Here is a 114,310-nt window from a genome sequence, read left to right as displayed (position 1 = left end):
AACAGCCCTGCCAACAGCCCTGCGAGCAAGCCTATGAGGAATAGCCCTGTCAATAGCCCTGTGAGCAAGCCTGCGAGGCAGCCCACCCTTTCATATACCGAGCGTAGCGAGGATCTAAGACTTGTAAGAAAACCTATAAGGAATAGTCCTGCCAACAGCCCTGTGAGTAAGCCTGTGAGGAAGCCTACAAGAAACAGCTCTACTAACAGCTCTGCTAACAGCCCTACTAATAGTCCTGCTAACAGTTCTGCTAACAGCCCTGCTAATAGCTCTGCAAGTAAGTCTACAAGAAACTCTGCTAACTACCCTGCTAACTATTCTATAAACAGTCCTGCGAACGGTCCTGCGAATAGCTTTGAATAGCCCTGGAATAGTCCTGTGAATAGCCCTGTAAGAGAGTCTATAAATAAGTCTACTAATAAGCCTAGGAATAGCCCTGCTAACAGCCCTATAAGCAAGCCTGCAAGAAACAGCCCTGCTAATAGTCCTGCTAACAGCCCTGCGAGGAACAGCCCTGCTAACGGCCCTGTGAGTAAGCCTGCGAGGAACAGCTCTGCTAACAGCCCTGCCAACAGCCCTACAAGCAAGCCTGCGAGGAACAGCTCTGCTAATAGCCCTGCCAACGGCCCCGTGAGCAAGCCTGCGAGGAAGAGCTCTGCTAACAGCCCTGCTAACAGCCCTGCCAACAGCCCTGCCAACGGCCCTGCGAGCAAGCCTGCGAGGAATAGCCCTGCAACAGCCCTGCCAGCGGCCCTACAAATAGTCCTACGAGCAAGCCTGCGAGCTAGCCTGCCACCGGCCCGGTAAGGCAGCCCAGCCCACCCTTTAGCAATCCGAGCGAAGCGAGGATCACCAAGGCTTGTATATCTATATTATTATTAATTATACTATCTTACTATTTAACTAGAATCTTCTAATATAGAATATTATTTGTATAGTTTTTATTTTAAATCTTATCTAAACTTACTTATTAAATTATTAGATACTATAATAATTATATTTCGAATTATAGAGATAATATTATTCTATTCTAAATATATTATATCTATAAAGAGTTACTTCTCTTTTTAGAATTCTATTGAATCAATTTTATATAAAGATATTTCTTATTTTTTAGATATACTAGGTATTAATATTACTACTATTATATACGAAAATGTTACAATTTAAATAAAAGGTCGATTTCTTAGTTAATTCTTTGAATAATTTTCTAAAAACAGGCTTATCTATTGCAGCAAAATCCTATCTTTTATTCTATATTAAAGTCGTAGCCCTACTTGCCTAAATAGGCAAGATACCAGGAAAAAAAAGGAAATATTATATATATAAGCTTTATAGACTTAAATTTTGATATTTCTAAGGGATTTAAAATTCTATAAATAGATTGGATTTTTTACTATAGTTAAATACTATTTTTAGTTGAGAATCTCTATTTTTTGATTTTTATAGATTTTTTAAATACAAATTTTAATATTTTTTTATATAAATAGTTTATTCTACTTTTTATATAGCTTATTGATCTCTAACTAATAGTTCTTATTATATAAAAAAACTCTATCTAATCTTCCTGTATTCTATTACTTCTATTTATATTCTTATTTACAGCTTTGTCTATTTCTACTTTTATTTTTCTATAGTTTTCTAATATTATAGAACTCTATTACAGTCTATATTACTAGAATAGTTAAATTCTTTATAGATTAGTATACTCTATATATACTATTAATATTAGTATATACTAGATTACTTTTAATATACAGTTCTAGACTATTTTCTGAGTCTATATATTTTTAAAATGTACTTTGACTATTAAGTATTCTTTCTATTCTTCTTCTACTAGTCTATAACTAATTTATCTTAATTCTTAGTTATATCTTTATAGCTATTATATAATTCCTTAATCTCTAGTTGTTTTATCTTATGAGCTAGATAGGTTATAAAGAATATCTATTCTTGATCTAATTTCTAAATTCTTTTTAATTATTTAGATACTTATTAATAATATAGTCTATTAGCTGTCTACTATCTTAAGAAATAACTCTATTTATCTATATAAAAGACATCTATAGTATTAAGAATAAATATAAGATTTAGTACAGAATATACTATATAGCTACTATTTTTATTAATAATTTATTAAATTATATAATATTAACTATATAGATTTGCTGTATTTCTTCTATACAGTTCTATATTAGTTAGATGAATATATCTATAGTTTATCTATAGATTCTTCTCTATTTATATAGTACTATATAAAGAATAATATAATTCTATCTATAATCTATATTTTATTGTCTTTTCTTTGTAATATTTATCTTTATTAGAATTCTAATAGCTATGAATTTATATTAAGAATTTATTATTATAATACTATAGTAGTCTTTATATCTATAAATTATTAAATTAATTGATATATTACTAATAGAAATATTCTAATAGATATTATAGAAGAATTAATTTACTTATATAGATTACTAGAATATAATAATAGTTATTTATCTTTCTTAATATAGATTTAGTTTTATAATATAGATCTTTTATCTTTATATACTAGATTAATTAGTTAAGATATTCGAGAATATTAATCTATATATTCTAATATATTAGTCCACTTAGAAATAGCTATATAAGACTAATCTATATTCTATCTTAATTATTATTATATTAGTACTACAGATTAATCTTATAATAGAGAAACATATAGACTATTAATGATATAATCTTTCTATATTATCTAAGATAGCTATTATTATTCTAGATATAGATACTAATTATAGCCACTATATATTTTAAGATATAAATCTATATTTATATACTACTAAAGAATAGCTATAGTTAATCTATATTAATTCTTTCTATACTTTTAATCTACTTTATATTATATTCTTCTTTTTCTATATAATATCTAGACTAGTATTAAGATCTATAGCTTTATAAGATTACTACTTTATATTCTATTAATAATCTAGACTATAAAGATAACTAATTAATAGTTTAGATATTTTATATATATTAATAATATTAATTCTTAGATTTAGATATTATAGATAAGATTATTTTAGTTGAGCTGCTAAATCCAAAAATAGAACTAAAGCTACATAAACTTATTTATACATATATAATTTACAATGTCTATAGTCTATTATATAATTCTTAGATATCTTACTATAGAAAGAATCTGGATACTAATAAGATTTTATATATAAAATATTTTCTAATAGTATATTAGAAGACTATATTACTATAGAAGAATAGATTTTTTTTATTACTATTGGTATTAGTCTAGAATAAGTTTTAAAACCATGATTTATAGTTAAAAGATTATAATCAAGAATATATAGATTATACTATATAATCTATTTCTTTTTTATAACTATATTATTATATTAATATATAAGTCTATTAGAGTATTAGAGTAATTAAGTATATTATTAAATATATATATATATATACAAGAATCTAGACTATACTATATTATATTTCTAGAGTAGTAATAAGATAAATTAGTATCTTAAAAGTTATTATATTAGTCTAATAGAGATTATTATATATCTTCTCTACCTTTATATTTATAAAAAGTATCTACTAATTATAGTATTAATAGTCTATCCTCTAGATCAGTAGACTATATTATTTCCTAAAATATAGATATATAATAGATTATAGCCTATCTAGAGTCTTTTTATAGTATAGTAATAGTCTTCTTTATATATAATATAGAAATAGTCTAATCAGATTCTAAATATATTTATTACTAGTATATAGAGATGTCTTAATATTTTATTTAGAATATAAAAAAGAATATAAAACTATAGTAGCTATAGTAGTAGAATCTTATAATTAATTAAATATATTACTATAGTTCTAATATAGAAGAATAGTTTTACTTATAACTTCTTCTAATTATTAAGATAAGTTCTACTAGCTTTAAGAATCTCTATATTATTACTAATATATTTTATTCTATATTCTAGATAGTCTACTAGGCCCTAAGTCTACTTAATAGTAATAAAGAGTAGTATCTAATATTCTAGAAGATAATAGTCTTTATATCTAGATTTATTTTATAGTTTCTGTTTATAATAGTTCTATTATTTAGTTTAGTAAATAAACTACTAATACTATAGAATAAATTTAAGATATTCTTATAGATAATCTTATCTATTAGATCTTATAGATATAGAAGTCTCTAGTAATTTCTAATTAAAAGATTAATTACAGTCTCTTTCTTATAGATAAGCTACTTAGAACTAAGAACTATTTATTTATAGATTTCTAGCTTTCTCTTCTAACTAGCTAGCAGAAATAGGCTGAGAGTATTACTAAATCTTAGAAATTAACTAGTTAGTTAGTTAATTATATTTTTTTAACTAAGAAATTAGAATATTAATTAAATAATCTATAATATATAGTCTTTAATACTATTATAATAGCTATTATATAAGATCTACTAGTCTACTACTTTATTTAAGATACTAATAATACTAGAAAAATATTTCTATATTAGATTATATATAGTAAGCTATATTTATTAGATAAGAAGATTATTTATATAATATTATCTAGTATAGTAGCTCTACTTCTATCTTATAGCTATATAATCTATTCTAAGTTCTATATTTCTCTTAAATTAATAGAGATATTTATCTATTTAATTAGTCTATAGTCTAGTGTCACGGCTGAGCTGTAGAATATAGATCTAATTATCTAAGATAAGATTTCTATATAGTATTATTATACTTTTAAGACTATTTACTAGATTATTAGATAATATTAGATAATATTTTAATAAATTATTTTGTAGTATTCTAGTTCTCTTTAGTAGTAATTTCATATAAATATTATTTATAGTAAAAAAGAGATATTATCTAGATATTACTATAATCTACTTATAATATTTCTTTCTATAATAATTATTCTATATTCTATAGTTCTATAAGAACTACTATCTACAGAAAGAACTAGAAAATAAAATATATACTATCTAACTAGCTAATATATTATATAATTATAGTCTCTATAGCTAGATTAGTCTATCTTCTAGTATATATTAGACTAATAATATTAGAATCTTTATAAGTATATACTCTTTATATTCTATCTCTATAAGAGTCTAGATATTAGCTTCTTTACTAAGTATATAATTTATATAATTTATAATATTTCTTTAAATAAATTTAATAATTATTATCTTAATAAGCTACTATATTAAATAATTAATATTTATATAATTAATAAAGCCTTAATAGATAATATTAGTAATAATGTTAAGAAGTTTATATATAAGTTTTTATATATAGTTAACTTGTCTAATCTATTTTTCTTAGTTTTATAACTAAAACTAGATATATCTATTATATATCTAAGAAATATATATATATAAAGAAGTCTATATGATAGAATATCTACTAATATAGATATTAAGACCATAGCTAATTAAAACTAAGATATTAATTAGTAATTATATAAATTTTAAATGTTTAATTCTATAGATTATTTTATATTTAAATAAGTATAAACTTCTATTTACTTTTATTTATAGATAATTTCTAGTCTATCCTTACTTTATAGTAATAATTAATTATATCTAAAGCTAGTTTCTATAAACTATAGTTATATATCTTTATCTTCTATTATTCTTTTATAATAATTATATATAGTATTTTCTTATATAATAAATATAATTAGACTAACTATCCTTTATTAATTGAATATAACTACTACTAAGAATATTATATATAAGAAGATTCTTTAGTAGTTCTATAATTAAATATATTATTAACTACTAAAGTACTTACAAAGTCTACTAGCGAATTTATTTATATATATATATTAGACTAGAAATTATCTTAATAGTTTATTTACTAGTATCTATATATTAATTAGCTAAGGAATAAGAAAATTTAATCAATTATATAGATAGCTAGCCTAGATATATAATCTATTTAAAAATATAATAGTCTAAAGGCCCAGCTCTTAGACTATAAGCTTATTCTTGTTCTTATTCTTATTCTTCTTCTTCTTTTTCTCTTTCTTTTTCTCTTTCTTTTCCTTTTTCTTTTTCTTCTTCTTCACCGGGCCGGCAGCAGTGTAAAAAACAGCTGCTAGATGGTGGGTGGTGTTGGCCTGGGCCTCAGTGGCTGCCACTACGGCATCGGTGGCGGCTGCTGTGGCCTAGAAAGCAGGTGCTAGAGCATCCTAGCTATCAGTAGAGGCCTTAGGCCACTAGACTATATTCTCCTTAGTAGAAGAGTAGACCGTAGAAGTAGAGATAATAATATAATATCTAATAAGAAATTAGACTAATAGATTCTTAAGAGATTTATAATCTATAGAAGTCTTCTTTTTTTTATTATTATTATTATTATTATTATTCTCTATTGTTATCTTTCTTATTAGTAGCTGGGGTAGAGACTATAATCTATATTAATTATTGAATTATTCAATATTTTACTTTTTTAACTTATAATAGAGAACACAGTAATATTCTAGTAAATCAAAGTAATAATTTATATAGAAACTCTTTAAGAATCTAAGTAAGCTAATATAATCTATCTATAGTCTATAATCTACTAGATAGTAGAAGTAGAGTATCTAGTTACTGTTAGTATTTATTAATACTATTCTAGTAGTCTAAACTTAAGTAGACTCTTAGTTTAATAGATAGTTAAGAGTAAGCTAAGTATTTTATCTATACTAATAGATTATAGACTTATAGACTATATTATAGTTAGTAGTAAGCTTAACTATTAGTCTAGAGGCTACTTATTTAGTTATATTATAGTTAGTAGCTAAGGCCTAGAGCTTTGTAGTAAGGGGACTGGAGAGGGTATTAAGGAGTACTATAGACTATATTAGTATCTATTCTTATATAACTATATTAATTTTAACTTACTAAAAGAAGAAGAGAATAGAGTAGTATTATCTATAAAGAATATATACTTATAGAAGCAGCTATAGCTATTAGCTATTTATTATTCTCTTAGAGCTGTAATCTAGATTAGTTTAAAATTAGAGTAGAAATATATATTATTCTATATAGTAGTAGTATTTAGCTAATTACTATCTATACTACTAGATAGTACTAAATAACTATATAATACTATCTAATCTATAATAACTAGTTTTTATATATAATATAATAAAGTAACTTAATTTAAGAATCTTAATAGTCTATAATATAAATACTTATAGAAGAAATAACTTTTTAAAAAAAATAAATAGTAGTAGCGGTGGTAGTAGAATATAGAAGATATTAAATAATAGATATTTTGGTATTTATAAGATACTTATAGCTGATTAATTCTACTATAACAATACATACAACATGTACATATTCCCGATTAGGAACATATGTAACAGACCGGCTGGCAGCCCCAGCCTTCGAGCCGCCGAGCGAAGCGAGGCTACAAGGCTTGTCTAGATATAATTAGATCTTAGTATTTAACTACTAAGAGTCTATATATCTATATAGCTTAGTTATATTCTATTTACTTAATTTTATTATTCTTTATTTTTCTAAATATAGATATAATTAGATCTTTATTATTAAACTTTTATATTCTAGTATGGATAGTCTTTTAATTAGCTAAACTATATTATCTTTATAATACTTATAGTATATTCTTAAGAAAGATAATAATTTTAGAAGTAAAAAAGGAGTTACATATAATAGTATCTAGAAAAGTAAGATTTAAAGTAGAGAATATTTAAATAGTATCTAGAGTATATAATAGTACTCTAAGAAAAAGAGATAAGTAAATATTTATAGATAATAGAATAGGAAAGTAAAGTATTAAGGAAAAGAATATTAAAATAGTATCTAACAGTAAGAAGAACAAGAAAATAGATAAGAAAAAGATAAAATAAAAAAGAAAAAGTATTAGTAGACTAAAAATAAGAAGAGAAGAAAATAAGAAAGAGAAGTATTAGTAGAACTATAGATAGTAAGATAAATAGTCTGGATAATAAAAATATAAGATATTAAAATAATAGAATATCTAGATATATTAAAGAATACTTTAATTCTTATAATAATACTACTAATCATTATTCTCTAACTCTACTTATCTAGATATAAGATATCTCGAGACTAATTAAAGATATTAAAAAGGTAAAGTAATATATCAAAATACTAAAGATAAGAAATACTTTATATAGTATAAGATTAAGAATAAAAGATATCTAATATATTAGAATCTTAATAATAATAAAAATTCTAAAAGATATTATTAATATTGATTTTATAATAATTCTAGTAATTCTAGTTTGAATAATAGAAATAATAATAATAATATTTTTCTATCTTAAAATACCTTATATTAAAATCACGAAAGTAATAAGTATAGTAGTAATAGTAAATATTATTATAGTTAAGGTAGAGATCTTCTTAATCTTAAGTATAATAATAAGTATAATAGCTAAGATTCTATTTCAACTTTTCTAAGTATTTGTATTAGTAGAAAACTAATAAAATCAGCTATTTCTAGTCTAACTATATCTCTAATAATCTAATAGCTAATTACTACAAGAATCTAGATAGTTAAAAGATATATTACTAGAATATATATCTATTTATTAATTATCTTTATGATATTATAATTTAAAAACATAATGCTATAGTTAAGATAAATATTTTGATATATCTTATTAATACTATATTATAGTAGTACTAGTCTAAAGTTACTAATTATAAAAAGTACTTAGTATATATGTTTAGTCTTAAAGATACTTAGTTCTATAAGATACTATATTAATTGCATTCTAATATATATAGTACTATTTACAATCTTAATAGTATTATACATCTATATTTCGTATAGTAATAACAGAGGTAGCCTATATCCACGAAATAGACTGATCCTTGAGGGATTAGTAGTCTTCTACACAGAAATTAACATCTTATAGATATCAGGAAGATATTACTATAAATAGTCTCACAACTCCTATAACTACTATAGTATATTATTCTAATAATCTTACTTCTAATAGTAGTTGTTCTATTATAAATAGTACTCTTCTTTACAATAATAAGCTATCTAGCTTAAGTATTAAAGATAATCTTATATATTCTAATTAAAAATAGTAGAAACCTAGTAACAAAAGATAGAAGACTTATGAAATAGATAATATTAATAGAGTTATATATCTTTTCTATATAGATTTACTAGTACTCAGTTAGAGTTTTATAGATAGATCTATTAGAAGAAAATATAAATAAAAGAATCTTATATTCTTTCCTTCTCTTCTTTCTACATTCTTTACTTTTTATATTACTTATTTATTAAGTGATACTTTAAATATTCTATTATATTAATTCTATACTTTGTCTACTAGTATATTTTATTTTTTATATTAGACTTTTAATATACTAGATAGAATAACTAGTATATATTACTATTACTATACTTCTATAACTACTTACTTATACTCCATATATAATATAGTAATTAGACTCTATTAATTATAGTATATATACTATCTCTAGGTCTTATTAAAGTACTTTAAATCCAAAAATATAGATAAATAAGAAGTCTTTATAATTAACTATACTCTAAATAAAAAGAAATTAATTCTATACTAATAGTATTACAACTATTAGAATAGTTATAAAGTAGTAGGGACTTATAAATCTTCTTAGATATACTTTAACTAATATATTTAGATATCTATTAGTATACATAGAAATATAGTTAAACTAGTAGAGCTTCTAGACTAGTATTATAATTACTTCTTCTATAGAAAAAAAAATAAGAAGAGTAAAGCTCTTATTAATTTTAATAAAAATATTCTTTTCTATAATAACTAAGTATATAGTTTATCTAGAAAAATTCTTTATATAGATAATAGTAATATACTATTAATACTATAGTTTATTAGTAGTATAGAAGATAGTATATAAAGATAGACTTATTTAATAACTAATATACTAATATTTTACTAGTAGTATATAATTGATTATAAGATATTTCTAGCTTATTACTATAAGATTATTAGAGTAAATTATAAGAAGCTTTATCTTATATCTAATATTTTTAGTTTTATTTTTTGAATCTTAGTTAAATAGTTGTTTTAGACTAGTATCTCAGCTATAGTTAGATTCTAATTTAAAAAGAAGTAGTTAGATAATATTCTTAACTAGATATTTAAAGATTTTCTAGTACATATAAAGAAGTTATAGAGATAACTTATATTAATTTTATTACTATATAGAAGCTACATTACTATCTTATAGAAGTTCTAACATATATAGATATAATCTGTTATCTTATAAAAGTATAATCAATATATCTATTAATATACTAGAATATATAGTAAAAACCTATAGGATATTATCTAACTAGATATATCTATAAGATATAAATTTAATATTAATAATTATTTAATAATGTTTTACTAAGTTTTAATTAATTTTTACTACTTCTAATACTTCCTCTAGTAGTTTCTAATATATTCTTATATATTTACTATATTTTTACTAGAAATCTATTAATTAAATTTACTTAGCTATTTCTTCTATCTAATTTAAAAAAATTTTAAATATTATAGTATTAATAATTTTTAATATCTTTAACTTTCTATTTATCTTTATTATCTAGCTTTAGTATTAGAAGTAATTTCTTATAGTTTTCTTCTATATTCTATAGCTCTAGTAGAGAAATATAGAATATATTATAAATTTATTTATACTTCTTAGATAAATATAAGTAATATACTTAGACTCTAATATATTTAAGAATCTAAAAGAATTCTTTAAATTTTAAGACTAGTTTTCTTAATTCTTTAAATTATAGATTTTGGATTAATAGCTTAACTAGCTTTTTCTTTAAAGTAGAATAGTTTTCTATACTTATTATAGTATTTCTTTTTCTTATAACTATTTATTATATCTTCTGTAGCTATTTCTTTACTTCTTAAAGTTTATTAATTCTGTCTTATATAATCAAAATCTTCTTTTATTAGAAATTACTCTTAATTTAAATATAAAAGTCTAGAAAATAGTCATATCAAATATAACTAGATAATTACCAACTAATTCTATTATTTATACTATTATAAGTAACTTAAGTAGTTTATAGTATTATAGACTAATTTACTTTAAATTAACTTAAGTAATTCTATAAATAGTATTCTAGTATCTAATTTATTCTCTTTATTTAATTATTAATTTAAGAGTAATATACTATTAAAAGCTTTAAGATAATATAGCTATTATAGTATAAATTCAATCAGAATTTACTAGTAAAAATAAGTTCTTAATTTAATATAGTATTATTAGATAGTCTAAAGATTAGTTTTTTTTTGATAGAAGAGTTTAGTAAGAGCTAAAGTAGTAATTATAAATGAAATAGATAAGAAAAGAAAACATTTCAAGAAATAGTTTACTATAACTAAAATAATATAAATAATCTTTCTAAATTAGATAATTAAAGATAGTTCTATAATAAAATCTATTACTAATTTTTTAGAGAAATAAGATAATATTAGTAGTAATCTAGGGTTATGATATAACTAATACTTTAGAGTAGTATTCTCTTAATATATTAAAATAAATTTGAATATACTAGACTATATTACAATATAATCTATTCTAGTAGAATTCTCTATATAATACTATCTCTATTCAGATTTTTCTAGAGTATTTTACTAAATTATTATGGAATAGATAAATAAATATCTGATACAAAGTTTCTAAGAATAGTATATAAAAATAATTCGTAAAATAAATAATCTATAGAATTAATACTCTACTTCTTTTAATCTCATTAATTTTATTTAACAATAGTTTTTTATCTTTATATTTCTGGATCTTTATTCTATAAATATAAGATTATCTTCTAGAGTTAAGAATTATATTTATCTAAATATAGAACTTCTATAGTATATATATATATTACTATAGATTAGAAAATAAATCTCTTTTAAGATAAGTTCTTTTAAATAATCTTATTAAGTATTCCTATATTAATCAACTATTAGAAATCTTTAAATTTAATATTATATAGATATTAAATCTGGAATAATTCTATATGTCTTCAGATTTAAACTAGGATTTCTTTTTAACTAAATCTTTAATTATTAAAGATAATATATTTATAAGATATTCTTAAATTAGAATTAAAAGCTTTTCTTATAAAGTAGATTTAACTTAAATCTCTATAGATACTCTAAAGAATCTATCTACTAGATTAGACTTTTCTATTCTATATTTACTAATAAAGTTAAAAGAGATTAGAAATATAAGTTATGAAGCTTATCTTCTATTAATTCTAATCTAATATATAAATAATTATGAATTAGATTAGTTAAATAAGACCTTTATAGTCTAAAAAGTATCTTTAAGATATTATTTCTATTATTTGAGTAAATAAATACTAATATATAACTCTTAATCTAGAGTATTATAGTTTAGTTTAGTACTAGAAAACTTATATAATAAAAAAGTAATTAGATAAAATATATTTCTATTATTAAATTAGAATAGAATTATATTTATCTCTTCTTGACAAGTATTAATTTCTAAATATTAGGATTCTATAGAATTAAAATATATTAAGAGAAATACTTATCAAGAAGTAGTAATTAGAAAATAGAAAAAATCTTTTTATATAGATTTGAATAAATTTATCTAAGTTTTTATCTATTAATTATTCTATAAAGTAAAAAGATAAGAAATAATATAATATAAGAATAATCTCTACTAAATTATTAATAAAAGTTATAACATTCTAAAAAGACTTAAATATTATAGTGATTCTTAGATATTAATTATAAGATAATTTTATTTATATATAAATAATTTATAGAAATCTCTTTACTATTAATAGTATATTCTAGAAATATAATATAGAATCAATAGAAAGAATATTTTAAAAATATAATATAGGACTAAGCTTCTTAAAGTCTCTTAAATATCTAATAAATATATTTTATATAATAATCTTATTAAATAAAAAGATAACAATATTATCTAGATATATTATATAAAAATTATTAAGAAGTTTACAAAGTATTAGTATATATATAGTTTTAGAAGATTACTAGAATATTAATTAATTTGAATGATATAACTATAAATTTAAAATAACTATATCTTATATAGAATACTATCTTCTATTTATCTTTCTCTTTAATATAGATTTAGTAGTAGATATCTTAAATATTAATTTTAAAGAAGTATTTACTTTTAGAAATTCTATCTAGAATCTCTAAAATAAAAAGTAAAGAATAGTAATTTTCGATAAAAATCTTATTAAAACTTCTATAACTTATATAAAGATGTAGACTACTATCTTTCTTAGAAATAAATAAGATAGAATTTCTAATAAAGCTCTGAGAGAATTGAATATATTTAATTTAAGATTCTTATTAATATAATCTTATATAATCCTAAGCTTAATTCTAGATAGAAGCTATATTGGATTATATAAGAATAATTTACTAATCTTAAAATTAAGAATATAATCTATAGAGTCATAAAATAATAATTACTATAAAGAGTCTATAGAGAATATATCTTAGAATTCTTAAAGCTTAATTAATATTAGATTAGAATTCAGAAGTAGATTATAAGATTTATTCTTAGATAGCTAGATATTCTTAGAAAGCTTAATAATAATATATATTATAGCTTAATTTTAGATTATTCTAGTAAACTAGATAGTAGAAAGAAGTAAGATAAATAATATATTAAATTACTATTAATAATAAGAAGATAATATATTAATATATAACTCTAAAATATACTTATTAATAATAAAATTAGATATTCTTTAAATTAAGAGTCTCTATTAATTTCTATATAATACTACTTAAAAGTATATATACTTTCTTATAAATTAGTAATAATAATACAAATTCTTTATATACTATAAGTAGAGATTATAATCTAATTAATAGATTTAATTCTAGAAGCTATAACTAGAATATATTAAAAATAATATATCTTAGTAAACTAGTAGTTAATAATATTTACTTCAGTATAACTGTTAAGATCTATAAAGATTTTAAGATTATTTTAGAGATAAATAAAAATATAAAAATAATATATAATCTCTACTATAGATAAAGAAGTTAAAATTATAGAAACTATTTTAAATTTTCTATTTTCTTTTCTAATTTTTATAAAAATAAATAGACTTTAGTAAATTTAAGCTTTTTATCTTCAGTAGAATAATAATTTATAGGATATTAAATATTTTTATATATAAAATAATATAATTAGTTACTATTCTTTCTAATATAATTTTTCTTATAATTTTAAATATTATTTTTGGCTAATTTATTATTATAATCTTAAGATTATTTCTATATCTTATAACTATTAAATTAATTATTATTTTGTTTATACTTTTCTCTATTATTCTAGAATTTATAATAATAAGTAGTAATAGTTACTATTCTATTCTATTCTTTAGATAAGTAGAGAATATACTTCTAAATATAGTAATTTAGTTCTAAAAGAAGTTGAGTAAAGTATAATAAAGTTCTTTTTCTTTTAGTTTAGTAGAAAAAATACTACCCTAAGATATTAAGATAAATATAGAATTTTCTTAAGTTTTAGTTATATTACTAATATACTTATTTAAGTTAAGCTATTAAATTAGACTAAGATATTACAATATTTCTAATTAAGATAGAAATCTAGTTTTTAAAATTAAAGTTATAATTTTTATAAAGTTATTCTTATTCTAAAGTTTTATTAGTAATAAATTAGTATTATCTTTATCCATATACTAGACTTATATAAATAATAGTAGTAATAATCTTATATTTTTCTAATAAATATTTTCTAGAGACTTTTTAAAATATATATTCTAAATTAGTAATCTACTTTTAATACTTCTAAAGTAAAAAATATTAGTAAACTTAATCTTCTATTTTTTTTATTGAATCTAGAAAATAATTAGTATTATTTTACTAAGAATTTACTAAAGAAAAAATTTTCTTAAAGATAGATTATTTTTTATTATAGATTATTAGTCTACTTTAATTTAATATATATAATTCTTAAGTTATTAAATCTCTTTAATAGTAGAAATTATATTTAGCAATAATTTTATATTAATTTAGTATTAACTATTTCTAATCCTTTACTATTTAAATATAGTAGTATCTTTCTTAGATAATTAAGAAAAAGAATTAGAATATGATAGAATCTACTTATTAGAGTAGAAGATCTATTAATTAGATATAAGATTAATTACTAAATACTATAGATTTATCTAGTAATAATAAAGATAGTCTATATCCAAAAAATAGACTAATTCTTAAGGAATTAGTAGCCTTCTATAGAGGAATTAGTATCTTATAGATATTGGGAAGATATAGGTTTGCTATCAATAACCTCACAATTCCCATAACCACTATAGTACGTCATCCCAATGACCTTACTCCCGATAGTGGTTGTTCTATCACAATACTTCAATATAGTATATATTAAGATAGTAAAGATAAAGATACTATATCAATTAAGAAGTTTTAACTATATCTATTATATAGTCATATTTAAGATATCTTCTATATAATATACAATAATTAATACTACTAAGATGTAGAAAAGTATCTTAATATCTTAGAAGAATTAATATTCTACTATTATTAATATCTTCTATATAACTATATATAGTACTACTCTATTTACTATCTATATTAAATCTCTAAATATAAACTATATAGTAAGTTATAGTCTATTATTATCTTATTCTATATATTATTTCATACTAATATTCTTAATTTTATTACTAATCTTTCTATGTATAATAAGTTTAATTCGCTACTTATTCTAGTAAATAAATTTACTACAAGAGTAGAATATATTTTTATATGACTAACTAGACGATATTTAAATTAAAGTGATAACTTTTAGAATTGGAGTATATCTTATATATAGATTCTAACAAAATTATTACTTTATTACTAATATATGTTATAGTCTGTTTAAGAATTTAAAGTATTAATAGCTATTTAGTACTACTTACTATTTCTAGATAGATAATAGTTTAGAGTATATAATCTAGTCTCTAGAAGTTATACTATAGTATACTACTGCTAAGAGACTATTCTAGATTTTATAATTACTAAATCTTATTATATTCTTTAATAGATCTATCTATTTCTTGATAGATTATATAATATATAAAGTTATATATAATGTAAAGCTTAATTAGCTAATTAATTTATTAAAGTTTCTTATACTTATATAAATATACTAAGACTTTATATCTATATATCTTAATAGTAAAGATACTATTAAATATACTATAGTCTATATAAAATATAAGTATAATATTAGATATAAATCTATATAGCTTAATATAAATAATAAGATATATTTAATATTATATAAGAAATATAGTATGTCTATATGAAAACCTAGAGATATTTTATATAAGCTAAGATATTAGTTCTCTATTTCTTTTAATAATATTATTAAATATAATAGATATTATATATACTATCTTAAATAACTAGATATATTTAAGATCTACTCTATTGACTTAATATTATAGTTTAAATCTATGTCTTAAGAAGTTCATTTATTTAGCTACTAGCTATTTAAATTACTTATAGCTAATAAAGTCAAAGGCTAATAGAAGGTTGAGTATATTCTTAATAGATATATATATTACTATAGTTAAGATTCTAGATATACTAAATATCTTATATATTAGCTTAGCTATAGTTTAGAATATAATTAGTAGATATATAAATATAATCATAACTTATCTGATCTTATTAATATCTTTACAGAGAGTATTAATTGAAACTATTTATCTTTTTATACTTCTTAATATATCTATATTATTTTTATATATTTCTATCTATTCATCTATAGTATTGAGAGTGACATGTCTTTTTTTAGTAAGAGTAATTGTGACTGCTGCTTCCGCGGCTTGGTGTGTTAAGGTCTCCGTGCCTTCCTGCATCATCTACATCAGATGTATATAGTCTTCCGGCCCCTGAGACCCTTGATTGAAGGAACAACTTCCTCATCTTCACTTCTCGCATGAAACTATTAATCACATGACCTCCAATGTATTATATCGCTAAAGTAGACTAGTATTAAAATATAATAAATATCTCTAATCTAGATATATTCTAATAGAACTCTATTTATTATTACTATCTTTATAAAACAGACTAGTCTATTTTAAAACAGTAATACCATACTATTATAATACTACTAGAAACAGCTATATAGAAAAGAAGTCTAATTATTATAGATAATTTCTATAGTCTAATTAGCTTACTATTAGTATATCTATATATTATTATTATAATAGTTATAGTATCAATAATTTGAAATTTCTTCTATGTTGAATCAAGAAATCTTGTTCCAAGAAGCAAGGATAAGTCTTGAAGAATAGAGACTGCTATTACTTTATATCTAACTGATCAACTTTATCCTTAACAGAAATATTATCAAGTGTGATAGAATAACCTAACTATCAGGAGTAAGATCATTGGGATGACGTACCACAGTGATTTGGAAGTCATGAGGGTATTAATAGCAAACCTATATCTTCTAATATCTATAAGATACTTATTTCTCTATAGAAGACTAACAATTTCTTAAGAATTAGTCTATTTTATAAATATAGACTATCTTTATTATTACTAGATAAATTTATAATATTTAGTAATTTATTTTTTATCTAATTAATTGACTTTCTATTCTAATTAGTAGATTCTATTATATTCTAATTCTTCTTTTTTAACTATCTAAGAAATATACTATTATATTAAGATAATAAAGAACTAGAAATAATTAGTAATTAAATTAATATAGAACTATTATTAAATACTATTTTTATTATTAAAGAAATTTTATAACTTAAGAATTATATATATGAATAAGAATAGAATAATAATCTATATATAATAAGAATAATCTATCTCTAAGAAAAGTATTTCTCTAGTAAAATTTTATTAAGATATTACTAATTATTCCCTAAATATAAAAATAAAAAGAAAATTAAGTTTATTGATATTTCTTAGTTATATCTAACTTTAATCTTTAAAGATATTAGAAATAGATTATTAATTTAAGATATATTTTTTAGAGAGTCTTTAAAAAACTTTTATTAAAGAAATATAAGATTATTACTACTATTAGTTATATAAATCTAATATATAGATATAGTATTAATTTATTATTAATAAGATTAAAAAATAACTATTTAAAAGATATAATCTTAATTTAAGAACTAGATTCTAGTCTTAATAAAAGAGATACTATAATGCTTTAGTCTAATATAATAGCTTAACTTAATTATATATTAGTAGTTTAACTTAAATCTAAGAAAGTTCTATATCTATCATAATATCTTATAATAGTACATTTTCTATTAAGTTAAAAGAGAGAGAATTCTATTATACTTTACTAAACTTCTTCTAAAACTAAATTACTATATTTGGAAGTATATTTCTTATTTATCTAAAGAATAAGATAGAATAATAGCTATTACTATATTTATTATTATAAGCTCTAGAATATTAAAGTAAAGTATAAATAAAATAATAATTAATTTAATAATTATAAGGTATCGAAATAGTCTTAGTGTTATAATAATAAATTAGTTAAAAATAATACTTAGAATTATAAGAGAAATTCTATTAAAAAAAAGTAATTAATTATATTATATTATATAGAAGTACTTAAGATATTATAAACTACTATTATACTAAAGATAAGAAGAATTAATCTATTAAAGTCTATTTATTTTCTTTAGAATTAGAGAAAAAAAATAGAGAAATTAAAATAATCTCTATAATTTTAACCTCTTTATCTATAGTAAGAACTATATATTATTTTTTTATTTTTATTCATATTTGATATTTAAATCTTTAAAATCTTAATAGTTATATTAAAGTAGATATTATTAGCTATTAGTTTATTAAGATATACTATCTTTAATATACTCTAGTTATAGCTTCTAGAATTAAAATTATTAATTAGATTATAATTTCTACTTATAGTATATAAAACATTTCTATTATTACTACTAATTTATAAGAAAGTATATATACTTTAAAATAGTATTATATAGAAATTAATAGAGACTCTTTATTTAAAGAAAATCTAATTCTATTACTATTAACTATATTTTAGAATTTATATATTAGCTTATTATCTTCTAATTACTAATAGTAGTTTAGTATACTATCTATCTTACTTCTTTTTATTATCTAGTTTATTAGAATAATCTAGAATTAAGTTATAATATATACTATTATTAAGCTTTCTAAGAATATCTAATTATTTAAGAATAAATCTTATAATATATCTTTAAATCTTAATCAAATATTAATTAAGCTTTAAGAGTTCTAAGATATATTCTCTATAAACTCTTTCAAATAACTACTATCTTATAGTTCTATAGATTATATTATTAATCTTAAGACTAGTTAGATATCTATATATAATTTAATGTACTTTTTTTTTAAAACTAAACTTAAGATTCTATATAATTATATTAATAAGAATCCCAAATTAAGTTAATTTAATTTTTTAAAAGCTCTACTAAGATTTTCATCTTATTTATTTCTAAAAAAGAATAGTAGTCTATATTTTAATATAGATTATAGAAGTCTTAATAAGATTTCTATTAAGAATTACTATTTTTTATATTTTATTTTAGGGATTTTATATAGAATTTCTAGAGATAAGTACTTTTCCAAGATCAATATTATAAGTATCTACTAATAAATTTATATTAAAAAGAGAAATAAATAAAAGATAGTATTCTATATAAGATACAGCTATTTTAAATATTTAAGTATATTATCTAGATTAATTAATATTCTAATAATCTTCTAAAATTATATATATATTATACTTTAAAGACTTCTTAATAACTTTTCTATAGTATATCTAAATAATATTCTATTTTTTTACTAGATAAAAACTTATATATAAAATATATTTACTAAGCATTTAAAAACCTTTAAGAAACTAAACTCTATATTAAACTTTCAAAGTATTTCTTTTATTAATCTTATATTAAATTTCCAGAATATATTATTTATAATAAAGATATCTCTGTAGATTCTTAGTATATAAATAATATTATTTTATAGCTAATATCTAAGAATTACTAATATTTAAGTTATTTTAGAATTCTATAACTTTTATTAATAATTTATTAGAAACTATTCTTATATTATATTATTTCTTATTTTCTTACTTTATAGAATAGTTACTAGATAAAATTAGAATAAATTTATCTAAATATTTATAAAAAGATTATTTTTTATTATTCAATTACTATCTTTTAATAATTACTTCTTTTAATATATTTTAATTCTATAAAATTCTAATATTAAGAAAATAACAATTTTAAAGAAGAAATAAATAGAATTCTATTCTAGTCTAATAATAAAAGCATATTTTATTTAATTACTTTTTAATTCTATAAGTTCTCTAGTACTAAAGTAAACTATAGTACTTTAGATTAAGAGCTATTTACTATTATTTATTTATTTAAATAATAAAGATAATATCTTAAAGATACTTCTTAGACTATTAAAATCTTATTAAACTATTTTAACTTATGAATATTTATATATTAGATTAAAATTAATAGAAGATAAGCTTAATAGCTTATATTTCTAACTTATTATGATTTTATTATTAAATATAGAATAGAAAGGATTAATCTAGTAGATAAATCTAGAATATTAATATAGATTTAAGTTAAATCTATTCTATAAGAAAAGCTTTTAATTCTAATTTAAAAATATTTTATAAATATATTATCTTTAATAATTAGATATTTAGTTAAAGATAAATCCTAATTTGAATTTTAAAATATATAGAATTGCTCTAGATTTAATACTTATATAGTATTAAGCTCAAAGAATTCTAATTGTTAAACTAATATAAAAATAGCTAACTAAGCTATTTTTATACTATATTAGTTATATTATCTTAAAGCTTTTAATAGTATGTTATTCTTAAACTAATAACTAAACAGAAAGAATAATTTAGATACTAGAATACTATGTATACTATTACTTTGATTAATTTAAAATAGATTCATCCATAAGCTATAGACTATCTAATTTAATTATAATATAATTACTAGATAATTATCTTATTATATTTTATATAGCTATTCTCTAGGCTTTTATATTTGAATTAAAAATAATTTCTAATAAAAGAAGATCTTAGCTATATAAGATATGTAAGGGCTGAGAGCCCTACAACTTCCCTTTAGGGAAGAAAAGTATCATGTGGGCGTACCAGTAGGGCCAATAGGTCCATAGTCCTAATTCAAGGGATGAATTAGCGACTGTGGGTAATGCTGGCCGAACAGCTATTATTTTAAATAAGTCCTATTATTTATTCCTTATAAGTTTACCCACAGTCACCCTGGTTAAGGATTTAAACCTGCAAGGGCTTATACTCTTAATAAGACTAGATAGATCCTCTCCCTTAGTAATTAGATCTAATTAGATTTTAGGATTAAACCCTAGTCTCGCCTGCTGAAATGGGTTAGGGCCTGGTCAGACTACTGAATATACTACTATTATAATTAACTTCCAAAGTAGGTTTGGACTACCACCATAGCTGGTGTCAGCCCTAAGAGTTACTGGATTGGGCTAGTATAAGGCCTACTATAAGGGTATTAGCTAATTAGAGAATAGAATAAGATCTATTTCTACTAGACTTCTGATTAGTTATATACTATAATAGCTGTAAGTCACGTGCCACAAGGACTGTAAGAAGGAGGAAGATTATAAGGACTGAGAGCTCTATAACTTTCCTTTAGGGAAGAAAAGTATCACGTGGGCGTACCAGTAGGGCTAATAGGTCCATAGTCCTAATTCAAGGGATGAATTAGCGACTGTGGGTAATGCTGGCCGAACGGCTATTGTTTTGAATAAGTCCTATTGTTTATTCCTTACAAGATAGAATTAATAGACTCTAAGAAATAAAAGAATAGTTATAGAAGATATAGTAAATAACTATAAAAAAATAAAAGAAATACTATAATAAATATAGAAAATTATTATACTTTAATAAAAGAAATCTAGTTAAGATATAAATAAAAAATCTATAATCTAAAAGATTAAGAAAACTAGTTCTAAAGTTTATAGAATTCTTTCAGATTCTTAAATATATCAGAATCTAAGTATATTACTTATGTTAATCTAAAAAATATAGATAAATTTACAATATATTCTATATTCTTCTACTAAAGCTGCAGAATACTAAAAAAATCATAAAGAATTACTTTTAATACTAGAGCTAAATAATAAGAATAAATAGAAAGTTAAAGAAGTTGAAGACTACTAATACTATAATAATAAAGATTACTGTGTAATTAAGTAGAAATATTAGCTAAGTAAGTATATTTAGTAGATTTTTACTAAGAATATAGTAAATATGTAAAAAAGTATTAAAATTCATTAGAAGATATACTAGAGACTATAATAGTTGAAGAAAAATTAATGAAATACTACTTATTAGCTAATAAAAAGTAGACTTATATACTAATAATTAATTAAAGTATAGAATATTTTACTAATATACTAATAAATATATTTTAAATACTATTATATCTAATAATAGATTATATTTATATATATTAATAATTGTATCTTACCATAATGTAATATTAGTTTAATTATAAATAGAATCTAAACTATCTCTATAAATTATCTAAAGTTACTAGAAAATCTTTGAATATTTAGTTAAGAATATTATTTAACTACTTATCTTTAAATTAAAGTTTAACTATAACTAAAGTACTTGTCTAAAATGAATATTCAATTAAGATCTAAAAAATAAAGCTAAGATTTTTAGATATAACATAAAGTTTTTTAATATCTACTCTAATAATCTTATAGTTGACTATATACTACTAGTAAAATATTAGTATATTAATTATTAAATAATCTATCTTTATATATAGATTTCTATATTACTAATAAGTTGGAATATTAATAGTATATAGCTACTATTTATATAAAGATCTTATCTAGATATATTATATACTTATTTACTATATAAAGAACTTCTCTATCAAAATTAATAGAAACTTTACTCTTCTTTTCTTTAGCTTTTTAGAAAAAATAACTATAATACTAGTCTAGAAGTTCTATAAATTTAGCTATATTCTTAAGTATATTAGTAGATATCTAAGTATATTAGTTAAAATATATCTAAGAGAATTTATAAATCTCTACTACTTTACAGCTATTCTAGTAGTTATAATACTATTAGAGAATAGATTCTTCTTTATTTAAAATATAATTAATTATAAAAATCTCTTATTTATCTATATCTTTAGATTTAAAATACTTTAATAAGATCTAGAGATAGTATATATACTATAATTTTCAAGACTTAAATACTATCTTATATATAAAGTATAATTTAATAGTTGTAGATATATAGTAGTAGTAATATATATTAACTATTCTATCTAATATATTAAAAGTCTAATATAAGAAATATAATATACTAATAGATAGAATATAAAATAAATATAATAAAATACTTAAAGTATTAACTAATAAATAAATAATATAAAAAGTAAACAGAATAAAAAAAAGAGAGAAGAATAATATAAGAGATTTTTTTATTTATACTTTTTTTGAATAGATCTATCTATATAATTATAACTAAATAATAGTAAATCTATATAAAAAAGATATATAACTCTATAAATATTATCTATTCTATAAGTTCTTTATCTTTGATTACTAGATCTCTACTATTTTTAGTTAGAATATATAAGATTATTCCTAATATTTAAGTTAGGTAGCTTACTCTTATAAAGAAGTATACTATTTATAATAGAATAATTTAATTATTAGAAGTAGAATTATTAGAATATTATACTATAGTAATTATAGAAGTTATAAGATTATTAATAGTAAATCTATATCTTCCCAATATCTATAAGACACTAATTTCTCTATAAAAGACTACTAATCCCTTAAGAATCAGTCTATTCTATAGATATAGACTATCTTTATTATTACTAGACGAATCCATGGTGTTTAGTGGTTGATTCCTTACCTAGTCGACAGGCTTCCTACCCTGACAAGTAGATCCTATCACATCAAGATAAAAAGACTACTTATGAATATCATGTTACATTTCTTCTTTCTTCTATCTTACTATAACCTCTGCTTTCTTCTATCTAAGTTCTTTTTGGAATATCCTCTGTACTTAAGAATCTAGCTTAGGAGGAGACAGATGAATAAACAACTTTATATGGTCATGATATCTTGATACCTTGGCCTCTAGACAAGGCCTCGAGCCCAGTATATCAACTGCACATCTATATATTATACACCTATATCTATACTTAATAGAGAATACTCAGAAGTAAGAGGGAAGAATCAACAAGTTCATATTATCATAACATCATAACATCTCTGCATCCAGCATATCCACTACACTGTGAAGCCTTTTAGTACGCACCTCTGTAGTAGCTATTAAACATCTAAATATAGAACTCACATTACTAACACTCAGAGTAGGTAATCAGAACCTAGAAACTGCCTTCTGGTGTAGCCAATCATTATCTGTCACCCATGATCAGGCTCTTATAAAGAGTTGCAAGACTACTGCTTTGCAAACAAACAGTATTCATGCATCATACAGTGTACTATTTTTACCATTCCTGTCCTTACGGAGTATAGACAATCAAGTTCATATCTCATTGCAGCTGTGAGCTTCTACCACATTTCCTGAGATAGTTGAATCGCTCTTCATCACTTCAGACTGGATCAAGTATAGGTGGGCTTAGGACTGTGTTATCACTACTGTTATTATGGTCTAGCTCACATCACCCATAATATCTTCTTCCACCCCCAGAACAACATCATCCGCATTAACTTTGGTCATGCCATTTTTCATTATCGCAGACCACCCTTGGCGCTTCATAACGAGATCTATACTCTCATGGCCCATGCCCAAGTCGGTGTTACATTCCCGTATACCACGAGATAACACTTCAAGTGCCTGGCCTCTGTCCATCAGCTCAACCCGCAACCCATTCCGCCTAGCCGCACAAGATCTCATCGACGCAGGGAAACGCAACATGGTAGAATTCTGACCGACTCTCAGATGTAGTAATCTCGCCTCCAATACTCCTGACATTGCCAGAGATGCAACATAGCTCTCAACCCTGATTGCCGAATTCAGAGATGACGAGGCCTTCTCTGCAACATTCGCCGTTGTCAAAGCCGAGAATGCTCTGCCAAGTTTGAGTACAAGGGATAAATTATAAGCCTCGAAAAGTTGGTCAACAAGACCCAGATTCAGATCCTGTTATGTGTTAGCACAATTCAAGAGTGCTGGTATGATTGTGTATAGACCCACAGCACGCCAAACAGGCCTCCCCAATTTTACCTCGTTGTGTAGTCTCTGCTCGTCACACTTTTCGAATGCATCTGCGAGAGATAAATAAGGCTTTGCTACAGTCTGGTATATCTTCATTACATGCGAAGATATGATTCTTGGAGGAGTAGCGATCTGACGCAGTCAACAGGCATGTTCTAATCAGGGATATGTTCATGCAATCGCCATTGTGATCTTACCTTGCCGTGCTTGAGTAAGCTCACAACCACCCATTTTTTGAATGCTTCAACCATAATCTTGCTCACCGAGTTAGCGACAGGAAGCGAGATGACAATGATCAGCCAGTGCTCGGCCTTGTCCCACTCTTTAAGTGCCATATATATCATTGCACCATAGAGATAGTATTGCGCAACATCCTTGTGCGTCAGTTGTCCATGAGTGCTGGTGGCCTCTGACTTGCGGTCAGCAGCATGATCGTCAGATCCTGGCATGTAATCACTGCGATCACGAGACTCGGAGCTGGAGGGCAATATGGATATCTGCCTATCAAGTATGGGGATTGCGTATCTATAAGCCTTCGACAGAAGGCATAGTCGGAGAAAGCCTGGGTGTAGCGGGTCAAAGGTATTCTGGGTTCGGTTCATCCGAAGGATTGCCTTGCTTAACACACGGACTGCAAGAAATGGCTGGCAAATGTTGAGTGTCATACATAGACAAATGAAACTGTGAAAACAGAGATTCTCACCTTCGAGGTATTTTCAGCTACAAATAGAAAGACCTGAACAAGTTGACACCATTCACGGCCAACATGAGATACCTGAGATCCATTGAAACTACCCAGGAACTGTACAGCTCGCAGCCAGAGCCAGCCACCGGGTTCGATGTCGTTCGGCAAACTACTTCCTGTTCTATTTCGTACCAGGTCGACCTGATACAACAAGGCGAATAAGAAGGGCAGAGTGTGCTCACTCGCACTCAGATTCTGCGCTCAGGCACGTACCGGGTTAGTACAGGACTTGAGAGAGGCTTAAAATCCCAGCAAATGCAAGAAAATGCAAAACAGGGCTTACAGTCAAGCTGATCTCACCGAGAATGCTGTGACTTGATCGCCTCAGAACAGCAACCAATTCATATATGTGGCGGTCTTCATCATTCTTTGATAGAGACCTCGAATTGTGCAGCTCGGATGACAGGGTAAGAATTTGTTGGATGCTCTCTGCCATTGCTATCGGTCCACGTGCTATGCAAGCTTCCAAACTGGACAGACACGTCTTCAACGTCCGATTATCGTCAAGCTCTGGAGTTCGATGATAGCCCAAGGTAAGGGGTACTATGAGACCTGGCTGGTAATTATAACAATGGAAAAGGCACCAGAGCAGCACGGGCTAGGTAGAGTAGCAGTGCGAACTAGCTACAAACGGTGCTGTGTTAGGAACTGCGTTAGCCCAGCAGCAACCAAGTAATACTACGATGCGCAAGGGGAGAGACCAGGGACTTGTAGAAGTGTCATTTGGTATGCACTTACAGATAAGGTAAGTAGATTTCGTTCTAGATGTCATCGAATGTGTTTTGAGATGCGCAATGCTTTCTCGACTGATTCGGTTTACACCTACTAGTAATGTATGGGGTAATGACCCCACCAACCTAGCTTCCCAGGTGTCCACAGCGCTTTTTTGGTTAGCAGCATGACTGGGATCCCTTCCATGCCTAGTGTTAATAATGACTCACCAGGCTAACTGGTTTCTGTTACGCCTCGGATTATTACGTTTCAACCAGCCTACCCGGCAGACGACTTTCGTGTTTCTAATCTATCGAGCGCAAATCTTCATATTCTGGTGAAAATGTCACTCACCGACTCGTCTGCCGCGGAGATTGCCAAGACGGCGTCTATGGCTTCTCGCCTTCTTGCCACTCTACCCGGAGCAGCGAGAAATGATGCTCTGTCAGCGCTCCATGAAGCTATTGCAAATAGTCGAGTCGAAATACTGGAAGCCAACTCAAGAGATGTTGCAGCCGCTGAGCGAGCAGTCGAAGCCGGTGTACTCAATGGAAGTGTTCTCAAAAGACTGGACTTGTCACGGCCAGGGAAGTTTGAGGACATGCTGCAGGGTATTTTAAGTGTCAAAGATTTAGATGACCCAGGTGATTCTCTTTCAGCATCCGATAGTTCACGTTTTTGTGGTTATGATAGAATACTAATGTTGGAAAGTTGGAATTGTGACCATGAGGACATTGTTGGATGATGATCTCACGCTCGAAAAAGTCAGCTGCCCCATCGGTGTACTGCTGATCATTTTTGAGGCTCGCCCCGAGGTTATCGCAAACATTGCAGCCCTTTCAATCAAATCTGGCAATGCTGCTATCTTGAAAGGTTGGTCTTTTCATCCCGCGTCTACACTTGGGAAACTGACAACAATAAGGTGGCAAAGAATCGACTGAGTCTTTCATCACGATTTCCAAGGTGATTTCGAAGGCTATCGCGAGCACTCGGGTCCCAAAAGGTTCAATTCAGTTGGTTGAGACTCGGGAGGCTGTCTCTTCTCTGCTTGCCCAGGACAGTCACATTGACTTAGTAATTCCTCGGGGTTCCAAAGAACTCGTTCGATTTGTCCAGGATAACACAAAAATCCCTGTTTTGGGACACGCTGATGGACTATGTTCAGCCTATATACACGCCGATGCCGACCTTGATATGGCTGTTCAGGTCATTGTGGACTCGAAGACCAATTATCCAGCAGCGTGCAACTCTCTAGAAACATTACTTGTCCATGAAGATGTACTTCAGACTGTCTTCCCAGCCGTTGCCGAGGCGCTTTTCGCCAAGGGGGTCGCACTTCGTTGTGATCCACCTTCAAAGGAGGCATTGGCCAGCAGGGTTGTCGATGCGCAGCGATCCTTGATCTCCGAAGCCGTCGCATGCGACTACAAGACTGAGTTCTTAGACCTTGTTTTGGCTGTAAAGACAATACCCAGTGACAATCAAAGCGAGAAAAGCCTTGACGCAGCAATTGTTCATATCAACAACCACTCGTCAAAACACACTGACATCATCATCACGAAGTCAGCAAGTGCTGCTGAACATTTCATGAATAGCGTTGACAGCGCAGGAGTTTTCTGGAACGCTTCGACGAGGTTTGCAGATGGAATGCGTTATGGTTTTGGCACAGAGGTCGGCATCAGCACGAACAAGATTCACTCACGAGGACCCGTTGGCTTGGATGGACTCACCATCTACAAGTATAAGATCCGGGGTCAAGGTCAGAAGGCCGGGGATTACTCCGAAACTGGGTGTGGTAAAAGGTATAAGCACAAAGCCCTGCCACTATGAAGAAGAGATAGTTGTATTACAATTGAACAATTTAGATCCTTTTTTATTTTCATTTGACCAATCATCTCTACCTGAAGATTCGTGATAGCAGACTGCCTGCTGCAGGAAGTGAATATCGAGCGACAGCCATACTTCAAATATCACCGCGGCCAAGGCTGCGCTAGATGGTCCCGCTGAATAGAGGATTATCTATTGAACGAAGAAAGTACGTGTGCGACCGCTGCCTTAAACCTTGAAACCGCGAGACCTTCTCCGACCACGAGCCCGCTCGAATTTACGGCCCTTGCTGCGCACATATGGTTTCTGCCTAGTATTAGCCCAGTCCAACAGAGCGAATCGATGTAACATGCCTTGTGGCTATGGGGACCAAAGCCGAAGTGCTTCACAGCCTCTCTGGCATTCTTAGGTCCGCGAAGGAGCAGAGTGTTGGCTCCAGTAGGGGCACGCAGAGCGAGCTGATCGAGAGTAAGCGTTTCACCACCAGCCTTCTCGATTCTGGCCCGAGCGGTTGCGGTGAAGCGGAGAGCGGCAATCGACAGCTTGGGAACAGTCAGGACGCGGTTGTCGTCGGTGACAGTTCCGATCACGACGATTGTCTTTCCCTTGTGGGACTCGGTGATGTTGGAGACAATGCGCGAGATCGAAACAGGGGGGCGGTTGATCCGAGACATGAAGAGGCGTCGGAGCACGACCTTGTTGAAGTTCGATTCCGTGCGACCTGATTCAAAGTAAAATCATCAGTCTTCATTCGTTTCGCAATTTCTGAGACTCAAGGTAGAACCGGTGGCATACGGGCGAGGAACCGATAGAGCTTCACCAAAACCTGCAAGTAAACATTCTCGCTCTTTGGCGCCTTGCGGTGGGTGCTGCGCACATGGTGGCGATCCAAGTCGATACCTATTGTATACGATCAGTGATTTGTTCATTGCGAAAGACTCGCAATAGCAATGCTCGTCGTAATCATATCAAAACATGATTTCCGCACGGTGGATAGCATGGACAATCTGCAGTTCTTAAGACATACCCATGGCTGCTGATGTTAATCGGACACCTGTAGGTTAGCTGGCTATCGCACCCGTAGGTTAAGTGAAACTGCTCAGATTTCTAGTCTACGATTTTCAGATGTACGGTGTGTGCGGGTTATGCCCTAGTCTATTCCACATCAGGTGCAGGTTGCTGCCGTGCCGCCTTACGACCGAAGCAGAAGGACCGGAACACTCTTCTTACCTTACCAGTCAATACGGGGCCCCCCCACTTCACATCGATTTTGTAATTAGATATTTTCCGTAGTACTCCGTACTAGCTTGTTCTAAGATCCCCGGTTTAGCTTACATTTCATGTCTCCGTATAGTACTAAATTATTCTTTGACCTTGGAGTTGTTCCAAGTCATTCACATCACCTTCGATCCTCTTGACGTCCTTTCTTCTGAGCACTAGGAACTATACAAATAACATGCGCGTAGCCTGGTACTTAGAGAATACAACCGGAATATATGACCCTCAAAATCGGCCGGAGTATATCGTTCCCTTAATGATCATGATACTGGCTTGTCGACACTTCAATGTCTACAGCAGGACTGTAAAACGATGTGGACTGTTTTTATGTCTCACCTAAACTGACAAGAAAGTCCCTTGTCAGCTCAAAGCTGAGCCAGCTGCTGGCCATGCTCGGGGCCACCTTGAGTAAATTTGGCACAATTCCCTTGAATAAACCGCGTATACCCTCCTTTGCCATGATCACTTTCACAGCGTCTACAACAGATGTGTACCTATATCCCATACCAGACATTGTGTTTATTTGGAATCGCCGTCGAAGGACATCACTAGATAAACACCGGTGAGTACATGAAAGCATGTGTATGAAAATCAAAATCATGTGGGTCCTTACAATGGATATGTGCATGTCTGAGCCACTGCCCCGGAAATAGCGCCGGCTAGTAATTTACGAAAGGGACTGGGTGTTGCTTCACCTTCTGGCGTGAGATACGTGCGGACTGATTCGTAAGTCATGAAATTAAGGCCAACCTGCATTTGTTAGTTTGATGGCTTCAATTTGAATCTGTATGATGTTGCATCCTTACGTATGGGGCGACACCAGCCACGGTAGGAATTATACCCCGATATAATGCTACTATACCACCTTCGTTCTTATATATCATGATAATGGTTGTCAGCATGCCCGGTAGGGATTCCCCTGACCCTCGCTGGCCTAGTGCGGCAAACGACGCCGACTGTATGGAGAGTCGAGTTCTGACGATATCCAAGGGATACGTCACGGTCACGGATGTGACCCCTGCAGCACCTCCGCAGATGAGACGCTTAATCGGGGACAATTCTGTATTGGGGGACGGCTCTGCGAACTGCATGTTTGATAGTAGTCCAGTCGAGTCAGCCTCACGTTGTCTCATCAACACGGTTTGTCAAAAAGCTAAAGGGGTTCTAGGAGTTGAATGCTGATCCTTGAGCAAGAAAATCCAAACTCACTGACTTTCTTGTAAAAATTGTAGCTTCCAAACTGGACCGCAGAGTAGGGCACAATGCGAATGCAATTGGTGCCGTTTCCGCGCAAGTAGCCTTTCCAGCCTTCCTCTTTGCCTATTTTCACAAGCGCTTTCCAGATAGAGAGTTTATATTCATTCCGTCCAACATTTTGTATTTGCAGCAAAATTTTCAAACGTTCAAGTGGCGACACAATAGTCCTAGACACCGCCCCGGCCACGCCTCCAGCCACGAAAGCTGCGGCAACGGGCTCGGAGACCCTACTCCTGACATTATCAGTTAAAGTGGGCGCGTGTGCGTGCGTGTGCGCATGGAAGTTGTCCTTGATAAATACTCTGGTGTGAGTTCACCAGTTCTCTGGATAATGCCAGCGGCCATACCTGGAGAGCGTTGGAGGTTTGTACTTTGGACACTGGGGACAAAGCGATGTCATCTTTGCAGTCAGTAGAAGAAACTGCGTCTCTGCGATTCAAAATCATTGTTGTATTAGATATGCACCATCCAGAATTGGAAAATGCAACCCAGGGATATCTTCAGGACGAGGCTTATCACGTCCTGCGGATTATGGTGAGATGTATATGTCTCGCTCTGTGCAGAATGGTGGTAGGACTATGTAGGGCACGGGGTTGAAGGAGATGGTTGAGGATTTTATTTGATTATTCTATGAATGTAATAATGGTTAAAAAGAGTAGCACGGTTGAAACGCTGAGAAAAGCATGCACTGCGATTATCTGAACAATGACAAATAAGAGCAGGTGAGTGACAGTACTCCGGAGTAGTCTACAGGTGAAATTAGTGGGAGATGTAGAGAACCATAATTGTGGATCTGGCCCAACAAGCGCCAAAATGGGCCTAGTGAAGAACAATCCAGGTAACCATTAGGATAGTGTCACGGTCCCAGGTCTCCCCATGTGGTGGTTTCGGCCTTGCCGGAAATCTGCCGTTAGTCTCCGCCTTCGGGCATCTTTGCAACGGATCCGTCGACCTCTGTCTTCCATCCCAACATCATGATGATGATCATCATCATCATCATCATAATAATATGAATCATTCTGAACCATAATATAGAGTAGCATATCCTGCCTTATAATAATACAGTATTCTCTAACACCATATGATTAGTTGTCTACAATATCTTTCAACATATCTACTTATATTATTACAAGCCTGGCTACCCTGACTTCACTCAGTGACTAAAGAAGTTCTTAAGTTTATAGCTATTAGAATAAAAAAGACATATAATAGAAAGTACTAATCTATATTATTTATATCTAGTAATTATATATATCTATACCTATATCAGGGATATACTAACCCAGCTGTCAAAGATATTAAGATCAAGCTAATCTAGTAGTATATTAGATTATTTATGATTCTTAAAGTAGTTAGAAAGTATATACAATAAGTAATCAAAAGTCTCGGGACACTCCGCTTCCGTGCCCGATGCATCAGAAATATTAACAACTTTACTTATCCACTAAACTAGTAATATAAGGTCTTTTGGTACTAAAATTAGTATAAATTATAATTATTCTTATAAACTTTTATCTAAAATATACTCTATAACTCTTGTTGAACTAGGGATAAAATAATTACTAGTTAAACTAGCTTAAAGATTTAGTATATTATTTTTAATACTTTATTATATATATAAATACTTTTAAAATTACTATTAAGTTAAATCTTTATCTTATAGTAGAAGTTCTTAAAAGCTTAGCTATTCTATATACTATTATATCTTTTTAATAGTTTATTGATTATTAAAAATAAGTTAGAAAGACTTAATTCTTATAATATATATAGATATATATTAAGATCTCTAAGTCTATAGTTAGATATATTCTTTATCTCTATAAAGTATAGAAATAAAAGACTAAAAAAAGAATATCTTTATAAAGAAAAGATACTAAAATATAGTATAAACTTTTTAGATAATAGATTAAAAAATCAACTTAGAATAATATAATTTTTTTAAATAAATATTTAGTTAAATAAGATACTTTAAAAGATACTAGATATATATTCTAAATAGTTTAAAAAAACTATAGATATAGATTAGTTAATATATAATATTATAGTAAGATATAATATTAAATGTGGCCGCCGCCTCTGCGGCTTGGTGTATAGAGGCCTCCGTGCCTTCCCATTGCCTGGATCGATGGCATGGGATACTTAACCTTCCGGGCTCCCAGGCCCTCTGTAGAATGAACAACTTCCTTATCATCACTTCTCGCATATAGTAATTAATTATAGTTTGTTGGATATTCTACACGTGCTCTTGACTGCTTTATTCTATAGTATATCTAAGAATCATGTCTTTTCTTCTAATATTATAATCTATATATCTTTCTACTTTATAATATACAAAAGTATATTAAGACGTGATATTCTTAGATCTTAGTCAAGAAGCCAGTTACTTATTTTTCTATATTTAATATTGAATATCTTCTACTTAACTCTAGTATTATTATAGTATCTTTTGTCTCTACAACTACTGTAATATCTTCTTTCTTATTAAGAATAAAGAATCGGATCTAGATAGTTCTATCTAATTTTATTCTAATTTAACTTTCTATCTTATTATCTTGACTAACGTAATCCACATGCGAGCTGGCCGCCCAAGCGAGTGGGCCGGCCATGTATTGCATATAAAATAGCCTTCTTTTAACCTTGTATATCTTAACAGGTATATGAATAAATACTTTTTAAACTAAGAGAATACATAGGGAAATACTAAAAGAATAATCTATCCTAATTAAAGATCTTTTAGATATTTATATATAATATTATAAATAGATTACCTTTAATATCTAATTATACATTGTATTTTATTTTACCTTGGTAAATAAAGATATTATAGAGCTCTAAATTTTTAATAGATAGTTTAGAGTCAAAGTTCTAAGCTAAATTACAAGTACTTGGGATATTAGAGCATAAATTGCTAAGTTTTTAAACAGTTGGAAAATAGACTGTTTATATGCAATACAAGGCCGGCCCACTCGCTTGGGCGGCCAGCTCGCATGTGGATCACGTTATAAGATGGAACTTTTATCTATTATAGAGATACTCTAAATTTTATCCTTTTATTATTTCTATATCTTATGAAATCTTAATTTTTTATTACTTCTAAACTCTCTATATATAATATATAAGAGCTGTTTAGTTGTTTAATCTATATATTATCAAGACTTTGTAAGAGAAAGTAGTATTATCTTATCAATTATTTTAACTATTCTCTCTATCTATAAATAATTCTCTTAAGTCTCTAAAAATATATCAGGTAAGTATAGAGCAAACTACTAAACTATTAATATTAAAGCTACTTTTAAGTAAGTAAGAGTATCTTATGGAGTTAGACTATTAGCTATAGAACTTTTACCTTTATACTTAATATAAGTTTATATATTAGCTTAATTATAATACTCTCTAATAAGCTAAATATATATAGCTATAATATTTAATCTACTTTAAAATTATGACTTCTAGTAGCTATTAGACTGGTCTATAGACTACTTATCTCTAAATAAGACTATCTTTAAGTTTCTATATCTTATATATTATATCTTAGATCTATCTAACTATTATATATAGTAAGATAAGTATAAGTTAAATATTAGATATAGAACTAAAGTATTAAATTCTCTAAAATATATATATTTCTTATTAGTTATAAGTATAGTATTAGTTACTAATCTAGAATATTCTATTACTTCTAAAGTATTTAGCTAATTTAACTTATTTAATTCTATATATATATATTATCTATTATATCTTTAATAATAGTATACTATCTATATATACAGATTTATAATACTAGTATATTCAGTATATTTAGAATAATAAATATAGAGTAAATAATTTCTAATAAAGGACTGTCTAGTAGTTCAGCTATTTAAGTATTAGATAATTTCATAAATCCTATTATTATTACTAACTTCTATATATCTTATTAAAGATTCTTATAGATAGATCTTTAAACTTTGATTATTATACTATAAGCTGAAATTTATACTACTAATAGAAATATTAATATATATTTTAAAGATATTAAGTCTCTAGATATATTAAAGAATGTATTAGTCTTTATAATAATACTACTAATTATTATCTTCTAGATCTACTAACATCTCAAGATATAAGATATCTAGAGGCTGATAAAGTAATATATTAAGATACTAAAGATAGGAGATACTTAGTATAGTAAGATGTTAATAGTAAAAGATATTTAGTATATTAGGATCTTAATAATGATAGATATTCTAAAAGATATTATGAATATTAATTTAGTAATGATTCTAGAAATCCTAGTTTAAGTAATAAAAATAATAATAATAATCCTTCTTTATCTTCTCTAGATAATTAATATTAAAATAGCTATACTAGTAACTATAGTAATAATAGTAGATATTATTATAGTTAACATAGAGATCTTCTTAACTCTAAGTATAATAATAAGTATAATAGCTGAGATTCTATATCTAAATTTTTTAAGTATTTAGATTAATAGAAGACTAATAAGATTAACTAATTCTAGTTCAACTATTTCTCTAATAATCTAATAATAGATTATTATAAAGATCTAAATAGTTAAAAGATATATTACTAGAATATATATCTATTTATCAACTATCTTTATGATATTATTAATTATAAAGATAAAGTTATAGTTAAGATAAATATTTAGATATATATTATTAATATTATATTATAGTAGTATTAGTCTAAAGTTACTAATCACAGGAAGTATCTTATATATATTCTTAGTCTTAAAAATAATTAGTTCTATAAATTACTATATTAATTCTATTCTAATATATATAATACTATTTACTATCTTAATAGTATTATATATTTATATAAAGATATTTATATTAACTAATTAATTAGTACTTTTATCCAGGAGATTCTACTATATATACAGTCTGTCTATATCAATAATATATATAATCAGCTATATATAATATAGAAGTATCTTGATTCTAATCTATAGATTAATATATCTAAGTCTAAAGAATATACTATATTATTAATCTTTCTATAGTATCTAGAGTATTAAATATTTTAGTAGTAAGATAAAGTTACTAAATATAAGAACTATAGAAAAAATTATAATAGATATTAAAATAATAAATATAATAATAAGAAGAAAAACTATCAAGATAATAAGAAATAGCTTAATTACTATACTTAAAAAGACAGAGATAGTCAGCTGTAATACAGCTGGAATTCCTATTTCTAAATTCCCTATAATAAATATAGATAGATGAACACATTCTGCGCGTCTAATAGATCTTCTAGTATATTATATACTATAAATACTACTAACTAGTATTGTAGACTATAGTATTCTTGAGACTAGTAGTAAATCTTAAATTAGTTACTACTACTCTAGTATTAATTATATTCTTAGTAACAATCTACTAAGAAACTTTATTCTAATAAGAATAAAATTAAGATAACTTAATATTAATCCTAGAATTATCTATTCTAGAATAGTAATAATTATTAGTTATAAAACTATTAAGATAATAGACTATTCCACTATATATATAGTATCAACATTGCTTCTAATAATTAGATATAGTTACTGCCAGTAGGATCTAGTATTTATATCTTATAAATCCTATTAGACTAAGTATACTTCTTCTTATAATCTATCCTATAATTATTCATATTTTAATTATTCTCTATATAGTAGTTAAGTATATATTATTTAAGATGATTCTAATTTATCTTCTAGCTCTAAAACAGATACTAATAAAGATATATAACTAGTTAGTCTTAAGAATATATTCTAGATATAAGCTCTAATTATTATACAACTATTATAATTATAGAACTAGTTTTATATTAAATAACTAATTATGAAGATATCTCTTCTATAGAAATATACTAATTATGAAGATATCTCTTCTATAGAAATATCTAGTATTTAATTACTCTAGTTATATTATCACTAGTATCTTCTGATATTAGTAAGTCTACTTAATTCTTATTAAAGAAAATATATAGTTCTAAATATCTAGTATTATTATATAACTTATATTCTATAACTACTAGTATAGAATTAACTATACTAATATACTATATAATATATATATTAATTCTAGCTATTCAGCTACTATTATTAGTAAGGATTTTACTAAACTAATTACTATTAATATTTAATTATTATATAAGATACTAAGTATTAAAGATCTGAGTTCTAACTACTATATAGTTAAATATATGATTTTTGAAGTAAATTTCTTTATTTAGATTCTAAATTAAAATAATCTCTGTTTATCTATATTATAGTCCAAGCTCAAGTAGTACTCTATATATACTAATCTATTTATCAAAAATAATATTACTATTTAAGAAGAAATTATTCCTAATTTTAAGTATAGTATATATATAATATACTTATATTAAAGCTTTATACTTATAATTTAATATAAATCTATAGACTCTATTAAGATCTATATAGTATCTTAAAAGTATACTATTATACTATTATATTTAAAAATCTATATTTCTATTAGGATTAAGATATCTAAAACTCTTTTTAAGTATAATTATGTCTTTAGTTCTATAACTACTATATCTACTAGTAATACTATACTATATATATATTCAGTATATTATAAATTCTTTCTTATTAAAGTATTTAATAAATTATTTAAATCTATTATTCTAGCTTATTATACTTACTTAGATACTTTATATAATAGTAAATTTATTATTATATATTATATTAGTTATAACTATACTAAATATGTCTATATATATCAAGACAATATCAAGATACTAAGCTATAATATAATTATTAATTTAATTAATTATAACTACTATTATTATATCTCTAGGAATTTGACTAATATATATACTATAACTATCAAGACTACTAGAAGTAGAAGGATAATAGATAAAGATACTAGAATACTAAAAGATACTCTGTAATCTAAGAGTATGTAAGAAATAACTAGCAACTCATATTCTACTCTTAAATATATCTATTGATTTAGTACTTTTACTATTCTTAATACTACTAATATTACTATTTTACTAAATAGAATAACTATATATAATTATAATAAAAAGAATATAGTTAAGTATCTAATTAAATTTATTAATAACTATAATACTTAGATATTGTCTAATAGAAGTAATATGAGAACTATCATTATATTCAACGAATAGTAGATATAGATATCTCTATATAATAAATAAGAAGATTAAATTCCTAACATTTATATCTATTATACAGGTTCTTAAGATAGAAAGATAATTAATAATATATTTACATTTTTATAAAAGTAAGATAAGCTAAAATTTACTAAATTCTGTATATTACTCCGCTATTCTGTCATTATTTAAAAAGATATTGCCACCGAAGACAGTAAGTATAAATATAAGAATTATGTAATAATTAACTTTAGAGATACTAATACTTAAGCTATTTAAAATATCTATTCTATTCTCTATTAAGAAGATATATATATGCTTATTTATTACTATCAATATATTATTATTATTATTATTATTATTATTATTATTATAATTATTATTAAGATATTTTATTAGTAGTCTATATAATATGATTATTAAAACTATCTTACTATGCTAAGTTATTAAGATTAAGAAATCTTTAATATTACTATTATAGAATATCTTACTAGTATTATATATTTAGTATAATATAGATTTACTTCTAAATAGTCATATATACTAAGATATATATAAATAATTTAATTACTATTTCTAAAATATTTAATAGTATTATTGATAATAGAGAATAGAAGAAAGATAAAGTTAATTCTAATAGCTATTTATATTATCTATATATAATCTCTAGATATATAGAATTAATTAATCTAAAAAATAAATCAAGAAAGATATTTATTATATTTCTATTAGTAAAAGTACTTAGTCTATAAGTTAATATTCTTAGATTTATTATGTCTGAGTATATCTGAGTTAAAGTTTACTATACTATATATTCTATTGTTTCCTTATATTCTTACTAAGTTAAAGTACTTTCTTAGCTTAACTTGCTGCTTTTGATATTAGATATATTAATATATAAAAAGCTGCTCTACTCTAATAGTAGAAGATGATCTTATTAAAAGATAATTCTATTAAGAAATATTCTAGAAAGAATTATTTGGTTTGTATACTAGTTGAGTCTATTAAAGATAAACAAGATATCTTTAAAGTGTTCTAATATAATCTTACTAATCTATATATACTTTCTTATTTTAATCCAGATAAATAATTATATATTTATCTTAATATATTAAAGAGAGACTATAATATTATAGTATACTATATTTCTAAGTATCTAATTACTTCTAGTAAGAGATCAACTCTATCTTCTTATATTAACATATAGCTAGTTCTATTTATAAGTTATCTTCTATACTTTATAGAGACTTGCTACTAGTCTACTAAGATAGAAGTTATCTATCCTATATAGATAATCCATAAGCTATATTATATAATTAACTCTATATCTAAGCTACTTATTATCTTTACTAATTATAATTTTATTATTAGTATCTATATTTATAATACTATATCTCTATATACTACTATTATATTTAAGAAGTTGAATCTATATCTTATTTATATCTTATAATATATATAGTAGTTTACTCTCTATATCTACTATAGACTAGATATTATAAATACTATAGTAAATACTCTATCTTATCTTCTTTAGAAGAAGATAATTCTCTATTTTATAATACCAATCTAAATAACTATATAGAAGATATAATTATTCTTAATATTAAAGATAGAATATCTATTAATAGAGATACTAAGATATTGAATCTAATTAAAGTATTTATAGTATATATATTTAAATATTTATTTACTATATTCTTATATATATCTAATAAGTTTAAGAACTAAGTAAGTTAAGAATATATATTAAATTCTTATATATTTAAGATTATATATATTCTCTATAGTTATATTAAAGCAGTAAATACTACTAATCTCTATTATATTAAATATAATAGTCTTCTATATATACTTAAATATAGTGTATATTAAGATAATAAAGATAAAGATACTATATTAAGTAAGAAGTTATAGCTATATCTATTATATGGTCTTATCTAAGATATTTTCTATATAATATATAATAATTAATACTATTAAGATCTAAAGAAGTAACTTAATATCTTGAAAGAATTAATATTCTACTATTATTAATATCTCCTATATAACTATATATAGTACTGTTCTGATTATTATCTATATTATATTTCTAAATATAAGCTATATAATAATTTATAGTCTATTCATTTATTATCTATACTATTTTATACTATTACTTTTAATTTTACTGCTAATCTTTCTATATATAATAGATTTAATTAGTTACTTATTCTAGTTAATAAATCTACTAAAAGACTAGAATATATTCTAGAACAAGACTAATTAAGAGATACTTAAAGAAAAAAAAATTAATTCTTGTATATCTATAAGTCTATAATTAGAGTGTATTTTATATATAGATTTCTAACTAAGACTAATACTTTATTACTAAGACATCTTATAGTCTATTTTCAAACTTAAAGTATTAATAGCTGTTTAGTACTATATATTATTTCTAGATAAATAGTAGTTTAGAGTATACAATCTAGTCTAGAAATTATGCTATAGTATATTATTACTAAGGGGCTGTTCTGGATTTTGTAGTTACTAACTCTTATTATATCTATTAATAGATCTATCTATTTCTTAATAGACTGTATACTATATTAAGTTATATACAGTATAAAGCTTAATCAGCTACTTAAACTACTAAAGTTACTTATACTAATATAAATATATCAAGACTTTATATCTATATATCTTAATACTAGAAATATTATTAAATATACTATAGTTTATATAAAGTATAACTATAATACTAGATATAATCTATATAGTTTAATATAGATAATAAGATATATTCAAGATTATATAAGAACTATAATATGTCTAAATTAAAAGCTAAGAATAATCTATATAAGCTAAAATATTAGTTCTCTAATTCTTTTAATATTATTAAATACATCAAATACTATATATACTATCTTAAGCTGCTAGATATATTTAAAATCTATTTTATTATATTAGTATTACAGCTCAAATCCATGCCTTAAGAAGTCAATCTGTTTGGCTCCCAGCTATTAGAACCATCCGCAGTTAATAAAGCCAAAGATTATTAGAAAGTAGAATATATTCTTAATATATATATATAGTAATATAGGTATGCTTCTATATATACCGAGTACTTGATCTGTTGGCTCAGTTATAATCTAGAATATAATCAGTAGATATATAAATATAATCTCAACTCATCTAATCTAGTTTATATCTTTGAAGAGAGTATCGACTGACTATTTATCTTAGACTACTGATTCTAATTATATTCTTTATTACTATCAGTTTCTGTGTATTTATATTTCTGTGTTTTGTATTTTTCGATATATCTATATTATCTTCAAATATTCCCGTCTGCATATATATAGTATTGAGCATGATCCGTCTTTCTTTGGCGAGGGCAACTGTGGCCGCTGCCTCTGCGGCTTGGTGTATAGAGGCCTCCGTGCCTTCCTATCGCCTGGATCGATGGCGTGGGATACTTAACCTTCCAGGCTCCCAGGCCCTCCGTAGAATGAACAACTTCCTCATCATTATTTCTCGCATACAGCGATTAATCACATTGAATAATTTAGACTAGAATATAGATTAGTAACTATATAAAGCTTATAATTATATATAATCTTCTTAAATTTAGACTCTTGAAAATAGTCTATAATTAATCTATAAGTCTAGAATAATATTTTAATAAGATAATATACTAATTTATTATATAAATAAAGTTAAAAACTAATTTAAATTATATAGGATTTGAATTATAGATTAGTCTCTATATTTACTAAATTTAAATCTAATTAAGTATATCTAAATACTCTTAAAAAGACAATAGATATAAAGAAGAGAATAAAGAGACCTTTAATAAAACTTTATATAAATACTAGAATAGTATACTATAAATAGTATTAAATAATCTTATTCTTTTGATACTATAGTATATTATAGCTATTTATAAAGCTAAGAGCTATTATATAAAGTACTAAGACTGTAGAATCTTGATACTAAAGGGCTTTTGTATATAGAAAGAAATAGTAGAGTAATTGAGTTTTGAAGGAAGGCGTATTTTGATGCAGAAGGTGGGTGTCCCGAGACTTCTGACTATGTATTGTATATCAACTAGAGCTGTTAGATATATAGAAGATATATTCTATAATCTTAGTTTTATAGCTTAAATCTATTTTTACTCTATATAAAGACTCTTATAATTAATATCTATCTAATCTATCTCTACTTTTATATACGAAAATGTTACAATTTAATTAAAAAGTTGATTTCTTAGTCAATTCTTTTCAAAATCTTTTTAAAATAGGCTTATCTAACGCAGCAAAATTCTACCTTTTATCCTATATTATATTCGGAGCCCCACCTACCTAAATTAGCAAAATATCGAGAAAAAAGAGAAATATTATATATATAAGCTTTACAGGCTCAACTTTCAATATTTCTAAGGAATTTAAAGTTCTATAAATAGATCAAATCGTTCAGTACAGTTTGATACTATTTTTAGTCTAGAATATCTATTTTTTGATTCTTATAGATTTTTTAAATATAAATTTTGATATTTTCTTATACAAATAGCTTACTCTACTTTTATTTGGCTGAGTCAGCAGTTCTACTCCATCAAAACTTCTATACTTTTAGTCCTAGATTATGTGATTTTAATATTCTATCTATACACAAATCATTCTATAAACCATCCTGCCAACCATTCTGCCAACCACTCTGTGAACGGTCCTGCGAACGGTCCTGCGAACGGTCCTGCGAACGGCCCTGCAAACGGCCCTGCGAATAGCCCTGTGAATAGCTCTGCAAATAGTTCTGCAAATAGCCCTTTGAATAGTCCTGTGAGTAAGCCTGTGAGTAAGCCTGCAAGTGAGCGTGCCAACGAGTCTGTTAACAGCCCTGCAAACAGTCCTACCAACAGTCCTACGGCCGAGCGCGCAAGTGCGAGGCAGTCTATAAAACAGCCCTACCAATAGCCCTACCCATAAAGAAACAGCCCTGCGAGCAAGCCTAGAAGTAAGCCTGCTAACAAGCCTGCCAACGGCCCTACGAACAGTCCTACGAGCAATCCTGCAAGCAAGCCTGCGAGCGAGCCTGCCACCGGCCCTGTAAGGCAGCCCAGCCCACCCTTCAGCAATCCGAGCGAAGCGAGGATCACCAAGGCTTGTCTTATATTATTAACAATCACTTTCTCGATTAGTTAGATTAATAGAAAGTTACTATAATTCCTAAGAAGTATATAGTACTTAGTTTATTGGTTGGAATATAAGCCTAAATAGAATAAATAGGTCAAATATAATAATAGTACTACTAATAAATTGATTTATAAATGTTAAAGATGTGTGATAGGATATACTTGTCAGGGTAGAAGACCTGTTGACTAGGTAAGAAATCAACTACTAAACACCATGGATTTGTCTAGTAATGACAAAGGTAGCCTATATCCACGACATAGACTAATTCTTAAGGGATTAGTAGTCTTCTGCAGAGGAATCAGCATCTTATAGATGTCGGGAAGGTGTAGGTTCGCTATTGATGACCTCACAACTCCCATAACTACTGTAGGACGTCATCCCGATGATCTTACTTCCGATAGTTAGGTTATTCTATCACAAGATAGTGATTAGTCAATATGTTACTGTTGATTCTTCATAAGTCTTGGCCATCGCCGGCAGGGAAGAATCCTGCCCAGACGGTGAGACAGGCGGCATTATAACCACCGCTAGAACATCAGCAAGCTTGACTACTACGGATGCTGGTTATATAAGATTGATATTCTTAGAGATTACTATATCTATAATATAGAAGATAGATAATAAAGGATATTTAGAATACATAGTCTTAGTATTATAAGAATAAATAATAGTAGAAAAAAATAATAAGATATAAATTGTCGCAGTCGAGCTCGCCGATGTTCTGCCGGCAGTTATGACGCCGCCTGTCACGCCGCCTAGGCAGGATTCTTCCCTGCCAGCGGTTACCAAGACTTAGGAATAAATCAACAACATTAACATCGTCATAATCAATCATGAGAAACACTGTCTTTAATATAAATATCTCAGTTACAGTCAGTCTTAAAAATATAAATAAGATTGTATATATTAAAATTAGATAATTATATCTATATATTATTTTTAGCTTTATAGTCTTTTTATTATATAATATACTAAATAACTAGAATTCTATATTAGTTATAGAACACTATAATTCACTAAGAATAGTCTCTACTTTTTAGTAATTATCTTTATGTAGAAACTTCTTATTAATTATCTTAAATAGCTTAGATAGTATATAGTTATATATTTTAGAATTATTAATATTATAAATAAGTTTAAGCTAAACTACTAATATAACTAGATATATAAATTAAGATATAGATAGATCTAGATAATATATGTTATGGCTGCTGGCGGTGTTGACGGTGTTGAGGAGGATTCTGCCCTGTTGTTCCGCCTTGGACGGATCTTAGCTAGTTTTCGCCTCTCCCGGGAATCTTCCTAGAAACAACTTAATCAATAACTTGATAACTACATTCAAGAAATATTTCTACCACAACTTTGACATCTGGTAGTATATCTTAGATTCCAGATACTATATATATTTCTGTAGTTCTATCTAGTAACTTTTGATTGCGCTTCATTATTTCTATCTTTATATTTCTTTGGTTGTTTATTCTTTTATTATTATCTATTGATTATAGATACTTCTGATCAATTCCCTCTCTCAATCAGTCGCACTGTGGTTCTACTAGTTGCCTATCTTCTATCTTTCCTATCTGTTTTGTGGGTTACAAGACGTTAATAATTCTTATTTTTATTATATGACTAGTTAGCTGCTAAGTTATATATTTACTTCAAGTATCTGAGTTACTTCTTATATTTATCTCTTATTATTTATAATCTTATTTATTTAGAATAGCTTTATTTGTTTAGCTTTTCCAAATATTATAGTTTTGTTACATTTGTATCTTTAAGTAGTATTCATAGTACTATATTATTATTAACTTTTATCTATTCTAAAGGATATTATTTATATATTTTAGAGTTCATACATTAACTTTTCTATTTCTATATAGAATTACTAAATATAAGAATAAAGAATTATCTCAATAGTAATATTCTTTTCTATACTTATTATTTTACTTCTATAATCTTTTTATCTTTATTTGTAAGAACTCAAGTATATCTCTAGTTCTAGAATATTAATAAATTAATTCTATATAAGAATATAGTTAATTTTCTTAACTAGATCTTATATCTTCTTAGTAATAAGTCTTATATTAGTTAATATATTGATCTATATCTCTAGTATATACTAATTAACTTTACTAAGTCTAATAGATCTCTTAAAAATATTTATTCTAGATTAATAACATATAATCTTACTATTCTTAAGTATAGATATTAATATATACTTCTAGAGAAGAGCTAGTTATACTAGAATAAGACTATAGAGATTAATCTTAGTTATAAGCTAAATTATTCTCTTTTTAGATAGTTTAACTATTAGAGTCTACTTCTAAGACTATTCTAGATTTATTTATATAATCTAGATTATTATTAGTACGATAGTAGTTACTATTTTTTTTCTCTCTGTATATAGTTATCTTTATTATTTATTAGTTTATTAAGAAATTTCTCTACATATATATCTTCTTTTAGTATCTTTCTATTTCTTAGTCTACTTAGAAGTCCAAGATTTAATTAAAGTTAAGAATATCGAAGCTATTCTTCCAGAAAAGTAAATCTAATTAATTAGTATTCTTAAAGTACTAGTACTAATTTTAATCAAGTATTCTATACTACTTTTCTATTTAATTATAAGCTAGAATCTGAGAATATTAGTATTAAAATAAATTCTAGTAGTAGTAATAATAGTATAGATAATAGTAGTAATTCTAGTAGAATAGATAGTAGTAAATAACCAGATTAGATATATCTTATTCTTATAGATTATCTTAATCAAATATAGAAAAAACTAATTATTTTAAATATCTAGAATACTACTAGTAATAGAAATAATTCTAAAAGTAGTAGTAATTCTAGAAATATTAGTATCAATTCTAGACTTTTTAGTAATAATAAGAATAACTAAAAACTAAATAATAATAATATAAATACTAATAATATTATGTATATTATAAAGCTTAAATATAGGAAAATGGACTTTTTCTATTCTATTATAGAATATATAGATATTGATTATATTAAGAATATTATTCAATATTATAGAGAAGCTATAACTAAGTTCAATCTTTAGATCTATATATATAAGACTATATTATATAGTATATAATTAGTCTTACTAATTATAAAAATACTTAATAGTAGAAGTTTCTCTTAAAGTAGACTAATTCAAAGAAATAATTAAGTATTTTAAGCTATTTCTATATATAATAATAAATAAGTCAAATCATCTATACTATAGACTAACCAACCTCTATACTAGCTATTATATAGAATAGTTTATTCAGAGAGTGATTTGTTATATATAAAATATCTACTTAAATAATCTATTTAATTGATTAATATATAGTTAGAACTATATCAATCTATATTTATAGATATAGTTGTCTTATCCATTTAAAACTACTATAATTAGTAAATTCCTCAAGATTCTTAATTAATAATAGTATAATTAAAAAAAAATCTAGTTTATAGTACTATTAATAATTAAAGATATAGTAATGTCTTTATTAAATCTAAGAATAATTTCTATAAGAATAAGAATAGTAAATATAGTACTAATCCAGCTAGTTAGTAGTTTATTTCAAGGTAAGTTAATCGATAGAGGAATTTCTATCTATACTAGTAACTATAATATTAGTAGTAAGTACTAAACAATTAGTATAGTAGAAATTAATAGTAACTATACTAGAATAACTAAGACTAAGATAATTAGCAGTAATACAGCTAGATATTCTTAAATATACTAATAAATAGTAATAGTAGTTATTAGTTATAGAACAAGTGTTTATAGTAATAAATTAATATCTAAAATAATAACTTTAATAATAATAAGAATAGTAATACTACTAGTAAGTAGAATAATTAACAAAATAATTAAGAATAAGATTGAAAGAATAATAGTAATGATATATATTATTATAGTTAATCTAATCTCACTTTTTAATCGTAATAGATAGTATTCTTAGGAATACTTATATACTATACTAGTTAATTCCAGATATAGTTATATATTCTATAAGTAATCTTCTTTATAGCTTACTACTTCTTTATTCTTTGACTATAATTATTAGTTTTAGTCTAAGTATTCTTCTTTCTTTAATTTATATTTTAGATCTTCTAATACTTAGTATATTAACTAGTCTAATCTAGATTATATGAAGAACTATAATAACTCTATAAAAGAACTATATCATATATCTAGTAAAGATAATATATACTATAGTAGTTATTAAGAACAACTCTATTAAGAAAACTAATTAGAAAGAAGTAATACTAAAAATAAAAGATTTTTTATAAAAATTAGATTAAAGAAAAGTATAAAGATAATCTTATTCTATACAATAACTATATTACTCTCTTTATATCAAAAAATCAACTTCTTAAGTATTTTAGTATCTATAAGAGAAAGTCTATTTCTATTATATTAACTAAGTATAAATCTACCTTATTTATAATAAAATTAAACTATTATACTAATAATATTCTTCTAGATAGTAAATTACTATAGATATAATGCTTATATAATAGTAAAAATTAGTCTTAACTATACTAATACATATATATATCTATATATCTTAATACTAGATATTTATCTATAATGATTAATATAGACTTAGTAAGAAGTATATCTAATACTAGTATTAAAATTACTAATTCTTCTCTTAATATCTTAGTATTAGATCTTTCTATAAGTTAAATATCTTTATTATAATTAAGATATATTTCTCTTGTAATAAGAATATAGATATATCTATTTCAAGTATACTATAATTATAATAAAAGTATATCTAGTAGATAATCTTTAGTTAAATCTTCTTATTAAGACTAATATACTCAGTAGAGAAGATACTATTATAGACTATAAAAGATAAATAGTATATATTTTATTCTATTAAGATTTTACTTTTTCTATTTTTATTTATATAAAGCTGAATAGAGTAAGAACTCTAGTATATTTAACTTATATAATAATTATTTCTCTATATATAAAGATATATATTCTAGTTAAGATAAAGATATAACTTATAGATATTAACTATATCTTTAAGTCTAAAAATACTAGAGTATCTTTAAATTATTATTTTATTAATACCAACTTCTTATTAAGATAGTTAACTATATATCACTATCTATAAAAGTTAACTATTATACTTAAGTTTTAATATATTAAGAAATAATAAATATATTATAACTTTCTCTATTATATATAATACTTCTAACCTTCTCTAGACTAAATCTTCTTTATTTATCTCTGGTTATACTGCTTCTATCTATAATGAAATAGAGTTGGTTTTTCTGAAAAAAAATATTTACTAAGTAGTTTTCTATATTCTAAATATATTAATAGAATATCCTTTCTATAAGTTATTACTAGTAATAGTAAGATAGTAAAAATAGCTAATAATATAATAATTTATAAGTATCTTAACTGTAAATATAAGATATAGAAGTTTAAAACATTAGTTAAATTATTTAATATTTAGATGAATTCTAAAAACTCTTATAGAAATTATATATATTTCGAAAGAGTAATAGTAACATGTTCTACTTAAGAAAGAATAATAAGATTATATTTGAATCTAGTATTTATAAATTTATTGTATTTCTTAGTATAATTAAGAGATAATTAATACTATATTTATTTTATTATATAAGATAGAAAAGATATTCTATACGAAGAGCTATATTCTTATATTCTATTTAGTATTTATAATATAGAAAATAATTAATAGTATATCTAAAGAGTATACTATTATAGATTTATAAGAAGTAAATCATATGATTAAATCTAATATATATTCTATTTCTATATAGAATACGATTCTTAAATAGTAATTAGCTACTACTATATTAGTATTATCAATACTATATAATTTTTTTATTAGTAGCTAATATTCTCTTTATATAGAAACTATCTTACTATAGTTACTTATTATAGCTAGAAGATTTTCTATATAGTAATTATAAGCTTTATAAATTCTATATTATATATATAAGAATAGATAGATCTAAGTCTAGCTAAGTTCTAAGTATTTATCTATATCTATATTAATAATATTATTATATTATCTACATTCTTTTAGAATTATATTTATTATCTATAACTTCTCTTGAGAAGACTTGAGAAGATAAATAATAAATTAGAATTAACCAAGAGTTTTATCAATTTCTTATCTATAGTACTTCTAGAATAGAAGATTAATATATTAGAACTTGTTATTTCTAAGAGAAAACTAGAAGTTATTTTTAGTCTCTTTAATCTCTATAGATATAATTAGAACTTAAGTATTATCTTAGTTTAACTAATAATTAAGATACTTACTATATTAACTACTATATATAGAAAATTATACTTCTCTAAAATCAGAAAACTACCTATACTTAAAATATACTTATGTAGTTAGTTAGATATTCTTAATTGAGATAAGAATATACATCTAAAATAGTTATATATAACTAAAGAAGAGTATTAGATATATAATATATTTTAGACTAAATTCTCTAATTCAAAGATTCTTCTATGTTTTAATCTTAAGATATTTATCAATCTTAATACTTTAAGAAATAATTATAGTATTATAGTATATTATATTTATAATAATAAGATTAAATTAATTAAGAAGAAGATTAAAAAGTTAATACTTAAGAATCTATCTAAGAATAATTTTATAGATATTAATTCATTAAAACCGTCTATATATACTAAGATTAGACCAGTATTTTTTTTAAGTAGAATCTTTATTTCTACTAAAAGAAACTACTAATCTATAAAACTTGAAATTTTCTATCTTATTTAGAAACGATAAAAACTCTATCATTTAGTATAAGTTTTGATTAAGTTATCTATTATCTGTATAGACTATATAAGTATAGCTAGAATTAGCAAGTAAATCTCTTTTAATACTATAGTAATTGAATATCTAAAACCTTATCCTATCTATATAAGCTAGTATATTTAGTAGTTGAATATTTTAATATATTATTATCCTAGAAATACTAATACTATTTTAATATACTCTCTAAACTTTCTTATAAAGAACTTATATATATTAAGTAAATATTATCTTAAAGATATTTCTATGAATATTTCTATTATCTTCTTTATATTTACTATCAAAATTAATAATAATTTTAAGAAAGAAATTATCAAGAAATTATCAATTAATCTCTATATCTTAGAAATTATTAATATTCTTTATTCTAATTCTAATATCTGTCTTCTCCACTTTATATATAATAATATTCTCTATATAAATAAATATAATACTTACTTTAGATTAGAGACTATTCCTAATATTAAGAATAATAATACTTATTCTATTATAGAACAGTTATAAATCTATATTCTTTATATAATAATATTAGAAATTTTCTATACTATCTATAATAAGTATAATTATATTAATATTACGTATTATCTTTCTAAACTTAGTAGTCTTACTATATATAAAGATGGAAAACTTCTATAAGATTATATTCTATATTATTTAGCTTATAGATAAAATAATTTAAAGAAGTCTTCATTATATAGAGTTCTTTAACTAATTCTAGTATTAGTATCTTTTTATACTATTATAATAGATTTTATTATAGACTTATTAAAAAGTATTTAGAAATATAATTAGTTACTTATACTTATTAATAAATTTATAAAGTAAGTTAATTTAATTCTAGATAATTCTAAGTATAAGATAGATTAATAAGAGCTAGTTGTTATTAAGTATATCTAAATAAAAAATTAGAGTATTTCTTATTTCTTTTATTTCTAATTAGAATATATAATTTATATCTAAATTCTAGAAAAGACTTTTTTTTAATAAAGATAAAGTAGTTTTACTTCTATAGCTTATTCTTAGATAGATAGTTAATTAAGAAGAATAATATAGACTATACAAGTTATACTATAATATAGTATTATTTAGACTAAATAGAATAGTAGTAATTAATCTATACTTCTATTCTTGATTATATTAATAATTAATTTATCTATTAGTTCTATAATAGGTGAATCTCTATACTAACTAATATTTAGTATATCTATTGGAAGAACTTCCCGCACCTCGATCCCTTCGTCTTACCACCACGACCACCACCAAGGAGATCAATATAATGAACAGGATGAATCCCCCTATTAATAACAACGGTAACATATGGTAGCATGTCCTTGGTCATTATCCAGACGCCTTCCCTGTGCAGTTTAAAGAATTAACACTGTTTTTCGTCTTTCTATATTACTTATTTATCTTGACTGTCTCGGGCACCCTGATTTAATATCTATTCTCCTTATATCGCGTCTTGCATCCATGGTTCTTACCAGCTGCTGTAATATTCTATCTTTCCCTACTATTCATCTTGTGGATTACTTAATCTATCTATCTTATCTATATAATATTACTAACTGCCTTCATTACTTGCTATTTTCTATCTAATTGTTTATTCTATCTTTAATATTATTATCTTGTGTTTTCCTGTCATATCGGAAAGTTATTTCTAAGTATGTGGTGGATCTAGACTAGTTATATTGACATCCGCAGGCATGAATACTAGTATTAGGACTAGTCTATTGAAGTTGTTAAGTTCTATAAAGACTCGCCCAGTACATCTAAAAAGTATCTTAAGATATATATTATCTTATACTTACTATATTATATTTTTAATATAGTTTTCTTTATTCTCACAATATTGACTATATCTATAAACTTAGAATATTAATTAATCTTTTTTTAAAAAGTTCATATTAATTTTCTGGATTAGATTATCTCTTTACTGATTAATTCTTTATAGACTAGAACTATAATAACTATTTCTAGTATCTTCTAGATAATTTTATCAAGTCTAATAAACTACTTAGTTAAGTATACTTATATTTAACTATATATTTATCTATTCTATTCTCTATATCTTCTATTTTATATATAATAATTAGAATATTTTTATTACCCTCTATATCTCTTATTTCTATAATATAATTCCTAGAGTATTCTATTTCTAATCTAATTACTAAGACTATATTATTACTAGTAAGTACTATTTATATTATATCTAATTATTTTAAATCTAGTCTTATTATATATCTACTAGGTCTATATTAAGAATATCTTTTGAACTTTTAGAAAGAGTAATTTTAGATATATATTTTCTTATATTTTTAAAGATGCTAGATCTTATTATTTTATTCTCTAGAATATATCTCTATCTAGAATATTCTAGATTAAGTAGTCTTTAATTTAGCTTTATATATAATAGCTTATACACGTCTTAAGATATCTATTCTAATAGACTAATAAATAAAGTAAGTGGTATTTATTAAGATTTATATAATTTAGCATCTAATATTGAAATAGATAAATTATTTATTAATACTAGTATCTCTATATCTTACTAGATATATTTTGATTAAGAATATTATTTTGAAATAAATTAGATTAAGATATGTTAGATATAGATTCTCTAAATATAAATACTAATCTTTCTTAAATATAGTAGATATCTTGTTAGCCGCAGCAGCTATAGAATTAATAGGAATAACCGTATATCAGTATTATTCTATAATAGATTCTAGAAAATGTTAGTATTCTTAAAAATAATATAGATAATTATTAAGTTAAGCTATCTTATATTATATCTTCTATTTCTTCTGCTTCTTCTATTAATAATACTAATCTATTATCTTCCAATCTTTCTAATCTACTATCTCAAGATTAAGATACTAGTAATCTATCTAGTAATCTATCTAGAGATATCGATTGATCTTCTTATTCTAATAATCTAAATCTTATCTTTTATACTATATATCTAAAGAAGATAAAATTAGGAATAATTAATTTCTTCTATTCTAATACATCTGATAATAAAATAATAAAGTAAATTAGTTATAATATATATTATAAGAATATTGATATTTTTCTTAATCAGTTTAAAGGTGTTATTAAATACTATAGAAAAGCTCTAATTAAGATAAATCTTTAAATATATATTTATAATACTATTCTAATATAATATACTACTAAGTTATTTAATATAGAGGAGTATTTTATATTATATATAACTCTTACTAATAGCTAGTTTACAGAAATAAAAAAGAGATTTAAACTAAATATCTTTATAGTTATAATAGAGTTAAATACTACATATTATAGTTTATCTGATATCTAAGCTAGTAGATATATTAACTAATTTATCTAGAATATAGTACATTATACTTAAGAAGTTTAAATAAATAATACTTTTAACTAGATTACTTATATCTAGAATTATCTTAATCTATATTCAAGAACTAGTATACTTGAATCTATTAAAAAATGACTATATATACTTTTCTTAAATAGCTTAATCAACAATAGTATAACTAGAAAAATTTAGTCTATATCGTTAAGAAAAATAACTTCTATAGTAATTTCTATTCTATATTTTATAGTGGTTAAAAATAATTGTAAGAAAATTATTATTTCTGAGATACTTGGAAAAATACTAATATCTAAAGATATAATAATAGCGACTAGAATAACTATTTATATTTGTTAAATTGATAAGATATTTAGAATTAATTTTAGATAATAGTCTAAGACCTAGATTAGAATTATTACTAGCTCTAGGATTAACTATATTAATATTACAACTAGACTTAAGACTAGTATAACTAGTAGTCCTATTACTAGAATAATTATGATAATTCTAATAACTATAATTATAACTATGATAAAATTATAATATATATACTACTATTACAAATTCTATTTTATTCAAATTATAGGAATATTCTAATACTTCTTATTAATTGTAAGGGCTGAGAGCCCTACAACTTCCCTTTAGGGAAGAAAAGTATCACGTGGGCGTATTAGTAGGGTCAATAGGTCCATAGTCCTAATTCAAGGGATGAATTAGCGACTATGGGTAATACTGGCTGAACAGCTATTATTTTAAATAAGTTCTATTATTTATTTCTTACAAGTTTACCCACAGTCACCCTGGTTGAGAATTCAAATCCGCGAGGGCTTATACTCTTAATAAGGCCAGGTAGGCCTCTCCCTTAGTAATTAGATCTGATTAAGGTTTAGGGTTAAACCCTAGTCTCGCCTGCTGAAATGGATTAGAGCCTAGTTAGACTACTGAATATACTACTATTATAATTAACTTCTAAAGTAGATTTGGACTACTACTATAGCTGGTGTCAGCCCTAAGAGTTACTAGATTAGACTAGTATAAGACCTACTGCGAGGGTATTAGTTAATTAGAGAATAGAATAAGACCTATTTCTACTAGACTTCTAATTAGTCACATGCTAAGAGGGCTGTGAGTTATATACTACAAGGGCTGTAAGAAGAAGAAAGATTATAAGAACTAAGAGCTCTATAACTTCTCTTTAGGAAAGAAAAGTATTATATAGGCGTATTAATAGGGTCAATAGGTCTATAATCCTAATTCAAGAGATGAATTAGCGACTGTGGGTAATGCTGGCTGAACAGCTATTGTTTTGAATAAGTCCTATTGTTTATTCCTTACATTAATATAATGATTCTTAATTTAACTAAACTTTTCTATATAAGACTATATATGTAGGTAATTCTATATAATATATAGATAATAACTATATATTATATCTAAGTTATCTACTAATTAGATTTATTCATAAACTTTCTAATAATTCTATTAGTTTCTATGATATAAAAAAAATATTTATAATTAAATAAGACATATACTAGTAATATTTTCTCTTATCTTGATAATTTAGATAAGAATACTAAGACTTCTAATATTCAGTGTACTAAGAATACTAAGATTATAAAATCTCTCTTTAATAAAGTTTTCAAAGTTAAGTATCATCTTTTCTATCTTATATACTAATTATACTAGATCTTTCTCTTCAAAGAATATACTATATAAATGTACTAAGATATACAATCCTAAGTCTTTAGATATAACTCTAACTATATTCTATATTAATAATAACTTTATAGTAGAATCTAATTACTATATAAAAGACATAATATCTAGACTATCTTTATATATATACTAATCTACTACTATAAAAGTTAATTTAAATAATATTTAAAAGTATATCTTTATATATCTTAATATGGAATATTCTTTTACTATTATAAATACTAATCTAACTTATTTAATTAGTATCTTAAATAACTTCTACTAAAGTATCTCTTAGTATTATAGATATCAGTTCTATATATTAAGCTAAGAAGTATATTATTCTTAAAATATATTTTCTATACTATACTAATCTAGTATCTATAATTTAGTTAATTATTCAAATGTTTAATAATCTTAGTTAATTTATCTTATTATTATTAATTTCTATATATAATATTTAAATATCTCTTGAATATATCATACTTAGAGTATATTTAATCAAGAATTTCTATTTTAAAAATCTAGTTAGAATTAATATAATTAAATATAAAGATGTTATTTTTAACTATAAAAATTAGACTACTATTATTTAAGGATACTTAGAATTTATAGTTTCTATCTAAACTATAATTAAGATAGACTAAATCTATTTATCTATATATATAATCTAGTTAGTAGTAATTTCTACTTATTCTAAAGTTTAAGTTCTAGTTAAAATCTATAAAAAGTTTTCTAAATCTAACTTTATCTTTAAACTTAAATATAGAACTAGTATTTCTTTAATTACTTATTTAGTAAATACTAATTTTTCTTTATTAAAGTTATTAATAAAATATCGGAGTCTATTACTCTAGAATACTATACTTATATTGATATTATTACTAATAATAACTATATTACTATATACTATATCTAGAAGAATATTATTAAATTAATATATTTATCTTCTATATCTCTTACTATATTTTAATATATCTAAGAAACTATATCAAAGAATCTATAGTCTAATATACTCAATTTATACTATTATCTCTATATTACTAGTATATTAGTATATACTATAGCTATATTAAGAATTCTAGATAAACTATATTATATTTCTAATCTAAAACTATTAGTCTTTCAGTATAGTAGTGATTTTCTAGATACTAAGTTATTATTTTAAACTAAGAATATATCTTTAGATATACAATCTCTTAATATAATATTTAAATTATTTATTGATAGATTATTATATATTTAATATCTTTTAATACATTATCTAATTTATAGTTACCTATTTTATTACGTTTAGATTAATTAAAACTAACTTAGTTATTTTTATAATTACTAATTAATCTAAATATCTTATACAATAAGTAATCAAAAGTCTCGGGACTCTTCGCTTCCGCGCCCGACGCGTTAGAAATATCAACACCTTCAATCATCTACTAAACCACCAATATAAGGTCTTTTAGCACTGAAATTACTATAAATTATAGCTATTTTTATAAACTTTTATCTAAAATCTACTCTATAATTTTTTTAAACTAGAAATAAAGTAATTACTAATTAAACTGGGCTTAAAAGTTTAATATATTATATTTAATAATTTATTATATATATAAACATTTTTAAAATTAATATTAAGTTAAATCTTTATCTTATAGTAGAAGATCTTAAAAGGTTAGCTATTCTATATATTATTCTATCTTTTTAATAGTTTACTAATTACTAAAAATAAGCTAAAAAGTCTTAATTTCTATAATATATATAAATATAAGTATTAAGATCTTTAAGTCTATAGATAGATATATTCTCTATCTCTATAAAGTATATGAATAGAAGACGAAATATCTTTATAAAGAAAAGATACTAAAGTATAGTATAAGTTCTATAGATAATAAGTTTAAAAAATTACTTAGAATAATATAATTCTTTTAGATAAATATTTAGTTAAATAAAATACTTTAAAAGATACTAGATATACATTTTAAATAGTTAGTAAAGATTATAGATATAAATTAGTTAATATATAATACTATAATAAGATATATTATTAAATAGTTTAAGCTAGAATATAGATTAATAACTATATAAAGCTTATAGTTATAGAATATAATCTAAATATATCTTATAATAATTATATACTTTTCTTATATTTAGACTCTTAATAATCTATAATTAATCTATAAATTAGAATAATATTTTAATAAGATAATATACTAATTTATTATATAGATAAAATCAGAAACTAGTTTAAGTTATATAGAATTTAAATTATAAATTAATCTCTATATTTACTTAATTTAAATCTAATTGAATATATTTGGATACTTTTAAAAAGAGTTCTTTATAAATATTATTCAAGTCTCTGACTTAATAGATATAAAGAAGAGAATAAAGAGATCTTTAATAAAGCCTTATATAAATATTAGAATAGCATACTATAAATAATATTAAATAATCTTATTCTTTTAATACTATAGTATATTATAGCTATTTATAAAGCTAAGAGCTATTTATAAAGTACTAAGACTGTAGAACCTTAACACCAAAGGGCTTTTGTATATAGAAAGAAATGGTAAAGTAATTGAGTTTTGAAGGGAGGCGTATTTATGCGGAAGGCGGGTGTCCCGAGACTTTTGACTATGTATTGTATATCTCCTTACTTATATTATAAGCTTTGAATACTGTATACTATATACTTTAAACTATTAAAAAAGCTATATAATTAGTAGATTTATAAAGCTATTTATAGTAGTAAAAATTCAATTAATAAGATTAATTTCTTATAGTATTATATTAATATATATATCAAGATCTTTACTAGAGCTAATATTCTTAGTGGTTTTTATACTATAGATCTTGTTTTATTTAATTCTTAAAAGATGCTTTTAGAACTTTATATATAGTTAAAAATACTAACTCTATTAACTTTTTTATATTTAAATTAGTTATTATATCTTCAAAGAATATCTAGTAATCTATATAAGCTGGAAAAGTAGAGAAAAGAACTATAAAAACTTATAGATTAAGATTTTTTATTAATAATTATATATAAAGTTATTAAAAAAATAAAAAAGATAGTAGAATAGTTAATATAGTTAGTAATCTTACTTTAATATTAAGTTAAGCAGCTATAATTAATAGAGATATATAAATAAGAGAAGAAAAAGATCTTATAATAATCTATAAAGAATAGAGATACTTTAATAGAGTAAAAAAACTTTAAGATTATATAAAAGCTTGAAAATAAGACTATTTAGACTTTAGTATTAAGATCTCCTAAGATATGCTGGCAGACTTGCTATAGTATATAGAGAAGTAGGTAATATAATCAGCTAAAGTATTCAGTTGCTGTAGTATATATAGAGGTAAGTAATATAATCAGCTAAAGTATTCAGTTGAAAGTACTAAGAGTTAAATATATATAGTCTTTGTAGTATAGTCTCAAAGCTTCATGGATGTCAAGGGTGGTAAGGATTGTGAGGATTTTGATAGGGCCGCCGGTTCGGTGTCGCGCCGGTTCGGTGTCCGATTACTTTAGAGTATATCTCATATATAGATTTCTAACTAAGACTAATACTTTATTACTAATATATTCTATAGTCTATTTAAAAGCTTAAAGTATCAATAGCTATTTAGTACTATATACTATTTTTAGATAGATAGTAGTTTAGAGTATATAATCCAGTCTCTAAAAGTTATACTGTAGTATACTACTACTAAGAGACTATTCTAGATTTTATAATAACTAAATCTTATTATATCTTTCAATAGATTTATCTATTTCTTAACTAACTATATACTATATAAAGTTATATATAGTATAAAGCTTAATTAACTACTACTTTTCTAAAGTTACTTATACTAATATAAATATACTAAGACTTTATATCTATATATCTTAATATCAAAAATACTATTAAATATACTATAGTCTATATAAAGTATAAGTGAAAGTACTAGATATAAATCTATATAGTCAAATAAAAGTAATAAGATATATTTTAGATTACATAAGAATTATAATATATTTATTTTAAAAGCTAAGAATATTCTATAAGCTAGAATCTTAGTTCTTTAGCTCTTTTAATATTATTAAATATATTAAATACTATATATACTATCTTAAGCTACTGGATATATTTGAAATCTATTCTATTATATTAGTACTATAGTTTAAATCTATATCTTAAGAACTTAATCTATTTAGCTGTTAATTATCTAAATCTTCTATAGTTTTTAAGACTAAAGACTAGTAGAAAGTTAAATTTATTCTTGATAAATATATATATTTATATAGATATAATTCTATGTATACCAAATATCTTATATATTAGCTTAGATATAGTCTAGAATTCAATTAGTAGATCTATAAATATAATCTTAATTTATCTAAACTTGTTTATATATACAAAGAAGAAGTTAATTAATATTTCTATATTTCTAGACTATTTCTATATACTTATCTATATCTTTGATATATCTATATTATCTATATAAATTCCTATCTATATATATATAGTATTGAGAATAATATGTTTTTCTTTGATAGTAGTAACTATAACTACTATCTCTGGTATTTAGTATATTAAGACCTCCGTGCCTTTCCATATTATTGTCTATAGTGTTAGTATCTATTATTTGTATACTTGTCTCCCGGCCCTCCAGGTCCTCTTAAGGATGAACAACTTCCTCATCAATTCCCTCTTCGCCTCAAGCAAGTTAATCACATAGAAAGATATATAGTATAGAGTCTTAGCTTACTTTACTAGTTATATAACAAGAGTAGAACTTGATAATATCTTATGATCTACAAAGATAGATAGAAAAGATAGAAAGATAGATGACTAACAGAATCATAATACAACTGAGTAAGAAGGAGTATCAACCAAAGGTACCTATAGTTAGTAGTAATAATAAAGAATAAGTAAATATAAGATAGAGGTAATAAAGAGTAGTCAGAAGTTACCAGATAGGACTATAGAAATATATACAGTATCTACACCCGAGATATACCACTATATATCAATATTATTGATAGAGACGTTTCTTATAATGTTATTATAATGAAGTTGTTGATTGTCTTAGGATCCCAAGACGGGATGAACTAACTAAGATCTTCCCAAGGCGGAACAACAGGGCAGAATCCTCAAGACTGTCTTCCACTATTACAAGAATATAATTATTTAGAATATAGATTATTAATCTTATTGGTAACTTCTTCTAAGCAAGATTCTTTTTATCTTATTTAATTATTTATCTTAAGCAAATGGTGAAGTTGTAATTTTTCATAGTGGTAGTTATATAGAAAAATGATATGGTTTGCTGTTATGCTGGTTCGGTATTAGTTAACTTACTAACTAGTACCATTAGGTGTGGGGCGCGCTTCCCTCTTGAGGTCGCGCGCAGCTTGCGGCTTCGTGTCAACATAAAGCTAGCTACTGTACTCCGTACTGATAAAGACACGATCTTCAAGTCCTCTGTTTCGAGATCAATGAAAATTTCTCATGGTAACCTGATTCTAATCGCTGATAACCTTCCTTTCCCAAACATCAGTTGTCACCTGGTTGAATGAGAATTTCGACAATTCTTCACCATGAATATATTCAGATTGTCAGGTACTAGCACTCCATGCTCAACGAGCACTCTCTGTTCTCAACGCTAATCATACTAGCGGACTTCTCTCATCTTGCTTCTATTTTCATTCTTCTACATAAGATGAAGTCGTCGAGTGTAAGTTCGCAGCATGTGTGTGTTCATTGCCACATCGTTGATCTTCATATCAGAGCTGTTCCGGGCTGTCATTCAAATCGCAGGTTCTGTACCTGATGGTGTTCATCACACGATATCTGGGTGCGTTTTGCCGTTCTCGTTGACAATTCTACTTGGCCTAAGTATTTGTCTATAGACCTATTTTGGGCCTTTACCGACTCCTTTTACAACACAACGTTCAAAATTTTGTTCATAGGATCCTCAGCCTATATCATCTATCTTATGCTCACCGAGTACAAACCTACTCATGATCCAAACCTCGATACTTTCAAGGTGCAATATCTTCTATGCTTCAGTGCACTCTTGGCTTTATTATACCCCCATGACTATACTGTCTCAGAGGTCAGGCGCCGGTCCCAAATCACCCAAATTTCTACTAAAAATGTTATGCAGATTCTTTGGACATTCTCTATATGGCTTGAATCCGTTGCCATTCTTCCGCAGCTCTTCATGCTCCAGCGCACCGGAGAAGCAGACACTATTACAACACACTATCTTTTTGCGTTGGGCCTTTACCGCGCTCTTTACATTCCGAACTGGATTTATCGATACTATGCAGAACGTCACTTCCAGTTAATCCCCGTCATTGCTGGTATTGTTCAGACATTACTATATTCGGACTTCTTCTACATTTACTATACAAAGTGAGTTGTCCAACTTGATGAGCTAGACCTTGTGTTGCTAATCATTGAGCCAGGGTACTGAAGGGTAAAAAGTTCTCACTGCCAGTCTGAGAGTAGGCTCTGGTCTGGCTTGTCTCTGTCGGCGAATGACGTGAGCTTTGTAACAAGAGCCCTGGCTGCGTTTCACGTGGCGTAACATCTGTCTTTACTCTCAGCGGCATTCCACACTCTTGATGATAAGTGCGGCCGTTCATTTTCTATCAAAGTTCTGTATCACTAAAAATCAAGCCACATGTTAGCAAGATATTCGATGCCGCAGTGTCCATACACATCAATCTTGAATTCGCGTTGGTTTAGCTTCTAATTAAACTTATGAAAAGGAATTGCATTTCCTGATACTGGTGACCATTCCGTATGATAGTTGGGTGGATTTCTATCACCGAAGGACGGCGCCTTCACAGGTTTCACGAAACCAAACCCTTAACTCGGCTCATGAAATTCATAATATCAGCAGGAAGCTCAATTCCCTATAACACCAAAAGAAGCAGAAAACAAGACAAGGTGGCCATAGACATCTCGAGAACATGAGAAGCTCTTTTCGTCAGCGTGCTAATCGCGAGTTGTGGCTTGCTTTCCAAAGCTTTGCCGAGTGATAATTTGATATTTAATACTCGCTGAATTCTAACAGCTTCTCTGACCAGACGATCCATTAGTGGAAGTGTAAACTGCGTTATAACCGACTGAAGGTGATGAGCCTGCCATATCGCCCTGGAAAGGCTGTAGAATTTCGGAAACGGATCCCGGAAGATGGGCAATTGCTTCACCTCCATATGAGCGTAAATTACTCGATGAGAGTGGCTGTCGCTCTGGTAAGTTCCTATGGCTGTCCATCCAATGGCCATTGTTACCGTGACTGTTGAATTGGTTGAACAGATCAGCCTGGGATCTGTCCAGCGACAATTGCGCGTTCAAGTTGGAGTCACGCCGTGATATCGGTGGCGATGGGAGAGCCGGAGAGCGCGACGTTATCTCCAAGCGAGGAGAGCTTCTTCGTGAACTAGGGGGCGTCAATCGCGACCCACCTCGACGGACCTGGCAAGTAGGGCATATTTTGACGAAACGTGAAATGAGCTCTTTTGGGACCCTTTGGGCGTGTGGAGAGATTTCTAGTCGTCAGACTGCATGCCATTGCATAAGGAATTTGAGGTAGAAAAGTACGTGAGTGGGCAGGTCAAGGCCGGCGTTCGAGAGGCCATCACGGCTGCATACTCCGTTAACTTACCAGGAATATATTTGTCGGACCTGCGCCGATGTCTTGTCCCTCCCACCATGTTGGCATTGCTGATGAGCCCGAGTCAATATCTTAAACAATTTCTCCCGAATAGCCACCGGTTTCCCTTCGTGGCAAATCAGCCTCGTGTACTGTGCTGGCATAAATAAGTACGTGGTGAACCCAGAAATAATCTATAGACACTGACATCTGACACTCCAGGGCCGACGGCTTGTAGCTTGAACATTTTCTTCACCCAGAACCTAACGTAATAGGGTCTTAGCAAAGATGGATTTGTGGAAACTAGAGACAATAGCGCAGTGCTGCTATACTCCTCATCTGGAGGGGATTTCGTACGTCACCCTTACCGGAATTGAGCCGACTCTATGGCTGTATCTTTGGGATCCAACAGCACAGTTTTAATGTTCCGTGCCCTTTTGGCATGAATCAGAGCTTTGTCTTGCTTTTTGACAGATAGATCGTCGACGTAGCTAGCGATCGACTTAATAAGTACCAGCGTCTCGTTTTATTGCATTAGAGTTCGCGGGGGAAATAGCATAAACCGCACCTTTTCATCAATTGATCGAACTCTCTCACATCGGGAAAGCCCTCTAGCGGTGGTATAAATGGTTCTGAAAGCATGTTGTGCTCATTGCTGGAGTCCTGGGCCTCGATTTCCGCATCACCAAGCGCTTCACGAAGGGTAAAATAGCCAGGCGACTGGATGTAGCGCTGGTGAGATAGATACTGTGTAGAGTGCTGCTGCAGAGGCCCGTGATCAGGAGTTGAAGGGATTGAATGCGCCGGGGAATGATTGCTCAGGGACAGATGATGTATGCTCGATGATAGGCCTGGGTGACTGTACGGCGAAGAGAATTGCGGTGTAAATGGATTGAAGGGCGAATGACCAAATGGGAACGCCCCTGGTTCGGTTACCCCAAAGTCATTGCTGTCATTGTGGCTATATGGAAGAGGAAGGGCAATCTGAGGGGTGAAATTGTAGCTGTCGTGATTATCATTCCGTCTTGCAAAGCCACTCATGTTGATATGCCACTGCTAACAAGTTGATTAGTGCCCACAAAGAACGCTTCTCTTACCCAAAAGCAGGTCCTGCTGCACCAGCATGAAGATACTGTCTGATAATTGGATCGTATGAGTATGGGGCCACGAGATCCGGGCAACCACTGCAGACGAGGTATCCTCCGTAGTAAACAAGGACAGAAGACTGGGGCAATCGGACTGGTATTTCACTCCGCTAGATCCGCCTTGTCGGACGCATGAAATCAAGAACGAAGCTTGAGCATCGATCTGTAATGGGTACCCAGCGGCACTTAAATGCTTCGGGGAAAAGCATAGAATTGCTGAGACTCCTCTGAGCGATGTTCGGCATGACGGCTTCCAGTGCGACTAGGATAGAGACTCTGGAGAGTGTGATATGCATCTGAACAAGAGGGCTTATTTGACAGGGATGTAAGTTAGACCAGCCATCTCTTCGGTTTGCAGAGACATCATGTCCCTGGTATGACTGTAAACATGACAGGACGCCCCATTTGCTTATTCTCAATCGTATGAAGTTTTCCTGGTGGCCTGGGACACACTTGAAGCCAGGAAGAGATGGCCGATGAAGCCAAGCCAAGTGCACAACAGGTGGCAAGAGCAGTCAGGAAAAATAGTTAGGACATCAAACGAAGACCCATGAAGCACCAGCTCGGAGCGCGAGAACAGATACCTATAGTGGACACATGCAATAAGAGTCCTGGTAATCAATCAGATGTAGGACTTACAGGGTTCAAGCAATAAGGCATAACACACTGAGGCGCAAGATAGACCTGGACAGGAACGAACCAGGATATAGTACCTAGGTGACCCGGACGGGTTAGTGACAAAGTTGCAGGAAATAGGGAAAAGTAAAGATGCGTCCTTTGAGTAACCAGCTTTAAAGACGTAGTCACCGTGTTTGCATGGTAAAATAGACCTACAGTAGCTGCGCGAGAGACCCTGAAACTACACATTGGCAAGCTATACTTACCGCAATGAGCACTTTACTGAGTTGTATTTGGTATAGCCCAGCATGGCTTCTTCATTCTATCTTTCTTTTCTTTTCTTTATCCACTCATGACCGAAAGAAATCCTACTTATCAGACGAATTACGAACAAAAAGGAGTCTCTTCCCGGCCGTCAATATCCTTCTCTCCCTTACCAGGCCAGTACGAGACCCAATGTCTTGCTTCAAGATCGATCAAGGCAGGGCACTCACCCGGCAAGTACCGAAGCTATCTGCAACATCGTATTTTAGATACAAGGTCTATACCCGAATGTAGGGAAAGTAGTCAAGTATGGAATGTCCCGGGATTTGTGATTTGCAAAGCCACTCGCAACCATGACACTAATCACGATCATGGGGTTCACTGTGTACTGTACACCTGGCTTCCCTCGATGTTGTTATCTTTCTTATATGAGTTGGCTTTGTGTTTGTTCCCTTGCGTCGTTTAGGACACTGCTCGAGTCAATAAAGGTGGCGTAATACTCCAATTGGCGTCCTTCTGGTAGTTGATTCATGAACGAAACATTTTGACGCCTGACCGATAATGGCTCACTCCATTGGCCAGCATTGACCATCCACCCTGATTGAGAGTCGGTTGACGGTGAGGCGACAAGGGCTGACAAGGTAGAAACGGAAACAGAGAACTAGTAGGTAGGTTATGCCAGGCAGTAGGAGTTGTGCCTTACTCCGCATTCGGTCTTTGTTGATTCTTGTACAGAGTGAATCAATTCGATCTACACGTTCTCCAGTTCTAAACACGTACAAGAGGCTCTAGCAAAAGTAGCTCTGTATGCAAACCAAACACCGGCCTATACGATGCCAGATCTCCATGAAATCCTTGTTCACCAAGGCGCATGAGCCATGAAAATTGGGTACTAAGGCAATAAGACACCTCAAGTTTGACTAGTCACCTTTCAAATAGCCCTTTAAAGAGACGTATGAGCCGTATTGGTCGAGAGTAACATGAGACGATTCTTCTAGTTAATGCAAGTAACCGGGGATACTGCATAAAAACCCAGGGTGACTATAGGACGGCAACCAAAGCCAGGATCCCGCCTCTTTTTGCTCTTCCGCCTTAACCCCAATTATTTCTTTGCTCTAATAACTGTCTGGCTCTGCTAATGATCGTTCAAACCGTGTATTTGTCCTTGTATATCCGAGCTGCCGCCCCAGGGGCACAGTTTTCTCACTGGGAATTGGATCCTGGATATTGCTTCCCGCTGTGCAAGACCGATATTGATGGTAGGAAGCTGACTCGTTGTACATATGAAGGCTGCAATCTGAAACTAGAAGCATACTGCCATCAATTATAGTCGGCATACTCCATTGAATACTCTTGTCGTTGACTTATGCGAAGGCGTAGCGCATAAACACTGGGGTAGTAATAAGAGCGAGACGTGGTTATCACGTACAGCCTATTGACCAGTATCCGTACACTCTTGTTGAAAAGTTCCGTACAGTGCACTGCATGCACGAGTAATAGAACTCGCATTATTGCAATTCCTGATGTCGCAAGCTGTCGTCTCTTGAATTGAGCAATCATTGCAGAAGGTCTTCCCAGTACAAACCTAAAATCAAATTGCACGTACATCGCACGCCACGAGCATACCATCTGCCCAAGCATAGTTCGGAGTATTTATTCTTGACCTAGTCAATCATGGACCTTTAACCTCGGGAATTGAGTCGCTTCAAATTCTTCCCATGACAACGATACTGTGGACACATAGTTCATCCGCATCTTAGTGCAAGGGCCATTGACATCACCCGCACCAGGTTTGAATTATGCAGCAAGACATGAGGGAGAGGGCAAATGTTATCAAGGTGGCAAAGCCCAGCAGAAGAAAGAAATTCAAACCATAAGACAAAAGGAAAAGACAGACAGATAAAGAGAAGATTAGGGCAGGCCAGCGCAAACAAAGGAGCCACTGCATCAGCCCGGAGCTGAGACGAGGCAATTTCCTATACCGTGTAGCGCACCAGTGCATCCATATTTCCCAGACCAGGTAGAAAGAATACTGTGCGCTTAGAAGGCCCGTCAAATTTGACGATCACGACCAGGGTGAGGGCAAAAGGTGTACATTCAGCAAAGGTTGAATGTAGCCGGGCGTCGGTTACAGTACCCCAGCACCAGAAACGTAATAGTCGAGATCACCGCTGCGGCAGGAATATCGAGTATGGAGATTTGTTTTGCAGAGTGGCCGCTCTATCCTGCCGTAGCTGTAGTGTGGTCGGGCCATCGAAGTACATGGGCAGGCAGCCGAGCTTATACGACCCTAATTTGGGAGACACACATAATACTCTTGAGACGGTCCGTACAACTGCTTCCTCTTTCTTTCACTTCGCAACCCCCCCCCCCCCCCCCAAACCCTCTGGCTCAATCGTGATCCAGACACAAACACCACAGACTGAGTACGTATATCGGAAACTGCTGGCGTGCCTGACCTCTACCAACTTGAGCAATGGGCAATCATAGTATAGTTAGAAAGCCACAGAGACAAGCCAGTACTCCTGTGCTTGATCTTGTCGATTCTCTAGACAAGAAAAGTAATAGATTAGAAACACTATCATACGAGCAAATGACCTCATAAGAATTAAGTAGCCTGCAAGCACCATATACGAACCACGTGACTTGGCTAGGATCATCCTATAGCTATGCTTCTGTATTGAATCCACATGCAAATGCACGCAAGTCATGTGTCTTAGCATGACGAATCAGCACTCCCTAGCACACTTGTATGATGCGCGGTGATTGCCTGAACAGACGGGTGCCTTACGTTTATCGAGGATCAGAAGTCCTGTACCTACAAAATACCACTTGGCAGTACCGCGCACAAAGCGGATAGAATCATGCCAACAATTTATTGATCGGATCGATATATGGAATTGACACGGGTACCCTCGGAGAGCACGAACTGCCTGAGATGCAGGAAATTGGTGTATGTCTGTTCTCGTGGGTAGGTACAGTATTCGCCACTTTTTTGAGAACAAAACACACCTTTTCTTCGTGACATCGTATCGATAGGCATGAATGGCATTATAGGCCCTTACGTTACGGGCGAATTGAGGACAAAAGATTTGTCATGTGGCAGCAGGCTCAGGACTGACTGGTATCGCTGCGAGAGATAGGCCAACTTGAGGTACCCAGCTTACTCTGCGCCGCAACCGGGGGCAATGGCCTATCATGCATGGCGTACGTCTGGGGCGTTGGCAGTGCCATTGAATCTTACCAAGTCCCGAATTGCCCACCTCCAGCCGTTCCCGATTTTTGCACGATCAAGTCTCGTCCATTTTTCCACCTTGCGCCTCCATTTATCCTCCTCCGCACGCTGCCTCCGGATGAACTCAGGACCAACATCGAATTCCTCAGTTATGGGCCATTCGTCTGAAGAATCACCGTAGCTCCGGTCGTCTCCACCTGCGACAAGGCACGGTTCCTCATTACTAGCCGACGACCGCCCAGCTACCATATCGGAGCCTTCTTTCAAGTCTTCGAGTCCAGCGAAAATATCATCTTCATCTTGGACAGCCATTAAGCCATCCTGTCCAGGCTGTAACGGTGCCAGCTTAAGCCAACACATACGCCGCGGATCAAACACCATACCGCAAACTACCTGCACGTTCTGCATGGCCCCGATATTGGTGATAAGAGCGGGTACTGGCTTTGGAGATTTCAGTACGGTTGACTCAAAGGCACGAATCGAATTCTCGTTCCCTTCCCATGAGAAAGAGCTCGGATTGTATCGCATGCCGTTGATTGCTAACAAGAGAAGTCTTAGCCGCGCTATTCTTGTTGCGTACCGGATGAACATATCTGACTTACATTTGACATCCTGCACGCCGGTACCCAGTGGCTTAATCAGATGAGGCCTGGACCCAGGCAGCCCGGTGGCTTTGGCCTTCTTGCCTCTAGTGGTGACTGAGCTGGAAGGTGCCCGCGAGACGGTAGAGGTTTTTGCATTCGAGCCCAGAGAAACAAGTGGGTAACTCTCGCGAAGTTTCGCACTAGAAGACAAAGAGGCCATGCGCTGTTCCCTTGCATTCCTGGATGCATTGGTGTCTCGTGCAAACCTCGGAGTATTGTCGAGTCTGGCAGAGATGTCTGGGCTACTCGAGATAGGTTGGGAATTTGGAGCTCTTGCATCTGGAGAAATCATGGGACTATGGCTAAGCCTGTTTCTCAATGATCTTGGGACACCTCGCCCAGAGGGATGTTTCACAAATCTGCTTTCCGCAGAGGAAGAAGTAGGCAAATCATCGAAAAGAGCTAATTCCGAGCCGTCCCCAAAATTACGCCGTCGAGTTGGTCGTGTTAAAGTCCGTTTAGTAGAAAGGGCCAAAGCCTCTGGGCTAGATTCCAGATGACTTCTGCTGAGCGTATCGTGGCGATTCCGTGAACTCGGAGCGGGATATTTGGGGGAAAATGTATCATTTGTACCATCAGAATTATGTCGACGAGTTTGGCGGTGATTCTTGAGACTCGCATGATGCGACTGCTTTTCCGATGCTCCAGCAGGGATGAATGGAACTTGGACTTTTCGCAATAGCTGTTTCATATCGTGCCCCAAGCGATCTACCGGAGTTTGAGGACGATGTGTAGAGTGAGAAAAGGAACTTGATGCATCAGAATAAGTAGAAAGCCGTTGGGCTAGGGGTGGCGTGGCGACGTGCTGCGGATGGCGCATTGTTGGCATCGAACGTTTCGATGCCAAATGCCTCCCAAATGTGACACGTTCGCTTACAGAGGCTTCCTTGCTTAATCGGGTTGGGTGCCGTCGGTGAGGCGTCGAAAATTGTTGAGCGGAAGGATGGCTGGACAAAGAAGATTGTGTTAAATGATTCCCGGCTAGGCTCTCTGATGCCCTGAACCGCGAAAGAGGCGCTCCACTCTCTGAAACGGTCTCGAGTTGTGTTGAGTGCGGGCGATCTGGGCCGGATGGACGCGGAATCCGTGACCTAGGAGATACTGCCGTATTGGTGAATGTGATAGCCGCCGTAGAGTGACGCACGGGATTTCGAGGGCATTCGCTTTTGCACTTGATGTTGGGGTTAATCGAAAGCCTCTTGGGATCGAAGAGCGCGTCGTCCTCGATCTCAAGGCCCGAAAAGAAGTCGTCACTCTTGGAGGAGGCTTGGTTGATACAGGACATACTTGCTTTTGCCGTATCTGGATCTACAGTCCCTCTCCGTCCTTTCACGTGTAATTCCAAGTCCAGAGGCTCTTCAGGGATAATGAGATCGTCGAGGCCATCGTCGTCGCTCTCAGCTGTTAGACAGCTGGAAGCACTCGGGCTGACAACGCACACAGATGACGGATTCGACCGATGCTCCTTCGTGGTTCCACCAAACCTGACTCCGATACTGCCTTCAGACCAGTCTACGTCGAAGTCTTCTGTAGAGGGGCTCAAAGGTCCGGGATTTTCGTTGCGGGGAGTCAATCGGAGCATAAGATCATCATTCGGCAATTCAAAGTCCTGCTCGAGATCGTCTGTTGTAAACTTGTCCCTATAAGACAGAAGGTTACTGAGAGAAGAAGACCCATTTGGATAAAGAGGTCTTGCGACTTCAATTGTAGGAATATCATGCGTATCAGTCGTGTCGTTATCCATTCGGGTATTGGTTGAAACCGCCAATGCTGTTTGTTGTCGAGTCGCAGTATCGTTGTCCCATGCGGACGACGTCGATGTTTTGACCGGACTTGTGGTAGCAGAGCTGACTTGTCGCGGCGCTTCGGGGAAAGACATATCTATTGGACTTTTCAATTCCAGTATATCATCTACGCTGGGAAAATCCAAATCATCGGCCCAATCGTCGACGGTGCTCATCCAGTTTTTCCTCCGCCCAAGGCGTTTGATGGTACCACCAACGAGGGCTGATCTCGAGATGTTTGTTGGCAGAGGTAGTCCAGCAATTTTGGCAGATGAAATAGCCTCTTCGGTAATCACCTCATTGTTGTCCAAGAAGTGGACTTGCCAGTCTTTGTCACCTCCGACGTTGGATTCCAGATCAGAACGTGCAGAGCGACGCGAAGATATAGAGTCCCTATGCACCGAACGATGAACCGATGAGTTTGTTACTGAGGTGGCGCTTGATGCCGCGCGCAGCTGGAAGCCTTCATAACATTGCAGATCTTGATCATCATCCCAACATTCAATCGTTTCCTCATCGCCGGTTTGTATTTCAAGGGTCAAAGCAGTCATTTTCCACGTCAAAGGACATATGAGAACGGTGATACAGTATCAGAGAACTTTTAGTATGTTGATGGCGGACTCAGAGCACTACAGCGCTGAGACAGTATTGAAGGAGGCAACTCATCCCGCGCTGGAAGAGACTAGTCAAATATCAGATACGCCTGCAAGCAGCATCAATAGCAGAGACAATGACCTTAGTAGTGCAACTTGTACATGTTCATGAGCTGAGTCAATGGCGAGGTGGCATGCGAATGGACTTGAGGGAGGGGGGATCAGTGTGGAAACAGTGAGATATCCTCCTGCTGGATCAAAGTTGAAGATTTGCCAGATCTAGCAGAGCTCAAGCTGACATGTTGACACAAGCAAGGTGACTCTTAGACAAGCTGAGGACACAATACCTGACACCCTCTCAAAAATGATTCGTGCAAGGTGGTGGTGGTTGCGGTGGTAATGGAGGAGGCAGGCGATGGCGGCAGCAGCAGCAGCGCGCTGGCTCGACCGGATTCCGCTTGGGTTACTAGTTATGTGTAGTACATTATCTGAGGTAAGGGTGGGCTGGATATTTGATACCTAGTACGAGAAAGCATGCACCGTCCATCAGTAAAAATATGCGAGTACTATCAAATCAATGCCCACACTGAGCTGATACTATATTCATAGCTGTGAGCCAGACTGATTGTATATATATATATTCTCTATCTTCTTGGTTTGTGGTGTGAATATATATATATGTATGCTTTAGTTGTTCATGATTGTGTAAGGGTCTAAAAGCAGTAATGTAATCAGACAGCGAAGCGGTGTGACAGTAAATCATTATATTTCTATATAACTACCACCATAAAAATCACAAATCAATCATTTTAGTTAGAATAGAGGAATCAAATAAGATATATAGTTCTTTATATAGAAGTAATATAAATTGAAGATAAAACTGTAATGATATATATCTTAAATACTAATACACTATTTATAGTCTAGTAAAGCTATATAAATCAAAAGATAATACTATACTTTATAAAGTAATATAGCTGAAATTCTCTTTATAATATATACCCTATCTAGCTTTATATATTATAGTCTACTATATTACATTTATAGCTCTATATATATCTAATTAAGATAATACTCTACTATCTTACTATCTATATTAATTTACCAGAGACTAGATTAATTTATTTTATATACTTATCGATAATTACTAGTAAAAATCATAATCATTAATAATAGAAAGAAATATAAGAAAATCTATTATAATAGTACAGAATAGTATAATAGGAATAATAGACTATAATAATCTATACAGCTTATATCTTTAAGTATTGTTCTGATTATAAGATAGATAGTAGGAATATAGTCTTTTAACTATTTATAGTCTTAATAAATTAAGAGTCTATTTAATTCAGAGATATACTTATTTTATATAAGATAGTTATTATTATTATATATAACCTTAAATACCTCTTAAATTAATAATCTTAGTATATATAACTAGATCTTTGTGATAGGATCTACTTGTCAGGGTAGAAAGCCTGTCGACTAGCTAAGGAATCAACCACTAAACACCATAGATTCATCTAGTAATAACAAAGGTAGCATATATCCTGAAAAATAGACTGATTCTTGAGGGATTAGTAGTCTTCTACAGAGGAATTAGTATCTTATAGATATTAGGAAGATGTAGATTTACTATTAATAATCTTATAACTCTTATAACTACTATAGTATATTATTTTAATAATCTTACTTTTAATAGTAGCTATTCTATTATAAATAGTACTCTTCTTTATAAGAACAAGTTATCTAGCTTAGATATTAGAGATAATCTTATATATTCTAATTAAAAAAGATAAAGACCTAGTAATAAAAGATAGAGAATTTATAGAATAGATAATATTAATAGAATTATATATATTTCTATATAGATTTACTAGTACCTAGTTATAGTTATATAAGTAGATCTATTAAGAGAAAGTATAAATAATAGAATTTATTATATTATTCTTATTATTTTCTTTTCTTTTCTCTATTCTCTTTACTTTATATATTATCTATCTATTAGTTAAGACTTTAAGTATTTTATTATATTTATTTTATATTTTATTCTTTAGTATTTTATCTTCTTTATATTAGAATTATAGTATACTAGATAGAGTAATTAATATTTATTATTATTATATACCATACGAAAATATCAATTTCTGATATTTGAAGTTTAAAAATTAATAATTTAATCAATTCTTAATGTTTTCTGAAACTTTGTGAGGATTTGATAATCTAACTATTTATTGGATTTTTAGGTCTTTTTTTAGAATTTTTAGTCCCAGTTTAGGAAAGTTATTCTAAAAAAACGTCTTTTATTTTAGAATTAGATACTATACTAAATAGTTTATTCTTTATCTTTAGAAAAAGAATATACTTTAATTAAAATATATCTTTATATAGAAAAAATAAACCTGGGCTCTAATAGCTATTTTCTGAATTTTACAAAATTTTTATCTAATTTATAGCTTCTTTTTATAGAATAAATAGACTATTTCTCTTCTATAGTTATCTCTATATACTATAAGTATAGCTGTTGTTTGGACTATTATTTCTCTGTGTTCTAAGTAAAATCTCTATATAATTTATATAGTTTAAAAAGTCTTTATAGTTTATATAATCTCTATAGTTTATATAATTTCTACTTTAGTCTATACTTTACTAATTATCTATTATTTATATCTTCTAATCTATACTATAGAATTCTATATGATCTTATCTCTTTTAAATAATTAAATTTATAATCTATTAGATCTCTATATTTTTTATATAAGAAATAGTATTTTTCTAATATATTTACTACTATAGTTCTAAGCTAGCTATATAACTATAAGATCTATAAATTCTATTTTAATTATTAAGTATACTTCTCTTGATTATATTATATTCTTTTCTTCTATTAACTTCTTAGATTCTCTACTATAATCTTTATTATGGAGTAAATATAGTTCTAGCTATAATTAGTTCTATAGAATAGTAGTATAGTAGACTATCAAAGCTAACAAGCAAGGTCTAGGCTATATACAGTAAGCCCTACTGTATCTGTGGCTAGTTCTATAGATCGCCGGCGTGGTAGACCACTGAGGCTGATAAGTAAGACCTAGATAAGATAAATAGTAAGTTCTATAGTATCTATAACTAGTTATACAGAACAGCAGCAGAGTAGACTACTAAAGCTAATAAGTAAAATCTAGATAAGAGGAATATTAAGTCCTATAGTATTTATAACCAGTTCTATAGAATAATAGTATAGTAGACTACTAAGGTTAATAAGTAAAGCCTAGATATAATAGATAGTAAGCTCTATAGTATTTATAGTTATTTCTATAGATTATTAGTATAGTAGTTTATAAAGAAATAGCTCTTTTTCTTTATATAGAGAATCTATAATCTATTTATAGTTTATCTTGAATATACTAAGTCTATATAGGAATCTATATAGATAGTTCTAAAGCTATATAATCTTTCTATTAGTCTTCTTCTTACTTAGAACTGGTTCTAATAGTTCTATACTAGTTCTATATAGCTATAGTTAACTAAAAAAATATTTTTATATACTTTTACTAATTATAGAGATACTATCTTAAATATCTATAAGAACTACTTCTATAGATAGAATCTATTCTTCTATTATTTCTTAATAATTAGTTTTCTAAACTTAATTATTCTACTATAGTCTTATTAGAATCTATAAGCTTAGTTATATAAATATATTATATTTTAATTATAAGATCTAATACTAGATTTCTAAGTAATATTAGGAATTAAGTAAGACTATACTATAGTTCTTAAAATATTATATAGAAAATTATATTATACTTTTTCTAGTCTATATATCTTCTTTATTTCTATAAAATTTCTTAGATATAATAGATTCAGATAATCTATACTTTATTAAAAAGATTTACTACTGTAGAAATATATTATATTTTATATTAGCTAATTATTATATAGATATTTATATAGCTAATAAAATTATATTATTTAGTATTATAGATAAGCTATTCTACTAATATAGTCTTTTTTAAATAATAATAGCTATAGATTATAGTTTATATAGATATGATTTTATAATACTAAGTATAGTAATAGTATATAGATTTAGTATAATCTTATCCTCTAGCTATATAATCTAGACTAATTAATTAAGTTATTATAGAATATTAATCTATATATTCTATTTTATATAATTATTAGAGAGTAGCTTCTTAAGACTAAGAATTATTTAATACTTATATAGATTATATTAGCCTCTTATATTAAATTTATTATAGAGAAAGATATAGACTAGTATTAATATAATATTTCTATATCTTCTAAGATAACTATAATTATTCTAGATATAAAATCTAATTATAGATATAGTATATTTTATAATATTCTTTTATAGTTCTATAGAGATAAGACTTAATTCTTTTTAGTATAGATTAATCTCTTTTATAGATTATATTTAGCTCTATATTATATTCTACTATTTCTATATAATAATATTAGCTAGTATTAGGACTTATAGCTCTATAGTAAACAGCTTTATAGTAATAAATATAATAATAATTAGAATAAAGAGAATAAAACTACTACTAGTTAATTAACTATCTATATCTTCTATATCTATTTAATATTTAGCTATAATAGCAAATTTAATATTCTTCTATAGACTAGCTATCTCTAGTAGTAGTATTCAGTTAATACCTAGACTATAGATTTAAGCTTCTTAAAGTCTTGTAAGTACTTAATAAATATATTTTATATAAGAATCTCTATCTAATATAAAGATAAGAATATTATCTAGATATATTCTATAAAAGTTATTAAGAAGTCTATAAAGTATAATATATATATAGTTTTAGAAGATTACTAGAGTATTAATTAGTCTAAATAGTATAACTATATACTTAAAATAACTATATTTTATATAAAATACTATCTTTTATTTATCTTTCTCTTTAATATAGATTTAATAGTAGATATCTTTAATATTAATTTTAAAAAAGTATTTACTTTTAGAAATCTTATTTAAAATTTTAAATAAAAAGTAAAGAATAATAATTCTTAATAGAAATTTTATTAAGATCTCTATAAGCTATATAAAAATATAGATTATTATCTTTCTTAGAAATAAATAAGATAAAGATTCTAGTAGAACTCTTAAAAAATTAAATATATTTTAATTTAAGATTCTGATTAATATATTTATATAGAATCTTAAGCTTAGTTCTAGATAAAAGATACATTAGATTATATAGAAGTATCTTATTAATCTAAGATTAATAGTATAGTCTATAGAATTATAAGATAATAATTACTAGAAAGAATCTATAGAAAATATATCTTAAAATCCTTAAAGCTTAATTAGTATTAGATTAGGATTTAGAGATAAATTATAAGATTTATTCTTAGATAACTAGATATTCTTAGGAAGCTTAATTATAGTATATATTATAGCTTAATTTTAGATTACTCTAGTAAACTAGATAGTAGAAAGAAGTAAGATAAATAATATACTAAATTACTAGTAATAATTAAAAAATAGTAAATTAATATATAAATCCTAAAGAATAGTTATTAATAGTAGAATTAGACTTTCTTTAAATTAAGAATCTTAGTTAATCTCTATATAATATTATTTAAAAGTATAGATACTTTTTTATAAATCAAAAGTAGTAATAGAGATCTTCTATATACTATAAGTAGAGATTATAATCTAATTAATAGTTTTAATTCTATAAGTTATAACTAGAATATATTAAAGATAATATATCTTAGTAGACTAATAGCTAATAATATCTATTTTAATATAATTATTAGGATTTATAAAGATTTTAAGATTATTTTAGATATAAATAAAAATATAAAAATAATATATAGTCTCTATTATAGATAAAGAAATTAAAGTTATAGAGATTATTCTAATTTCTCTACTTTTTTTCCTAATTTTAAAAAGAATAAATAGACTTTAATAGACTAAATCTTCTTATCTTTAATATAAGTACTTTTGAATATAAAATAATATAATTAGTTACTATTCTTTCTAATAAGATTCTTCTTATAATTCTGAGTATTATTCTTAGCTAATTTATTATTATAATCTTAGAACTATTTCTATAACTTATAGCTATTGAATTAGTTATTATTTTATTTATACTTTTTTCTATGATTTTAGAGTTTATAATAATAAGTAGTAACAAGCCTTGGTGATCCTCGCTTCGCTCGGATTGCTAAAGGGTGGGCTGGGCTGCCTTACAGGACCGGTGATAGGCTTACTCACAGAGCTGGTTATAGACTTACTTATAGAACTAGTAGTAGAACTATTTAGTAGAGCTGTTTATAGAATTATTTATAGAACTATTTTATAGACTATCTTATACTTATATACTTAACTATAGAACTGGTAGTAGACTTACTTATAGACTTATTTATAGAATTATTTCTTTATAAAAGAGCTATTAGTAGGGCTATTTATAAAACTATTTATAAAACTATTTATAAAACTATTAGTAGACTTATTAGTAGACTTACTTATAGACTTACTTATAGAACTATTTCTATATAAATAAGACTATTAGTAGAACTATTAGTAGAGCTATTTCTTATAGACTTACTTACAGAGCTATTAATAGAACTATTTCTTATAGACTTACTTATAGAGCTATTAGTAGAGCTATTCTTTATAGACTTATTTATTAAACTATTTCTTATAGACTTACTAGCAGGGCTGTTAGTAGAGCTATTTCTTATAGACTTATTTATAGAGCTATTAGCAGAGCTATTTCTTATAGAATTATTAATAGAATTATTAGTAGAGCTATTAATACTATTAGTAGAGCTTTTCTTATAGACTTATTTATAGAACTGTTAGCAGGACTATTTCTTATAGACTTACTTATAGAACTATTAGTAGAACTATTAGTAGGACTATTAATAGAGCTGTTTCTTATAGACTTACTAGTAGACTTACTTACAGGGCTGTTAATAGGACTATTTTTCATAGGCTTACTTACAGGGCTTGCTCGCAGGACTGTTGATAGGGCTGTTTATAGAGCTATTTTATAGACTATCTTATACTTATATACTCAGCTGTAGGACTGTTAGCAGGGCTATTCCTCACAGGGCTGTTTATAGGACTGTTGGTAGGGCTGTTCCTCGCAGGCTTGCTTGTAGGACTGTTGGCAGGGCTATTCTTTGTAGATTTTCTTATAGGCTTGCTTACAGGGCTGTTAGCAGAGCTGTTCCTCGCAGGCTTGCTTACAGGACCGTTGGCAGGGCTGTTCTTCGTAGGCTTTCTTATAGACTTACTCGTAGGGCTGTTAGCAGGACTATTAGTAGAGCTGTTAGCAGGGCTTTTCTTATAGACTTGCTTACAGAGCCGTTAGCAGGGCTGTTTCTCACAGGCTTACTCACAGGCTTGCTTGCAGGGCTGTTAGCAGAGCTATTCCTTACAGACTTACTTATAGGACTGTTAACAGAGCTGTTTCTCGCAGGCTTGCTCACAGGGCCGTTGGCAGGGCTGTTCTTCATAGGCTTTCTTGTAGGCTTGCTCGCAGGGCTGTTAGCAGGGCTGTTCCTTGCAGGCTTGCTCGCAGGACTGTTGGTAGGACTATTAGCAGGGCTATTAGCAGGGCTATTAGTAGAGCTATTAGTAGGGCTGTTAGTAGAACTTTTCTTATAGATTTACTTATAGAACTATTAGCAGAACTATTTCTTATAGACTTACTTATAGACTTACTTATAGAACTATTAGTAGAACTATTAGTAGAGCTATTAGTAAAACTAATAATAAAACTATTTTTTATAGACTTTCTTATAAGCTTATAGAATTATTAATAGAACTATTCTTTATAGATTTACTTATAGAGCTATTAGTAGAACTATTAGTAGACTTATTAATAAACTTACTTATAGACTTTCTTATAGAATTATTTATAGGACTATTTATAAGCTATTTATAGAGCTATTTATAGAATTATTTATAGAATAGTTAGTAGAGTAATTAGTAGAGTAGTTAATAGAATAATTAAAAAAATAATTAGTAGAGTAGTTTATAGAATAGTTTATATATAGATAGAATATTAAAATTATATAATTTAGAACTAAAAGTAAAATAGCTATACTTATAGTATATATAAATAATTATAGAAGAAAAGTAGATTTATCTACTCTATAAAAACAGCTATAAATTAGATAAAAATTTAGTAAAATTCAGAAAATAACTATAAGAGTCTGGACTTATTTTTTCTATATAAAAATATATTTTAACTAAAGTATATTCTTTTTTTAAAGAAAAAGAATAAACTATTAGTATAGTATCTAATTCTAAAAAAAACATATTTTTTCGGAATAACTTTTCTAAACTAGAATAGAAAATTCTAAAAATAGACCTAAAAATCTAATAAATAGTTAGATTTTTGAATTATCAAAAAGTTTTAAAAAGTGCTGAGAATTGATTAAGTTATTAATCTTTAAAGTCGAAATCCAAAAAATTGATATTTTTGTATGGTATATAATAGCTACTATTCTATTCTATTCTTTAGATAGATAAGAAATATATTTCTAAATATAGTAATTTAGTTCTAGAAGAAGTTTAGTAAAATATAATAGAATTCTTTCTTTTTTAATCTAATAAAAAAATACTACTCTAAGATATTAAGATAAATATAGAATTCTCTTAAATTCTAGCTACATTACTAGTATACTTATTCAAGTTAAGCTATTATATTAGATTAAAGTATTATAGTATTTTAGATTAAAATAGGAATCTAGTTTTTAAATTAAGACTATAAATTTTTTAAAAGTTATTTCTTTTCTAAAGTCTTATTAGTAATAAATTAATACTATCTCTATTTATATACTAAATCTATATTACTAATAGTAGTAATAATCTTATATTTATCTAAGAAATACTTTCTAGAGACTCTTTAAAATATATAATTTAAATTAATAATCTATTTCTAATATTTCTAAAGATTAAAGTTTAATATAAAATAAAAAATTAGTAAATTTAACTTTCTTTATATTCTTATTTAATTTAGGGGAATAATTAGTAGTATCTTATTAAGATTTTACTAGAGAAATAATTTTCTTAGAGATAGATTATTTTTTAGTTTAGATTATTAATCTATTCTAATTAATATATATAGTTCTTAAGTTATTAAATTCCTTTAATAGTAGAAATTATATTTAATAATAATTCTTTATTAATTTAGTTATTAATTATCTCTAGTTCTTTACTATCTTAATATAATAGTATCTTTCTTAGATAGTTAAAAACAAGAATTAGAATATAATAGAATCTATTTATTAGAATAAAAGTCTATTAACTAGATAAGAAATTAACTACTAAATACTATAGATTTATCTAGTAATAATAAAGGTAGTCTATATCTATAAAATAGACTAATCCTTAAGAGATTAGTAGTCTTCTATAGAGGAATTAGTATCTTATAGGTGTTGGGGAGGTATAGATTTACTATTAATGACCTCACAACTCCCATAACCACTATAGTACGTCATCCCGATGACCTTACTCCTGATAGTAGCTGTTCTATCACAATCCTCTCTAATATAAAATACTTATTATCCGCAATATACTTGGAATAATTATTATTATTATTATTATTATTATCTTTTTCTAGATTAGTAGTTATTTATTCAGTATTAGTATCATAGAATATATACTTAACTATATAGAGTAAACTATCTTTTATTATATATAAAAGATATACTTTTAAATTAGATTTTAAGATAGTAATAATCTTCTTAGTATAGAAATTCTTAAATATAATTATTAACTATTTATCTTTCAAAATGATTACTAAGCTTAATAATATAGATAGGATATATATTAACTAGAGTATCTTCTAGATTATATTTTAGTATAGTATATAGTATATCTTTTCTTAGAACATAAGATAATATATCTACTATAGTATTTGATTCTTCTAATTAGTAGAAGATAAGTAGATAAAACTATTATATATATTAAGTAGCTCTAGCTAATCTTAGATTAAGATACTTAATAGATACTATATTAAATATAATCTATTTAGAGATTCTAATAGTAGATATATAATTAGTATAGATAATAACTAGTTTAAGAAAGACTTATATTAAATAATAATGTTTTTAGAGTATCTATACTAGATAAGATACTTCTAACTTAATTAACTAATAGTTCTTCTTAGTAGAAGTTAGTATTTACTATAGATAGATAATTAGAAGTACTAATATATAAATAGATAATTTACTAATATTATTATATATAGTATTAGATTTAATATAATATATAATATCTATTTCTTTTCTAAATATATTAATATCTATATATAGATATTCAATAAATATAAAATATATAAGATACTTAGAGTTAGTAAAATTATTATATAATATTTAAAAGAACTAAAGCTTCTCTAGTATTAAATTAATTATTAGTATCTTAAAAGTATAGTTAGTATATAAACTTCTACTTAGATATAATTTAAGTATTTACATCTTTCTATCTTAGAATAGAGCTATCTTCTATATATAGTAAAATATATAGTAATACAACTATCTGTAAGGGCTGAACCAACCCTTCCAACCTTCATGTATAGTCGCGAAGGGATATCTATATAGTAGGCCTCAGGCATCAGTCACGTGATAGCCAAGTGAGCAGGCCGCGACCTCCCATTTAGGGGGCGGGTGACTCGCGGATTAGGCAGATCAGTACCAATATCTTAAGGCAATCAACTGGCACCTTTGGCCTTGCAAAAGCTATTCATTCATCACGCTATTTCACCACCTTAGCCCTTATACTACCTTTATAAATTAAGAAAATATTTAAGATCTATTAGAGTTACTAGAAAGAAAAGTATCTTAATTATCTTAATCTTTAATTTAAGTATACTTAAACTAAGATGATTAACTCTCTATTCTAATAGAATAATAGATAAAAAGTTTATATAGACTTTTCTAGATTCTAACTTTAAATTTATATTCTTAAGATAGTAAAATACTATAGATAGATACTCTATATACTTCTTAAATATTCTAGAGTAGATAACTATATTATCTATATAGATATAAGTAAATTTATAGAATTACTTTAAAGTTAGATCTATTTAATATTATAATAAAGAAATATAATTAAGAAATTTTATAATAATAATATAAAAGATTTCTTATTCTTTATATATAACTAATATAAGTTAGTTTCTATAATCTTTTTATACTAGCTATTAATAGAAGTAGATAATTAAATTAAAAATACTAATATAATAATATTCTTATACTATAAGTAGAATATTCTCTTATATAGAATATAGAATATAAATCTAGCTTTATCTTCTTATTTACTTCTTATAGATTAATAACTATATATTCTTTTATTTATTAATTAGAATACTTCTAGATAATAAAGATAGAATAGAATATAGAGATATAACTAGTTATATATAATATCTTTCTAGCTTTATATAGAAATTTAAATATCTTATTAATAACTTTCTAATTTATCTTAAAAACTTACTAAATATAAGATTTTTACTTTTCAAACTTCTAGTCTTTCTTAAGTAGAATATATAGTTAATATTTCTTATATATATTAACTATTCTAATATTTAAGCTATTAGAAAGTAACTATATATTATATAATATTAGTATTTTAAATATTTAAGTAAGAGCTAAAACTTTAATATAGATAACTATACTATTTTTTATTTTTCTAATATAGTTATTCAGCTAGTCAGCTACTTATAAAAAAGGTTATATAGATGTAGAGACTTTAAAAGATAATAGATTAAATAAATCAGAATTATCTTTATAACTAGACTATCTACTTTATATATTTATAATCAGTAGTCTCTTAGTATTCCCCAAATTATCTTACTTTTAAAAAACTAACTAAATAAAAGATAGATTAGTCTTACTAGATATAAGAGTTAATATATATACTAATACTTTAGTAATATAGAACTAATAATAGCTATTAGTAGTATCTACTTATAGATTTAGTAATAGTATTTCTTATATATATCTAGTAATACAAGATAGACTAATTATTATAGAATAGACTAGCTTAGCTATATTATCTCTAACTATATATACTTTTATATAGTTGTTATTAGTAAGAATACTAATATATACTTAATATTCTAGTATAATTAAACTAGATATATTAGTAATAGTCTTAATAAATAAAAATTAAGTATTAATTAAGTATAATATTAATAGAATACTAATAGAATTCTTTAATTTAAATATAAAGTTAGTATTTAGAAGCTTCTTATATACTTTAACTAATATATAAGCTCTTAAATATACTAGAATAACTATAAACTATATAATATAAATAGAAGTACTAATTCTATTTATCTTTATTACTGTCTATATTAGAATAATATATTTATAATAAAAATAAATAATTATATTCTTATTTTAATAGTTAATAATTATATCTTTATATTTTATTATATTAGTTTTAATAAGATAGTTAAAATATAGATCTTTTACTAGATGTGCTTTTATTATAATATAGATAAATATATAGATCTATATAGTATCTATAATAGTAGATATTACTTTAAATATATTAGAAGAATAAGAGAAAAATATCTTAAAGATAATATATTCTTTTACTTAATAACTAGAATTAATACTGGTAGTATTAAGAGAAATCTCTATAGATAATATAAAAATATTATTAGATTATACTAGCTTAGTATTAATAATAGTAGAAGAGTATCTAGTATTAAGATATACTAAGATATACAACTAAATAATATATAATCTAACTTATACTATAACTAATCTCTATATATAGAGATACTTCTAATATAGTATCTTTCTTATAGTAATCAGATTTAATAATAGTAAGAATATTAGAATTATATATAGTTAATATAATCTCTAATATCTTTAATTTATAGTTCTGAAAATATTTATTTAATATATTCTAAGACAGAAAAGTACTCTATAATATATATAGAATATAGTAAAGATATCTTTACTATAGATAAATAGAAATTCTTGAATCTTAATATTCTTAATAAGAAGTAGTTTATAAGAATTAGAATATATAGTATCTTCTACTACTTCTATTATATATATTTCTTTTTAATCTTTAGTATAGAGATTAATAGAATTCTTGGTGAATTTCTTAATAAATCTAATAGATTACTAAATAATATATAATAATTTATATAAGAATCTATAGATCTAAGTCACAGTAGAATAATAATCTATATAAGATAGTTTACATAGAGAAGTATAGTTAAATTAAAGATTATTATACTAATAGAAAGAATCAGAATATTTGTAGAGTTTAGAAAGAATAGAATTTATTATTATAGTATAGATACTATAGATATTACTATTACTAGATTAATTATTTTAATTGTAATAATTATCTTATTAGTTATAGTAGTTATTATATTAGTTACTTTAATTATAGTTTTAAGACTAAGAGTATTATTTTTATACTTAATATTACAACTAGTTCTATAACTATCTGTTATTTTATTATTCTATATTCTGTTTTTAAGAATTTCTATTCTACTATTTCTAATATAGTATTAGATTTCCTAATATAATTAAAATAGTATTATCTAATTCTTTTATCTCTAGTAGAGAATAAAATATAATTATTATCTTAATAGCTAGTATAGATTTAATATCTAAATTTGATATTTATTATTATTAGAGTTTCAGTTCTTTTTAAATAGAATTTATTAGGGCTGCATTTGACTTTCACTTTTCCATACAAATTGAGTGTGGAAGTGAAGTCAAAGCAAGGTCAAAGTCAAAGATAATAAAAATCAAAAGAATCAAAGATATGATGAATAAGGAAATAAACAAGCCACTGATTTCAATACATGTCTGGTCAACTGGTTCAGGATGATCTTCAGGAAATGATAGAACAAAGCAGGCTATTTAAGCCAAAATCCTTTGTTTATTTATTTCCTAATTAGGAAACAAAAATATTCAGAATGCAGGGGTGAGAATCCAGGGTGAGAATGCAGGGGTGAAATAGCCAGGGATAAATGGATTGTGCTGGAACAGTGGTTCAAATGGCTCAATCCAGAGATTAGGGCTAGGGTTTGGTAGTCCGGTGATCTGCCAGTCTGACAATTATAATATCTATTACTACTAGTAAATCTATTATTACTATAATTATAAATATAATAGATTTATTCTTAATTATAGAATATAGAATATTCTAAATAGAAATTTAAATTACTATATATACTAAAATAGCTATTTACTTCTTTATAAATAATATCAACTAAGTTTTTTTAATTATATTACTACTAATTTTTTAATTATATTACTACTAATTAAGTTACTTAAGAAATATATTATAGTTATTATTTTAAATAGTTAGATTATATCTATTCTTAGATTTAAGTTAATTCTATATATAGATAATTTAATTAGATATATTATTAATTTATATAATTTAAGTTTAATATATTATATATTAAGTAGATTAATTAATATATCTATTAGCTTAAATATTAGATAAACTATAGTATATAATATTTAACTTTATTATAGTAGTAAATATATTTTATTTAAAATATTTCTTAAGCTTCTTAATCTATTTCTTAGCTAAAGAAATATAAACTATAAGATATTTCTTAGTACTTATAAGACTAGATATATACTAAGTTGATATACTACTATATAGATATACTTAGAGATTACTTTTTATTATAGCTTTATCTTAATATTCTACTATATTCTTAATATAATTAATAAATATATATATATTCTTATAGAATATATTATATTATACTTATCTTATAGCTTTACTACTAAATATATTAGAATAGAAATATCTAATTTTCTTTAACTTTAATTCTTTAATATAAGTAGTTTAAATAATATTCTAAGATAGAGTATCTTATAGATACTTATACTCTAAAAAGTCTTCTCTATCATTACTAGAAGAATTAGTATTAGAAAATTTACTAATAGAGGGATTTCTACTATAAATAAAAGAGGTATCTAGAATAAAGACTTTCTAATATCTAGAAGAATAAAACTAATTAGTACTAGAAGTATTATATATCTATTCTAAAGTAGTAAAATATTCTAGAATCTCTTATAGAATATCTTCTATATTATTTAGTTCTATATTCTACAAGTATATAATATTTAGAGATTAAATATATTAATTAGATTAATTATATTAATCTTATTAACTACTAGATTCTTATATCTATTTGTCTAGATCAGCTTATATAGATAGATTTGGATTTAAGATAGTACTTAATAATATGGATTAGTAGATAACTTACGGTACTCAACTAGAGCTATTATTAAGCCTAGATAGGCTAGAATTACTAGCTTAAGTAGATATTCCTAGTATCTATTATATTACTAGTGATTATCTATATTTTAAAGTAGTTGTTTCTAGTTATTCTAATTCTAAAAAGACTCTAGATAGTAAGAATATTAATAATAGAAAGTTTATAGATAAAAGTAAAAGTAAACTACTAAATACTAATCTTCTAGTTATATAGTCTAGATATTAAAATAAGATTATTAATAGAGAGATTTATATATTTAGTTATTAGTACTTCTAATCTATAATTTATTCTAGTATAGTAGAATTATCTTTAGTATAATTATTCTTATCTATATTAGTAATAGAACTAATAAATAGATATAGAAAACTATCTAAAAACTTCTCTAAAAGAGCTTAGACTAAATAGTATATAAAACTATCTTCTAATAGTTTCTTAATAATAGAGATAGAAGATATAGTCTTAATATAAGACTAAAAGAATATATTACTATATATTCTAAGAAATATATATAAATAAGACACGACTAAGATAAATAAATAGATTATTAATTATAGTTAGATATAGCTAATAGTAATTTAAGACTTAATATAACTAAGAGATAATTTCTAGAAGTAGAGATCTTAAAGCTACTTAATATAGAGATTAGATATAAGAAGATATTTTAGTCTTTTAAGAAATAAAGAGATATTCTTATTTAGAATAGACTTATTAATATTCTAATTAAAGAAGTATAGAATGTATTTTATAAAAGATAAAGTTAATATAAGCTAAATAAGATATTATACTTATATTAGTATATCAAGATCTAGAAGTCTAGAAAAAGTACTTGTCAAAGTACTGAAGTACTAAATAATCTAATAGATAAGTTCTATTATTAATATCGACAATCGCATATCTAGATATTAACATAACTGGTCTAGATCAACCATAGACTTAGAGAAATCTAATATAATAAAAAAATATAATATAGTAAATAGAAAGATAATAATATTAAAAATAGAATAAATAATTGGACACAGATAATAAGTAATAAAGATAGTTAATAATAATATATAGATAAGATAGATAAATTATTAATCCATAAGATAGATAGTAGAAAAGATAGAATATTATAGTAGCTAGTAAGAACTATAGACACAAGATATGATTATAAGAGAATAGATAATATCAGATCAGGATACTTGAGATAGTCAGGATATAGTCAGAATAGATAAGTAATACAGATCAAAGAAAAATAGTATTAAATTCTCAGAATATATAGAAAAGGTATCTAGATAATAACCAAGAATATACTATTATATATTAAAGATATAATTTAATTATAATTGATTATAATAATCTTAATATTATTGATTTCTAAGACTTCAAGATAATCATTAGTAGGAAAGAATCCCGCCCAGGTAGTAAGACAGGCAGCATCATAACCACCAGCAGAACATCGGCAAGCTCAGCTGCCACAATAAAGTTGCTATTCTATAGTGGTAGTCATATAGGCAAACAATAGTTCAGTGTTGCACTGGTTTGGTGTCCAATTACATTAGTGCTCTCTGAAGAATGCAGCAAAACACACACATACTATTTATTGTCCCACCTTATAAACTCATCTTCACCTAGGCTTCTTCAGATTCTATTCAGTAGATGAGTTGTAAAGCAATGGAACCCTGTTGAGCTCTGGTGGTCAAAGTTGAAAATCAGTGGGGTTGAGAGTCCTTGAGGAATCTCTCTCATCCTATATGAATTACTGCATGACAATGTGTATAAAGATAGATAGTATAGTTATATATTTTAGTATACAAGGCACTCACATAAGTTACAACTCATAATACCTCTATTCAGTCAATGCATCATCAATGCATCAGGCTACTAGTCAGTTACCTATTGTAACAAACCAAGCCTGTTGCCTAAGATGCTTAGTCAGTGTCTGTCATAGTTTCACTGTACTAGGTATGTAGTTGGGTTAATTTGTTACCGTACTGTGAATTAACCCAGTGAACTTACCAATTAGTTTACCAGCTCAAAGTCACTTACTTCCACCGGTAACAGTGTAAGTCCAAATGGACCAGAAGAGAAAACTTAAACAGATTAGACATCCTATCACTTACCTCTGCTTTTACTGACAAGGAGATTCTTGAGGACTTATAGACAAGCGCCTAACCTATGATCTATGGGTACATTCCTACAGACTAAAATGTCTACTAGCAACAGTGACCAGTCCTCCCAGATCATGCGCTTTCCGAGATCCGATAAGCTCGATGCATGTGTACTGATGCACATCAAGTATCGTGGTCCTTCTGCGTTAGACCTGGATCTTATCGGGACCGAAGGGGAGCGTCCATTCACTGGCGCAGGTCTGTTAATGCCGTTGCTTAAGGGGAACCGTACCTCCTTCACTACTCCCCAAGCTAACACTGTTGTAGTACGGCAGTCACGCCTGAACTCATATCGTTCCAAGAACTATCGAGGTACCGAGGATGAATGGACGCACATCCTTCTTCACGTCCTTGGACAAACAAACCAGTTCAAGAAGAAAAAAGACCTAATTGTGGGTTTGGAGGCGTCAGCTATAATTTCCAGCTCCGAGGCCGACGAATTTGAGTTGAAAATTGTAATACGAAAAAAAGTTCAAACAATAGCCGTGCGTGCAAGCTCAGAGCAGTCCCAATCCAGTCGCTCCCACTGAAGATATCTAGCAAACGCTGGGGAGTCTATCTTTGAGTCAGAACGACGAACATGCTATCCACCTCTATGACTGGGCTTCTACCGCGATAGGGAGGGCGGACTACCTTGCTGTACACTGTGCAACCCTTCAAAATCGCTATCGTATCGCTGAGCAGACTATCGAGAATCTGACTACCCAGCTCGATGAACTCATTGTCGCCAAGACTCGGCACGAAGAACAGTTGATGAACAATTTCATGCAGCTTCTCAACGAGAAGAAGCTGAAAATCCGCAAGCAACAGCGCGTAATAGTGCCCGCAGAGCTTGCAGTGGAGGAAGGTGGGTATCAACTAAGCTTTACCAAAATCAAAGACTAAGCTGATCAGTGAGCAACCATAGAGTCCAGAGGTCAGGATATAGTCCCGGGCAGCACCGAGCAACCTGCAACCACCGGAACGCGACCGGATCGTACAGCCTCGATAGCTTCCTTTAATGCATGGAGCAAGCATAGTGGCCTCGAAAATCTTCATGGTGAGCGAGGCGAGCGCCAAGGAAGCTCCGATGCAGTGTCAGATACAAACAACGAGTTGCCTGTGACGCAGCGGTCTTCAGAGGAAAATACCGACTCTAGCGATAATCAGGATACAGAAGGGATGACAAACTATGGTTCGCGGACACGTAGCTTTGGCTCAAAAGAGATCCATTCACCTCCCACAGGCAAGAAACAGCTGGTTCCACCCAGAGGGCTTCCCTTCGCCAAGACGACGGGAGATACCATAGTCACTACACGACCAGATCAACACCAACAAAGAGAAGCCAGCAGCAGTGCAGGAGAGACAGACGATGATGAATTATAAGCCAAAGCTGTTGTGAGTCAAGGCTCGAAAGCAATTCAAGTAACATTTTGTGCTTCTCAGTCGCTGTTCGATCTCCATGGATACTTCGATAGGCTCAACCATGCGATGTACAACTTACAGAAATACAGACAATACCCAGATTGGAAGCCTAAAAATGTTCACTGGAGCTACCGTTTCCTCGAATATCGTTGTGAATTTCTTATGTACATGCGATTTCACCACTGCTGGCGTTTTTGAGGTTTATCTTGGCATGATCGAGGGTTAAGACAAATGAGCAGCGAAAGCACAGTACTCAAATATGGATAAACTGAAGTAGAGCAAAAAGCATGAAAGGGAGAAGTTGTTTAGGTGTTACAACGACAACGCCTAGACCACCAGACAAAGAGGAAGAAACCGGGCCAAGAATGAGAAAAGATTTGATATATCTAGCCATACAAAGCCTTTGGAGAAGTCTCTCCAGCTGCCATGAAGTTTGTCTCCGGGTTTCCGGTAGCCTTAGCGGCGGAGCAGCGAGCCATAGTCGGAGAACTAAGAGCCACAATCAGTACAACGAACGAAGAGCAAATAAGCACAGATAGCAGGCCTCAAAGGTGAGGTACTATGTCAGACACGTACCTCCGGGCAATAGAGTCAGTAAAGTAGAAATCATTAATGATTTTCTTGAAAGGAGAATTGGTCATTTGGGTACCCTTGTTCTGATCAACTAACTGGACCTTGCTCAATGAACCCAAGGACGTTGGCTCAACCACGTCATATCGGCGCATGACAGGGCTGACCTCTTCCATACGATCGCGCAATGCCTCAATGTCATCGTAGGGAAGAGGTATGTTGAGGAATTCGCTGGCAGCACGTATAATCTTCCAATCATCACGCGCAGCACCAGGCAAAGAAGTTGCAGCTCGAGTGACCTGAACACGACCCTCTGTGTTAATGTATGTTCCAGATTTCTCAGTGTACGCTGCGCCAGGCAGGACCACGTCGGCGAGCTGAGCGCCTCGATCACCGTGATGTCCTTGATAGATGACGAAGGCATCGCTAGGGATTTCGCTCTGGGCAACCTCATCGGCACCCAAAAGCCAAACCATCTTGGGCTTGCTCTTAGAGACTTCCAGAGATGGCGTAGTGAAGCCTACTTCGTAAGCAGCTGCGCGTGATGCTGCGCGTTGCAGAACGTTGTAACCCTGCCACTCCGGGGTATTGAAGTTGTTTGCATGTTTCTCTACAAAAGTGCCGATCGACTCAAAGATCGCCTTGGCATCTGGATGTTCCGCTGCAGCACTGCCAACAATTATCATGGGCCGTTTAGCAGTAGAAAGCTTTTCTCCAAACGCCCCAGAAAGAGCAGCCTTCAGAGCAGAAACATCAGCCCCAAGGTGCTCGAGATCGAAAGTGCTCTCAAATTCCTCGCCAACAAGCCCAACTTGAAGATCAGAGCGTAGATATTGCTTTCGAATACGTGCGTTGAGAACGGAAGCTTCGTGGCGGGGATTCGTGGCGACCAGAAGAATCGCATCGGCCTCCTCAATTCCGTAGATCTTAGAGTTGAAAAGATAATTAGAGCGAACGTCAACACCGTGAGCGATTGGAGAATTGCCGCCCGGTTGATCCAGTGCAAGATTGTCCGATCCCAGCCGATTAGCCAAGTCCTTCATGGCTACCAAGGTCTCGGCATCAACAAGATGCCCAGCAACGGCCTTGAACTCGTTCTCTACCACCTGGAGGCGTTGGTAGGCCGATGAAATCTCAGTCAAAGCCTGCTCCCAGGTTGCGGGGACAAACTTTCCTTCTCGGCGGATTAAAGGCGTTGTGAGCCTTTGGGTCTTGAGACCATCACAAGCAAACCGAGATTTGTCGTTAATCCATTCCTCGTTGATATCGTCGTTCAGCCTCGGGAGTATCCGCATAACTTCCATGCCTCTAGTATCTATTCTTATGTTCGAACCCAAAGCATCATGCACGTCGATAGATTCAGTGTGCTTCAGTTCCCAGGGGCGAGCACGAAAAGCATAGGGCTTGGATGTGAGGGCTCCAACTGGACAAAGGTCGATAATATTGCCAGAAAGCTCGGAGTCGAGGTTCTTTTCCAAGTAAGTGCCGATTTGCATGTCGTTTCCTCTGCCTGTGGTTCCGAGTTCGGGGGCCCCAGCGACATCATTCATAAATCGGACGCAGCGTGTACAGTGAATGCACCGGTTCATGGAGGTTTTCACAAGAGGGCCAATATTCTTGTCTTCGACAGCACGCTTGCCTCCAACCTCATGGAAACGTCCACGGTCAGCACCATACCGCATGGATTGGTCCTGAAGGTCACACTCTCCACCTTGATCACAAATAGGACAATCCAGGGGATGATTGGCAAGCAAAAACTCCATAACACCTTCTCTAGCTTTATGCACCAGTGGCGAGTTCGTTTTGACGTTCATCCCAGGCTGCACTGGCCAAGCACATGATGCCACAGGCTTGGGTGCTCGCTCGACTTCAACGAGGCACATGCGGCCTATAGAACAATCAGACTCATTTCAAAAAAGCTAACTATCCGGGCATAAACATACAGTTACCTGCAATCAAAAGCTTCCTGCAAATAGATTAGTAATGCTTGCCGTTCGGCAGGGAAGCCGTTTTATGGTTGCGGTGTCTTACTCATGGTAACAATATCTGTTGATGACAATTAAGTTGCGCTCACCAGGTCTTGATTTCCAGAAAGTCATTCTTACCTTGGGACTGTCGCGCCTGCCTTTTCACAGGCTTGAATAAGAGCCGAGCCGGCTGTGAAGTTATGTAAGAGGATAGTTCAGGGACGACACGGGGCAGACCAAGTCACCTTCGACTGAGACCTTTTTTCCATCTGAATAGACATATTAGTTATGCGATGAAGTGACTCCCCCAGCACATTAACTAACCAATGGTGAGTTCCACTTCGGCAGAGCGAGGAAACGTCGTTGCGAAAGTCCTAAGAGAGTTGACCTTTGGAACCCGGGTGAGCCGGGCGGCCGCACGATGCAGCTGCGGCCGCATACTGGAAGGAGTTGTATATGATAGATTGGAATAAAATTAGAGAGGCGGAGGCAACCCGCAGAGTAGGTGGTAACAGGGTGGCAGGACTGAAGCGAAGGGTGTCCTTGGAGAGAGCACTTTTGGTCTGGCTCGGATTCTGCCAGACACGAGTCGGGGCGTCACTCGCAAATTGCCGCCTGCGGATTGGTTCGGTCTTGCGGCAGAGTAGATTATCCGAACCGCATTCTTTCTTCCTATAAACAAGCTCTGTCTCTCCGCATCCGTTTTCCTTCTTTTTCTTTCCCAGACTTAAATAAACTCATTTCATGGGCATGATTATTGTAGGTGGCAGGGTTTCACGTCTCTTCCTCCTCTGCTACATAGCCCTAGAATATTTGCACTGAGCTGGAGCTCCTTAAGACTGTCCTCGTCTTCGCGCACGTGAAAATGAGACAGTCTGATGCAGGTATAGTTCTTTACTGACAGATGCTACATTTCTTTACCAAACATGTTATATAATGGCCTTCCCAGGCAACATTTTTCCCCATCGCTCACGGGGAACCACGGCATATCGAAATCTATGTATGTACTGCTGGAGCAAGAAACTGTCACGCCGGCAGTATCGGCCACGCGTTGGCAGGCGGCGATATCCTGAAGAAATTATTCCGAACGTCCTTAGCTCTAGAAATCACTAGAAGTCTCGAAATACGGAGATCGCCCGTGTCACTTATCATGATTTTACAAACAAGATTCGGCCGCCATAAATCAAAGTAAAATACAATTTAGTATGAAAAAGAAAACACGAGGCGCACTGTACTTTTAAGAGTCACTGGGACGCCATGTAGTCTCTTGTCGGGTGCCCGGGGGCAGCCAACCCCAAGAACTACTGCTCCCCCTTGGGCGAATATAACCTGGGCCGTCTTCACCCTTCAAGTCCTTTGTATGTGAGTCTAAATCGTCCAAGGACTGATACTCCGGCACTTTGCTTGCTGCTGAAGCGGAGCCATTGGGCTGCCTAGCTTTCGCTGTGGTCCGTACATTCAATGGAAGCACCATTTCCTTGACGCGGAACCGATCAGCATTGGCTCTGTGGTCGGCTAAATCATCATGACTATTTCGATCGTAGAGGTAGAGCCCGATAAACGTGAGCAGGATCCCAAGTCCTTGCACAAGGGTCGTTGAGCTCCCAAACCAGACGATCGAAACGATGATAACGAATACCCTCTTGACTAATGATGCGACAGAGTATGACACTGGCGATATCATAGACAAAAGAACGAATGCCAAAATGTTCTGTGCAAAATGCGACACACCGTTGAATACGAACTCGAGGAACAGAGCACCATGGTCGAGAGAGCCTTCCTTTCCTGTTAATGAAATGGCACCGTCCTGCAGGAAGTCTGATATCAAAGGGTATCCTTCGCAAACGAACCAGATGGGCAGGGTTAGGATAAATGCAAGACCGGAACAGTAATAGAGCAAGTTCAGCTTGTCCATTTTTCGCCGATTTGTGGATTCAAGGTATGATTCTGCACGCGCCGCCTCGTTGAATAGCTTCTTCGAAAATATGTTCTGTGATACGAAGACAAGAGCTGCAACTAGCGCGCAAAGAATACCGAAGAAATTAGTCGAAAATCCTGTCGAGCATGCGAGCATAACACCAAGAGTCAGCGGAACGAGAGACAAATAGGTCGCTCTTGCGTAGCGAATCCGAAATAGCAAACGATATGCCATGACTGTGAATAAAGGCGATAATCCCTTGATGGTGTGGACAAGGGAGACTGGTATTTGTGAGGTAGCCATGGAACTGAGAATATGCCCTGCTAGTTGGAATATTGCCAAAGGTAAAGCGGTAACAATTATATCACGTGATGGTATATAAATGCCATGCTTAAGGGCTGGTACGCTATTTTTGAGCGAAGGTAGTAATCGTGACATGAACGATAATAGCAGGCACCAGAAAGAAACAAAGGCGAATTGCACCATGGTCAAGGTGATTGGCTTGGGCAGCGCGTTCAAGATCGACTTTGAGGATGTGTTTGTTAGAGCCGAGGTCATGTACCAGATGAGACAGAGAGTCTAGCACCGGATTAGCACCGCGAGAAAACAGAAATTAAAAATGCAGCATTACAATTAACCTGTATGAAACTGGTGCCTTGAGTGCCTCCGCCAGCTCCTGAGCATTCGCACTCATACTACCATTGCGAGTCCTAATGGTGCTTATTGCCTCGCTGATACTCTTTCTTGATCGCTGTCTCGCATTTCGCGCAGGCACGGCCTTCTCATCATAAGACAACTGCGCCGTCTTTCGCGGCTCCCAGCGTGTCGGAGCATATCTGATCGAGGGACCTGAGTGAGGTTCCCTTGGCTCGGTTAGTGTGTCGAACGACTCGTCGCTGAATTGCGGGAATTTGTCTATCGGGCTTGTCATTGGTATTTGTTGTGGACTGGATGTTGTCACTGGAATCTGTAGCTCTGAGAGCAGCACAGACGAGCGCCGCCCAGTACCGGTCACGAGTGTTGTGCTCATTCGAGTGTCTGTACTCAGAATTCAAGGTAGATCCTGTTGCTGGTGTATGTCAGTTAGGTCAAGAGCTAGGCGCATCTCGCAACACCGTACCAGAAGCTCAATTGATGATGACCAAACCCAATTGCAAGAGCCACTTCTCCGACGATACAACTCTGTAAATAGGCAGAACGAAGAATGTGACATTCACCCACGATCTGTGAATTGCCGGTGATTTCGGTAGTCGTCACCCAAGCCAGGTTCAGGAATTACAGGTCGTCGGCAACATATACAGAATATGAACAAAACTATGACAAGGGTTTGAAGAGGCAGAAGTCACACCAGATGGGTGGGGAGCACTAATGACAAATCGATCAATATCTCGAGTCGGGTGCAAGAAGTAGAAGAAGCCGGGAAGGTACTGTGTATTCAGGTACTGGTAGGGAGTACGCCGGTAAGTCCATAGCGCTAGTAGTCTCCGTATTTGGTCAGCGCTTGGCGGGATCGGCGGCGGGTTGTTTGACCACGAGGATGATGACGAATCTGTAACTTAAGTAACTAGTTAGTCAATTTGGCTAACTAACTAAACCAATAACTAGGCAACTTGGGTACCCTGTAACGTAATCCACGGGCGGGCTGGCCACACGAGCAGGCTGGCCATCTGTATTATCTATACGAATAAGCTATACTTGCTAGACCAAAATCTCAGCCAATTCTACTTCCTATTCTATAGTTTAACGAATAGAGTATCTGGTAGCTATACTTGATCTCTAGTTTCAAAAGAGTTTTTTCATTAGCTATATATAGCAAGATTATATAAAATACAGTGTATTTTTCTATAACATAATCGGACAGCGAACCGGCACGACAGCAAACCATCGTTCCCCTATATAACTACCACTAATAAAAATCACAACTCTATTATTTTAGTTAGAATAGATGAATCAAATGAGATATACGATTTTATATAGAAGTATTATAGATTACAGATAAAACTATAATAATATATATCTTTAATATAAGATTTATAGATATTTTAGATATATTATGCTTTAAATATTGTTGGCCGTCCTTCAGAAGTCGCTACTAGTGACGATCATTATGGGTCAAAGATGGCTGAAAACCCTTATTATCTACTAACTGCTAACCGCGCTGAGACATAGCGAGGACAGGGCGTTGCCTAGTAGAAAAGAAAAGAATGATACTCCCCCCTAGTTCCAAGGGAGGCGTCGGCGACAGAGAATAATTATAGATAAATATAGAACAAGCAAGATATAGACAAAAGAAAAAAGTAAAAATAATAAATAGAGATTAGTCTTAGATTTTATTTAGATAGTAGTAAAGATATTCTAGCAAGAACTACTCTTAAAGTAGCTCATTAATAAAGATTATACTATAATAGTTAAATATCTATATTTTAGTAGCTCTAAGAAACATATAGACTCTATCTATTAGTATAGTTGTTTAGGATGAAGTCGGTCGGTTAGGTATAGAATAATAGCAGTCCCTATTCTTCAAGACTAATCCTTGCCCTTCGAAAAGAATCGCAAGATTCCAGATTAAATACAGGGAGATTTCAGGTCATTGACGCCATGACTGTTGCATCAATGATATGTGGGTGAACCGTCAGCGGTTCACCAATGTTCCGGTGATTATCCATGACACTTATCTTTATTATCTAGAAGTATTCTAATAGATTAGTGAAAGAATATATAGTTATTAATTTATGAGAGATAAATAAGAAGATAGAGCTAGATCTATATTCTATTTCTATATAAAAAGATATTCTACTTATAATATAAAAATATTATTATATTAGTATTTTCAATCTAATCATCTACTTTTATTAGTAGCTAATATAAAAAGATTATAAGAACTAATTTATAGTAGTTATATTTAAAAGATAAGAGATCTTTTATATTATTATTATAAGATTTATCAATTCTATTTCTTTTATATTATATTAGATAAATCTAACTTTAAAGTAATTCTATAAATTTACTTATATCTATATAGATAATATAGTTATCTATTCTAGAATATTTAAAAAGTATATAGAATATTTACCTATAGTATTTTACTATTTTAAGAATATAAATTGAAAGTTAGAATCTAAAAAAGTCTATATAAACTTTTTATCTATTATTCTATTAGAATAGAGAGTTAATAATCTTAGTTAAATATATCTAAATCAAAGATTAAGATAATTAAGTACCTTTTTTTTCTAGTTATAGATCTTGAATACTTTCTTAATTTAATTAATTAATTATATTACTATTTATCTTCTTATATATAGAAGATTGCTCTACTCTAAGATAGAAAGACATAAATATTTAAACTATATTTAAATAAAAGTTTATATACTAATTATACTTTTAAGATACTAATAATTAACCTAATATTAAAGAAGCTTTAGTTCTTTTAGATATTATAAGATAATTTTAGTAATTTTAAATCTCTTATATATTTTATATCTACTAAGTATCAATATATAAATCTAAATATACTTAGAAAGAAATAGATATTATAGTATATTATATTAAATATAGTATTATATATAAGAATGTTAGTAAACTACTTATCTATATATTAATATTTTAAATTATCTTTCTATTATAAATACTGTCTTCTATGAAGAAGAACTATTAATTAACTAAGTTAGAAATATCTTATCTAGTATAGATATACTAAAACCTTTATTATTTAATATAAGTCTCTCTTAAATTAATTATTATCTATATAAGATATATATCTATTATTAGAATCTCTAAATAGACTATATTTAATATAGTTTCTATTAAATATCTTAATCTAAGATTAACTAGAGCTTCTTAATATATATAATAGTTCTATCTACTTATCTTTTACTAGTTAGAAGAATCAAATACTATAGTAGATATACTATCTTATCTTCTAAGAAAAGATATACTATATACTATATCTAATATATATAATCAAGATAATACTTTAGTTAATATATATCCTACCTATACTATTAAGCTTAGTAATGATTTTAAAAGATGAATGATTTATAGTTATATTAAAGATTTCTATACTAAGAAGATTATTATTATCTTAAAATCTAGTTTAGAAGTAAATCTTTTATATGTAATAAAAGATAGTTTACTCTATATAATTAAGTATATATTTTATAATACTAATATAGAATAAATAACTACTAATCTATAATAATAATAATAATTGTCGCCCTTTCCTTTTATGTCGGGTGACTTCCCGTCCTCACTATATTTCGCTGTATCTCAGCGCAGTTAGATAGACAGGAATCAACAAATATCTTTGAACCATGAATAGCCTTCACTGATAGCAACCTCCTAAGGACGGTCAATATTGATAGTATATCCTGGTTATGATTCTTAGTTTATCTAGGATTTATATAACTCCTTCCGTTGTTTTGTCAATATTGGGAATATCTAGATTAGTAGATTTATCTAGAACAGGTCTTTGACCTAGTAGGATATCTATAGTAGAAATATGAGCTCTTTTCAACTCCTCTAATATCTCTCTATTTTATCTTATTTACTATATTCTAAATCATCTCTATAACTCATCTTTTACTTATTTCTTATTTATTATATCTCTTACTTATTACTAATACTTATTTTAACTATATCTCTATAAGCTATATACTAGATATAGAGAAGAATCTAGTAAATAGATATAGCTAGTAATCTTAGGATTATAGACTAGGATTTTTTTTTTACTTGAAGCTATTAATTAGTTATAAGTATATATAATTACAGAGTTATATATATATAATAATGACATATTAACATATTTAGAAAATATTATACTAACTATTCACTATTTACTCTATTTTTATTAATATTCGATGAAAATTTATTATAGTTGTTTTAGTGGATATTCTTACTATAGTAAGATTAATTATCAAGAATTTACTATTAAATATAATTTAAAGAGAAAGAATCTACTATAATTAAGAACTTAGTAAAGATAAATATATCTATTCTATTAAATAGATTATAAGAAGATATTCAGAATAGTACTTTAAAGATTTAAAACTAGTTTTATTTTTATCTTCTTTCTATTTACTAATATTAGTAACTTGAATATTATTTAAGAAAGCTAGAGAAGATATAGTTTTATATACTAATATCTTTCTTATCTTAACTACTATCTTAATATAATTAGTTTCTAGACTAATATGTGATAGGATCTACTTGTCAAGGTAGAAGGCCTGTCGACTAGGTAAGGAATCAACCACTAAATACTTATAGATTCGTCTAGTAATAACAAAGGTAGCCTATATCCACAAAATAGACTGATCCTTGAGGATCAGTAGCTTTCTACAGAGGAATCAGTACCTTATAGATATTAGGAAGATATAGATTCACTATTAATAACCTCACAACTCCCATAACTACTATAGTATATCATCCTGATAACCTTACTTCTAATAGTAGTTATTCTATTATAAATAGCACCCCCCTTTATAAGAATGAGCCATCTGACTTGGCTGTTGGGGATAATCTTATATTTCCTGATTAGGAAAGGTGGAGACTCGGCTATAATAGATAGGAAACTTACAGAGTAGATAATATTAACAGAGTTATATATATTTCTATATAGATTTACTAGTGTGCAGTTACGTTTATATAGGTAGATCTATTAGAGGAAAGTATAAATAAGAGTCTATTATATTATTTTTATTTTCTTCTCTCTTTCTTATTCTCTCTATTCTATATATTTATTTATCTATTATATTAAGGTTTCTAGTATCTTATTATATCTATTATATACTCTATTCTATAGTATTTTACCTCTTTCATATAAGGCTTACAATATACTAGGCAGAGCTACTAATACGCGTCGTTGCTATTATACTTTAGTAACAACTCAGTTGTACCTAGTATATACTACAATAATTAGACCCTATTAATTATAGTATATATATTATCTCTAGACCTTATTGAAGCACTTTAAACCTAAAAACATAGATAAATAAAAGGCCTTTATAATTAACTGTATTCTGGATGGGGAGGAATCCATCCTATACTAATAGTATTACAGCCGCCGAGGCGGGTATAAAGTAGTAGAGATTTATAAACCTCTTTAGATATACTTTAGCTAATATACTTAGACATCTACTAGTATACTCAGAAATACAGCTGAACTTATAGAGCTTCTGGACTAGTACTATAGTTACTTTTTCTCTAAAGCTAAAGATAAGAAGAGTAAAGCTTCTATTAACTTTAATAGAGAAGTTCTTTATACTATAAATAAATATATAGTATACCTTAAAAAAGTCTTTATATAAATAGTAGTAATATACTATTAATACTATAGTCTTTAGTAGTATAGAAAATAATTTATAAAAATAGACTTATTTAATAACTAATATATTAATACTTTACTAGTAATATACAGCTAACTACAAAGTATTTCTGGCCTATTAATATAGAATTACTAGAGTAGATATTAAGAGACTCTGCTTTATACCCAGAAATTCTAGTTATATTCTTTAGATCTTAGTTAAATAGTTGTTCTGTATTAGTATCTCAGATATAGTTAGGCTCTAGTTTAAAGAGAAGTAGCTAGATAATATTCTTATTTAGATATTTAGGGATTTTCTAGTTACCTTAGATAAGTTATAAGACTAACTTATATTAGTTTTATAATAGAGAAGATATTGAATTATAGTATTATAAGAGTTTTAATATATATAGACAAGCCTTGGTGATCCTCGCTTCGCTCGGATTGCTAAAGGGTGGGCTGGGCTGCCTTACCGGGCCGGTGGCAGGCTAGCTCGCAGGCTTGCTCGTAGGACTATTTGTAGGGCCGTTGGCAGGGCTGTTACAGGGCTATTCCTCGCAGGCTTGCTCGCAGGGCCGTTGGCAGGGCTGTTAGTAGAGCTCTTCCTCGCAGGCTTGCTCACAGGGCCGTTGGCAGGGCTATTAGCAGAGCTGTTCCTCGCAGACTTGCTTGTAGGGCTGTTGGCAGGGCTGTTAGCAGAGCTGTTCCTCGCAGGCTTACTCACAGGGCCGTTAGCAGGGCTGTTCCTCGCAGGGCTGTTAGCAGGACTATTAGCAGGGCTGTTAGTAGGGCTGTTAGTAGAGCTGTTAGCAGGGCTGTTTCTTACAGGCTTACTTGTAGGGCTGTTAGCAGGGCTATTCCTAGGCTTATTAGTAGGCTTATTTATAGACTCTCTTACAGGGCTATTCACAGGACTATTCTAGGGCTATTCAAAGCTATTCGCAGGACTGTTCGCAGGACTGTTTATAGGATAGTTGGCAGGGTGGTTAGCAGAGTTTCTTATAGATTTACTTACAGAGCTATTAGCAGGGCTGTTAGCAGAACTATTAGCAGGACTGTTAGTAGGACTGTTAGTAGAGCTATTAGTAGGGCTGTTTCTTATAGGCTTCCTCACAGGCTTGCTTACAGGGCTGTTGGCAGGACTATTCCTTATAGGTTTTCTTATAAGCCTTAGATCCTTGCTACACTTGGTATATGAAAGGGTGGGCTGCCTTGCAGGCTTGCTCGCAGGGCTATTGACAGGGCTATTCCTCGTAGGCTTGCTCGCAGGGCTGTTGGCAGGGCTGTTGGCAGGGCTATTCCTCGCAGGCTTGCTCACAGGGCTATTGGCAGGGCTATTAGCAGAGCTGTTTCTTGCAGACTTGCTTGTAGGGCTGTTAGCAGAGCTGTTTCTCGTAGGCTTACTCACAGGGCCGTTAGCAAGGCTATTCCTCGTAGGCTTACTTACAGAACTGTTAGCAGAACTATTAGCAGAGCTGTTAGCAGAACTATTAGCAGAACTATTAATAGGGCTGTTCCTCGTAGGCTTGCTAGTAGACTTACTCGCAGGGCTGTTGGCAGGGCTATTCCTCGCAAGCTTACTTGCAGGGCTGTTAGCAGGGCTATTAGCAGAGCTTTCCTCGCAGATTTGCTCGCAGGGCCGTTAGCAAGGCTATTCCTCGCAGGCTTGCTCACAGGGCTATTCCTCGCAGGCTTGCTCGCAGAGCCGTTGGCAGGGCTGTTAGCAGGGCTATTCCTCGCAGGCTTGCTCGCAGGGCTATTCGCAGGGCTATTCGCAGGGCTATTCACAGGGCTATTCGCAAGCTATTCTCAGGACCGTTCGCAGGGCTGTTTATAGGATGGTTGGCAGGGTGGTTGGCAGGGTGGTTGGTATAGTGATTGGTAGGATAATTAGTAGAGTGATTTATAGAATAGTTTATATATAGATAGAGTATATGATTTAGGACTAAAAGTAGAATAGCTATACTTATAATATATATAGATAATTATAGAAGAAAAGTAGATCTATCTACTCTATAAAAAGAAGCTATAAATTAGATAAAAATTCAGTAAAATTTAGAAAATAACTATTAGAACTTAGTCTTATTTTTTCTATATAAAGATATATTTTAACTAAAGTATATTCTTCTTTTAAAGAAAAAGAATAAACTATTAGTATAGTATTTAATTCTAAAAAAAAAACATATTTTTTAGAATAACTTTCCTAAACTAGGATAGAAAATTCTAAGAATAGACCTAAAAATCTAATAAATAGTTAGATTTTTAAGTTCTCAAAAAGTTTTAAAAAATATTAAGAATTAATTAAGTTATTAATTTTTAAACTTCAAATGCCAAAAATTGATATTTTCGTATGGTATATAATAGAGATTATAGAATGTTAAGAAGACTTAGATATTATAATAACTCTTAGATATTAACTATAAAATAATAATATTTATTTATTAAGAGTCTATAGAGATATCTTTACTATTAATAATATAATTTAGAAATTTAATATAAAGTTAATAGAAAGAATACTTTAAGAATTTAATATAGAGTTAAGCTTCTTGAAATCTCTTAAGTATTTAATAAATATATTTTATATTTCTATTAAATAAAATGATAAAGATATTATCTAAATATATTATATAAAAGTTATTAAGAAGTCTATAAAGTATAGTATATATATAATTTTAGAAGATTACTAGAATATTAGTTAATGTAAATAATATAATTATATATTTAAAATTATTATATCTTATATAGAATACTATCTTCTATTTATCTTTTTCTTTAATATAGATTTAGTAGTAGATATCTATAATATTAATTTTAGAGAAGTATTTATTTTTAGAAATTTTATTTTATTTAAAATCTCTAAAATTAGATATAGAGAATAATAATTCTTAATAAAAATTCTATTAAGATTTCTAAAATCTATATAAAGATATAAACTATTATTTTTCTTAGAAATAAATAAGATAAGAGCTCTAGTAGAGCTCTTAGAGAATTAAATATATTTTAATTTAAGATTTTTATTAATATAATTATATATAATCTTAAGCTTAGTTTTGAATAGAGAATATATTAGATTATATAAAGATATTTTATTAAACTCAAGATTAATAGTATAGTCTATAGAATTATAAGATAATAATTACTAAAAAGAGTTTATAAAGAATATATCTTAAAACTTTTAAAGCTTAATTAATATTAGATTAGGATTTAGAGATAGATTATAAGATTTATTTTTAGATAATTACATACTTTTAGAAAACTGAATTATAATATATATTATAGCTTAATTCTAGATTATTCTAGTAAACTAGATAATAAAAAGAAGTAAGATAAAAGATATACTAAATTACTATTAATAATTAGAAGATAATAAGTTAATATATAAATTCTAAAGTATAGTTATTAATAAAATAATTAGATTTTCTTTAAGTTAAGAATCTTAGTCAATCTCTATATAATATTATTTAAAAGTATAGATACTTTTTTATAAATTAATAGTAGTAATAGAGATCTTCTATATACTATAAGTAAAGATTATAATCTAATTAATAGTTTTAATTCTAGAAGTTATAACTAGAGTATATTAAAGATAATATATCTTAGTAAACTAATAGTTAATAATATCTATTCTAATATAGTTATTAGGATTTATAAAGATTTTAAGATTATTTTAGATATAAATAAAAATATAAAAATAATATATAGTCTCTATTATAGATGAAGAAATAAATATTATAGAAATTATTCTAATTTCTCTACTTTTTTTCCTAATTCTAAAAAGAATAAATAGACTTTAATCTTCTTATCTTTAATAAAATAATAATTTCTAAGATATTAAATATTTTTATATATAAAATAATATAATTAGTTATTATATTTTTTAATAAAATTCTTTTTATAATTCTAAGTATTATTCTTAGCTAATTTACTATTATAATCTGAAGACTATTTCTATAGTATATAATTATTAGAATAATTATTATTTTATTTATACTTTTCTTTATTATTTTAGAATTTATAATAATAAGTAGTAAGTACTATTATTCTATTCTATTTTTTAAATAAATAGAGGATATACTTCCTAAATATAGTAGTTTAATTCTAGAAGAACTTTAGTAAAGTATAATAGAATTCTTTTTCTTTTAGTCTAATAAAGAAAATACTACTCTAAGATATTAATATAAATAAAGAATTCTCTTAGATTCTAGTTATATTATTAGTATATTTATTTAAGTTAAGCTATTATATTAAATTAAAATATTATAGTATTTTAGATAAAGATTAAAATCTAGTTTTTAAATTAGTATTATAATTTTTTAGGAAGTTATTTTTCTCTTAAAATCTTATTAATAATATATTAATATTATCTTTATTTATATACTAGATCTATATAATTAATAGTAGTAATAAAGTTATATTTTTTTAAGAAATTTTTTCTAAAGACTTTCTAAAATATATATTTTAAATTAGTAATCTATTCTTAATATTTCTAGAGATTAAAGTTTAATATAAAGTAAGAAATATTAGTAAACTTAATTTTCTTCTTATTCTTTTCTAGTTTAGAGAATAATCAATAGTATTTTAATAAGATTTTATTAGAGAAATAATTTTTTTTAAAATAGATTATTCTTTATTATAGATTATTAATCTATTCTAATTAATATATATAATTCTTAAGTTATTAGATCTTTTTAATAGTAGAAATAATATTTAATAATAATTCTATAATAATTTAATTACTAATTATCTCTAGTTTTTTATTATCTTAATATAGTAGTATCTTTTTTAGATAATTAAAAATAAAGAATTAGAATATAATAGAATCTATTTATTAGAATAGAAAGTCTATTAAAATATATTAATTACTAAATACTATAGATTTATCTAGTAATAATAAAGATAATCTATATCTATAAAATAGACTAATTCTTAAGAGATTAGTAGTCTTCTACAGAGAGATTAGTATCTTATAGATATTGGGAAGATGTAGGTTTACTATCAATGACCTTATGACTCCTATAACCACTATAGTACATCATTCCAATGACCTTACTCCTGATAGTAGTTGTTCTATCACATAAATATAAGAAGTATCTAATAAAATAGATTAAATATATATAATCTAGCTAAAAATCTTTAAAACTAGTTAAAGATATAATAATAAATAAATAATAACTAGTATAAAATATAATTCTACTTATCTACTCTTCTTTAGAGAAAATATAGTCTAAAGAAGAAGATAATATAAAAGATTAAAATGAATAAATTATTTGATAGTAGAGCTTATAAAGTTTTATTTTATTTGAATTATTTATCAAAAATAAATCTTTATTTATTAACACTAGTAAAGTAGAGTTTACTAATTAGTAGTTTTTTATATTAAACTAGTAGACTTTCTAGGAATTCTACTTTATAGACTTCTTTATATAATATAAATATTAGATCAAGACTTAATTATTTTAGATAGTTCTCCAAGTAATTTGACTTAGGATTAGCAACCTATTACTTTTGCTACACAAGCTATTTAGTCCTTGATAGTATCTGATCTACTAATCTAATATAGATCTAAAGACAATTAGTAGATATATATATTAGATATTACTACTAATAAAAAGATTAACAAATACAAAGAATATTAGTATTATTAATTATTTAATATATCTTACACTATGCTTTATATTTTTATTTATATATACAATAAGAATATTGTTATGAAAGACTGGCATATATAATGATTACTAGTGGTATTGAGGATTCTGTTCTATTATTCTGCCTTGGGCGGATCTTAGTTACTTCGTCCCATCTCAGGATCCTGAGAGAATCAACAACTTCATCATGATGATATAAGAAACGTCCCTACCAACGACTTTGACAGGAATACAGAGATGGCCAGCCTGCTCGTGTGGCCAGCCCGCCTGTGAATTACGTTAACTATTAACTACCTTACTAAGTACTAGTCCACCATGTAACTAACGTTAGTTAACTTTACTCCGTAGTAAGTTACTAAGTACTCGCCTAGCTATGCTTTTACCTACTAATTGAAGTGAACAAGTAGGCGCTGCGTACTGTACCTACACTTGTTACTAACAAAGCATATTTCTTTGCGGAGGACACATCGGACATATTGTCGCTCGCAGTGGTCATCATTCATCAATGTCCTACCCCGTCTAAGTTGAAGCCGAGACTCACTGTATAATAAATTGAAGAAGTAAGCCTTATAAAGGCAGAGGTATTATATTCAAGCTATCAAATACCTCGACATTCGATCGGTAGGAAATCTCAAGATTAGGTAAAGCTCCTCTCTCCAAGGCAATAGTCATATGCTGCTTGAGAGCAGACTCGATCGATATGGAATGCATCAATCAGCGCAGACAATTGTTACTGGTCAGGGTACTCAGGGTACGTCAGATCTTCGTTCGGTTCTCACTTGTAGACTATAAGAAGATAGAAGAGGCTGTTATGCTCCCTCTGTCGTCGAGGATGCATGGTCAATTGGTGTCTCAACGGTAGCCCCGACTCTAGTTGAGATTTTGGGGACGTCCACCTCATATACCGTGTGATTTCTAACAAAAAACAGCAGCATTTGACATTCTCAAGCCCCTAATTGTGGCTGGCGCCGCGAAGGGAGAAATTATGTGTCATAATAGTGATAAATAGAGGCGTGTGACCTGTCATGACCCGTAAAAGTTATACCAGGAAATTGTGGAAGACATCCTAGACTGACAGAGATGATTTATATATATAGGTTTTTCACCGATTGGGGAAGTTTGTCAGTGTCCCCAAATTGAGGACTAGACTGACGCCTCGAGGTACCATTTGAGTCCACCACTCCACCACTCCACAAGCCGCTGCGATATAGACTGCAGCCAAACCCATGATATGGAAGCTTCTAGCACCTTGAGCTTCAGTGCTGCGAATGCAGGGTCTTAAGTCTACAGCAGCTCTTGCCATTTCACAGTGGATCGAAAATCACTCTGTTATCACTGATTTAATGCTTCTATCGAGCTGCTCGGCTACTTTCTGGTTCTGAACAAGCGCTCATGTCAACGAGCATCACCCTCAGTTTACATGTCTACATCACTAGAGCTGAGATTGATGCTATTGACGATTGAAGGAAGCGGCTTTACGAGTAGCTAGTCTACTTCGCGGATCTTCTTTCATCGCACCTGCCCTCTACACGCGATCCAGTCCGAATCATTCTCTTCGGTGGACTTCATTGCCCCTTCTACAACGGTCACTGAACGGATCTCCCATTCGCTGCTTCCGAGTTATAATAGCACTCTACACTAGGTGTTGTAGGGTTGCTAGGTGAACAAGGCTTCCGCAGTCACTATCCTTTGTGGTGCCTACTAGGTCAGGTAGTAGGTGCTTAGAATTTGCCTTTCCGGCTGAAGTCCAGATCATGTCTTACCAATAATCGTTGTCGCCTGCATCCATCTGCCGATAATCACCATATATTCATTCATTCTCAAGCAAGTGACATTGTTCGGACACCAACTGATCCAGTCTCCCGCCCTAGTCTGTGCCACTAGAGTGTATACAGTTGCAATCGTTGAAGCCGGATTCGAATTGTCTGCAGTCGGCACATGATGTCTCTCATGTCAACAGCGTCGTCTAAGCCGAGCGGCACCGACAGCGACCCTTCTCACAATGCTGCTACTGCTGTACATGTACTAGATTTTGAAGGAGAGATCTCAGTAAGTGCATGATGACACACGAATCCATGCCCTCACTCGAGACACCACGGCATGTGTATGTCTTTAACGGCATCGTTCCAAATTTAGAGTCATGCACATTCCAATGCCCCAGGTGGTGTGTCCGAGACACTAACATCGAGCTTTTTCGGGGCCGTTGCAACCTCGGCGGGTGATCCGTACAATGAGGTCCCATCAAGCAAGGTCAGGATCTCGCGGACAAAAACCATAGATTCAAGACCTCACAAGCCTAGAAGCAAAAGTTGGAGCATTCCAGCATCATCTCACCTACTGCCCACACCGAAATGGACAAAATTCTAGCAAAACTCTCTCCCAAGCCTCAGTCATCCGAGACCGAACTATCACTGGACCGGAGCCTGTTTCCAAGGCTCCCTAGCCAACAATTTCTACTCAAGCGGCATAATCGTCCCATGTTTGACGATAAGACAGGTCAGGAATTAGAAGATGATTATGCGAATCTTGACAGATCTTCCGGGGGTCTACCATCAGCAGTCACTTCTCAGACATCAGCTAAACTGGCCGAAGCCGAGCCGTCGCAGGTAGCTCATGTCAATATGGCTGAGATGTTACGTTTAAAGCAGGAATTGATGGCCGCCAACTCAAAGATAGCTATGCAAGAGCAGGAATTGGCGCAGACTCGAGTTATTAAACATACCATAGACCAAGCGCTCGGGCCACCTTCTGAAGCCGAGTTTAATGGACGAGAAGTTACAGAACAGACCATTGCCCAGTTACAGAGTGCGTTCAAGGCATCACAGACAGGATTCGGCTCTATCCAAGATGGCTGGAATACGCAGGATGACTCCCAGTCAGACATGTCGGATGCACTCTCCGCGGGAGCATACAACAGAAATCGGGCTTTTTGGGCACCCGCAACCCAGCAAAGATTGAACCCAACCATAAGCCCTACCACGGAAAGATACTACGAAGAATCACTGCGTTTGACTTGTAATAGTCCTTATGGCGACGACTCGAACAGATTTTGGGCTGGCTCGAGTGTTCACTCTGTTATGCCGAGACACGATGCCTCTCACTCACATCGTGTATTTTCAGGTCCAGCCCCTGGGACTTTCGACCTCAATGCAAATCTCTCCGAGGAACAAGTCAGGTACCTCCAAGCCACAGGGGTCGTCCCGCGGCGCTCATTCACTCAAAACAGTCGTGGTGGATCATGCTTCCCAACTGCCTTTGCTTTAAGTCCTGAGTCATCATTTTCTAGGTCTCCTGTGGATAGGTCTAATGACGTTTATCATCAACAAGATGGACTGTATCCAGCCCATGGATATCATCAACGCACCGTCGGAAGCCCACTTTCGCCCACGGCCACGGAATTCAATACATCAAGCTCATGGCCGGCCTCATCGGTGAGCAATTGCTCGATACTCTCATGCGTTGACCTTAAGCTTATCAAATTAGGTGGGTGTAAATGCCAGCCAGGCGTATATTTCACCCTTGGAACCGATCAACTACCGGCGACTACTTGACAAAAATGTTTCTTGCGATTGGAAATATATAGTCGATAAGATCGTATGTAATAACGACCAGCAAGCTTCGATATTCCTACAACAGAAGCTCAAAGTCGGGACAACCGAGCAAAAGTATGATATCATAGAGGCAATCGTACACCAGGCTTATCCACTCATGGTAAACCGCTTCGGGAATTTCCTCGTCCAACGCTGCTTCGAACATGGAACCCCCGACCAAATCATCGCGATTGCCGATGCTATCAAAGGAAATACTCTGAGTCTAAGTATGGATCCATTTGGATGCCATGTGATACAAAAAGCCTTTGATTGCGTCCCAGAAGAACATAAAGCGATTATGGTTCATGAGCTTTTACGAAGAATCCCAGAAACCGTCATTCATAGATACGCGTGTCATGTCTGGCAGAAGCTTTTTGAATTACGGTGGAGTGACGAGCCCCCGCAGATCATGAGCAAAGTAAATGAAGCACTATGCGGGATGTGGCATGAAGTCGCCTTAGGCGAGACCGGAAGTCTGGTAGTGCAGAACATATTCGAAAATTGCGTCGAAGACGAAAAGGTGAATTGCCATTCTTGTTGTCTCATTTGTTCTCTCATGTGTCCTTTCATCTGCTCTCAAAGCAACCCTCCCTTGCCCTCATTGTCAACCGGCGTACGGAGGCTGGAGCAAGTTGACCGAGGAACACTTGACGACTATGCTGGCCTCACAATGCTTGCTAACACATCACACAGCGCCCTGCTATCGAGGAAGTCTTGTCGAAGATTGACATACTTGCTCATGGTCAGTTTGGAAACTGGTGCATCCAGCATGTTTGCGAACATGGTGCCCCACACGACAAAAGCCGCGCTGTTGAGCACATTCTTGCTTGGTCGGTCGATTACAGCATGGACCAATTCGCTTCGAAAGTCGTGGAGAAATGCCTTAAGATAGGTGGTTCGGAGTTCCTCGATCGCTATCTTGCTCGAGTATGCACGGGCCGCAGTGATCGTCCGAGGATGCCGTTAATCGATAGTGAGTCCCTCGTAACCTAATTATGGCGTGTAGCTATCACTAATCGAATGCAGTTGCTGGGGACCAGTATGGCAATTACTTGGTACAATGGATATTGATCAATGCCGCAACGCATCAGCGCGAGTTGGTAGCCAGCCACATTAGGTATGTGATCATGTTTGTTTAGAACATAGCGCTTGTTCCTAACGTGTTGTCTAGGAAGCACATGGTGTCCTTGCGTGGCTCGAAATTCGGTTCCCGCGTGGCCATGCTATGTTGTAACCCTTCCCACATAACTCGTCCGGGACCAGGCGCCGGCCTCTCGGTCAATCGTTTTAGCAATTTTAGCGACGACAGGTATCCGGTCTCCGGACAATACGCTGGGCGCTTCAGCCGCGCAAATCAATGGTATCCCAACCACCCTCCATTCCGATGACAACAATGTCAAAAACAGGATTATCGAAGAATTCAATCCCTTTCTTTCAGTCAGACGACGAGAGCCACAAATGACATCGACGTGGTTAACAGGCACCGTACGTCCTATAAACAGCTGCTCCGATGGCCAAGCTTCCAAGCGGGAACGCTTTGCTCTATGCGTGAGAAATCGTTCAAGTGGGATGAATTTGAAATCTTATTATTTCATATGCGCTTCTAGAGCACTATGCTGTGTATCGTGGCTCATGATTCAGGCCAGTTGTTTTCCCTTATCTATCTGGAGCAAGTCGGAGAGAAGAGGAAGCAAAAGCCACGGAAACTAGCAAGAAAATGGGTTACCTGTGTCCCTTATATCTTTCGTCGCTCCAAGTATCAGAAGAACTCTGGGTGGTGTAAAGTATGATTGCCTGTGAGAGAAATTGGTTTATGACAGCTATGACTCGCCACTAGTGTACCTGTTTTGCGGAGTCCTTATTGTTACCTTTGAAATAATATAACATATCGGAGTACTGTTTTCGTATACTAGAAAGCCTAGTTGTTATAGACTGGGAGCAAGGATACACGGGTAACTGGCCATGGTTTCAAAATATTTCAAAACGAGCCTCAAGTCAGCATTCATTCACTTGCCAGCATCATTATCGCTTTGCTGCTCCCACGGTTTCCGTCTCTTGGACCTTGTACTTGGGGTGGCTTGACCAATAAGTATAGTGTCTGGTATCTGCTGAATCCCAGGTATGGGTTGTCCGGCGGTGATGAGTTCGACTATGTGCGCAAATGAAGAGGGATACGCGGGCTCTGTTTCCACCAACGGTGCATTCGCATGGCCCGCAATTGTCACATTCCTGATCTGCTGCTGATCTATAAGGCTAGCAGCTTGAAGTGCTGGTACCGATCCAGCTTGTAGCCATGCTTGGTATCTTCTCACATTGACGGGAGGCGTGATATTCTCTTTTCTGATTCGAGGAAGAATAGCAAAGACGACTGTAGTTAGACCCACAGCTTGCAATCCCTTGTTGACAAGTCTCACCTCGAGAAGTAGAAACATTTAGCTTGCAGTGTGATGTCATCATCACGCTCAATCTCTGCTTTTGATGCTAGTATGTCAGGGTGACCGAGAATTATCGAGAGCCCGTGGGCAAACTCATCATCCTCTTCGAATGGAAATGACTTGATCCTTTTGAAAACCTTGATTTCCGAATTCTCGAGCTCGGCATCAAGCGAGTGGCCTGCTATCTCGTCGGAAGGCTGAACCGAAGGCTGCAGTAGGACCGGAGTGCTTGTAGAATTCATGATTGCATTGGGGGGCTAATACATGTCAAGTGAGTGCGAGACTGTGAGTACCATACTCCGCGATGTGAGAGGTAATGCAATGGATGCTTAATGGAAAGGTCAAGTGGGCCTGCACCATGTGAGTGTGGGTCTTGCGACAAATGCTAACTAGTAACGTAATCAGACAGCGAACCAGTGCAACAGCAAACTGTTGTTCCCCTATATAACTACCACTATAAAAATAGCAACTTTATAATATTTTTAACTACAAGATATTAGCAAAAGTAATATAGTAAACTATAATATATAAAGCTAGATAAGATATATTATAAGAAAGATCTCAGTTATATTATCTTAGAATATAGTATAAAACATAGTATTTTCACTTAATTTATATAGCTTTACTAGACTATTGTGGCGAATGTTGCTGATATGATGTTCTGCCGTCTGTTTGTCTGGCCGCCTTCCTGGCCGCCTTAGTGGGAGAACTTCGTTCCCACCCATCTTGATGTCTTCCGTCTTCAACTAACTAATAACATACCTATTCATAAATTGTCTATACCATGATATATGGTAGCATGTCCCGGTTATCCAGAATATAATATATATTACTAAGGTCTATACTAGTAAAATTATTATATCTTAACTTTCTATATTATCTCTTATCTTCTGTCTTGTTGTTTACTGGGTTATCTGTATTAACTTCCTGGTATCTGTGTTACTGATTACAAGGTATCCATATTCTAATATTCTATCTATTACTTCTACTTTCCTTATTAGCTTAAAGTAAATTACTTAATATCTTCGACTCTTACCCTAATTTATTTACTAATTATCTAATTTATATACTATCTCATCTTTATTAAATCACTATTATTATATCTTACCCCTATCTTCCATATTCTAGACTATCTAATTATTACTTTATTCTTAAGTTCCTATCCAATTATCTACTAAATCCATATATTATTATTTTAATTACTTTATAATAATTTTAATATCTATATCTATATATCAGAACTAGGACACTAAATTATTCAGTTCTATATATATTCAGAAAATCTACTACACCTATATCTTAATACAGATACATTGCACCGGGTCTACTATATTATATCTATCACAGACGCCCCTTCCTCTTAGAGAAGTCAATTATATCCTCAGTCTTGGAATATTAATAAAAATATAATATATAAAGATATTATCCAGTTCCTCATCTAAACTAATTTATTGGTATTAGATACTGTATATATCAAGTAGTTGACTAGTTTAGATATTTAGTATATTCCCAAGAGCTATATTAAGCCTACTTAGTTATTAGGTTATATATAATCTTATATATTAACCTTGATGTCTTAGTCTATATCTTATATCCCTATACCTGAGTCTATCTCTAAGCCTATTTCTTCTAATATACTAATAGCTCCTACCCTAAGCCTGATTACTGAAGATATTTCTATATTAGATATACTATCTGAAGATATTAATACTAAAGATATTAATACTAAAGATATTAATACTAAAGATATTAATACTAAAGATATTAATAC

General features: G+C 29.5%; 14 protein-coding genes across 14 annotated transcripts; 4 read left to right on the top strand and 10 right to left on the bottom strand.

Moving 5' to 3' along the window:
• Positions 1-24,802: 24,802 nt before the first annotated feature.
• On the bottom strand, positions 24,803-26,550 carry BP01DRAFT_307802 (putative COP9 subunit 3; the record flags this gene model as incomplete). Its single annotated transcript, XM_025572312.1, has 5 exons — positions 24,803-25,294; positions 25,349-25,501; positions 25,567-26,013; positions 26,073-26,309; positions 26,398-26,550. The coding sequence occupies 5 exons, from the start codon at positions 26,548-26,550 to the stop codon at positions 24,803-24,805; spliced, it is 1,482 nt and encodes a 493-aa protein (XP_025426625.1).
• Positions 26,551-27,084: 534 nt separating this feature from the next.
• On the top strand, positions 27,085-28,690 carry BP01DRAFT_361087 (glutamate-5-semialdehyde dehydrogenase). Its single transcript, XM_025576059.1, has 3 exons — positions 27,085-27,469; positions 27,537-27,698; positions 27,748-28,690. The coding sequence occupies exons 1-3, from the start codon at positions 27,169-27,171 to the stop codon at positions 28,653-28,655; spliced, it is 1,371 nt and encodes a 456-aa protein (XP_025426624.1). The 5' UTR covers positions 27,085-27,168; the 3' UTR covers positions 28,656-28,690.
• BP01DRAFT_361085 (60S ribosomal protein eL18) lies at positions 28,520-29,712 on the bottom strand. Its single transcript, XM_025576058.1, has 5 exons — positions 29,680-29,712; positions 29,448-29,552; positions 29,006-29,373; positions 28,676-28,958; positions 28,520-28,611 (listed from the first exon to the last, which is right to left on the bottom strand). Exons 1-4 carry the CDS (start codon positions 29,681-29,683, stop codon positions 28,881-28,883), a joined length of 555 nt encoding a protein of 184 aa, XP_025426623.1. The 5' UTR covers positions 29,684-29,712; the 3' UTR covers positions 28,520-28,611; positions 28,676-28,880.
• A 296-nt stretch (positions 29,713-30,008) lies between these two features.
• Positions 30,009-32,118, bottom strand: BP01DRAFT_419308 (putative mitochondrial carrier protein; the record flags this gene model as incomplete). Its single annotated transcript, XM_025579397.1, has 5 exons — positions 30,009-30,478; positions 30,544-30,680; positions 30,737-31,015; positions 31,144-31,487; positions 32,109-32,118. The coding sequence occupies 5 exons, from the start codon at positions 32,116-32,118 to the stop codon at positions 30,256-30,258; spliced, it is 993 nt and encodes a 330-aa protein (XP_025426622.1). The 3' UTR covers positions 30,009-30,255.
• Positions 32,119-41,441: 9,323 nt separating this feature from the next.
• Positions 41,442-51,837, bottom strand: BP01DRAFT_387171 (uncharacterized protein; the record flags this gene model as incomplete). The annotated part of the gene is made up of 4 exons (XM_025577721.1): positions 41,442-41,452; positions 43,001-43,136; positions 43,213-43,220; positions 51,831-51,837. The coding sequence occupies 4 exons, from the start codon at positions 51,835-51,837 to the stop codon at positions 41,442-41,444; spliced, it is 162 nt and encodes a 53-aa protein (XP_025426621.1).
• Positions 51,838-60,884: 9,047 nt separating this feature from the next.
• Positions 60,885-62,182, top strand: BP01DRAFT_329516 (ER lumen protein retaining receptor). The gene is made up of 6 exons (XM_025572989.1): positions 60,885-60,957; positions 61,014-61,072; positions 61,126-61,192; positions 61,248-61,453; positions 61,505-61,755; positions 61,809-62,182. The coding sequence occupies exons 1-6, from the start codon at positions 60,936-60,938 to the stop codon at positions 61,843-61,845; spliced, it is 642 nt and encodes a 213-aa protein (XP_025426620.1). The 5' UTR covers positions 60,885-60,935; the 3' UTR covers positions 61,846-62,182.
• Positions 62,183-62,201: 19 nt separating this feature from the next.
• BP01DRAFT_205562 (integrase zinc binding domain-containing protein) lies at positions 62,202-64,152 on the bottom strand. The gene is made up of 5 exons (XM_025571058.1): positions 63,573-64,152; positions 63,373-63,495; positions 63,213-63,267; positions 63,017-63,156; positions 62,202-62,878 (listed from the first exon to the last, which is right to left on the bottom strand). Exons 1-5 carry the CDS (start codon positions 64,043-64,045, stop codon positions 62,416-62,418), a joined length of 1,254 nt encoding a protein of 417 aa, XP_025426619.1. The 5' UTR covers positions 64,046-64,152; the 3' UTR covers positions 62,202-62,415.
• Positions 64,153-68,227: 4,075 nt separating this feature from the next.
• Positions 68,228-71,245, bottom strand: BP01DRAFT_307810 (putative cytokinesis regulator (Byr4); the record flags this gene model as incomplete). The annotated part of the gene is made up of 2 exons (XM_025572313.1): positions 68,228-68,805; positions 68,869-71,245. The coding sequence occupies 2 exons, from the start codon at positions 71,243-71,245 to the stop codon at positions 68,228-68,230; spliced, it is 2,955 nt and encodes a 984-aa protein (XP_025426618.1).
• A 17,223-nt stretch (positions 71,246-88,468) lies between these two features.
• Positions 88,469-90,077, top strand: BP01DRAFT_369727 (uncharacterized protein; the record flags this gene model as incomplete). The annotated part of the gene is made up of 6 exons (XM_025576564.1): positions 88,469-88,475; position 88,606; positions 88,762-88,910; positions 88,980-89,104; positions 89,253-89,559; positions 89,620-90,077. The coding sequence occupies 6 exons, from the start codon at positions 88,469-88,471 to the stop codon at positions 90,075-90,077; spliced, it is 1,047 nt and encodes a 348-aa protein (XP_025426617.1).
• A 48-nt stretch (positions 90,078-90,125) lies between these two features.
• BP01DRAFT_361078 (putative NADH-ubiquinone oxidoreductase, subunit G) lies at positions 90,126-93,215 on the bottom strand. Its single transcript, XM_025576057.1, has 7 exons — positions 92,978-93,215; positions 92,899-92,922; positions 92,792-92,843; positions 92,718-92,732; positions 92,630-92,652; positions 90,693-92,574; positions 90,126-90,605 (listed from the first exon to the last, which is right to left on the bottom strand). Exons 1-7 carry the CDS (start codon positions 93,090-93,092, stop codon positions 90,503-90,505), a joined length of 2,214 nt encoding a protein of 737 aa, XP_025426616.1. The 5' UTR covers positions 93,093-93,215; the 3' UTR covers positions 90,126-90,502.
• Positions 93,216-93,699: 484 nt separating this feature from the next.
• Positions 93,700-96,011, bottom strand: BP01DRAFT_329503 (putative ER to Golgi transport protein (Sly41)). Its single transcript, XM_025572988.1, has 3 exons — positions 95,692-96,011; positions 95,203-95,640; positions 93,700-95,150 (listed from the first exon to the last, which is right to left on the bottom strand). The coding sequence occupies exons 2-3, from the start codon at positions 95,599-95,601 to the stop codon at positions 93,891-93,893; spliced, it is 1,659 nt and encodes a 552-aa protein (XP_025426615.1). The 5' UTR covers positions 95,602-95,640; positions 95,692-96,011; the 3' UTR covers positions 93,700-93,890.
• Positions 96,012-103,666: 7,655 nt separating this feature from the next.
• BP01DRAFT_307788 (uncharacterized protein) lies at positions 103,667-103,852 on the bottom strand (the record flags this gene model as incomplete). Its single annotated transcript, XM_025572311.1, has 1 exon — positions 103,667-103,852. A coding segment is annotated over one exon (186 nt), but the record flags the coding sequence as incomplete, so codon positions are not given.
• A 4,603-nt stretch (positions 103,853-108,455) lies between these two features.
• BP01DRAFT_419301 (Pumilio-family RNA binding repeat-containing protein) lies at positions 108,456-111,905 on the top strand (the record flags this gene model as incomplete). The annotated part of the gene is made up of 6 exons (XM_025579396.1): positions 108,456-108,563; positions 108,815-109,945; positions 109,998-110,624; positions 110,798-111,077; positions 111,131-111,221; positions 111,276-111,905. The coding sequence occupies 6 exons, from the start codon at positions 108,456-108,458 to the stop codon at positions 111,490-111,492; spliced, it is 2,454 nt and encodes an 817-aa protein (XP_025426613.1). The 3' UTR covers positions 111,493-111,905.
• Positions 111,906-112,110: 205 nt separating this feature from the next.
• BP01DRAFT_377685 (DUF5572 domain-containing protein) lies at positions 112,111-112,899 on the bottom strand (the record flags this gene model as incomplete). The annotated part of the gene is made up of 3 exons (XM_025577016.1): positions 112,111-112,444; positions 112,519-112,697; positions 112,897-112,899. The coding sequence occupies 3 exons, from the start codon at positions 112,897-112,899 to the stop codon at positions 112,111-112,113; spliced, it is 516 nt and encodes a 171-aa protein (XP_025426612.1).
• Positions 112,900-114,310: the final 1,411 nt, after the last annotated feature.

This window comes from Aspergillus saccharolyticus, assembly GCF_003184585.1.
Source record: "Aspergillus saccharolyticus JOP 1030-1 unplaced genomic scaffold BP01scaffold_63, whole genome shotgun sequence".
Classification (NCBI taxonomy): domain Eukaryota; kingdom Fungi; phylum Ascomycota; class Eurotiomycetes; order Eurotiales; family Aspergillaceae; genus Aspergillus; species Aspergillus saccharolyticus.
The sequence above is the reverse complement of the archived record's forward strand: the minus strand, read 5'-3'. Positions and strand labels throughout refer to the sequence as shown.

What these genes read in the sequence shown, in the direction of transcription:
- BP01DRAFT_329516 (XM_025572989.1), top strand. Translation starts at nt 60,936, where the DNA reads ATGAATATATTCAGATTGTCAG. An exon ending in GAATATATTCAGATTGTCAG is followed by an intron (nt 60,958 to 61,013) that starts GTACTAGCACTC and finishes TAATCATACTAG; the next exon opens with CGGACTTCTCTCATCTTGCT. An exon ending in ATAAGATGAAGTCGTCGAGT is followed by an intron (nt 61,073 to 61,125) that starts GTAAGTTCGCAG and finishes TCTTCATATCAG; the next exon opens with AGCTGTTCCGGGCTGTCATT.
- BP01DRAFT_361087 (XM_025576059.1), top strand. Translation starts at nt 27,169, where the DNA reads ATGTCACTCACCGACTCGTCTGCCGCGGAGATTGCCAAGACGGCGTCT. An exon ending in CAAAGATTTAGATGACCCAG is followed by an intron (nt 27,470 to 27,536) that starts GTGATTCTCTTT and finishes AATGTTGGAAAG; the next exon opens with TTGGAATTGTGACCATGAGG. An exon ending in CAATGCTGCTATCTTGAAAG is followed by an intron (nt 27,699 to 27,747) that starts GTTGGTCTTTTC and finishes GACAACAATAAG; the next exon opens with GTGGCAAAGAATCGACTGAG.
- BP01DRAFT_329503 (XM_025572988.1), bottom strand. Translation starts at nt 95,601, where the DNA reads ATGAGCACAACACTCGTGACCGGTACTGGGCGGCGCTCGTCTGTGCTG. An exon ending in CAGTTTCATACAGGTTAATT is followed by an intron (nt 95,151 to 95,202) that starts GTAATGCTGCAT and finishes ATCCGGTGCTAG; the next exon opens with ACTCTCTGTCTCATCTGGTA.
- BP01DRAFT_361078 (XM_025576057.1), bottom strand. Translation starts at nt 93,092, where the DNA reads ATGCGGCCGCAGCTGCATCGTGCGGCCGCCCGGCTCACCCGGGTTCCA. An exon ending in CGAAGTGGAACTCACCATTG is followed by an intron (nt 92,923 to 92,977) that starts GTTAGTTAATGT and finishes ATGTCTATTCAG; the next exon opens with ATGGAAAAAAGGTCTCAGTC. An exon ending in AAAAAAGGTCTCAGTCGAAG is followed by an intron (nt 92,844 to 92,898) that starts GTGACTTGGTCT and finishes ATAACTTCACAG; the next exon opens with CCGGCTCGGCTCTTATTCAA.
- BP01DRAFT_361085 (XM_025576058.1), bottom strand. An exon ending in GCTCTATCGGTTCCTCGCCC is followed by an intron (nt 29,374 to 29,447) that starts GTATGCCACCGG and finishes ACTTTGAATCAG; the next exon opens with GTCGCACGGAATCGAACTTC. An exon ending in TTGGTCCCCATAGCCACAAG is followed by an intron (nt 28,959 to 29,005) that starts GCATGTTACATC and finishes AATACTAGGCAG; the next exon opens with AAACCATATGTGCGCAGCAA.
- BP01DRAFT_205562 (XM_025571058.1), bottom strand. Translation starts at nt 64,045, where the DNA reads ATGAGTGGCTTTGCAAGACGGAATGATAATCACGACAGCTACAATTTC. An exon ending in ATAGAGTCGGCTCAATTCCG is followed by an intron (nt 63,268 to 63,372) that starts GTAAGGGTGACG and finishes CTATTACGTTAG; the next exon opens with GTTCTGGGTGAAGAAAATGT. An exon ending in GTCCGACAAATATATTCCTG is followed by an intron (nt 62,879 to 63,016) that starts GTAAGTTAACGG and finishes ACACGCCCAAAG; the next exon opens with GGTCCCAAAAGAGCTCATTT.